This window comes from Pan paniscus, chromosome Y (genome assembly GCF_029289425.2).
Source record: "Pan paniscus chromosome Y, NHGRI_mPanPan1-v2.0_pri, whole genome shotgun sequence".
Taxonomy (NCBI): Eukaryota; Metazoa; Chordata; class Mammalia; order Primates; family Hominidae; genus Pan; species Pan paniscus.
Window position 1 is genome coordinate 33,387,550 of NC_073273.2, and position 144,179 is coordinate 33,531,728.

General features: G+C 40.5%; 1 protein-coding gene, 3 long non-coding RNA genes and 1 pseudogene across 4 annotated transcripts; 4 read left to right on the plus strand and 1 right to left on the minus strand.

Moving 5' to 3' along the window:
- The first annotated feature begins 22,471 nt into the window (after positions 1 to 22,471).
- Positions 22,472 to 24,493, plus strand: LOC134729864 (uncharacterized). The gene is made up of 2 exons (XR_010111364.1): positions 22,472 to 22,952; positions 23,483 to 24,493. It is a non-coding gene; the product is annotated as an uncharacterized LOC134729864 (long non-coding RNA).
- A 19,664-nt stretch (positions 24,494 to 44,157) lies between these two features.
- LOC129395560 (C-terminal-binding protein 2-like) lies at positions 44,158 to 61,034 on the plus strand (annotated as a pseudogene).
- Positions 59,654 to 66,272, minus strand: LOC134729863 (uncharacterized). Its single transcript, XR_010111363.1, has 2 exons — positions 65,248 to 66,272; positions 59,654 to 63,648 (listed from the first exon to the last, which is right to left on the minus strand). It is a non-coding gene; the product is annotated as an uncharacterized LOC134729863 (long non-coding RNA).
- Positions 66,273 to 66,355: 83 nt separating this feature from the next.
- LOC129395561 (uncharacterized) lies at positions 66,356 to 88,161 on the plus strand. Its single transcript, XR_008622939.2, has 3 exons — positions 66,356 to 66,872; positions 76,855 to 76,945; positions 84,788 to 88,161. It is a non-coding gene; the product is annotated as an uncharacterized LOC129395561 (long non-coding RNA).
- Positions 88,162 to 138,186: 50,025 nt separating this feature from the next.
- On the plus strand, positions 138,187 to 140,354 carry LOC129395567 (KIF-binding protein-like). Its single transcript, XM_055107043.2, has one exon. It carries the CDS (start codon positions 138,220 to 138,222, stop codon positions 140,083 to 140,085), a length of 1,866 nt encoding a protein of 621 aa, XP_054963018.1. The 5' UTR covers positions 138,187 to 138,219; the 3' UTR covers positions 140,086 to 140,354.
- The last annotated feature ends 3,825 nt before the right edge of the window (positions 140,355 to 144,179 follow it).

Consider the following 144,179-nt stretch of genomic DNA (forward strand, 5'->3'; position numbering starts at 1 on the left):
ACTCAGATGTGAATTCCAAGACTTTAACTTGTCCTCTGGTTTCCTTCCTTGATGGAGATTTATACAGATTGTCCTTATGTGCCTAATCTGAAGAGCAGAATTTCTTTTCTTTTCTTTTGTCCTTTCTTCTCTTCTCTTCTCTTCTCTTCTCTTTTCTTCTCTTCTCTTTTCTCTTCTCTTTTCTTTTCTTTATTTTTCTTTCTTTCTTTCTTACTTTCTTCTTTCTTTCTTCTTTCTCTTTCTTATTCTTTCTTTCTTTCTTTCTTTCTTTCTTTCTTTCTTTCTTTCTTTCTTTCCTTCTCTCTCTCTTTCTTTCTTTTTTTCATGAAGTCTCGCTCTGTCATCCAGGCTGGAGTGCAGAGAAAAGCAGAATTTCTAATGGAGGTGTCACATACAGTGAAAACAAGGCAGACCACAGACTTTTCTTTGCGTGGTTTCTAGGCACTTTTTACAAAGCTGCATTCAGATTGATGAGGAGCTGTTTGATGTGGCCAACTCCTCTCTCTTTTTGGAAAAAGAGCAGGTGCACTAAACCAGCAACCACAGCCAGCACCTTCCTGTGCTGAGAGCAGCCACATAGGCATCTCTACAGACAGAGACCTGAGAAGACCGGGACAGACCCAGGACCCAGACTCAAATATGAAAAATCTCTGGGCTTTGTCCTACGGCCTTCCCATGAGTAACTCATAGTCTTGTTCCAGTGGACTCTGGCCTTCATTAGTCTCAGTGGCAAGTTGGTTATGTGGAAAGTCTCTCTTCACACACTTGTGCGAATAACAGTAAAGACTTTTGTATTGTTTTCACTTTACATTAGGCCATGAGTATTTATGCCTGTGGCTGCAATTTTTATTAGTTTCCTGCCCCAGGAATCACCTGCAGCATGCAGCTTTAGTCCTACCAGACCCTCAAAACTTAAAAGCTGACACTATTACCAGGGAAGATTTCTCAGGAAAATGGAGAAAGTGCTACACACAAAAAAGGTTAAACTACTCTATGCATATTTCTGCAATGTATTATCTCAAGAACTCATCTCTGTAGCCCATCAGGGCAGGAGCTGGGCTCTCACCTTTTGATAATATTCCATAAGGGAGATTCTTCCCCACAGTGTTTAGTCTTCCAACGCTGGTACAGCCTGACATGATGACATTCTACTTTCATGTCGGTCATGCTGCAGGAAAAATTCTGTGAGTTTCCTAATATGCTGGAATCATTTGCTAGGGCGAACCCCATCTTTGTTGTTCACTTTTCTGTTATCTTATAATTAGCTTTATTCTAAGCAAATCCATGTCTATTTTATTTATTTGTTTATTTACTTATTTTTATGTATGGAAAAACACATTTTTTAATTAATTAATTTATTTAGAGACAGGGTCTCCCTCTGTCACTCAAGCTGGAGTACAGTGGCAGAGTGGTGTGATCATGGCTCATTGCACCCTCAAACTCTTGGGCTCAAATGATTCTCTCACCTCAGCCTCCTGTGCCACCATGCCCTGCTAGTTGATTTTAATTTTTTATAAAGAAGGAGTCTCATTATGCTGCCCAGGCTGGTCTCAAACTCCTGGGCCCAAGCAATTCCCTCATCTCAGCCTCCCAAAGCACTGGGATTAAAAACATGAGCCACTGTACTGAGCTGTGCCTACTTCAAAAGACTGAAAATAAAAAATCAATAAATCTTTGCCAAATTAAAAAACAAACAATAGTTTCCAGGTCTTAGATAAAGACAATTCTGTGTCATGAAGAATGGCGAAAGGCTTATTTAGCTGTTAAAATGATTTGCTTATATTTCAAAGAAGCAGAGAGAAAAAGGTACATATAAAAGTTTTCCAGGCCAGGCACGGTGGTTCATGTCTGTAATCCCAACATTTGGGGAGGCCAAGGCAGGAGGATCACTTGAAGCCAAATATTTGAGTCCACTACAGGCAACATGATGAAATTCTGTCACCATAAAAAAATAAAATAAAATAAATATGGCTCGGCATGTTGGCTCATGCCTGTAATCCCAGCATTTTGGGAGTTGGAGGCAGGTGGATAATGAGGTCAGGGGTTCGAGACCAGCCTGGGCAAAGTGGTGAAACCCTTTCTCTCCTAAAAATAATAACAATAAAAAACTAGCCAGGCATGGTGGTGTGTGCCTGTAATGCCAGCTACTCAAAATGTTGAAGCAAGAGAATTGCTTGAACCTGGGAGGCGGAAGTTGCACTGAGCTAAGATCATGCCACTACACTCCAGCCTGGCCCACAGAGTAAGACACTGTCTTGAAAAAAATAAATAAATAGATAAATAAAGTTAGCCAGTCATGGTGGTGCATGCCTATAGTCCTAGGTAATTAGGAGGTTGATGCAGGAGGACTGCTCAAACCCAAGAGGTTAAGGTTATAGTGAGCTATGATTATGCCCTTGCACTTCAGACTAAGCAAAAGCATAAGATTCTGTCTCAAAAAATTAGTGATACAAGTTTTCTAAATTACATTGTTTAAGAAAAGGGAAAAGAAAAAAATGTCTTTTTTAATTTTCAAATGGGAGAATAGAGCCTCTCATTTCTAACTTGTATTTCCTTCTGCAAAAACACGGTCTAGGCCCATGGTCTTGAACTACTGGACATCTGAATTTTAGTAGGTGCTGGATTCAGGCAACTGAGGGGTGGCCTGGACACACTGAGTGCACTTAAAAAAGGGTTTGAGGTGAACTAAAAGGTAAAAGAGGGGAAGGTGCTATTAAGAACCCACAATTGGGAGACAGTAAAGGGTTGGTGGAAGGACGGGTTCATGCTACAGATACTGACCTAGGTGAAACTTTGCTCTGACTTATTTCTATGTCCATGCAAGAAGATGAGATTATGATCAGGTGGCACAGAAACCTGGAATGGTGAAAAAACCAGGTTGCCACTGCAGATTCGGTGTCTAAGGTAGAGCATATGCCAGGGGTCTTGTAGGCACATGTGTGGGTTTTTGGTGGGAAAGTCTATGAGGAAAGGTAGCGTGGCAACAATCTTGATGCCGAAGCCCTGTCCTGGGAAGGGCTTGACCACATCAACCTGCAGTGCGTAAGTTCAGTGGGTGAAAAACATGTTGTGGCCTCAGGTTGGCAGGAGGGTAGAAGTCATCTGTTCTCGGAACTTCTCCCCTCAGAGTCCTTGGTCCTTCTCACCCCGGGAGGATGCCTGGAACCACAGGGCAGTTCATGGTGTATTAGCCTGTGTGCAGAGCAGAGCCTACCTTCCCCGACACACCTGGAGTCTCTCTCCAGCGGAGGCCCCCACGTTGTCTTTCTTTTTACAATGCTTTTGATCCTAAATGTGTAAAGTTCCCTGAAAACCCACTGATTCTCCAACACCCATTTGTTGCCCCCAAATTTAATTCTGACACAACTTAGAGTTCGCACAGACCCTAAAAATTCAGGGCTCAGTCTCACATCGCCATCTGCACTGCAGAGGAGAGTCACATGTCCTTGAAGCCCATCTATACTTCTCAGCTACTGCCTATAAATCTGAGACTCCCATAAACCCCTTTTCAAGTTAAATAATTTGATAGAATTACTAAAAAAAAAAAAAAACTCAACAAATAACTCTAATTATATTTACCACTTTATTATAAAAATATAACTCAGAAACAGCCAAATGGAAGAGATGTCTAGGGCAAGGAACAGTTGTGGGTGAAGGTAATCCTGGAAATAGCTATATTTAAAGAAATTCCCCCATTCTTTGTATTCTCAAAGAACAGCTTAGTGAAGAGAAACGTGCTTCCCATTATGACTTTGAGAATGCTCCCCGCTGTCTTTTTAACCTATCACAAGATGGACACAGATTGAAAATTCCCATTTTTAAAAATGAACAACCATTCAGTAATTTAGTCTTCAGTGGTCAAAATAACATATTCGTTACAGGAACTTTGCTTGTTTCTCTTCTTCCAACCAGCCCCTGAACTTTGACTCACCCACCACCTCAGCAAACCTACAACCCTTATACATAACCCTCCTAAGAACAGGCTGACTTCAAGGTGAAACATTATCTTATCTGGGATCCGATTTTGCTGCCCTCCATCCTGTGCTTCCCTTCCAACCTTCCTTGTAAACTTGTTTTCTCCTCCCTATGAAATAAGACCCTTTTCCGCCTAACCTTTGAGACCCTCAAAGATCTAATCATTTGTACTTTTTCTTTGTTGCAATATTTCTCAGGTAACTTCTTAGACCAAGTCTAGAAACAGTCTCAGGACAATAACAATTCCATTCTAGAAAGAATCTCCCAACATTTCTTCTATCTCAAGCTCAATTGCATCTGTCTGTGAACTTCCGGCTTACCAACGTTTTATATCTTGTGGCAGTAACAAAGGCTCCTTCCATGGTTGGTGTGAGCAGGCTTGGATGTCTGCAGGGCAGACACCCAGGAATAATCAACTGGGCCTTCAGTGGTCCTCTTTTGCAGGGTCAAGGTGGGCCTTAGCTTTTAGTCAATGGTCTAAGAGTTCTACTTACCAGTTAGTCATTCAGTTAGTTTTCAATTTAAAAAATACTTCATGTTTGAAGAATCCAGCAAAAATTATTCAAATCTAAGGTATAAAACAGAGGAAATTACAGCCGGGCATGGTGACTCATGCCTGTAATCCCTGCATTTTGGGAGGCCGAGGCAGGCAGATGACCTGAGGTCAAGAGTTTGAGACCAGCCTGACCAACATGAAGAAACCACGTCTCTACTAAAAATACAAAATTAGCCAGGTGTGGTGGTGTATGCTTATAATCCCAGCCACTCGGGAGGCTGAGGCAGGAGAATCTCTTGAACCCGGCAGGTGGAGGTTGCAGTGAGCTAAGGTGTTGCCATTGCACTCCAGCCTGGGCAACAAGAGTGAAACTACATCTAAAAAATAAATAAAATAAAATAAAATAAAATAAAATAAAATAAAATAAAATAGGCTTACATCTTATAACTCATTAAGAAAAGCCAAAGTATCTATCCCTTTCAGAAAATAAACATGTAATTTAATTATGTTCATAACAAATCATTTAGTAAACAATTAATCATATGTGAACACTTCCAGTAGGTGCCAATTCCCAGCTCCTAAAACTTAGCATTACCCTCAAACGCCCAGATGGCAGCATATGGAATAGAGATATTCACTTTCACAAGTTCTCTGTTTTGAAAAAAAGAATAACTGATGTGATAAATTTATGTAATTTGACAATTAATCTACCTCATGGGCTTGCAGATATGTATTCATTTCCTACCACCGTAGTGGAAGACAGACTGTCCCTGTCTTTACACCTAGAAGCATTTCCAACACTAAGCTGTGAGATTCTGCTTGAAGTCCCCTCTCAAACAAATAAAAAACAGACCTGGAAAACGTGCTACACTCATTCTGCTGAAGAAATAGGTAAGTAACAATTTTTAACAAATGAAATATATTACTACTTAATTTTATTCAAAATTCACCAACTTAATGTGCTTTATAAATATTTTCATACCTTTGAAACTCTACTGATAAAACATAATTTACAGTTAATGAAAAAGTGAAGTTAAAATAAATACAATAATATATTCAGGGTGACAAAATTAAGAGGTGACAATGCCAATTGAAACACAGACATATCTTACCCAAGGGTCAAGTCAGCCCATTCTATTACTTGGGATATTTTCCCTGCTCCCATCTGTTTCAGTGAAGTGGGTCATCAGCATCCTACCAGGAGCCACTATGCTGTGCTCCACTGTGTCCCTGAGGTGCATTTTACTTTTCAGGTTTTTGCACTGACGCACTAGGTTGGGTTTCTTTGTCCTTTGAAATATTTTCTCTCCCTTCACCAATCTGAGGACATTTTTTCCTCAATATCAGCATCCAGTTGTCTGGACTGCAATGTGTATCTAAGGAATGGAAACTAAGCGTTGGGCTAAGAAATTCTTAATGTCCTAAGGGGTTTGCTTTTAGCGCAAGGGTATACCTGGAGATTCCTTCCAGGTACAGTGAATCCAATCACTCCACAAAGAGGCTGCGTTCTCAGACCTTGGGCTGTTCCCTGAGAGGAGATGACACAAGGGATGCTATTTACTAGACACTTCAAGAGTCATGGCCAGTGTTGGCATCTTGGGGTTGGGCACAAATATTTTCCTTTCTTTCTTTTTTTTTTTTTTTTTTTGTACTGTGGAGTGACAGGGGATTATTATCTGCTTTCATCTCCTGTAAAATGTTTAGAAATGAAAAATATTTTTTAAGGGTCATCCACTGCTTTTTGAAAAAATGAAGAATTAAAATACTGTGTCTAAAATGTACAATAAAGAACAGTTGATAATACTGTGAGTTACACAATGTTAGTTAGTGTTGGCAAGTGTCAGGAAAGAACCGGAAATTTAAAATCTGACTGCAAGCCAGAGTTAGGCTGGGGTAACAGGGAGGTAGATTTAAGGCTCTGCTTGCCACACATTTGGAAAATGCATGAGAAAACTAATTCTCTTTTGGAGTGTTAAAACAACTAAAAAACAGGCGATTGTGTTGAGGTGGCTCTAGTGTCCTGAGCTCTGAGTGGAGAGACAGGCAAAGGCCTCCCTAGATCCAAAAAGCTGTCCATTCTTCTCCAGCTGTGCACCTGATTAGATACTTTCCACTCCAGCACCCATGACTGGATATAGTTCAATTCCCCATCACGCCCCCTCAGGCCATGAGTGATATATGTGATTTGACACTGGGTTGAATAAAGCAAGAATTACAGGTTTTTTCTGGATCCTTTTCTGGCAGGGCTTCCTCCATACACTGGACACTGGCCCTGCCTGTAAAATACTTGCATTTACATTTGTGTGTAAGATTATTTTTATTTATGAATAATATATATGTGTTATTCATACATGGAAGCAATATAATGACTATTATTTTAAAATTTCAGATTTTTTTACCTTCCTGGCACATCCAGGTTTTAGAGCAGGCAGCCTGAGATTTCAAAAATGAGGCAATTCTCTAAGAAATAATATGTGAGGCACATGTGAATTTTAAATATTCTAGTAGCTACATTTTAATAAATACACCAGACATGCTTGCCTGTGCCTGTAGGTCGAACTGTTAGGGAGACTGATGTAGGAGGATCACTTGAGGCCAGGAGTTTGAGACCAGCCCAGGCAGCATAGAGAAAGCCATCTCTACAAAAAAAAAAAAAAAAATTGAAAAATTAGCCAGGTCTGGTGCATGACTTCAGTCCCAGCTACTCAGAAGGCTGGAGCTGAAGGATCACTTGAGCCTGGGAGGTCAAGGCTGCAATGAGCCATGATCACACCACTGCACTCCAGCCTCACTGACAGAACAAAACCCTGACTCAAAAAACTCATCTCTGGAAAGGCATTTTCTTTTTCTGCAACGTAGCCAAATAGCTAAGTATGTATTGAAGCCATCCTTTAATTTTTAACAAGGCAAGAATGTTTTCTAAGACCCCAAACTCCAGATATGCAATGGGGCAAATCCTGAAGCGTACATGGATATCTCTCACAGCTAAAGCATTCCTCACCCCCATCCAGCGCTTCTTACCCCTGGTGCAAGAGAATCACCTACGGGGAGGAAAACTTTCAAAATCCCTTAAACCCAAGTTGTAACTGCTCAATTAAATCAGAATCCTTGGAGTTGGATCTGAAAAAAATATGGTTTAAGTTGTGCAGGTGATTACAATGTGGAGGCAAGCCACAAAACCATGGCTTTAACCAGCAGCTTTTGTTAGAAATGATTTCTCAAATGAATGTAAAAACGTTTGCTGCTGAATTGTGACCCTTCAATTTTATCTGCTTTTCCTACAAAGCATATTTTGCAGACCCAGGCTCGCTTCTCCTTTTGTTCCTGGTTCACCCAGTGCCGTGTGTGCTCAATGCATCCTGTGCATGGGTCACTGTGCTGTGTGCTCTGGCCTGGGAGAGCATCATTCTTCGGGGGGAACCTTTCTGAAAACAAAGCTGCATTCCAAAATGTTAAAACCATGCTACTTACTGTATTGAGGTAAAAATTAAAAGACCTAGGGGACTCATCCAAAAGTTAAAACATAAATAAATATCTTGGTACATTAATATACACCTGATGATGTCCTGAGTGAACATGCTCCACTTTAAAACAAAACAAAACATTACTATTATTCTAAAATATTAATTTAGGACTGTTATGCAGATATGTACTATTTAAATTTTTATTGATGAATAACATGCATACAGCAATATTGGAACAAAATATTTATGGAATGCTTGATGAATTATTACAAAATAAATACACTTGTGTGTCTAAGAATCAGATTTGTTCATGCCCTTGACACTTTCTCCTTCCCAAAGGTAACCAAGATCTTAAGAGCTAAGTGCAGATAAACTTTGTCATCTTCTACAAGTGTTTTATTGCAGATCATTGAAAATGTATACACAATACAAAAAAAGTATAACAGACCAGTCACTCAGCTTTAACAGCTACTAGTCATGTATCATTTTTGTTTCACCTATACTTCCAGCCATTCTCACCCCAACTTCATTATTTTTTAGGCTTTTTGGATAACATGTATATTCATTGCAAGGTACAATGTGAACTGTAAATAGTAGAGAGATGGGGTTTCACCATCTTGACCAGGCTAGTCTTGAACTCCTGACCTCAGGTGATTCACCTGCCTTGGCTTCCCAAAGTGCTGGGGTTACAGGCATGAGCCAATATACTTGGCCTGAGAATTCATATTTCTAACAACGTACAAATCCATAGGGCACACATGACAACTGCAATGTCTATCTACAGTAAATACAGTTTGATGAATAAAATGAAAGGCAATTGACCTAAGGTGAAAAAAAAAACAAAAACAAAAAATCAAAGCATGGGTACTATGTGCTATCTGTAAGAGCATTTGGTTAAGAATAACAAACAAACCAGTTTTATCATTTTAATAACCGAAATTGGCAAAATTTCTAGTTTTTCTTTCATAAAAATGCTCTTTGCAAGAAAAAATTTTCATATAGTGAGAGCAAAAATGGCAACCATTTGCAAGTAAATGTCTTGTGAAATTAAGTAGCACATATCAAGCTCATGACGTTCAGATAGTTACCCCTAACTCAATCATTTACACAGCAAGTGCAGATAATTCTCATAACTCCCCATTAAAATTATATTTGAATGCCCTTACAAATTGTGACTATTTTTAAATAAAGCTCACTAACTAAAATTTTGTATGTGACATATGATAAATTCGCCTTCAAGTCACCTTACATTTACTTAATTTTATTAGCCAGTATCTGTCTACTACCTAATAATACTTGGGGATTCTCCCTCCATTTGCACAGGCATCATAGCTGGGAAACAGGGATTCAAAAAACCCAGGCTGTTCCCTACATATGTTTCCTCCTCAGACATCAGTTCGTCAGTCAATCAAGTCATGTGAGAGTGGAGGCCATGTATTCCCTATTATTTTTGGGCACTCTCCTCCAAGGAGGAAAAGGCCAGGAGGTCCTGTTAGAGGATGCACTCTGAGAGGCCAGGCTTCCTAAGGTGTGAGAGTTCTAAACAGCTGGTGTAGACTTTTCAGGAGTCAGGAATGAGGCAGGCATTCCAAACCTGGAGCTTCATCACCTTTTGTTTCATCTCAAGACAGTTCTGAGGGGCTGTTTTGGAACGTGTCTGCAAGGTGAACATTGACGAAGAATGTGGGCTTTGCTGTGACTCAGATGAGATCTTTCATGGGGAGGCAGGAATTCAATGCCCAGAATCTGGGCTGGTGTCTTTGAGGTCAGTAGGTTGCCTCTTTGTATCCAAGTCCATTGTTACTAGGTTGGAGGCTGGAGATTCTAAATGGCTTCCAGACTGCCTCTCTGGTTCTCTTTGGGAGATGGGGTCTGAAAAAGACAATGTCAGTATTTTTGGGAAATTCTAGAAAGTCTGCTTGGAAACGTGGGAAGAGCTCTTGCCTAGTGCCTAAATGCTCCATTTGCAGCTCTAGCCACGTAGATGCTTGGTAGGTATAAAGCTGGGTTTGCATTTATATCAGCAAAACCTATGTCAGAGTTGAAGAAGTAGTCAGGACAAAGTGTCTTGCTCGCAGGCTGGGGAACATCTTAGAAGCAAACTTCTAGCCTGCTGACTCTTGCAGTGAGTGTTGGTTCCTGGCTAAAGCGCCTTGAATGCAGCATGAGGCCAATCCATGAATCCAACTTCTCATGGAGAAATGTTAATATTTTTTCAGTTTAATGCAATCAGGGTGAAACTACCATGCTATTGGGTTGCTTACCTTTTATTATTTCATATAAAATCTAAGACAAAATACATTAAATGCTTATTGACATATGTATTTATTCTTCACCTGGCTGATAATATCTGCCTAATTTTAAACTTTCTTCCATTTTGTAGGTTTCAACTTATTTCATTGTAAGATATTATTAAATCTAATACAGGCATTGTCACTTTTACATATAATTTTATTTTATTTCATGTATTTCCTATTGGCATTTTACATTTAAATTATGGAGCACTTCATCATATAAAAAGCTTCATTTATATTTAAACAGTAAGTCTTTGGGTTTTTTTTGTCTTGTAATTTCCATATTACATAGTAATGAAATAAACATTAATGTTTTCAGGGTATTTTAAATTTTAGATAATTACTCATTGTATTCATGTGAAATTTGTTTTTACTGCATGTGCGGGTTGGAGAACTGTTTTCACTTCTGATTCATCTTTACTCTTATCTCCTCAGAACTCATACCTCTTGCAGTTGGGGGATTGAAGTTTATAATTCCAATAAATGGGGCAAATTCAATAATAACATAATACAAATGAATTTGAATGCAGGACAGGTCTTCAAAGCATACACAACATGGGTCTACATATGTACAACAATAATAATTTATAAGTTACAGTTTGGATGGAAAGTAAAAGTACTGAAAATTTGTTAAAGTAAATTAAAATGGAGATCACATCTCAATAATCTCTGAGCAGACAAAATTAGTTAGGTCTCATAAGTCATTTCAACCTTGCTTGATTTGCAAATACAAGCAAAACTTAAATTATTTCTTGTAGCTGCCTATTTAAAAAAGAGAAATGAAGCTCAACCAATCAGGAGTAGCCAACAACCTTATATAAATAGAAAGTGTCCAACAAGGTAAACAGACAAACAAAAAACAATAAAAAAAAAAAAAAAATTTGTGCTACCACCAATCAAATGTTTTCTTTGTTTCTACATTTTTCAAATAAATACTTGCTTCTTACACTGTCAATAAGCACTCAATATCTTTCTGTCTGATATTTTATAATTTATCAATTGCTCTTACTCAAATAAACACTTTGCAAATTCATTGTGTCTCAAATTACTTTTTAGCAGAATAAAATAAACTAGGAATAAATATTAGAAAAATATGTACATAATATGGAAAAAACATGGAAAGTTTATGAAATATATGAATGTACACATAAGCAAATAGACAATTTGTATCATATTCTTAGGCAGAAAAACTCAATATTATCAACATCAATTGTCCTTAAAGTTATTTATAAATTCAATTTTGTTCCTATACTGATACCATTTAATATTGCAAGTAGACGTTACTATAAAATATTAGATAGATGAAAACACAAATAAGAATAGACAAGAAAATTCTTAAAAAAAAAAACACTGGCAAGCCCTGTGAAAAATCTTGATTGATTAAAAATCTCATAGATCACTGAAACTAAAAATTCAGAAATAAACCAAAGTGCCTAAGAAAGTGTCATAGTGCATCCTGGCTGCTATAACAAAATACCTTGGACTGGGTAAAGGATAAATAACAGAAATGTATTTTTCACAGTTATGGAGGCTGGAAAGTGGAAGATCAAGGCAGCAGCAAATTTAGTATATGGTGAGAGCCCTGTTCCCCATAGATGGTACCATCTTGCAGACTGGATAAGGGCATTCCCTTCAACTTCCTTTGAAAGAGCACTGATTCCATTCATGAAGATGAAGAACTCTTGGCTTCAACACTTTCCCAAAGGCCTCACACCTAAAATTATACACATATGAATTTGAAAGAGGACATAAACATTCAGGCTATAGCAATAAAAACTACATGGGGGATGGCATCATTTATACATGAGGTGTAAAAATGTGACGTTCTTATCACAAAGGAAATAAATGATTTATTCTTCATGGCATATATCAAAATAAAGGTCCAATGAAAATATTGTTTATAAAGATAAATCTATATGGCAAAAAATTAAGTGTTGATAAGGTTAACCCTACAGTTTGCATCACGATGTTCAAGGTTTCAGGGGATGAGCAAGGCCCCGGAGTTTCATCCTGTGACATTTTCCTGAAAGTTGCTCATGCTGTTATTCAATTTGAAAGTAGATAATATTGTTTTTTTCTGTTCCGATATTTACTAAATTCAAAATAATATAGGGCTCTTTACACGTAATTCTCAAACAATCATCCAGTCAGTGGGGCTCTGCTGAGGAAGGGCACAGACACATCCACACAAGTATAATGTTCCTCAAATAGAAGACATCTCCCTGTGCTGGAGCCACCTATGTTGCACTCGATCAGAGGCTTTCTCAGGATAGAATTTCTCTGCAGCCCTACCACAGTCTTAACCCTAATAATCCGACTCAGAAGGTGACGGATGAACACCCACCCTAGGGTTCTAATGTAATGGATCCTCTCTTAACAATCCCTTCCAGGGATCTGGGATCTTTCCTGGATTCGTCGGCCACACACAGCTAGGCTCAAAATTTGAACAGAAACTTTGATCCTCGTTGGCCCTCCTGACCTGTCCTACCAGATTCTCTAGAAGTATGCTTCTCTAATTGCTCCTGAGACACACTATCTAAGGGTATCTCCCTGTGCCAATATAATTGATCTCATAAAGTGAGAAGGGAAATAGGCAAGAGTCCAGCTAGGCTAGAAGCAGTGTCTAGGGTTCCTTACCTGATTTATGTCTCTGACTTACTTAAATATTGACAAATACAGATTCATCTCTACGTGGTAGAAAAACAGAAGGAGAAATCCCAGTTCATAGAGGAAGAAGAAAATGCAATCAATGCTGTCTAGAGTCCCACTTAAGCTCAGCCACAGGGTGCTAAGTCTCTTCAGGAAAAAGCAATGGTTGTCCATCATCTGAAAAACTGTGGCCTTGAACCAGGGGCACTGAGAGTGCACACTGCCCGCTAGAGTTCCAAGCCTACATCGCAGAGAGATAGAATAGTCTCAAAGGATTCTTAAGGGTAATGTGGAGACCGAAAGGAGATGAATCCGCAGCCTCTGCCTTACCGTCTGATCTAACGAATAGTACTTCCAGACCTTTTTGTGGGCTGCACCAGGGGTTATTCAGAAAGGAAAAAAGTTGTTAATGTCCCACCATTTCCCGTAGCTTCCGAGGTCTGTGTTGTTCATTCCCCAGGTTACAGGTTGTTGTTCTCCCACTACTTCCACAGAATCAGTGTATCTCATTCCGGTACCTATAATCTCACTTTTATTCTAGTCACCCTCTACTTTTTTCTAGACATTTTATCTAGTAGAGCCAGGTAAAATAGAGACAAGAATATTTACATAAAACTTAACTAGAACTAAGTTGGAGTCCCATAACTGCTACTAGGCTGGGATGCAACTAAGAGGATACAAAAGCCAGGCTTGCCTGGAATTGCAGTTATCGGAAAGAAAGTCACATTTCACCCAGGAATTATTAGCATGAAATTCCAACTTTGTGAAATAGATTCCTAGATCCCCCAACCATTTCATCCTCATCTTGGAGGCAATCAGGAAGAGATAATAAACCATATCTAATCAACAAATTATCTAACCAACATGTGTGGAAAAGAAGAGAACATCATAGAGTTGGCTCATTTTAGTACATGTGGTGAAAAATGCCACAAAGTCAGCGCTCAATTGGGCTCAAAAGCCTAAAAGATGGCACAGATTAGCTTCAAGGGACACATGGTGTGGCTGGAGTCGGCTTACTGTTATGCTGAAGATGTCGCGAGTGGTGACTGATATCTCAAGAAGTGGGCCAAAAGTCCACTTCTGGTTATTCTGCTAGGTATGGTGTAGGAATTCTTAAACCATGAGACAAACAGGTCAGCTTTCACCAGCAACCCCAAGTCTGGCTTGCAGTATTAGACTCTGCATTAGACACGGATTTAGGCTCAATCTGCAGCTTGATTGTGGTCACTCTCTAGAAAACAAACCCTTACCATGGATTTCTCGATGAGTGATCCAGTTAGATCAGCATCTGAGATTGTTTCTGGTTTGCAGCCCAAAAGACATTCAGACAGTCTACAGTTTCCATTGTAGACAACCAAACAGATAGAATATGTGCAATTACCCCAAACCCTGAGTTCTGACCTTTGAGAGGAGCAACCACTCATGTCAGGTTCTGTATGGCTGGCACAGATTAAACAGCCACAGTGGCCCAGTGGACATCATGAGGTTTCACCTTCCCTGACTCATCTATGAACCAGGACCAGTCATATAGGAAATGCTCAGTAAATTGGGGGCCCCACAGAGACAGCAGCTTTGCTTCAGAGGATAGAAGGAGGCACAAAATTTCTACCAGCTAGGGATGCTGTAGCCCTCTATGGGTGAAACTGAGTTTGGCAGGAGTTCTGCAGCAAGCTCTTAGCTGACTTTCAAATCAGTGTAACCAGTAGTGTGTCACTGAGTCCAAAAGGCCAAAGAACACTTCTAGGTGGAGTCTAGTCCTTTACTGGAGGCTCCAAATGTCAAAATCAAGATTTTCTTGACCTCAGGATGAATTGATCAATGCAAATCTCCCCAAATATTTTTACTCAACCTTGATTGGATAGTAAGACTCCAGATTTTTTAATCCTCACTAAAAATAAATATCTGATTTTTTCACCTGGGATCTATGTATGTGTGTTGGAGCATGCCTTTACCAATCAGCATAAAGTTACAACTCTCCTTTAGCTTCTACTTTCTACTTGTGCAGAGTTTAAAATACAGAGGTGAGAGCTTAGGGTTTTCTGGGTCTTTTGCTAAGCATGTGCCTGACCCTGAGCATCGCCATTTCCCCATTTCCTTCTTGACCCCGAAGACCATTACCACAGTCCCAATTCCCAGCAGCTTTTCCTCCTAGAGCTTTTTGGCATGATTATTCTTAGACCCAACTGATATCCTTTGTTCCTGGTGGACTGTGTAGTTCATTTCCATTTAAATGCTTTTACAAACATTAAGCTATTGATTTAAGATTTATCTGCTTTTTAAATTAAGTAATGCTGCTGTTAGCTTTCCACAGGACTTGAGGGTTTAAAAAAAGGAGGAAAATAATTATTTTATGCCAATAGTATGAAAAAGAGACTGCAGATGACTATATTAATAGCAGCCAAAATAGACTTAAAAACTTTCAAGAGACAATAAGACATCATATAGTCATAGAATATCCATTTGGAGGGAAGATAGAAATAGTTTAAACCCATATATAATAATTAAACATTTAGATATGAAAAGCATAAGTTGACAGAATTAAAGGGACAAATAGACAGTTCTAAAATAATAGTTGAAGATGTTAATATTCCACTCTGAGTAATGAATAGAAAAATGAGATAGATGATAAATTAGGAAATAGAGGACTTGACTAACTCAATGAACCAAATTGATCTAACAGACAGATACAATATACTCCATCCGACAAAAGAGACTACACACTCTTCTCAAATGCACATGGGGAATTCTCCAGGATGGGCTGTATAGTAGATCTCAAATTAAATCAGTAACAGAAGAAACGCTAGAAAGTTTACAAAATTGTATAAATTAAACAACATACCCTTAAACAACCAATAAGGAAAGGAAGAAATCACAGAGGAAGTAGAAACATACTTACAGAGGAAGAAAAATGAAAACAAAACATATCAAAAGTTATGGGAAACAGCAAAAACAGTGCGAAGATGAAAAGTTTGCAGCTAAAATAAATTTTAAAAGAACAAAGATTTTAAATAAATAATAACTTTATCACCTAGCAAATTAGAAAAATAAGACCAAATTAGATGCAAAGCAAAGAGAAGGAAGAAAATATTAAAGATTTTAGCAGAGATAAATGCAATACAGGTTATACGAACAACAGCATTCCAAAAAAAAAACAGAAGTTCATTCTCAGTTCTTCAAAAAATTAACAATTGGCAAACTTTCAGCTACACACAAAAATAATTAACAGCATATTCACATACTAAAATGAGAAATGAAAGTGGGACATTACTACCAATTCAAAGAAATAAAATGTTTTAAAAAATGTACTGCGAGCTATGATAGGATGATAAATTGGAAAACCTAGATAAAGTGGGCAGATTCCTACGTATACATGACTTGATTACAAATAAATACAAAATCTGAATAGATACAAAACTACTAAGGAAATGGAATCAGTAATTAAAAATCTCTTCTCGAAGAAAAGCCCTTGTTTTTCTGGCTTCACTAGTGATTTAGATCAAGCATTTATAGAACAAAAATCCTTTCCAAAGTCTACCAAAAGCCCGAAGAGAGCAGTTCCAAACTTATTCCATGATGCCAGCATTAGCTCACACCAAAGCTTGACAAAGAGACTACAAAAACCCATTGACAAATATCCCTTATGAACACAGATGCAAAACTACTCAGCAACATCCTAGCTAACTACATTCAGCAGCATACTAGCAAGATTACAACCCACGACCAAGGGGAATTTATTATTGGAATGTAAGGAAGTTTTAGCATATGGCTGGTTTCAGTGCAGTGGTGTTTACAAATAATTGATCACAACCAGTATAGATTTCTTTATTCTTTTTCCACTCTCACTGGTTCACTTAGCTAGCCTTTCTTAACAAATGTTTAAGCATATGAAAATTAATCAATGCATATGCCACATTAACAACATTTTTAAAAATATTCTCTCATTAATACAGATAATGTATTTTACAAAATTCAAAATATTTTATAATAAAAACAATAAATTAGGGATAAAAGGAAACCATCATTGTAAAATTCACATATAAAAACCCATAGCAAACAACATATTCTAGAGAAAAAGATCACAATTCTTTCCTCTAAGCTCAGAAGACAGACTGAATGTCTGCTCTTGCCAGCCACTTTTATTCAACACTATATTAGAAGTTTCATTCAGAGAAATTTAAAAAGACAGTGAAATAAACTGCATCAAAGTTGGTACAGAAAATATATTCTTATATGTAGAAAATCTTTAAGGTTCCACAGGAAAAAAATATTACAACTAATAAATTCAGCTGAGTAGTAGCATACAAAATCAACATAGAAAAACAAACTGTATTTTTGTAGTAATATGAATAATCTGAGAACAAAACTCTGAAAACAATTCAATTTACAATAGCATCAAAAGAAGAAAGTACTTAGGAAGTAACCAAGAAGTAAAATGCCAATTACTTTCGTGTAGATATAAAAAAATCAATTTTTAAGTTTATGGGGAATCTCAAAGATCCTTAAATTGCAAAAATAATTTTGAAAAATACCACAGTTAGGGAAGTCACACTTAATGATTTCAAAACTTACTACAAAATTCCCAAATAGCATGCTACAAAGAGACTAATGGAGTAATACAGAAAGCCAATATAAATAAACCCTCATATATATGGTCAAATGATTTTTATGGGAAATGAACTGCCTTTCAAAAATCAGTGCTGGGGAAATTGAGAGCCCACATGTAAAAGAGTGAAGCTGGGCCCTTAACTTCTACTATAAAAAAAAATTAACCAACTGGATCAAAGACCTAAATGTAAGAGCTAAAACTACAAAATTCTTAGTATAAAATGTAGGTAAAACATGTCATAACACTGGATTTGGCAGTGATTTTTTTTTAACAGGACACCAAAAACTCAAGAAACAAAAGAAAAATAGATAAATAGGACTGTATCCAGAATATACAAAGAACAATTCAGCAATAATAAAACAAACTACTTGTTTAAAATATGGGCAAAATACATACTTAAACAGACATTTCTCTAAAAATTATGTGAAGTGGCTAATAAGTCCATGAAAATGTACTCAACAAAACTAATCATTAGTAAAATGAAAAGCTAACCCCAAATGACATATCACTTAATACGCATCAGCATAACTACTACCAAAAGAAAAAAACAAAACAGAAAATCACAAGTGTTGGTGGGGAAGTGGAGCAATTAGAACACTTGTACGCTGTTGGTGGAAATGTAAAATGCTGCAGCTGCTATAAAACAACAGCATAGTAACCAAATAATTTACACACAAAATCACCATACGATTCCGCAATTTCACATCTGGGTATGTAGCAAAATATGTGAAAGCAAAGACACAAAATAGTACACATACACCTAGGCTCATAGCAGCATTACTCACATCACCCAAAAGGTTTTTGAATTACCCGTGTCGTTTGAATTATGATCAATGAATAAATAGATAAAATGTGATTCATACATACAGTGGGATATTATTCAGTTATGTAAAATAAGGAAATTCTGACACATGGTACGTCACACATGAACCTTAAGGACATTGTGCAAAGTGACATGAGCCAGTCATAAAAGGACAAATACTGTATCATTACACTTATGAGATACTGAGAGTAGTTAAATTCTGGAAACCCACGTGGAAGAGTGGTTCCTAGGAGCTGGAGGGGGAGTAACAGGGAGCTTTTATTTAATGTGTATTGAATTTTGGTTTTGGAAGTTGAAAGAAGGTCCCTATGAATGGGAATAATAGTTGGAAAACAACGTGAATGTAGTTAATTTTTCTGAGCTGCACACTTAAAATAGCTAAAATGGTTAATTTTATGTATACTTTGCCAAAATATAAAAAAAAAATTTTAAATAAACTATAGCTATCTGAAATAACATGAATTAATATCATAAAGTTGCAATAAGGAAAGTAGATGTAAAAGTATACATATTATATAATTTCACTTATATAAAATCCAGAAAGTGAACACAACTGAGGTTCTGGCTTCCAGTAATAATGAAGCAGACTAGTTCGTTGAATAACTGTTTCACAGATAACTATAATAAAGCTTAATAAAATACTACATTTTGCCATATAGAGACGCGCACTGTTTAAAGACTGAATGAAGATTTTATCTATGTCACTGTAGAAGAGATAAGGATTGGGGTTTGAATCTATTCAAATTAACTCCCTCTTAAAATAATAATTTTCAAAGAAATACAACAGAATCCAGAGTCCCTGTAGTTCCTATTTACACAATTTAAAAATTCATGAGATGCGTGAAGAAGCATGAAAATGTAATCTATTTACAAGATAAAAAGCAGACAATAGAACCTATTACCAAGATGTGCAGGATGCTGCAATCAGTAGATAAGATTTGAAAGAAGCTATTGTAAGTACGTTCATGGGGGTAAAGGAAAACAGTCTCATGACAAGTGACAAGATGTGTAACTGTACACTCCCAGTCTTTTGGTGACAGGGCTGTGGGACTGAGGAGGGAAATTAAAGAAAAATAAAATTAAAAAGCAAGAGGAATACATTTTCTTGTATTAGGCTGACTTGTCCCAGAGGCATCAACAGGCACAGCGCAGACCCAGGAAAAGTCTTGATAATATTATCTTATGTGCTCTGGAGGCTCTCCCAACACTCCCCCAACATAGGGAAAAGAAAAACAAATTTCCTTTGTTTTACGAAATGAGTTTATAGATTCTTGTTCTCTGTAACTAGTGACTTCAAGCATTCTGTTTTATCGAAGAAGTACAATGAAAAGTCATGAGAAGCCTGAGTAGGCTGAACTATAGCTGCTTAGGCACCATAGTGAGGGTTATAGCATAAGCCCCTGCCGAGGGAAACCTAGAAAATGGACATGTGGGTTGCTTGGCAATGGTCTTGTGCAATCTTGTCTGTGTCCTGCCTCTGTATTCCTGCCTTCACGCCACTGTAAGCTTGCTTCAAGCTGGCCCACCCCCTTTTGTGAAGTGTGTCTAAAAGTCAGGTTCTGTCTTTTTTCCGGGCCCAGTCTTTTTGACGTGAGTTAGCTGGTCCTGAGTTTCACGCGCATCCGTATGGAGAGACCACCAAACAAGCTTTGTGTGAACAATAAAAGCTTATTTAATCACCTGGGTGCAGGCGGGCTGAGTCTGAAAAGAGAGTCAGCAAAGGTAGATAGGGATGGGGCCGTTTTATAGGATTTGGGTAAGTAAAGGAAAAAGGGGGGTTGTTCTCTGGCGGGCAGGAGTGGGGCTCACAAGGTACTCAGCGGGGGAGCTTTTGAGCCAGGATGAGCCAGGAGAAGGAATTTCACAAGACAGTGTCATCAATTAAGTCAGGAACAGGCCATTTCCACTTCTTTTGTGGTGGAATGTCATCAGTTAAAGCAAGAACCGGCCATCTGGATGTGTACATGCAGGTCACAGAAGATACGATGGCTTAGCTTAGGCTGAGAGGCCTGACACTGAGTGCACTCAATAAAAATTCTCCTGTTTCAACCCGAGGTCTCTCTCATCCTCCTGAATTCCGCAACATGAGAATTCCAGCATGCACCAGGTTCACAGGACAGTGCGCGGTCACTGAAAGAAGAGTGGGGCGGGGAGGGTGGTGCGCGGCTGTGGGCACCTCTTGCGCTTGCTGGGAGATGTAGTCTTACAAAGACTCCCAGCCCTTTGGTCACAGGGCTGCAGCACCACAATTCCAGCATACACCGGAATCAGGGGCAGTGCGCGCCAGCAGAGGAAGAGGTAGAGCTGTGCGTGACTCGCTGGGCTTGATGGAAAATGTAATCTCATGAACACTCCTTAATGAACAGTGCGCCTCACTGGAGGAAAAGGCGGGGCTGTGCAGGCCTTGCTCTTCTTGCTGAGAGATGCAGTCTCAGAAAAACTCCCTACCCTTTGGTCACAGGGCTGCAGGACTACATTCCCATCATGCACCGGGATCAGGGATAGCGCATGTGCCTGGGCGAAGAGACAAAGCTTTGTGCGCCTCCTTTGGCTTCCTGGGAGATGTAGTTTCATAAAGACACCGAGACTTTTCATTACAGGGCAGCAGGACTACAATCCCAGTATGCACCAAGATCAAGGATAGTGTGCATAACTGGAGGATGAGGCGGGACTGTGCACGCCTCGCTGGGCTTGCTGGGATATGTATTCTCATAAGCATGCCCAACCCTTTGGTCACAGGGCTGCAGGACTACAATCCCAGCATGCACCTGGCTAAGAGACAGTGCCTGTCACTGGAGGAAGAGGCGGAAGACTACAATCCCAGCCAGCACCGGGCTCACGGAAATTGTGCGTCACTGAAGGAAGAAGCGGCGTTGTGTGCTACTCGCCGGGCTTGCTGGGAGTTGTATTCTCATAAGCCCTTCCAGCGCTTGCATCACAGGGCTGAAGGACTACACTTCCAGCCCCAGCATGCACGGGGCTCGGGGACAGCGCGTGTCACTGGAGGAAGAGGGAGGGCTTTGCGCTTCTCTCTGTGCTTTTTTGGGAGATGTAGTCTCATTAACCCTCCCAGCCCTTTGGTCACAGAGATCCAGGACTGCAATCCCAACATGCACCCAGCTCAGGGACAGTGCGCTAGTCACTGCAGGAAGCGGCAGATCTGTGTGCACCTCCTGGGCGTACTGGGAGATGTATTCTCATAAACACTCCCATCCCTTTGGTCATAGGGCTGCAGGACTACAATCCTAGCATGCACCCAGGTCAGTGACGGCGCGCTAGTCTAAGGAGAAAGAGGCAGGGCAGTGTGCGCCTTGCTGGGCTTCCTGGGAGATGTAGTCTCATGGCCTCTCCCTGCCCTTTGGTCACAGTGCTATAAGACTACAATCCCAGCATGCATGGGGCTCACGGACAGCCCGCGTCACTGGAAAACAAGGAGAAGGTTGTGCACACCTCGCTGCGTTTGCTGGGAGATGTTGTTTCATAAAGACTCTCAGACCTTTTGTCACAGGGCTGCAGGACTACAATCCCAGGATGCATCGGGATCAAAAACTGTATGCGTCACGGGGAAAAGATGCGGGGCTTTGTGCCTCTCCCTAGGTCTTCTGGGAAATGTAGTCTCAAAAACACTCTTGGCCCTTTCGTCACAGGGCTGCAGGACTACAATCCCAGCATGCAGCGGGTTCAGGGACAGTGTGTGTCACTGGAGGAAGACTTGGAGCTGTGCGTGCCTCGCTGGGCTTGCTGGGAGATGCAGTCTCATAACTACCCCAGTTCTTTAGTCACAGGGCTGCAGCACTACAATTTCAGCATACCTCTGGCTCAAGGAGAGTGCACTAGTCACTGGAGGAAGAGGCAGGTCTGTGTGCGCCTCGCTGGGCTTGCTGGGAGAGGTAGTCTCATAAACACTCCCAGCCCTTTCATCACATCTCTGTAGGGGTACAATTCCAGTATGCACGGGGCGCCGGGGAAGTCCGCGTCACTAGAGGAAGAGAAAGGCGTGTGAGCGCCTTGCTGGGCTTTCTGGGAGATGTTGTCTCATTATTTCTCCCAGCCCTTTGGTCACAGGGCTTCAGGACTACAATCCCAGCATGCACCCTGCTCAGGGACAGCGCGCGTCACTGTAAGAACAGGTGGACCTGTGCTGTTCTCGCTATGCTTTTTGGGAGATGTATTCTCATAAACACTCCCAGCCCTTTTGTCACTGGGCTGCAGCACTACAATCCCAGCATGCAACGGGCTCAGGGAGAGTGCGCTAATCAGTGGAGCAAGGGGCTAGGCTCTGCACGCCTGGCTGGTCTTGCTGGGAGATGCAGTCTCATAAACACTCCCAGCCCTTTGGTCACAGGACTGCAGCGCTACAATCCTAGCATGGACCGGGCTCAGGGAAAGTGTGCGTCACTGGAGGAAGAGGCAGGGTTGTGCGCGCCTCTCTAGGCTTGGTGGAAGATGCGGTCTCATAAACACTCCCAGAACTTTCATCACTGGCCTGCAGGACTACAATCCCAGCATGCGCCCGGCTCAGGGACAGTGCGCATTACTGGAGGAAAAGGCTAGGCTGTGGACACCTCCTTCTGCTTGCTAGGAGATGTAGTTTCATAAAGACTTCCCGAACTTTCATCACAGGGCTGCAGGACTACCATACCAGGTATGCACTGGGGTCAGGGACACGGCCCGTCAGTGGAGAAAGAGGCGGGGCGGTATGCGTGTCCTTAGGCTTGCTGGGAGATGTATTTTCATAAACACTCCCAACCCTTTGGTCAAAGGGCTACAGGACTAGAATCCCAGCATGCGCCAGTCTCCGGGGCGAGGCACAGTTCTGGAAGAAGGGGCAGAGTGCTACACGCCCCACCTAATATGCTGGGAGCTGTAGTCTGTTAACTGCTCTCAGCCTGTTTGTCGGTAGGCTTCAGAAATATAATCCCAGCATGTACCAAGAACCGGGGTGCATAGCCCTGGAGGGAGGGAGAGAGCGGTGTGGGTGTGGACTTCCCGGTGTGCAAAGCACTGCTGAGTTCTTATGCTATGCCGACTCTTTGCCAAGGAGAATGAGTACAGAGGTGGACCTGGAGGACAGGTCTGCGCTGAGCATTGAGAAGGGTATTACCCTACGTAGACACCTTACCTTTGCCCAAATCAGGCGGGTTGTCCTCAACCGATTGGCCCTATCCTTCTCAGGTTCTTCTTTCAGCTGTACCCAGGGTTCTTTCCAGAGCATTGCGCCTTCTGCAGCCCAGGGCGCTGCCTTCTTTCCTAAACTTCTGTGGAAACTGTCCTGGTGTCTGAGACACTGTCCATTGTGCCGCAGCCCTCTTTTTACTCTAGCCAGAGCTCATGCTCAACAGCTTTTGAGAGAAATCTTCCACGTGGCCTGCTTATGAACAGCTTCAGAACTCTGCAGGGGGTGACAACGTCTGTGCCTCCCTGGAAATGTCACTCTCAATGGCGCCTTTTTCACGAATGTGAAAGTCAAGGCATCAGGAAGGTTAATTATTGGGTGGCACAAAATCTGCTAAGAGCAAAGGAGAAGACCCCATTTCCGAGGAGTGAGACTTGTGAGCCATTTTCATCCACCCATTTAAGCGGACAAGCTCCAAAATGCAAGCTGAAGCTGCTGATTATTTAGGCATTTTACGCTTGAACTCATCAGTCTCATCTCAAGTCACGCCTGACTTGCCAGTGTCTCAGAAACACAGATGGGACCTGATCTCTCAGGAACAGATAGTGTTCCAGGTTTGTTGGAGCGACATTTAAGATGTGGAGCACTTGGGGTCCTTTGAAACCCGCTATCTTCATTAGGGACTTTTACTTCTAGACAGCATGTGCATTTTGATTTTATCTATCCTCAAACTGAACTTTTGCTCATTTTAATAGTAAAAACACATTCCTGGGTGGAGACTTAATATGCTAATGAGACATGCAATGTATGCACAAATATGTACAGCTACTGCACATGTGCACCCAGAAAACGACTCAAAACCTGCTTCCTATAACACTTCTTTCCACCTTCTTATGAATAATCACGTAAAAGTCCCAGAAGGAGGGTTTCTTCAGTAACAATTAATGCTGTCTCACTCTTATGAGCAGGCTGCCCTGGAATCTCTTTCTCAGAATGTACCGTCTATTCTGCACTTAATTTTCAAAGTATTCTTTTGTGTGTGTGTGTGCAATAAATTACTCTATGCGGTACTTCTTTTGCTGCGTGTTTCTTGTTTAAATTCTTTTAAACTAAGAAAATAAGAACCAAGGTATTACATCAGCCATCAACATTTCTTGTGCCATGGCCCGGAGAGATGTCTGTCCGCTTCATTAATTTCACTTTCATTTTACTTGCAGTGAATACTATGGCACTTCCAGACTACCTGGGTAACTATCGCTGGTTGTTCCAGCGCTGTTTCACTAACGTTCTGGGGAAACCCTGTCCCTTCAGGCTTTATGGATTTCCCAGCTCCTTGAAATTGTTCTTCAACAGTCTTTCTTTGCTGAACAAAAGATGCACAGTCATGTAGATGCCCAGTCGTAGGGTTTAAATCTGAGCATTGCAAGTGTTATAATTGGGCATCATAAATGGCAAGCCAGTGAATTAGGGAAAGGCTTGTCAGCCAGACATCTGCTCCCTAGCGAGCAGTGGGGGTCATCTCGGCAGGGCTGGAGATGTCCACCGCTGGTGAGATAGGACGGTGTATGGCAAATGCCTATGACCTCCTAGAGCTTCAGTTAATGGGGTTTCGAGGGGATGCACTGGACACCTTGGTGCTTCCACTTGGCCCATGGGGATGCCCATAGTCTCCTGGACTTTAGTACATGTTCTCTCGTTGCAGGATTCTCTCAGCACCATGGGAGTCACTTCCTCTATTGACACTGAAACACACCTGGGATGTATATTTAAAAATTGAAACAGCTTTTGGCTAGATGAATAAAAAAAATTATCTTCTTTTGTAACACTATTTAGCCTGCATAGAGATTAGTTCACGAAACATGGCTGGAGAATGAGACTGTGAACGTTAACACCATTCTACAGCTAGATCTTTTCTGTAGAAATCAGGGAAAATGGTCTGAAGTATCCCATCTGCAAGCCTTTCTGGGCTGACAACAAAACCCAGCTCTACGCAGCACCTGTGGGCTAAAGCCTAGTAAGCCACAAAGCCCCTCAGAACCATTAGAAGATCATCTGTTTTAAGGGTAAGGGACCCCAGACACCACAGCCCAATACCAGCTCCAGATAGGGGCCCTCAGAGGCCTACACCTCCTTTAGAATCCCCAGCGTCCCCACACTATCAGTCTTCTGTAGAATCTAAGCTTGTTTCATCTCCTCCTTATGCTCCTCTTTCGGCCTTTGCCAGGTACAATATAGACCAGCCCATCTGTAGTTACTCACAGTGGAGCTTCACACCATGCAGGACCAGATAATTTGATTCCCTTACAGAAAGTACCAAATGGAGAGAGGACCATCAGAGTGTTTGTTCTCTTCTCAATAAATGATCTAATCCAATGTAAGCAACAGCTCTGATGGCTCTCAGAGAACTTCAGCGCATTTACTGAAGCCTTCTAGGCTCTAACTTTGACCACAATTCAACTTCACCATCCATAAATGGACCCAATGACTGCTGACCACATAGCTGCACAAAACTTTTTCTTATTGGCAAAAAATAGTAAAGACTTAAAACTTTTGCTGCTTTCACCATTTTAATGCAGAATACTTTTGCAGCACAAATGTCACCATAAGGTGGATCCTTGGGAATCCAGTACAAACTATCTCAGAAAATCTCAATGTATCCCCAACGAGCAGCAGAGGGCCTCAATAGACTTCAACAACATCTGAACTCTATGGCCACTGTAGTCCAACAAAACCAAAGAGCCTGGGATCTTCTCCTAGCCAGGCAAAGAGGAACATGTTTATATCTAAAAGAAGAATGCTATTTTTTGAGATCAATCAGTCTGGTTTAGTCCAAGACAATATTAATAATATCATCACCCAGGCAGACAAAATTGAATCTCTAGGAACTTCCATGGGAACATGCAAGCAATGTCCATTGCCTGCCTTGCTCTCTTTAATAGTACCAGACATTATTATACTTTCAGCTTTTACTTTTATTCCAATTTTGTTTAAAATGTTAACTGATTTCTTGCTCTCTTGCTTGCAGCAGCTCCATGTTTGCATGATGGTTGGCAAGGCTTTCAACCTTTGGCTGCCAGCATCTTGCCCACTGGCTCCGTGAATGATGTTGTTTACACCCAGTTAGATCACACAGGAAGAAACTTTAAGGCCCAGGCTAGGCAGAAGTAACACCCGTCTCAGCAGGAAACAGCTCCAGAAAAAGTGGCTTAACCCCTCAACCTCCAATAAGATGATTGCCCTAAAATCTCTTAGGGGGAAATTGAGGCAGAATAGATAGTCCAGAAAATGACCATGATCTCGGGATACAGAAACCATGGTGACTGTACAGCCAACACAATAAGCCTTAGCATTCGCATTGTAATTGGGCTTATTCAAGCAAAGCTATCCTCATTAAGGACTTTCTGTTCTAGAGAGCATGTGCATTTTGATTTTACCTGTCCTCAAACTTAAATTTTGCTTATTTTAATAGCAAAAAAATACACTGCCTAGCCAGGCACGGTGGCTTATACCTCTACTCTCAGCACTTTGGGAGGCTGAGGAAGATGGATCACTTCAAACCAGAAGCTCGAGATTAGACTGGCCAACATAGTGAAACCCCGTCTCAATTAAAAATACAAAAATTAGCAGGGTATGGTGGTGCATGCCTGTAATCCCAGATACTCAGGAGGCCGAGGCACGAGCATGGCTTGAACTCAGGAGGCAGAGGTTGCAGTGAGCAGAGATCACACCGCTGCACCTCAGCTTGGAAAACACGGTGAGACTCTGTCTCAAACAAACAAACAAACAAACAAACAAACAGAAATACACTCTTGGGTGGAAATCTAAGATGCTAACGAGACATGCAACATATGAACAAGCATGTACAGCTACTGAGCATGTGCACCCAGAATACCACTCAGAACATGCTTCCTAGCAACTCCTCTTCCCTCCTCCTTATTAACAATAATGTAAAACTGCCATAAAGGGGTTTCTCCAGCGACAATCCACGCTGTCTCACTCTTATGAGCAACCCACCCTGGAATATCTCTCTCAGGGTGTACTGTATTCTGCACTTAACTTTCAAATATTTTCTTTTCCAATAAATTATGCTGTACTTTTTTTCTTTGTGTCTCTTTTTTAAATTCTTAAAAACTACGAAGACAAGAACAGAGGTATCACATCAGTTGGCAACACAGCAATAAGTCAGCCTCCTTCTTGTAAGCATAGCCCATGTAGAAAAGGAGAGTCACATCACCTAGGTGCTGGATCCAGAGACATGTCACAATTTATCCCATGCACAAAGTTAAGGTCATTGAGGAGAGTCGTATTAAATAGTTTCTGGGCTCAGGGATATGTCACAATGGCTCCTGTGAGCAGAGATCCAGCAGCATAATCACATAACTGGTGTGCTGGACACAGCGATAAGCCACCCTTTCATCTGTGAGCATGACCCAGGCAAGAAAGAAGAGCCACAGCATTTAGGTGCTTGCTGCAGAGGTACTTAACAATCTCTCTTATGGGCAAAGCTCAGGTAAGAGAGAAGAGTCAAATCTCCAAGATGATTCATGTAGAAATTTGTCACAAGAGACTTTTTAGGCAGGGCCCATGCTGGATCTTCTTATCTTCCAGAAGTTAGGTCCAGGGATACGTCAGAATGCCCAAAATGCACAGGGCTCAGTCAATAAAGGAGAGTCACATCACCCAGGTGCTGGGTCTAGACATAACACATCTCTTTTGTGGGGAAATCTCAGGTGAAAAAGGAAGGTCCCATCAAATAGTTGATAGGCCCAGAGATATGTCACATTGCCTCCTGCTTGAAGTGTCTAGGCCAAAGACTCACATCACATTGGTGCTAGGCCCGTGTTCATATATAAACATTCAACCAGAGTTGAAATGGTGGCTCATTTCTAAACCCAGCTTATAGGCAAGGGAGGACTCTCTTATCCTGACCTAGTTAATTGTAATGATGTTGACTCTCATACCTGGGCTTAATGCTACAAGTATGATCTTGGGTCCCTACCATTAGGAAGGTCTCAAAGTTGATTACAACTCTCATTCATACTGTATAGGGCCATTGAGTAGTATATAGAGCGTGCTAACTGGGCCGAGCACATAGGTGAGATTGTGACACTCATATGCACACCCAGCCAACAGTAACTATTGTCAACCTCTCACGGGAACACAGGTCAGTCTGCGGAGGAATTGAGGTTCTCATACACAAATCCAGTCTGGTGTTGAGACGGTTATTCGTGGGCTTAGACCCAACATACAGGAGATGTTGAATGTCATGCCTACAACTGAGACAGTTGTGGGATTGTTAATCTAATTCCTGGACCATTCTGCAGCTTTCATTGTGAAATTTGCCAGTGCCTAGCACCTGAGTGCCTTGACGGTCTTGCATGGACCCAGCCCACAGATGCGATATTCACATATTGCTGGATCCAGCATATTGAGGATGTAACTCTGTTCTCCTTCCTTGGCGCTGCCCACAGTGAGCATTTTGACATATCGCTAGACCTTGCACCCAGGTGATGTGCGTCTCCTCTTCTGCCTTGGTGCTGCCCACAGGAAGCGTTGTTATATATAGCTTGGCCTCGCACCCAGGTTATGTGACTCTCCGGCTTGCACACTGCCCATATGGGACACTGTGTTATATTGCTGGGTCCACTACTCAGGCGATGTAACTCCCCTGTCTGGGCCCTGCCTTACAGGGGCATTGTGATATATTTCTGTGCTCATCAGCCAGGTAATGTGATTCTCTTCTCCTGCCTGGTCCCTTTACACAGAAGGGATTGTGACATGTTGCTGGGCTTAGCACCAAGTTGATATTGATGTGAATCTTCTGCCTGGATCGAGTTCACAGAAGGCATTGTAAAATACCTCTGGGTCCATCACCTATTTGATATGACTCTCCTCTCTTACCTGAGCGTTGCCCATAAGAGAGATTGTGACATATCTCGGGGTCTAGCAGTGGGATGATGTGACTTCTCCCTGCCTGGGTCATGCCCACAGAAGGAAGTGTGACTTATAACTGGGCACAGCACACGGGTGACGTGATTCTTCTGCCTCGTCCCTACATACAGGAGTCATTGTCAAATACCTCTGGGCCCATGATCTAGACTATGTGACTCTCTACTTCTAGGGCCTGCTCACAGTAAGGATTGTGACATATTACTTTGCCCAGTACCTACATCATGTGACATTTCTCTCATGTCTGGGCTCCTTCTTGGAGATGAATGTGACATATAGCTCGGACTAGCCCCTAGGTTCTATAACTTCTCGTTTTTCAAAATCCTACCCACCAGGGGCATTGAAACATCTCTCTGGGCACTTCACTTAGGTAATGTTACATTGTTGCCTGGAGCCTCCCCTCAGGGGGTATTGTGTCATATTGCTGGACCCAGTACCTTCATGATATTACTCTCCTTTCTTGCCTGGGCCTTGTATACATTGTGTATTATAATATATGGCTGGGTTCAATGACTAGGTGATGCAACTCTTATGCATAGCACCTACGCACAGGGACCTTATGACATTTCTTTAGCTCTGACTCTCCTCTTTTTCCTTAGCCCTGCCAAAAAGGGAGGTGGTGACATATATCTGGACCTAGCAACCAGCTAATATGGCTCTCCTCTTTTGCCTGCACCCAGCATATTTTAGGTGTTGTGTCATATCCTTTGTCTCAACACCTGCAGGATGAAAGGCTCCTGCTTGAGCCCAGCCATCAGTCAAAATCGTCATTCTCCCACACGAACATGGACCATAATTGAGGTTCTGAAACTCACACCCAGAGGCAGTCAAAAGTTGGAAAGTTGGCTCTTATAAGTGGATATGGTCTGCCAGTGGGTTTGTTACACCCTGACCAAGATCCAAAACACTTGTGAGGCTGTGACTACACTAAGATAAGTCAGTTTTCAAAAGGGATTAAGGCTCTCATGGAAAAAATCCATTCCTCCATTGAGATTGTGACTTATGCATATAGATGCAACATACAGGAGGCGTTCACTCTCATACCTAGAACTGACACTTATGTGGGATTGTTAATCTCATCCATGGACCTTCTTGCAGGTGTGATTCTGACGTACACCTCTAGCCAGCACCTGAATGTTTTGCTATTTTTGCCTGGGTGTAGCCCACAAATGAGATTGGGATATATCCCTGAATCCAGCATCTAAGTAATATGCTTCTATTCTCCTGTCTTGGCACTGCCCATAATGGGTATCCTGATCTTTCACTGGTCCTGGCACTTTGTTATGTGACTCTGTCCTGTGCTTTGCCCATATGAGCCATTGTGACATATTGCTGGGTCCAGCACCCAGGTGATGTAACTCTTGTCTAGGCTTTGCCTACAGGGGGCATTGTGATATATCTCTGCACTGATCACCCAGGTGATGGGACTCCCTTCTCCTGACTGCTGCCTGTTCATAGCAGGAATTGTTACAAATCGTTGAGGGCAGACTGTAGGTAATGTGACTGTCTTTTTACTGAGCGCCACCCACAGGAGGCATTGCAAAATATCTATGAGCCTCTCACCTAAATGAGGTGACTCTTTGCCTGGGCCCATTTCTCAGGGGCATTGTGACATATGGCTGACCTCAGCATCGAGGTGATGTGAGTTTCTTCTATGGCTAGTGCTCTGACCAAAGAGAGATTACAATGTATCACCAGGCCCAGTACCTGAGTGATTGGACTCTCCCCTCTTGGCTGTGTCCTGCATATATTGTGTATTGTGACATATCACTGGGTCCATCACCTAGGTAATGTGACTCACGTGCATGGGCCATTTCCACCTGGGTATGATGACATATCTTTTTGTTCATCACTTAGGCGATGCAACCCTCCTCTTTGCCTTCGGCCCCGCATAATTTAGCTATTGTGATGTATCACTGGGCCAATAGCCTAGACAATAGGAAGCTTCTGCCAAGGCCCTGACTACTGGGGGCCTTGTGACATTGCTCTGCATTTATCACCTAGAAAATGTGATCCCTCTCATTTCTGCCTGAGCCCTAATCACAAGAAAAATTGTAGCATACTTCTGGGCCCAGCAAACAGGTGATGTGTTTCTCCTGCCTGTGCCTTGTTCACAGGGAAAATTGTGACATATCGCTGGGCCCAGAACCCAGGTGAGGTGACTCTGCTGCATGTGTCGTGCTTTCAGGAGGGAGCAAGAACATATCCCTGGCAGAACACCTAGGGATGTGACTCTCTTGCCTTGTCCCTGTCCTCAGGGGAGACTGTGACATATCCCTGACACAGACCCAGGTGATGAGACTCTCCTGCTTCGTGACTACCCAAATGTGAAGTTGTTACATATATTTTGGCTTAGCACGTAGATGTGATGATGACATTCATACCTTAAACCAACCAATAGGAGAGAAACTTTCTCTCATAGCCAGGCTTAACAAAACTTGCAAAATTATGGGTCTTCTCTTACTGTGAAGGTCAGAGAAAATAAACACTCTTGCATATCATATAAAGCACTCAGATGGTACAGTGTCATCACAGGGTCCAGAACACAGGTGAGATTGTGTTCTCTGTGTGCACACCCACCAATCATCTGAATTGTCATTCTTACACAGGAACAGAGGTGATTGTGGAGGTCCTAAATCTCATACCTGAATCAGTCCACAGTTGGAACTGTAACTATCATATGTGAACATCCGATCACAGTTGGGATAGTGACTTATTTCTGAACCCAGTTTATGGCCAAGTAAAGATCCTCTTATCTGGATCCATCCAGCTGGAGAGATGTTGACTCTCATACCTGGGCTTATGGCCACAGGTACAATCATAAGTTCATATCAGCACGAAGACCTCAGAGTGGATTATGTTTAATGCATACTGTACAAGGCCCACAGGAGGTACATAGTGTCCTAACAGGGCCCAGCAAACAGGTGAAATTGTAACACTCATGCACACTCTGGTGACAATAAAAGTTACCATCCTCAAAAATGGGCACAACTGGCTGGGCGCAGTGGCTCATGCCTGTAATCACAGCACTTTGGGAGGCCAAGGTGGGTGGATCATGAGGTCAGGAGGTCAAGACCATCCTGGCCAACATGGTGACACCCCGTCTCTCTACTATTTATGATTATGATTATGATTATGATTATTTTGAGACAGAGTCTTGCTCTGTCACCCAGACTGGAGTGCAGTGGCACCATCTAGGCTTACTGCAACATCCGCCTCCCGGGCTCAAACAATTCTCTTTTCTCAGCTTCCTGAGTAGCACGGACTACAGGCTTATGCCACCATGCCCAGCTAATTTTTGTATTTTTAGTGGAGACGGGGTTTCACCATATTGGTTAGGCTGATCTCAAACTCCTGACCTCAGGTGATCCACCCACCTTGACCTCCCAAAGTGCTGGGATTACAGGCATGGGACACTGCGCCTGGCCACCCTATCTCTACTAAAAATACAAAAATTAGCTGAGCGTGGTGGCATGTACCTGTAATCCCAGCTACTTGGGAAGCTGAGGCAGGAGAGTTGCTTGAACCCAGGAGGCAGAGGTTGCAGAGAACCGAGATCGCCCCACTGTACTCTGGCCTGGAGATAGAGTGAGACTGCATCTCAAGGGACCAAAAGAAATAAGAAAGAAAGAAAAAGAAAGGAAGAAAGAAAGAAAGAAAGAAAGAAAGAAAGAAAGAAAGAAAGAAGAAAGAAAGGAAAAGAAGAATGAAAGAAGAAAGAAAGAGAAAGAAAGAAAGAAATGAATGAATGAAAAGAAAGAGAATGAAAGAAGAAAGATAAAGAAAGAAAGGAAAAGAAAGAATGAAAGAAGAAAGAAAGAGAAAGAAAGAAAGGAATGAATGAAAAGAAAGAATGAAAGAAGAAAGAAAGAGAAAGAAAGGAAGGAAGAAAGAAAGAGAAAGAAAGAAAGAAAGAAAGAAAGAAAGAAAGAAAGAAAGAAAGAAAGAAAGAAAGAAAGAAAGAAAATTGACTCTCATATATGGATCTTGTCCACAGGTAGGTGGGTGACTCTCAAACCAAAATTCATTACATCTGTGAGACTGTAACTCTCCTAAGGGGAGAAATTCTTCTCAGCCAGAGAAGACTTATTTATGAATCCAGTTCACTGTTAAGATTGGGACTGGCGTACTTAGGCCCCACATACAAATTCTCATACTTGGAATCTGGACATGTGTGAAGTTGTTCATGTCATCCCTGTTGCTTTCTGCAGGTGGGATTGTGACATACATCTCTGCCCAGCTCCAGAGTGTTTTAGATGTTTCCTGTGTCCAGCTCACAGATGGGATTCTGATATATCACTGAAGCCAGCACTTAGGTGATGTGACTCTTATCTCCTGCCTTGGTGCTGCCCACAGGGGACATTGGGACATATCACTTGGCCTTACACCTAGGTAATGTATGTTTTCTGTCTTGCATTAGTGCTACTCACAGGTGCGTTGTGATGTATTGCTGGGACCCACATCCAGGTTATGTGACTCTTCTGCCAGTGCCCTGTCCACAATGGCCATTTTGACATATTGCTGCATCCAAAAGCTAGATGATCTACCTCTCCTTCCTGAGTTTTGCCCAAGAGGATGTTGTGAAATATCTTTGTGCCCATCACCCATGTGGTGTGATTTTCTTCTCCTGCCTAGTCCCTGCTTAAAGAAAGTATTGTGACATATCACTTTGCCCAGCACCTAGCTCATGTTACTCTTCTTTTGTTTTTTAGGAATTGTTTGGCAAGAGATTGTAATACATTGGTGGGTCCAACTTCTCGGTGACATTACTCTGTTGACTTTGCCCTACAAGCAGAAAACACTGTGACACATTATTGGGGCCAACACCCAAGTGAGTCTCCTGCCTGAACCCTGCCTACAGCAATTTGTGACATAAGGCATTGGGACATATCTCTGGGCCCATCAACTATTTGACAAGACTCTTCTTTTTTAACAAAGGCTTTGCCCATAGGAGAGATTGTGACATAATTCTGAGCCCAGAAAATAGGTGATGTTTCTTTTGTTTTCTGCTTGAGCCCCACATTGTGATATATTCCTGTTCTCAGCAACTGAGGGAAGGGAATCTCCTGCCTGGGTCTTGCATACAGGGAGCCTTGTAAAATCTTTCCACACCATCACCTAACAGATTTGACCCTCATCTTCTGCCTTGGCCATGTTTACAGAAGGGAGAGCGGGTTATTCCTAGACCCAGCACACAGATCATATGATTCTGCATCCCGGTCTCTCTAGAGGGGTCATTTTGACGTATCTCTAGACTCATCAACTAGATAATGTGATGCTCCTCTTCTCCCTGAAACCTATCCATATTGTGAAATATGGAGATTTTGAAATACAGCCTGGCACAGCACCCACATGATGGTACTCTCTTCTCATGCTTGGATGCTGTCCACAGGCATCATTGTGACTTATAGCTGAGTACAGTCTTCAGGTGATGTAACTCTCCTCTGTTTTTGGGCCCACACACACAGGGCATTACCATATAGCTCTGCTCCTCTGACCTAGGTGATGTGACTCTCCTGTCTGTTACCTTCTCTTAGGAGGTATTGTGATATATTGCTGGGCCAAAACTGAGGTGATGTATCCTTTTGTCTTGCCCGGGCCCTGCATACATGGTATATGGTAACATACCTCTGGGTTGAACAAATAGGTGATGTGACTCTTCTGCATAAGTCTTGCCAACAGGGGTATTATGACATACCTTTATATTCATTGCCTAGGCGATGTGACTCTCCACTCTTATCTGGGCCCTTCCAAAAGAGGGCATTGTGATATATCACTGACCCTACCACCAAGGTGATGTGATTGTTCTCTTTTTCCTGGGTTTGCATATTTTGGGTATTGTGACATATCCCTGGGCCCAAAACTTAGGGAATAAAAGGTTTATTCCTCTATCTTATGCACAGTGAAACTTGTAACATATTTCTGCATTCATCACCAAGAAGATGCGACTCTTCTGCCTGCATCCTGACCACAGAGAGGATGGTGACATATTGCTAGATCCAGCATGCAGGTGATGTGTCTCTGCTGCCTGGGTCCTAATTTGAGAAGTGGATTGCAACATACTGATGCCTGAGCATTCAGATAATGTGACTGTTGCCTGGTCTCTGCTCTCAGGGAAGTGACATATCACTGGCCCAGCGTCCAACAGATTTTACCCTCCTGCTCTCTTCCTATACGCAGGTGTAATTATGACATATATCTTGGAACACAACACACAGGTGCAATGATGACTTTCATATGTCACACTAGCCAATAGGAGAGATACTGCTTCTCCTAGCTACACTTAGGGAAATGAAAAAAAAAACATGGGTCTCCACGCTAGGATCATCCACTCTCTCACATATTACAGAAAGCTCTCAGGTGGTAGAGATTCTTATCACAGGGCCCAGCACACAGGTGAAATTTGTTTCTCGTATGCACACCCTGCACCCTCCTGACCATTATGATTTTCACCCTCACATATAAACAGAACCCACTGGTGAGGTCCTGAATTGCACACATGAATCAGTTTATAGTTGGAACTGTGACTCTCATATGTAATCATCTGTCCAGAGTTGGAATGGGAACTTCGTTAAAAACCCAGCGCATAGAAAGTTGATGATTGTCTTATCTGGACCCCGCCAATTGTAAAGGTGTTGACTCATATATTGGCTTAGGGCCATAGGTATGATCATGGGTCCATGTCAGCATGAAAATCTCTGAAAGAATTGAGACTGTCATGCATAACATATAAAGCCCTCAGGTGCAACACAGATAGTCCTAATAGGGCTCAGCACACAGTAATATAATGACATTGGGATGCACACCCAGCCAACATTAAAAATTGTCGTTCTTTCACATGATCATAGTTCGCTTTTGAGGCTCTGAATCCCACACCCGAAGGCAGTTTCAAAAGTTGAAAAATTGACTCTCATATGTGAGAGTCACAGATGTGTTGATGACTCTGAGATCATGAGTCAGCACACCTGGGAAGCTGTGATTTCAATTAGGGGACAAAGTCTGCAAGAGAAAATAGGGTTGCCACGCACAAGTTTAGTCCACCATTGAGATAGTGACTTGTGTACTTAGATCAAACATACAAAAGGTGTTCACTCTCGTGCCTAAAACCAGAATATGTGCAGGATTAATCCCATATCTGGACCTTCCTCCAGGTGGCATTGTGACAAATATACACTTTTGTCCAGCACCTGAGTGATTAGACTCTTCTGTTTAAGCCCAGATCACAAATAAAATTGGGACATATCATTGGACCTAGAACGTAGGTGATGTGGCTCTATTCTCTTGCCTTCATGCTGCCCACAGGGAGCATTGTAACGTATCACTGAACTTAACACCTAGGAGATTAGAGGCTCCTGCCCAAACTCTGTCCACAGTGAGCCTTGTAGCCTATTTCTGCTTCCAACGCCAGATGATGTGACTCTCCTTTCTGCCTGCACCTTGCCCACAGGAAAGATTCTGACATATCACTGGGCCCAGTAATCGGTAATCACGTGATGTGTCTCTCCTGCTATGGCCTTGCCCACAGGGAGTGTAGTGACATATCACTGAGCTCAATATTCAGGTGATTTGTCTCTGCTGCATATACTCTGATTTCAGGAGGGGATTGTAACATATCCCTGGTGAGCACACAAGTGATGGGACTCCCTTCCTAACCTCTGACCTCAGAAAACATTGTTACATATCCCTGGCCCAGCCTTAGGTATGTGACTCTCCTACATGGTCCCTGCCATCAGGGAAGATATTGACAAATCTCTGGCCAAGCATCCAGGTGGTGTGACTCTCCTGCTACCTCCCTACCCAGAGGAGAGATTGAAAAATATATCTTGGCCAGCTCACAGGTGTAATGACTCTCATACCTCAAACCTGCCACTAAGAGAAACATTGTTTTTCATAGTGAGGCTTTGGAAAACAGGTAGGTCCTAAGTTTTCCTTTTGTATGAAGGTCTGAGGGGAATACCACTCTCTCTTATATTATATAAAGCCCTTAAATGGTACAAAGAGTATTATCACAGGGATATGTTGCACAACCTAGGGAAGGGGCCCAGTTATATGTCACAATTACCCCAGGAGGCAGGGCATATGCATGAGAAGAGAGTCACATCACATATGTGCTGGCCTAAGTGATATGTCATCATCCTCACTGTGGACAGGTCTCAGTAAAAACAGGAGAGTCATATCATTCTAATAATAGTCTCAGAGATACATCACAATGACTCCCCTGGGCAGAAACAAGAAACAAGAAACAAGGGATAAGAGTCACATCACCTGTGGGCTAGGCCCAGAGATGTCACTCTTACTTCCGTGGGCATGTGTCAGGCTGGAGAGGAGAATCACATCATTTAAGCACTGGACCAAAAAATACATCACAATCTTTCTATGGGCAAAACCCAGGTAAGGGAATAGAGCCATATCAAATAGTTCATGGGCTCAGAGATATGTCACTATGCTCTCTGTGGGCACGGTTCAGGTAGGACAATCACATTACATTGGTGCTTGTTCAGCAATATATCCCAATGCCTTCTGAGGGCAGAGCCAAGATAAAAGAGTAAAATCATTTTGGAGTTTTACCTATCGATATGTCACAATCTCCCCCTTGGGCAGAACCTGAAAAAAAGCAAAGAGTCACATTAGCTAAATGCTGCGCCTGGTGATAAGTCACAATTCACCCTGTAGGCAGAGACTAGACAGAAGATAGAGTCACATCATCTAGTGACTGGTGCAGAGATATGCCACCATGCCCTCTGTAGGCAGAGTTCAGACAGGAGAGCTATGTCACCTGTGTTTTGGACCCAGAAATATGTCACAAGAGCTCATGGACAGAGCACAGAAAAGACAGTCACATAACCTGAATATAGGGTTAAGTGGTATGTCCCAATGCCTCCTGTGAGCATTCCAAGGCAGGAGAGGAGACTCACATCACCTGTGTGCAAGACCCAGTGATAGGTCACATGGAGGAGTACCACTGTCATGCATATTGTGTAAACTATGGTAGAGAAATTGTCACCACAGGGCTCAGCACACTGGTGAGATTATGCTTCTCAGATGCACACCCCACCAATATTCAGGATGGTCTCTATCACACGTGGAGAGAGTCCACTCTTGAGGTCCTGAATTACACATGCAGACACAGTCCACAATGGGGATTCTGACTTTCATATGTGAACACCCAGCCACAGGTGGGATGGTGACTTATTTTTAAACACAGCTCATAGGCAGTTAAGAACTCTTACTTGGAACTTGCCAATTAGAAAGATGTTGACTGTCATACCAGGGCTTAAAGCTAAAGGTACAAGGAGGGGTCCGTGCCTGCTTAAGGTTTCAGAGAGGATTGTTATATTCATGCAGACTCTATAAAGACTTCATGTGGTGAAGAGAGTGTCCTGACAGGGCCCAGAACAAAGGTAGATTGTGACACTCATATCTACTCTGAGCCGAGAGTAAAAACTGTCATCTTTTCACATGAACACAGCCCACCGTTGAGGTTCCGAATCTCACACCGAGAGGCAGTTGAAAGATGAAAAATTGACTCTCATAAGTGGATGCGATCCAGGTTTGAGTTAGCGACTCTAAAACTAACATTCAGTAAACACGTGAGGCTGTGACTCCATTAAGGGGCCACAGTCCTTAGGAAAGACTGAAGCTGCCATGCACAGATCCAGCGCACCATTGAGACTGTGACTTGTATATTTAGACCCAACATACAGAATGTGTTTGCTCTCACACCTAGATATGGGACATGTGAAGGGTTGTCAGTCTCAACCCTGGACTTTCCTGGAGGTGTAACTGTGAAATATATCTCGGCCCAGCTCCTGAGGGACTTGACTCTTCTGCCTAGCCCAGCCCATATATAAAATTGTGACATTATTGAACCCAGCACCTATGGCCCTCCTCTTCTGCCTGGGTCCCGTCAAAAAGAGAGATTGTGACAAACCAATGGGACACAAGCACCCACATGATGTGACTCTCCTCTTTTGCCTGGGCGCTGCATATTTTAGATATTGTGACATACTGCTGGGCATAATACCTAGGGAATTGATGGCTACTGCCTGAGCCCTGTTCACAGGGGACCTTGTGACATCTCTCTGCATTCACCACCTAGAAAAAGTGCGTGCACCCTGCCTACTAACAAGATTGTAACAGATTACTTGTCCTAGCAACCAAGTGATGCGAGTCTCCTCTCCTGCCTTGGTGCTGCTCGCAGGGGACATTATAACATATACTTGGTGCTGCACCCATGTTTTGTAATTTTTCTGCCAGGGCCCTACCAAATAAGCCACATTGCCTGATCCAACACCCAGGTTATGCAGCTCTCCTGCCTGGGCTCTGCCTACAGTGGACACTGTGACTTATCTCTGCACACATCACTCAGGTGATGTGACTTTCTTCTGCTGACTGATTCCTGCTCAAGTGGGGATTGTGACATATCAATGGGGGCCCCATCTAGCTGATGTAACTATTCTCTCCTGCCGAGGTTCTTCCTGCAGTGGAAATTGTGACATGTCACTGGGCTTAACACCAAAGGGACATTAGTTTTTTGCCTTGGTTCTTCCCTCAGAAGACATTGTAACATATTGCTGGGCTCAGCACCAAAACGATGTAAGTTTCCTGTCTGGACCCTGCATACAGGAGTGTCTGTGACATATCTCTTGACTCATCAACTATTTGATGTCACTCTCCTCACTTCCCTGGGCTTTGCCTATAGGAAAGCATCAGCCTGGGCTCCAGAGCCAGCCACCCACCCCTGCACAGACAAGTAGAGGTCTCATTAAGCTTCAGCACAGTCTGGGACCTTGGCTTTTTTTGTAACGATTTGTTCGACATGAGGCCCACTCACAAGGGCCCTTCGTGACTGGACTCAAGGAAAACGAAAAGGCCAACTTGTCTTTGTGATTGTCTGTTGTTTCTCAATAACTATTTCTCAGTAACAGTGCTGGATGAATTCCACTAGGGGTTCACACAACCTGTTCCAGGACTTAGTGACCATTGTTTCTGTCCGTGTTCATTGAGTTCAAATTTAATATTTAACTTTTCCTCCTCATTCAGCCTCAATTTGACACTGAATCACAGGAAAATATTTTTACCGATATACGGGGAAGGCACAACTGGTATAGATTACAGATAAAGCAGAGGAGAATTAAAAGCACAATTAATAGAAACCACACCCACCACGGCCAACGCCAATGCCGGTTTGACAGCCAGTCCATGATGGGGTCCTGACGGTTAGATTCTCACTGTTTTACTTGTCCTTGCATGTCTTGGTCAAGGAGAGTAATATTGTGAGACTTGTCAGGGATATACACACAACATTCAGTATGCAGCAAGGTTCAAAGCCCTCCTTAGGCTGCTGTAAGCATACCTAATGCCATTCGATTTTGCAACACAACAGTACACAGCTGAGCAAATTCTTCTGATAACAACAGAAGTCTAGTGCTACTATCTTAGGCGCTTTTTCTACATGTAGACTTAATATTTTAATTTGTTGCTGAAGCAGGATTGTACCAGGGGCAAGGGAGAATATTGTGATAAGTTTCCACCACCAGGGAGTCTGGCACGTTCATAACCAGCTCTCTTCGTAAGCATCTAAATTACTGGGGAGGGGAATATTATCCCAGATGCTGAACGGAATTAATGGCACCCCCAAGTGAATCTCCCCATCCAACATGGGGGCAGGTACAGCCACCCATAGTGTCTGCATACCCAGAGGGCCCCCCAGGGGACAGTAATGGTTATACTATAATTATAGTGCATTAAGATGTTATTAAAGTAGCAAAGAAGTCCAGGTTGGATTGCAAGTGTTGTTGTTTTGGCCCCATTGGTAGTGACAGAGCCATTCAGAAATATTGGCAAGGACAACTCTCCAAGGTAGTCCATTTCCTGTGGCCTCTGTCAATTTGATGCATAGCCAGCATTGACTGCAGTTGGCTTCTGTTGCAGTGGTTGCTGCCCAGTTGATGAACTCATTCTCAGCCTCAGACAAGATGACCCAGGTGCTGAATACTAGCAGACAGGTTATTCTCTGTAACAACAAAAATGAAGGGGAACATGATATTGTTTTTCATTTTTTAGGAAATTGTACTACCTCTTTATTTTCTGCTCCCATAGCTACAAGGTCACCAGCCTTAGGGGCGGGTTCTGATGGAGGCTGTATCCATATTTTGGCTCCAGGATTTAAGCTACCTATACCAGTGGATCTGAATTTCCCAGTTCTGTACGTAGCCTCTGTTGAGGCAGAGATTTCCTCAGGGGTTAATTGTTAACAAGGTACCAGGTACCAATGACAATTGAGCAACCTGCATCTGCGGTCTTGTAACAAAAGAATGTGGAGTGGTATTGTGTAAAGTGAACTATAACTCTTCCCGGTAATCATTATCAGTTATACCACCATACATTATAATGTGTCTCATTGCCAGGCTTGAACGTGTTGTAATACATTCACCCACATTCAAGTTTGCATTTATGCTGGAAATTTTCGCCTGTCGATCTGCCTGCTGTTTAGTCTGTCAAGAGAAAGCAGAGATGCATGAGCATCAATATGGAAAACAGCAATAATGGTAGTGTGCATCAGGATTCAGGTATCTTCCAATATTGTTTTCTCCAAACCTCTTTATTTGTAATTCACCATTTATTTCATGGTCATTTGGGCAACTAGGTAGTAAGACAATTTTCTGCTGACTAACAGTCGGTATACAGGCAACAAATCGCTCTGGCCTCCTCCTAAATAGCTCAGGGGATGGCTTCTAGTTCAGCCAGCTGGCTGCTCACACCCCTCCCTTCATCAGAAATGTTTATGTTTTTAACAGGATTATAAACCACAGCCTCCCAGCATCGAGTACCATCAATGTATTTGGTGGGACCATCAGTAACCAAGCGTGTTTCTGATCCTCTGGGCTTAGTACTTTAAAGGATTTGCCCCATTGGGCAAGGAAGGTTTCCTTCCCTATCTGCAGGACTTGCTCAGTTGTTTGCTGAGCTGGCAAGTTTTGCACATCCTCATGTAAAAATGATACATGTTTTGGTTCCAGCTTAGCCTGGTCTTTTATGTACCATTTCCATTTACTTTCTTGAGTGTACCCTATCCAGTGAGTTTTGAGGGAGCTCATGACCCAAGTCATAATAGGAATTTGGGGCCTCATAAGAACATCATGATTGAAACAAAGGTGTTCTGTTTCCTGTGAAGCCCAGTAGCAGGCCAACAACAGCTTCTCAAAGAGAATATAAGCTTTGCCAGCCTCTGGCAGCTTCTGGGTCTAAAACCCCAAAGGTATCTTCTTCCCATCTTGTTTCTACCTAAGGCTCCAATAAGCATGTTGATCTAGGACAGTTACTTGCAGTTCTGTTGACCCATCCTATAAGGGCCATAGATCCAGGGCCAGTTGCTCTGCTTGTCTGGCTTACTGAAAAGCCAGGCTGTCTTTCTGTCTCCAGTGAAATTCATAGCGTTTTCAAGTGACGGCCTGCAGAGGTTGTAAAATGTTACCCAAGTGGGGAATATGATGTCTCCAGAATCCAAGCAAGCCACTACAATTTTGGACCTCCTTTTCAGTGGTAGGGCTGCAAATTCTAGTATTTTAGCCTTAGCCTTTGGTAAAATGGACCGTTTCCCTGCATTCCATAGGATGCCAAGAACTTTACAGTTTGTGCAGGCCATTGAATTTTACTAGAGTTAACTTCCCATCCTCGAGACAGGATTTGGGTTTTTACCCTCTCCAAGCCCTGAAAACTGACTAGTTCTTCAGTTTTACCCTGACCGGGCCACTGGGACAGCTGCTTTTTCTGCAATAGGCTGGTAGCTTTGAGCCTGATCAGTCAAGACATAGGCCTGGCATGGGGCCAGGGCCAGTCTGGAAGTCAGATTAAAATTTTCCTTTTCCAGCTTACATTTCTCTTGTAGCAACCAGTCCCTATATTGACACTTTAACTCATAAGCCGTAAGCAAGCATCATCAATGCTGGGAAATTCCCTCAGCATTCCAATTACCAACTGGGATTCCCTGCAGCACCTCACGCACAGCCAATGATTCAAAATGCACTAATATAGATTCCCAATTTTCACAAAGGCCAGTTCCCCTGGACCAGTCAAAGGCCAAGGGGAAGAACTGGAGGAGTTTCCATCTGAATACATGGGAAGTTCCTGAGCTCCCTGTCTGGTTTCTGCTGCCAAAAAAATGGCACGCTTTTGCTTTTGAATCCTGTTCATGACGCCAAAAATGTACTGTGCGGGAAACACCCAAAGGGAGAAGAAAAAAAACACACACACACAATAGCTTTAAGGGTAAACAAACTTTATCCCACTTAAAAGGCAATGCAGATATAATAAGCAAATATATAAGCAAGTTGCAATGGGAAGGGGAGAAGGGAAAGTATATATATTATATATATATATAGTGTATATATACATTATATATAGTGTATATATATTTTAAATATAGTGTATATATATTATATATAGTGTATATATAATATATAGTGTATATATAATATATATAGTGTATATATATTATATAGTGTATATATAATAGCTATAGTGTATATATATTATATAGTGTATATATAATAGCTATAGTGTATATATATTATAGCTATAGTGTATATATATTATATATATACTGTATATATATTATTTATAGTGTATATATAATATATATAGTGTATATATAATATATATAGTGTATCTATATTATATATATAGTGTATATATATATTATATATATAGTGTATATATATTATATATATATAGTGTGTGTGTGTATATATATATAAAATATATATATTTACACTCACCAAACTATGGAGGATTCACCACCAGACTGTGAAGCAACAGCCTGGGCTCCAGATTGGCCACTCATCCGTGCACAGACGAGGAGAGATCTCATGAAGCTTTGGCGCAGTCTGGAACCCTAGCTCTTTTTGTAATCAGTTATTTGGCATGAAGTCCAGTCAGGAGGGCCCTTCACGACTGGGCTCAAGGAACACAAAAAGGTCAACTTGTTTTTTTGATTATCTATTGTTTTTCAATAACTAACATATAGGAATCAATTGAAATAGAAATTTATCTGAAACAGAGCCGGATGAAGCCTTCAAGGGGCTCACACAACCTGTTCTGGGACTTGGTGAGCATTGTTTGAGTCCATGTTCAATTGAGTTCAAATTTAATATTTAACTTTTACTCCACAAAGTGTCAAAAGTAATTCCTTCAAATGCAGGAAATTATGTAGCTACTCACAAACTAAAATTCTCAACCAAAAGTCATAAATTGAGTACAGAGATAAAAAATAAAATAAAATCTAACTACATCTGTCTACAGGGTGCTCAATTTATTTATTGATTTATTTATTTTAGAGACATGGCATTGCTGTGTTTCCCAGGTTGGTCTCAAACTTCTGGCCTCAAGTGAACCTCCTACCTCAATCCCCTAAAATGCTTGGATGACAGATATGAGCCATCATACTATATAGTAACAAAAACAGACTAAAAGTGGCAAGATGCATCAAAACAGTTTTATGCAAATCGTAAACAAATGAAGACAATGTCACAATTACATTATGCAAAATACTTTTTAAATGACTGTCTTAGTTTATAAAATATACTGTAAGTTAAAACTGTCAAAGAAAACAAAGGACAAACTAATAAAAGAGTTTATTCACTGGAAACCTAGGACAATTATATACATTTATATAATTGTATTTATCTAATTATGTATACACACACATATATATGCACCTCACATGAGGATTTTAAAATAAATCAACAACATTTTGTCAGAACATAAACAAAAAACTGCAATATACTGAGAACAATATTTTAATACACCAGTTCTGTAATTAATAATAAAGCCAGATAGAATATTAAAAAGAAAACAGAGGACATGAAAATACTATAAAGCAGTTAGATTTAACAGATGCATAGAGACCCCTCTACACAACAACAAAACTCACAGTCTTGTCAAAAGCTCATAAAACATTGTCCTAAAAATAAATATTAGGCAAAAAAAAATTCTTAACAGAATTAAAAAAAAGTTGCATGTTACAGAAAACCCTTCAAAAAATCAATCAACCCAGGAGCTGGTTTTTTGAAAAGATTAACAAAATAGACAGACCGCTAGTAAGACTAATAAAGAAGAAAAGAGAGAAGAATCAAATAGACGCAGTAATAAACGACAAAGGGATATCACCACCAAACCCGCAGAAATACAAACTACCATCAGAGAATAGTATACACACCTCTACGGAAATAAACTGGAAAACCTAGAAGAAATTGATAAATTCCTGGAAACATACACCCCCACCCCAAGACTAAATAAGGAAGAAGTTGAATCTATGAATAGACCAATAGCAGGTTCTGAAATTGAGGCAATAATTAATAGCTTACCAACTAAAAAAAGTCCAGGACCAGACGAATTCCCAACAGATTTCTACCAGAGATGCAAAGAGGAGCTGGTACCATCCCTTCTGAAACTATTCGAATCAATAGAAAAAGAGGGAATCTTCCCTAACTCATTTTATGAGGCCAGCATCATCCTGATACAAAAGCCTGGCAGAGGCACAACAAAAAAACAATATCCCTGATGAACATCGATGCGAACATCCTCAATAAAATGCTGGCAAACCAAATCCAGCAGCACATCAAAAAGCTTGTCCACCACAATCAAGTCAGCTTCATCCCTGGGATGCAAGGCTGGTTCAGCATATGCAAATCAATAAACATAATTCATCACATAAACAGAACCAAAGACAAAAATCTCATGACTATCTCAATAGATGCAGAAAAGGCCTTCAACAAAACTCAACAGCCTTTCATGATAAAAACTCTAAATAAACTAGGTGTTGATGGAACATATCTGAAAATAATAAGAGCTATTTATGACAAACCCACAGCCAATGTCATGCAGAATGGGCAAAACCTGGAAGCATTCCCTTTGAAAACCAGCACAAGAAAACGATGCCCTCTCTCTCCACTCCCACTCAACATAGTATTGGAAGTTCTGGCCAGGGCCATCAGCAAAGAGAAAGAAATAAAGGACGTTCAATTAGAAAAAGGAGAAAGCCAAATTGTCTCTGTTTGCAGATGACATGATTGTATATTTAGAAAACCCCATCGTCTCAGCCCAAAATCTCCTTAAGCTGATAAGCAACTTCAGCAAAGTCTCAGGATACAAAATAATGTGCAAAAATCACAAGTATTTCTATACACCAACAACAGACAAACAGAGAGCCAAATCATGAATGAACTCCCACTCAACAATTGCTACAAACAGAATAAAATACCTAGGAATCCAACTTACAAGGGATGTGAAGGACCTCTTCAAGGAGAACTACAAACCACTGCTTGATGAAATAAAAGTGGACACAAACAAATGGAAGAACATTCCATGCTCCTGGAAAGGAAGAATCAATGTCATGAAAATGGCCATGCTGCCCAAGATAACTTATAGATTCAATGCTATCCCCATCAAGCTACCACTGACTTTCTTCACAGAATTGGAAAAAACTACTTTGAAGTTCATATGGAACCAAAAGACAGCCTGCATAGGCAAGAAAATCCTAAGCCAAAAGAGAAAATCTGGAGGTATCATGCTACCTGACTTCAATCTATACTACAGGTCTACAGTAACCAAAACAGCATGGTACTGGTACCAAAACAGATATATAGACAAATGGAAAAAAACAGAGGCCTCAGAAATACCACCACACATCTACAACCTTTGGATATTTGACAAATGTGACAAAAACGAGCAGTGAGGAAAGCATTCCTTATTTAATAAATGTTGCTGGACAAATTGGCGAGCCATATGCAGAAAACTGAAATTGGATTTCTTCCTTACACCCTATACAAAAATTGACTCAAGAAGGGTTAAAGACTTAAATGTAAGACCTAAAACCATAAAGACCTAAAACCATAAAAACCTAAAAGAAAACCTAGGAAATACCATTCAGGACATAGGCATGGGCAAAGACTTCATGACTAAAACACCAAAAACAATGGCAACAAGAGCCAAAATAGACAAATGAAATCTAATTAAACTTAAAAGCTTCTACACAGCAAACGAAACTATCATCAGAGCGAACAGGCAACCTACAGAATAGAAGAAAATTTTTGCAATCTACCTATCTGACAAAGGACTCACATCCAGAATTTACAAAGAACTTAAACAAATTTACAAGAAAAAATGAGCAATCCCATTAAAAGGTGGGCAAAGAATATGAACAGACACTTCTCAAAAGAAGACATTTATGTAACCAACAGACATGAAAAATTGTGCATCGTCACTGTCATCAGAGAAATGCAAATGAAAACCACAATGAGATACCATCTTACACCAGTTAGAATGGGGATCACTAAAATGTCAGAAAACAACAGATGCTGGAGAGGATGTGGAGAAATAAAATGCTTTTACACTGTGGGTGGGCGTGTAAATTAGTTCAACCACTGTGGAAGACAGTGTGGCAATTCCTCAAGTATCTACAACCAGAAATACCATTTGACCCAGCAATCCCATTACTGGGTATATATCCAAAGGATTATAAATCATGCTACTATAAAGACACTTGCACACGTATGTTTATTGTGGCACTGTTCACAAGAGCAAAGTCTTGGAACCAACCCAAATGTACATCAGTGATAGACTGGATTAAGAAACTGTGGCACATATACACCATGGAATACTACGCAGCCTTAAAAAAGGATGAATTCATGTCATTTGCAGGGACATGGATGAAGCTGGAAACCATCCTTCTCAGCAAACTATCACAAGGACAGAAAAACAAACACTGTATGTTTTCACTCATAGGTAGGAGTTGAACAATGAGAACACATGAACACAGGGCAGGGAACATCAAATGCTAGTGCCTGTTTGGAGGTGGGGGGCTAGGAAAGGGATAGCATTAGGAGAAACACTTAATGTAAATGATGAGTTGATGGGTGCAGCAAACCAACATGGCACATGTATACCTATGTAACAAACCTGTACGTTCCGCACATGTACCCTAGAACTTAAAGTATAATAAAAACTGAAGGTTACAGACTATAATTTCTGACCAAAATGGATTAAAACTAGAAATCAATAACAGAAGAAAATTCATAAAATTCACAAATACATGAAAATTAAACAATTTACTCTTCAACATGTTTTTGTTCAAGAGTTAGAAAATTTAGTATTTTGAACGTGTCTATAACACCCAAGGTGAGCTACAGATTTAATACAATCCCTATGAAATTCTTAAGATTATTTTTGACAGAAACAGAGAATGTGACTCCCCAAAGTATACGGAATTTCAGGGGACCACATAAAGAAAGTTGGAAGCATTACAATTCCTGATTTCAAGACATGTTAGAAATCTACAGTAATCAAAATCGTTTGTTACTGGCATAAAGACAGAAAACTAGACTAATAAAAAAATCTTTGCCAATTCTGCAGACAGTGCCTGCATCATCCTGCAGACTGAAAATGATCATTTTGCTGCTGATGACTTTAAAGTGTGAGACAGAGCTGGCCATATGCCAGTTTGTGGAGAGCGACATTACTGATAACACCAGTATCACTCAGCCTCTGCTGGAGACAGAGATGGAGGCCCTCAAGGAAGAGCTGCTCCTCATGAAGAATCATGAGGAGGAAGTTAAAGGTTTATAATACCTGATTTCCAGCTCTTGGTTGACCATGGAGGTAGATGTCCCCAAGTCTCAGGACCTTGGCAAGATCATGGCAGGCATCCAGGCCCAATATGACGAGATGGCTGAGAACAACCGAGAGGAGCTGGACAAGTACTGGTGCCGGCAGACTGAGGAGAGCACCACAGTATTCACCGTGCAGTCCACTGAGATCGGAGCTGCCGAGAGGATGCTCAGGGAGCTGAGATGTACAGTCCAGTCCTTGGATATAGACCTGGACTCAATGAGATATCTGAAGGCCACCTTGGAGAACAGCCTGAGGGAGGTAGATGCAGATGGAGGAGCTCAACAGGATCCTGCTGCACCTGGAGTCAGAGCTGACCCAAACCCGGGAAGAGAGGCACCAGGCCCAAGAGCACGAGGACCTGTGGAACATCAAGGTCGAGCTGGAGGCTGAGATTGCCACCTACTGCCGCCTGCTAGAAGACGGGGAGAACTTCAATCTTGGCGATGCTCTGGACAGCAACAAATACCTGAAAAACATCCAAAAGAACACCCCTGCAGGATAATGGACGGCAAAGTGGTGTCTGAGACCAGTAACACCGACGTTTTGAGGTGCTGAGCCAGCAGAAGCAAGGTCCCTTTGGGGAGCAGGAGGCCAGTAAAAAGTTCAGAGGTCAAAAAAAATTACCTTCAAATCACAGAAGTGTTTCCTTCACACAAAAGTAATATAGAATCATTAATACATAGAAGTGGAAATTAAGACAATTTCCACAACTACGCACCCAGAGAGGATTAAAAAAGTAATTGACCACCAACTAATAAAACAAATACACAAGTCATAAATAAAGTATGAGTATGAACAGAGAATTATGTTGGCAATAGACATATGGTTGATTCACATTTGACTTATTTTCTACACTCTTTGAAACTGTACACAGTTGAATATAGTCGTGCAAAATTATAATATATAGGCAGAATCTAAAAACACAAATGATGTAAGGCAGCCTATCCTAACAAGGAAATACAAGAATATATAATATTAGAAAATAAAATTAAATAAACATTAACCTGTGAAATACTGAATAAACAAAGCATACAACGGAAGAAGACTCTTTCTAGGTAACTAGCATGTTCAACCATAACTGGGCACCCAGAAAGATCAGATTTTGAATTATTAGCATATGGTTAGAGTAACAAAATTGCACAACAAATACATTATAATCTCCCATAAAGAGCATTTAGAAGAAAATTTTAATAGAGATTTCAATGATATTAGAGACACTTTTTATTATATTCTTAATATATTACTCCTCTTTTTATACAAATGCAAAGGCTATAATTTATTTATTTATTTATTTATTTAATTTTTTGAGACGGAGTCTCGCTCTGTCACCCAGGCTGGAGTGTAGTGGCGAGACCTCGGCTCACTGCAACCTCCGCCTCCTGGGTTCACGCCATTCTCCTGCCTCAGCCTCCTGAGTAGCTGGGACTACAGGTGCCCACCACCACGCCTGGCAAGTTTTTGTGTATTTTAGTAAAGATGGGGTTTCATCATGTTAGCCAGGAAGGTCTTGATCTTCTGACCTTGTGATCCACCTGTCTCGGCCTCCCAAAGTGCTGGGATTACAGGCTTGAGCCACCGCACCTGGCCGGCTATATTTTTTGTAGTTTTAGTAGAAACGGGATTTCACCATGTTGGCCAGGCTGGTGTTGAACTCCTGATCTTGTGATCCACCCATCTCGGCCTCTTAAAGTGCTGGGATTACAAGCATGAGACACAGCACTGGCCAATAATTTATTTTTATAAAAGCAAAGAAAAGCCTTACATTTTTACATATGGGAAAAACATGAATATTGTAAAATATGCTGTGGAACACTACAATATAATAAGCAATTAGAAATAAATTATACTATCATTCAGATAGATGTTGAGGAAAGTAAATGGAAACACTAATGATAAGTTTTTCTATGCAGTGAACTTAGACACAAACTAAAACTTTTCTTAATGTGATGTGCATACTATCTACTTCACTTTCTGTATAACACATAAATTCAAGTATGCTATTCTGAAACCCCCGAAGCTAAAATTACAGGCTAATTTGACATACACAAAAACAGGACAGGGAAAACGTACAGATCACAGTCCCACTAAGCTTCATATAAGATTAATTAATAAAATAACTCATTAAGAAATCATGTGACAATTAAGAATTTGTTCTATTCCTCGCAAGTTTCCAAGTTTTTCTATGGCATCAAGTTCTTTAAAATTTCTTTGAGATGAGTAGATACAATAAACTATTCCACAGGTGAGACGTTTGGCATAGAGAGTTCACATTTCTAAGTTAGTTTCTACTAAGGGAAAGAAAACATTTTGACCTACATTACCAGAGATGAAAAAAAGAATAAAGTGAAATAGAAGATTCAACTTTATCATATGTGCTAAGGTGCTTTGGGCTCTGATAATTTTTTTTTCCAATTTTTTTGCAGGATCACATTTGAAATCATAGGACTGAAAATTACGAAGAAGAAACCTTTGTCCTTGGACTTTCTGAAATATGTGAACCAAACCCCAATGCCTGCACTTTTACTCTCACAAACTTCTGACATGAGGCACAGATTTTTACAAAACAGCTTAACATGGAAGTCTCACAAAATGTGCAGATTTCCTCAGATCCCAAAAACAATGGAAAAGTACTCAGACCACAGGGCCTTCACAGGAATAACAGAAAGAAGAGGAGAACTTTGGCTGTCACTCTGAATGCCCTGGAATGCTAGAGGATGAACAGGAGAAGCCTTAGAAGATTGAAGAGCATAATAAGCAAGGGTAGGAAATTCCCATCTGTGGAGGCAAAAGAAGTAAATCTAGAATTTTCCAGAACCAATTTCTTTGAAGCAGAACTTCCAACACCACATTTTTAAGGTTTTCTCCTTGGCCTTTGCACCTCTCATCTTTGTTATTTGTTCATTCTTTCCTATTGGGGTGATGCCTATTATTCTCTCTTTTTACATTCCAAAGATATTTCCTTTACTGTAGAATGGGGCATCCAAGGGAGACTACAGCCATGAGTTCTTAGCTTCTGTTTCTGGTTGAGCCAGTAAGGTCCTTTCCTCATCCCCCTTTGCTGCTTATCACTAGAGACAGAACCTGAAAACCATTGCTGCAGGCTGCTAAAAAACTAACACAAAACAGAGCCATAACAAAAACAAAACAAGGCGGGTTGGAAAAGCTTGCTGTACAAGGCAACCAGGTCTGGCTTATATTCACCACATCCCTTCTTCTTTCCCAGAACAGCAATTGGGCTCAAGAGAAAACATCCAACTTTCAGTATCTCCCTCAGTATAGAATGAGAACAGTGGAACATATATTCAAAGGTTTGGCTTTTGGGGCTACCCCCATGACTAGATTCTGTCTCCCCCAACAGGGAATGCTAAAGGAAATGGCAGAGTTATGAGAATGACAACTTATGACTGCTGAGAAGAGAAGTTCCATGCTTATCACAGCCTCAGAGAAACAAACACTGCAATCAACTGCGGAAGCAAAGGACTACCGTGTCTGGAAAACAATGGGAAAAAATATCTTTACCTTAAAAATACACACACAAGCCCACAGAAGACACATTGAGGACCCTGTTAATGAAGCACCGGGATGTACAGCCTCACTGATTGTTGTATTATCTTGTAGTAAGAAAGTTTGTACATACTACATTACACAGTTGTTTTATAAATTTCTGAATCTCATCAAAAGATTGCAGGACATACAGAAAAGGACGAAAACATGTCCCAAATGAAGAAATAAAATAAACCTACAAATATTGACCTTTAAAAATCTTTGTTTACTTTTAAAGGTCAAAATTTGTAGGTTTATTCTTTGTTGTTTTTGTTGTATTCGCATTATATAATTTCAAAAATCAAAATAATTATCAAAGCTCCTTAATGACATGGACACTCCTCCGGTCCGCAGGGCCCCCGCAAGGGAGGAGACTCGACACCATGCAGGACACCCGGGTGGACCCCCAACCCACGCCCAAGTCTCAGAGCAGGAGCAGGCACCTGGCTGCACCAGGACGAAGCCGCCTCCACCCCCAGCGGTCGCGGACTCCAGGAGCTCCAGACCTAGGGTCGTGGTGAGATTTTTTGATTGACTGCGCGATGGTGGCTGAGTTGCAAGCAAATGCGTTTCATCACCTTAAATGGTTTTGAACCAATGAAGCTATATTCCCTTAAAAAGACGGACAGCCCATCGTGTGAACTATAGAGTTTGTGAACAAATTTATATTGGGTTCATAGTGGCATCATGCATACAGACTCCTGCGAGTTCCCCTAAGTTCTTAGAGGACTGCTTTGCCTTTTGAGCTGAGAGTTGCAAAGTTCCGTAAAGAATGGCCCTTGTGGATAAGCGCTAAGTCAAGAGACAGCGATTGGACAGAATTTGTGAAGGAATTCGCCGCCAGATCATGAAAGACCCCCTGAGCCCCCGCTCACTGGCCGCGTTCCTGGTCGGCCGTGACTGCACTGTGTACATGCCCATCCTGAAGGACCTGGCCACCGTGGCCTTCTGTGATGCAGTCCACGCAGGAGATCCACGAGAAAGTTCTAAACGGAGCCGTGGGCTCCATGATGTACCACGCCATCACCTCACCAGGGAGGATCTGGCAAATTTCAAGGCCTTGAGAGTGATCGTGGGGGTGGGCAGTGGCTATGACAACGTGGACATCAAGGCTGCCAGCGAGCTTGGAATTGTTGTGTGAAACATCCCGTCCGCAGCCGTGGAAGAGACAGCAAATTCCACCAACTGCCACATCCTCAACATGTACCGGAGGAACACATGGCTGTACCAGGCACTGTGGGAAGGCAAGCGGGTTCAGAGAACGGAGCAGATCTGCGAGGTGGCCTCGGGAGTGGCCCCCATTCGTGGGAAGACGCTGGGCCTCATCGGCTAGGGTCGCACGCAGCAGGCTTTCGCAGTTCCAGCCACAGCCTTTGGATTCAGCGTCATATTTTATTACCCCTACTTGCAGGATGGGATCGAGCAGTCCCTGGGCATGCAGAGGGTCTACACCCTGCAGGATTTGCTGTAGCAGAGCGACTGCATCTCCTTGCACTGCAGTCTCCACGAACTTAAGCACCACCTTATCCATGACTTACCATAAGGCAGATGAGGCAGGGAGCATTCCTTGTGAATGCAGCCCGTAGTGGCCTGGTGGACGAGAAAGCCTTAGCACAGGCCCTCAAGGAGGGCAGGATACGAGGGGCAATCCTCGACGTGAATGAGTCGCAGCCCTTTAGCTTTGCTCAGGGTCCGTTGAAAGATGGCCCCAATCTCATCTGCACTCCTCACACTGCCTGCTACAGCCAGCAGGTGTCACTGGAGATGAGGGAGACAGCTGCCACGGAGATCTGCGGAGCCATCACAGGCCGCATCCCAGGAAGCTTAAGAAACTGTGTGAACAAGGAATTTTTTGTCATATCTGTGCTTTGGTGGGAAATAGACCAGCAAGCAATTCATCCAGGCATCGTGGGGGTGGCTCCAGGAGGACTTCCCGCATCCATGGAAGGGATCTTCCCTGGAGGCATCCCGGTGACTCACAAACTCCCCACAGTGGCACATCCTTCCCAAGCGCCCTCTCCCAACCAGCCGTCAAACACGGGGACAATCGAGAGTACGCCAAGGAGAAATGACAGACAATGCCGGAAGGTAATCATTCAGATACACTTGGGAACAAGAGACAGTGAAAAATAGATAAACTAAGAGAAAAAGAATCTGACGCTCTTTTTAGCTGATTCTGGACATAGGCTCATTGGTATTGCAGTGCTAAAACTACAAGAGCTAGAAAACTGAAGATGTCGTCTGCTTACGGAAGCTCTGAAAGACTAGAGTGTGATTTATTAACGACCAACTTCCGTTATTGTGTGTTGTTTTTCATCTGTGCGTCAAATCACAAAGAATAAATAGAACTTTTTGCTTTATCAGTCCCTTGGGCACAGCAGGTCCGGAACACCCTGCTCAGAATGTTGCATCAAGACTTCAAACATCAAAATAAAAACCATGAGGAGGAAATCCCCATCTTGTGACTTGAGTCCCTTCAGTCTACAGGGACTGTTTACCGCTTTTTGCTAATAGGAAGATCACATTACTAGAAAATGTGGAGTAAACTATGTGCCTGTGTTAGTCATCCGCACCCATAGGATTGAAGACAGTACCGGCCCCTGTACAGAGAAGCATCTCTCATATCTGAACTGCATACTGAGCGGGCAAGTCGGTTGCAAGTTCCGTAAAAGCCTCCGATAATGAAAAAAAAAAAAAAAAAGTATTAAGTTTCACAAGCTGTTTGTAATGAAGTATATTTTCTCAGTTTCAGATCCTCTGCTATTTTATTGAGTGGAAAGGGTTCAAGGTTTCTTGAACCCTTGCACTAAAAGGGTTCAAGAAAAATAATGTTGCATTTTCTTATGTCACAGGAAACACTTTTAATGGTAACTTGTCAGATGCTCTATGAACAAACCCACTTTTTAAGACATTGATAAAGTCTTCTTTTCTTCACGTTGTGTTTTATACAAGAACACTTAAGATGTATTGGATGTGACTGATTTTAACAAATTCTATTAGATTTGCCTCAATTAGTTACATGTTCTGTTCATAGTCTTTTGTGAATCATTGTCTTTTTGTTTAAAAAGATGGCCTATTTTGATGCTTTGATTAGGTACATTTACGTTTTTGTAAGAAAAGAAAATTTTTTTAAATTGTCCCAAACAGAAAAATAATGGCTATCAGAAGTACATTTTGTTGTAGTGTAGTACGAGTTACCATTACTGTAGTTGTTTATTGTAAAGATGGACATTTAGCATTCAGTGCAGTTTTCAATAAAATGTAATTAGAAAAAAACTGTTTAATGAACAAAAACAGAACACAGATAACAAAAGAATATTAGAAGAAGTGATACATAAAGAAAATGAGATATCAATAAAAAGATTTTTAAAAACCTACAACAATTGTGAATCTGAAGAACATAATAACTATATTAAAAATTTAATCAACACTCACAAAAGCAGACTAATAAAGGAGAAAAAATTACACAATTAATGACATTGTAGTTATAAATATTGAGCGATAAAAACAAATTTTTTAAACAGAATGGAGAAAAAAGTATAGGACGTACTGCACACCATCAAGTGGACTATTATATTTATAAATATAAATATTTACTTTTTTTGTTATCTTACAAAAACAATACAGGAGAAAAGTAATAAAGCGGTTATTTTTAAAAAGTAGCTGAGAAATCCCCAGATGACAAGGTAATTAAACAAGAAGAAATACTTCCAAACAAAAACCTTCAACTGGAATAATATCACTTCAGAAATAAAAAAACTAAACCTTTCCAAAATAAATAAAAGTTGAGTCTGTTACTAACCACTGGAACAGTCCTAAAGGAAACGTTAAAGAAACTCTATCACGTCAAAAAATGAAATGATGCTGCACAGCATCATAAAAGCACATGAAAATAGAAAGTGCTATATTAAAGGTAAATATATAAACAGGTAAAGAAATCTCTACTGTCATAATGATGGTGCACAAAATTTTCAAAATATTGCCATGGACTTTAAAAAATGCAGCAAAAATCTGCATAAATGTGTGTTCATAGAGAATAAGAAAAGATAATATGTGATATTAATAAAACGGTGGGGATGTGAAGAGGTACAACTTTGCATTCAGTTGAAATATAGTTGTTATATACTGTCATAACTTTAAGATGATTTATGAAGTCTTTATTTCTCAAGATGATTACCAAAAAAACCTGTAGAATGTATGCAAAGGCAAATGAGAAAGAAATTCAATCATGTCACTACAAAATCAACAAACAAAAATAAAGAAGTAAGAGAAAAAATGATAAATAACACATCTACAAGAAACACAGAAGACAATTACAAATAATAAAGTAACTTCATTAACTGCAGTAATTACTTCAAATATAAAAAGCTAAATACCTTAAAGAAAGTTAATAAATAATTTAATGTATTAAGAACAAAGAAGATCCAGCAATGTGCTCTCTACAAGAGTCACTTCAGCTCTAAGAGCTCAAATAATTTGAAAGTAACAGTATAAAGAAAATGTACTTTATGCAATGAGTAGCTACAATTGGAGGGCCATGGTCATAATTATATTAAACAAAATATATTTTAAATCAAAAATGTGAACAAGAGACAGATTGGTGTTATGTTTTTGTTTTTGTTTTTGGAGACAGAGTCTCATTCTGTCACCAGGCATGAGTGCAGTGGCACTATCTCGGCTCACTGCAACCTCCGCCTCCCCGGTTCAATCGATTCTCCTGCCTCAGCTTCCTGAGTAGCTGGGGCTACAGGCATGCGCCACCACACTCAGCTAATTTTTGTACTTCTTAGTAGAGATGGGGTTTCACCTTGTTGGCCAGGATGGTCTCGATCTCTGGACCTCATGATTCACCCAAAGTGCTGGGACTGCAGGCGTGAGCCATTGCACCCGCCCGGCCGAGACAGATTGGTATTATGTAGTGGTGAGATGGATTAACTTTCAAGGAATCTATAACAATAATTTATAAATCATATATGTATATAATTTGAAAAATCTGCAAAAAATATACCAATGAGATTTTGACAAAAATTACATTAAATTTTTATATTACTATAAATAGCATTGACATCTTTCTGTTTTTTTTTTTTTTTTTTAGAGACAGAGTTTCTTTCTCCCAGGCTGGAGGGCAGTGGCACGATCTCGCGATAGGCTCAGTTCAACCTCCTCCTCCCAGGTTCAATTGATTCTTGTCTTTCAAATATGTAAAAGAAATATTGACAGAAGTCAAGCAAGAAATACATAGCAACACAACAATGGTGGACTTCAAGACTACACTTTCAATAACGACTAGAATAGTCAGATATAATATCAGTAAGAAAGCCAAACCTGAACACTATAGACCCAACCAGCATTTACAGAACTCTCCAATTGAAAGGAGCAAAATCTGCGATATTCTAAGTCACACAGGGTACATTCTGTTAGGATACATGTCTTATTAAATTTAAGAAAACTGAAGTCATACAAAGTAAATGAAACTAGAATTCAAAAGCAAGAAAATGTGGCAAATACGTAAATAAGAGGAAATTAAGCAAAACCTTTCTATAGTCTTGCTGAAGTGTCAGGTGATTTAATATTGTTAAGATGTCAGGGCCGGCACGTGGCTCATGCCTGTAATCCCAGGACTTTGGGAGGCCAAAGTGGGTGGATCACTTGAGAGCAGAAGTTTGAGACTAGCCTGGTGAATATGGCAAAACCCTATCTCTACTAAAAATACAAAAGTTAGCGAGATGTGATGGTGCATGACTGTAATCCCAGCTACTCTGGTGGCTGAGACTGGAGAATTGCTTGAACCTGGGAAGCAGAGCCTGCAGTGAGCACATCTCACACCCCTGCCCTTCAGCCTGAGTGACTCACTAAAACTCCATCTCCAAAAAAAAAAAAAAAAAAAAAAATTGTTGTCAGTACTACTCATGATGATATAAAAATGTAATGTAATTTTTGTCAAAATCCCAATGGTATTTTTTTTGCAGAATTTTTGTGTATAATTATAAAGGTTGCTTAGGAAATGTGACTAGCCAAACACCCTTTAAAAAGAACAAAGAGTTATTAAATTTTCTGATTTAAAATCATAATACAAAGCTACGAAAATAAAAACAATATAGTATTGCCACAAAAACAGATACATAGATGATGAAACAGAATAGAGATCCCAGAAATAAACCCTTGCATATGTGATAAAATACTCTTCCATAAGCTTTCCATGATCACACAATAGAAAAATAAGAATCTCTTTAACAAAGAATTTTCCAAATTGAATATTTACAGAGAAAAAAATAAAGTTGGATGCTTCCTTTGTATCACATAAAAAAAGAAAAGTTTTTTTTTTTAATGGATTCAATACTTAAACATAAAAACTAATAAAATTCTTAGGAGTAAACATAGAGGAAAAGTTTATGACATAAGTCTTAAAACTCTTCCCTTAAGTTTGACATCAAATTCATATGCAACAAGGAAAAGAACAACGACAAAAAAAGGGACTACATTAAGCTTCAACTATTCTACACATCAAATAAAACATTTAGTGGCATACAAATGTCACCTAGTAAGTGGGTGAAAGCTAGGCATGGTGGCTCATGCCTATAATTCTAGAACTTTAGGAGGCCAAGGTAGAACAATTACTTGAGGCCAAAGTTTGAGACTAGCCATGAAAACATAGGAAAACCCTGCCTTGTATAGGGTTATATATGTGCATACATACATACACACATACATGTAACAAAAAAAAGTAAAAATATTTTCTAATCACATATTTGGTAGGTGTTAATTTTCAAAATATATAAATTCCTAAAACTCAACAACAAAAAAAGTTAGTAACTTGATTTAGAATGGCAAATGTTTGAAATGACTTTCTCCAAAGAAGACATAGAAATGACTAGGCATTTAAAAGGATACTCGACATCTCTCTTCTAGAAAAATGCAAAGCAAAGTCACAATAATCTACCACCTCAAACCTATTTTTAAAATAGTATGAAAGCTCTTCAAAAAATTTAAAATAAGATCATTATACAATCCAGCAAACCCTATTCTGGCTATGTATTTAAAATATACAACACATGATCCAGAAGAGATATTTGCACACCCAAATTTATTGCAGCATTACTAACACAAGCCAAAAGGCAGAATAACCCAGATGTCCCTTGACCAATGAACAGATTAATAACAAGTGACACATACATAAAGTAGAATATTATTCAGTCTTTAAAAAGTCACATTATATGATAATTGTTGAGAACATCATGTTAACTGAAATAAGCCAGGAACAAAGTGACAGTCTATGATTCCATTAATAATCAGGTATCTTAAGCAGACAAACTCATAGGAAAAAAAGTTAGAATGGTGTTTCTTAAGGGCTGAAGAGATGGTAAAATGGGCAGTTGTCTTAAAAGGAATTTAATTTTAGTTTCGCAAGACATAGAAGTTCTACAGATCTTTTGCATAACTATGTGAATGTACTTAACACTAACGAAATATACACTTAAAAAGAATTAAGATGGTAAATTTTACATTATGTGTTTTTACCACAATCACGATTTTTAAAAGAAAAAATATGGACTTATAAAGCTTTCCAAAAATTAAATTTTGTTCACAAAAGATTTTCTCTCACACAAAGGAAGTATAGATTTATAATTAAACACCTTGTGAAATTAAGACTATTTCAATGACTATTCATCCACACAAGATAAAACAACCACTGAAAATCAGCCAAAAAATATGGAAGATAAGCCATGAGCAAAGTTAGGGACATATTTATAGAGACAAGCACACACACATATAATTTAATTTTGAAAACGTATGACCGATTTATATTTTAATTAAACCCAACATTAGTTGCCTGAGTGAAATTTGGTTTTCAATTTGGGCAAATGAAAACGTTTCTGGGGTTAAATGGATTCTTTCTTCTCCGTTTCTTGATATGGACCTGTGCTGGGGATTGGTCAGCTGTTCAAGTGAAATGCACTCAGTTTTGGTTCTGTGCCAGGATTAAACCTACGATATTTCACATTTCATATATAAACCCCGATGAAGTGTTTCTAGGAGATGGCTACCCCATAATCTATGTTTTGCCAAACGTTTACTATGAGTTTCACCACCATCCTCTTGAACGTGGTATTGTAACTAAAACCCTTCAGGAAATTCTACTTAAAACTAAAATCATGTATATCTCAAGAAACTCCTTTCTGATTTGAAATGCCTCTGTCATGTATTGTCTGCAATCAGCATCCTCTTTCAAAGAAAGTAGAAAGGACACATGAGGAAACTGATAGTGTTAGTGCATGGGAGACAGAGGTGAGGATACCCATGGCGGATGAAAACATGGAAGTTATTTCTACAGCACGATCTTGTAAGTGTCTGACTGCGATGCTCCCTTGTATATCAAATGATGTACCTTTATTGCAAGAGAAGAAACTGCGCTGTTTACCTTGACATTAAGAGGCAATTTTGAATCTCTGTCGTGATTGCTTAGGACTGAGGATTTAATGTGTTATTTTGTGGAAATCTTAGAAGCAGTAATGGGATTTAATGATCTTAACTATCATCCATCTGAAAAATCTAACGCAATTTTAAATAAAATGGCCTGCTGCTTCCACCGTTCCCTTTTTAAACCAGGAGCTGCCACTGCTTTTAACATTATGAAGGTGAATCTATGAACAGTTTGTACTATTAAAAAAAAAATCCACATTGACTTGAAGTGTACAGGCAGAGTTGGAAATTATAGCATCCAAAATTATAATACATACGTAAAACGCAAAATGAAATCAACTGCTTCCCTGGAACCTATTCTAAATAATCGAGACAGTAATATGGAATTGTAAAGAAAAGTAAGAAACATACTTACTCATAAAATCTTGCAGGCAAAGTTTTTTTTCTTTTTTTGAGACAGAGTCTCGCTCTGTCACCCAGGCTGAAGTGCAGTGGCGAGATGTCAGCTCATTTCAACCTCCGCCTCCTGAGTTCAAACCATTCTCCTGCCTCAGCCTTCACTGAGATTGCAAGCACCTGCTACTAGACCCAGCTATCTTGCATATAAACTTGATATATCATTTATAAAAATATTTCTTAGATAACTAAAATATTCTACTGTGACTGTGCTTTCATGAAGTTCCGGTATCTTGAATCATTGGCATGTAGTGTATGACAGTAAAATTTTACAGAAAATACACTATAACCGTTAATAAAAGGCTCTAATAAGAGAACTTTAATGCATAAGAATTGAAAAGACACCATAAATAATTTCCATTATGTTTTTAATACACTGATGCTATTCTTACATAAAGTAAAAAGGCTGGGTAAGTTGTGGTGGCTCACACCTGTAATTCCAGCACTTTGGGAGGCCAAGGTAGCAGACTGCTTTAGCACAAGAGTTCACAACATGCCTGGGCAGCATAGGGAGACCCTGTCTCTACAAATAATAATAAACAGCCAAGTGTGCTAATACACATTTGTGGTCCCAGCTGCTCAGGAGGCTGAGGCAGGAGAATTGCCTGAGCCTGAGTGGTCAAGGCTAGAGTGAGCTGTGATTGTGCATTGCATTCCAGCCCAGGTGACAGAGTGAGACCCTGCTTAAAGAAAAAAAAAAACAAAAACAAAAAACAACTACAAATTAACCAGGAGTAGTGGCATGCACCTGTACTCCCAGCTACTTCAGAAGCTGAAGTTAGAAAATCATTTGAGCCTGAGAGTTTGAGTCTGCAGTGAGCCATAATTGAGCTACTGAACTCCAGTCTGGGTGACAGAACAAGGCCTTTTCATAGATAGATAGATAGATAGATAGATAGATAGATAGATAGATAGATAGAATACACCTGGAGAAAGAGTAAATTTTAAAAAATATAGTGTAATTTTTAAAATAAACTTTATGTGTATCACTTAGAAATTTATAGAACAGGCCAGGCGTGGTGGCTCATGCCTGCAATCCCAGCACTCTGGGAAGACGAAGTGGGCAGATCAATGGGCCAGATATCGAGACCAAGACCATCCTGGCTAACACGGTGGAACCCTGTCTCTACTAAAAATACAAAAAATAAGCCGGGTGTGGTGGCGGGCACCTCTAGTCTCAGCTACTCGGGAGGCTGAGGCAGGAGAATGACATGAAACCGGGAGGCAGAGCTTGCAGTGAGCCGATATCGTGCCACACCACTCCAGCCTGGGTGACAGAGTGAGACTCTGTCTCAAAAAAAAAAAAAAAAAAAAAGAAATTTATACAACTTAGCCAGAAGAATAAAAAACAACCTCTTAACAGTTTTTTCAAATTAAAAAAAAATGAGTTTGAAGAGAAGGGAATAAAGGGGACTTTCAGTTTATTATATTTTTATTTTTTGGGTCAGGGTCTCACTTTGTTGCCCACATGGAAGCACAGTGGTGTGATTACAGCTCACTGCAAGCTTGGCCTCCCAGGCTCAAACAATCCTCCCACCTCAGCCTCCCTAGTAGCTGGGAATACAGGTGTACATCACCACAACTGGTTAATTTTTGTATTTTTGTAGAGAGAGGGTTTTACCATGTCGCCCACACTAGAGTTGAGCTTCTGGGTTCAAACATTTCACCTGCCTTGGGCTCCCAAAGTGCTGGGATTGAGCCACTATGCCAACCAAGTTTTTTGTTTTGTTTTGTTTTTGAGATGGAGTCTTACTCTGTTGCCCAGGCTAGAGTGCAGTGGCATGATCCTGGCTCACTGCACCATTCGCCTCCTGGGTTCAAGTGATTCTCCTGCCTCAGCCTCGTGGGTAGTTGGGATTACAGGCACCCGCCACCGAGACCAGCTAATTTTTGTATTTTTTAGTAGAGACGGGGTTCCACCATGTCAGCTAGGCTGGTCTCAAATTCCTGACCTCATGATCCACCCACCTCGGCCTCACAAAGTGCTGAGATTATAGGCATGAGTCACTGCTCCTGGCCACCAGCCAAGACTTTTGCTTTATAAAGATATTTATGATGTGTTCTTTTCTTTTTACAGTATGTATTGCATTTATAATTGGAGATACAAAAAAAGGCGACTGTTACTGTTTGACAGCAAGGCAGTAGTATTATCTTCATCAATATTTGCAACTTCATTCACAGGAACCTGTAAGAGAAAGCCCAGACAAAACTTTAAGGCAAAGAAATTACACTTGTAAAAAGTGAGAGGACTATTTTTTTTATAATAACCAATATTCCAGGTGAGGGCTGTTCAGGATCTACCACTGCTCCATCTCACTTGATAACTCTCACACCTGCCAGGGTAAGAAGAAGCAGAGAGAAGGACAAATTCCAGTGAGTTTTCTCTCCCACTGAGGACCTGTTTGTCAAGTTTCCTACCATCAAGTAAAAGATGTACTAAAAATAAAACATGTACCCTTGCAGATGCTAGCAGAGAGGCACAAAATAGAAAAGGAGGTAAGCCCACACACTGTGGAGGCAGAGATCCAACTTAAGATTCAAAATGCACCAGAAAGTTGTGTAAAGTTAATTAAATTACGCAAAATCTTGGAACATTAGTTTCCTCACCTGTAAAATGGGGATCATGTGCCTACTTCATAAGTTGTTTTGACAGTTAAATTCACAAAGATATTTAATAAAGCCTGCTATGGCAAGTGTTCACATTAACAAAATAGTATCAAACTTCAAAATATGGGAAAGGTATTTTGAATAATGTCAACGAGGCCAAGGACAACATGCCCAGCTTCATAATGAATCCCAGCCACATTACACTGAGGAGATCTACAGGTAACTATACTTCTTCAACAAATTCCATTAGAGAGGAAGAGCGTGGAGTCTGACAACATGACACAAATGTGACCAGTGTACAGTGACTTAGGTAGTGGGGGGTGGAATCCGACATATTCTCCGAATTGCAGCTACACAGTGAGTTCCCAGGAAACAAATGGAATGGAAAAGGCAACACAAAAGATACTACCATAAATGGGGTGAGCATAGCAGGCTCACAACCATAAATCTAAGCAGGAGACTCAAATCACAAGGAGGACCGAGATCTGTGAACAGCAGCTTGTGGTGGCATCAGGTTCAGCTTTCTGAGACCACCGCTGTGGGCAGTGTCTTTGCAGGCACATACTCAGCAGCAGTGCATCTGAACACAGATCTCAAGGCTCTTCTCTTCATTAATTATTAAGGTGACAGATGACGGATACGCTCATGTTACAACATCCCCACGGTGTGGACCAGTGAATTCAGAAACCCCCACATAAATACACAGTGAAGAGTAGAATGACAATACTGCAGGACAGGTTAGGAATGCAGGCATTCGACCCCATAGAGTCTATTTAAAATAAGAGAAGGGCCCTAGTATTGTGCTGTGGTCTCCCTATATATAGTTCTTTATTTTTCCAATTTCATAAAGGCCATACAGTTTTTCTTCCTTTCTTTACAAATGTGCTGATGAACCCATGTGTAATTAATCCTAAAGCGGTTAATTCCTCATAAAGTACAGTAACACGATTCAATTGCTATGATGAGGTTTTTCAGGTTTTTTAAATAGTGTCCCATACTCACTAATCACAAGTGAAAATTATAAGAACATGTAATTTGAACAAAGTATCTTTTCACATAGAGTAATACACAGGTTTGTACAGATTAGATGCATCATGAAAGTTGGTAACATCTGGGAACAAAAGGAACCATCCTGAGGACATAAGGAACTTAGGGACGTCAATTATGAAGAGGTTACCTGCAAGTGGAACTTCTGGGTTTTCATTGTCTAGACAGAAAAATTTAACGGATAAGCCCCAGCATATTAAGGTACATCCCCAACGGCTGTGGGTGATCAACTTTCCATCCAAAGCAGAGATGTAAAACATGAATGACTTCCAATGCTGCCCAAGTGCTCTGCACCTTGAAAGGCATCCCCTCAAAGCTGCAGCACCACCTGTTCCTGAGGGATCAGGTCACCAACTGTGTTTTTGAGACACTCGTCAGTCAGGACTCAGTTGAGGTGAGGCTGGTGATTTCAACTGTAAAACATCTAAACCATCATCTTTAGGTAGATTATTATGCCTGGAAATTGTGGTTTTCTCCTCTGCTGTTAGCAGATCCTGGGTAACCCAATAAATACTCTCTCTCACGCGTCAACTTCTATATCACAGGAAAGGCGCTGTAGAGGGTGACATTTTCGCGAAGGAGCCACAGCCTGCATCACCCCCTGAAAGCTCTGAAGTTGCGCACCGGTGGGCCACGCAGCAGATGGATGTCTCAGTTCCCACAGAGTTTAGCACAGCAGGCGGCTCCCTGGGCTGGAAGAGGTGCGATGCTCTGGAAACCCCCCGCGGGTGTGTATGTGAGAGGACACCGAGATGTTCAGCGGGCTGTTCAGTGAGGACCAGACCCCTCCGATTTGAGCAAGGGAGGTGCACTTCGCAGCGTCACACCGTCCTCATCGCCCAGCCAGACCTGCCCCTCAAGTCCTTCTCCGGACTCCCTTGGCGATGGGGTGGCACCGCTTAGGAAAGGCGGAGGCCCACACCGCCCTGTCCCTTCCTCCAGGGCTGCGCACCACGGGGGAGGACAGACAGCGCATGCTGGGATTGTAGTTCTCAGGTCGGCGACCAATGGGCTGCAAACCGTTAAGACACCATAACTCCCAGCACTCCTAGCTAGGGACGCGCCTCCCTATCCTTCGCTGCCATACTACACACCACCCCCAACCCAGCGCATGCTGGGATTGTAGTCCGTTGGCCTCGCAACCAATGGGCCGGAAATACTTAAAGTACTATGACTCCCAGGATGCCTTGCGAGGTACCTGCCGTCCCGATCCTTCCTCTAGGGCTGCGCACCGCCCCCAAGCCCAACGCATGCTGGGATTGTAGTCAGGTAGGCCTGAGACCAACGGACTGGAAACTGTTAAGAGACCATAACTCCCAGCACGCCTGGCTAAGGACGCACCTCCCTATCCTTCCCTCCAGTGCTACACACCGCCTCGAAGCCCGGTGGCTGCTGGGATTGTAGTGTGCAGGCCGGGGCCCAATCGCTGGAAACCGTTAAGAGACCACAACTCCCAGCATGCCTGGCCAGGGACGCGCCTCTCTATCCTTCCCCCCGCCCCCCCACCCGGCGCGTTAAACACCGCCCCAATCCCTGTGCATCCCGGGATTGTAGTTCGGTAGCCTTGCGATCGACGTGCTGGAAACCGTTTAAGGACTATGACTCCCAGGATGCCATGCCAGGGAACCCACCCTGTTGACCTTTCCTCCAGGGCTGGGCACCGCCCCTAAGCCCAGCGCATGCTGGGATTATAGTCCGACTGTCGCGACAAAAAGGCTGGGAGTGGATCTGAGACTACAGTGCCAACACTACGGGGTAAGTTTCATCTTCTCTGAGACTACAGTTCCAACACTACGGGGAAAATTTCATCTTCTCCTCCGCCCCTCCATGTTTCCAGTGCAATTCCTCCCTGCTGTGGGGAGCCTATCTGTTCCCAAACTTCTGCGTGCGAGGAGACAGCATGGCCAGGGCAGGTGGTCTCACTTGTAATTGTGACACAGTCTCCCCACGTGCCAGTTGCACGACTGTGTGCCTGAAGTTTGATTTTTCTCTGACAAGATAGAGCCCGGGAGCTTCCGACAGCCTGCCCAGCATTGCCATAACGCTTGCTCGCGGAGAGCTGGGCGCGCCCAGACCTTTGCAGGGCCCCTCCCTCAGCCCCGACCCTTCTCCTCGCCCCTCCCCTGCCACGCCCCTTTCGACAGCTGGAAAGTCATCTACCTTTAATAAGTCATCTTTGCAAAAAAAAGAAAAAAAAAACTCTGAGAATAACCTATCTTCCATTCTATTTACTATAGTATCCATAAATAGTAGCAATTAGAAATCATAGCAAGTCAAGCAAAATTCCTGCCTTGACTGTTTCATAAACCACGATATGGCCTTGCTGTGGTTTTATTTGTATTTTGTTTTGTATTTATTGACCTTTTGGATATAAATATTTAGGTATTTGGATAGTTTTTGGAAGTATTCCGCTATTAGTTTTTGATTTGCTTTTGTTCCCTATTTAATTTTTTTTTTTTTTTTTTGTCTCTCCCTTCTCCTTAGACTCAATCATTCCACAGGTCTCGAGAACTCTGTTCATTTCCTTTAAACTTTTTGTACTTTTTTTTCCCAGACTGATAATTTCTATTGCTGTGTCTTCTGTTTTAAATCTGTGGACAAACTCAAAATTTTTTTTCATTTCCTTATCTATTTTTTTTTTTATATATAAGTTCATTTCTTTGCTGAAGTTCCACATCTGTTTGTTTATGAACAGAATATTTTCTTTTTTCCCCATGAACATATTCATAAAAACTGCCTTCAAATTCTTGTCTGCTGATTGCAACATCCTAGGATAGCTTCTACTGCCCGCTTTTGATATTGTGTATGGATTACATTTTCACGTTTCTTTACAAGTCTTATGAATTTTAAAATTGTGTACTAGAAACTATAAATGACAATTATAGATAGAAACTCTGGATTTTGTTGTTTTACCTTGAAGACTTTTGTTTTATAAACAGGGTTCATTGGGCTAGTGTCAAACCAATGCTTATCTCCGCTACAGTGGGCATAGCTGAAATCTTCATTCACTTGTTAAACACATATGTCATATATGTATTATGCATAGGCGTTTTTCTAAAATAATATATTTTATTCAAGTTTCATCATCGTTATTTGTGAGAGTTGAACAAGCTACTCCACAGTTAGTGGAAGTCAGAACCTCAGTTTTATTTGATTGTAGTATTTTATATAAATGAAATTATATAGTATGTATACTTGTACATCTATTTTCTTTCTTTCCTTTTCTATCTTCTTTCTTTCCTTTTCTTCTTTCTGTCTTTCTTTATCTCTTTTCTTTCTCTTTCTTTCTTTTTCTCTTTCTTTCTTCTTTCTTTCTTTCTTTCTTTCTTTTTCCTTCCTTCTTTCTTTCTCTCTTCTTTTTTCTTTCTTTCTTTTCTGCAGGTTGGTGTGCAGTGGCATGATCTGACTGCAACCTCTGCCTACCAGGCTTAAGATATCCTTCCACTTCAGCCTTTTGAGTCACTGGGACCGCAGCCTTGCACCACCATGCCCGGCTAATTGTTTTGTGTTTTTGGTAGAGACAGGGTTTCACCATGTTGCCCAAGCTGGCATGTCTACTGTCTTTTATGCAACATTACATTTGTGATATTCACCCACCATTTGCAAGCAGCTATAGTCTGTTCATTTTAGAAAGTAGTTTTTACATTTTAGTAAAATATGAAAATACATAAAATTAACCATTTTAGTATTGTTTTGTGTGTGTGCAGTTTAAAGAAATTAAATACATTCACATTGTTTTGCAACGATTGTCCACGTTCATAAGGAACTTTTTTTCAATCTTTTAAAACTGAAGATCTGTACCCAGTAAACAGCACTCCCTTCCCATTGCCCTTTGTGTAGTCCCTGGGAACTACTCTTCTACTTTGTGTTTCTATGAACTTAACTGCTCTAAATATCTCTTATGAGTGGAAACATACAATAGAGCAAAAAAATCATGAGGAAGAATAATGTATACTATATAACATATGTTTATCCATTTTAAGAAAAATGCTAGCAGAGATCAGGTCATGGTGATTATAGAGAAAGGTAGGTAACAGTGAAAAGGGGATTGGGTGCATTAAATTTACGACGTGATGCCTCAAGTGCCAGAGCAGTGAGCTTTCTGCCCCACTCGCAGGGCTGGTCAATGGTGCGGCTGGGACCCTATTCGAGCAGCCTGACTTCCAGAGCCCATGCTTAGTACAAACTTCAGTGAACCATGAAAGCAATTCCAACAACAGGCACTTAAGGGCTCTGAGATTTTATCACAGCCTGTTCTTTATGGATAGCAACTTCAGAGAAGAGTGACAGCTGTGAGGTTCCAGAAGCTACACCTCAGGTCCCCCAGTTCCTCCCCAGCAGCTGGGGTCCAGCTGCAACAGGGCCTGATGCCGGCCAGGGAACCATGGCCACAGGCTGTGTGAGGCTGGCGGCAAGACAGGCTCCCCTCCTGCCCTCTGCTCATCTGCTAGGTCTTTGCCTTTTATTCTGATTGTGCTGCTCCAGGCTTGGAACCAAGCCAGAAATTCCTCTTGAGTCTGAAGATGATGATTGTTTCCAGCTATCTGGAACCGCTGCATCTCCTGGAGGACTTTAATCTTCTGGAGACAGAGGGAAAGACAGGATGCTGACAGGGCCTGGGTGAGAGACTCTGTAGGGGCCTTATAAAAGAAGAAGGGAGCAGGGCTGGTCTATCGGGTGTTTCTTTTAAGAGGCTGTCACCTCTCCTCCAATATCATGCAGCCCTAACTTGTTCTCAGAGTTGAATGTAAACAGCCCTTCCTCTAGGAACTTGTCATCAACTTCACTCCCCTGACTGCACCCTGCATTAGGATAGGTCTCCTCCTTCTCTGTGTATTACTCCCTTTCAATAAATCTTAGATGTGGAAGACGGGACCAGGGAATGTCCTGCCCAGGGTGATTTCTGATTTCCACCTCCACCCTCCCGCAAAGTGAGGACTTCAGCTACTGCTCACCTTTGTGTTTTTCTGGGTTTTGATCATATTTCTCTGGAAGACAGAAAGCCAAAGACCATCAGAAAGGTCCGCTGGTCCGTGAGTAGCCTCCATTTCCTGGGATTTCCAAGCTTCACCACCACCAGAGCCACCAGGGTCAGGGAATGTGCACAAAAGAGGCCTTGCAGCTCTGCAGCTTCACTACTCAGGGAGTGGGACTGATGGCTGCTGTGCAGCCTCCATCACTCATGAGTAAAATACCCTGTTTACGGGGTGGGGAGGGCTGTGAGGCCCTTGCAAGAAATTTTGGCAAGGACTGAGATCTAGGAACTCAGTTCAAGACTCTCTTCTCCCAGACCTCAGGATCCTGGTCCCTGACCCGTCTGCTCCAGGCTCACTCACATCCACACACTCCTTCATGGCAATGTCCAGCATCACCAGGTCAGTGAGGAATGTCTCCAGAGAGGGCATGACACCTGCACCATCAGAGTGGTAGTGGTGAGGAGCACCTGCTCTCAGGTGCCCACCCAAGTCCTGTCCCCTGAAATCTTATAAACCCCTGCCTCCTGGCGCCCTCTACCTAGGTTACCCACTTGGAGTAGCTGAAAACCCTCAGCTCTCTTTTCCCAATTCTCTATGTCTTTCCATTAGCTGTCCTCTATGGCCATTAACCTCACCATAATTAACTCCTTGGTGGGATTTTAATAAGCCACAAGGTCATGTGGTCCCTGGCTCCACCTGTTTTAAAAGCCACAGGGAGCCCAGCTCTCCCAGGCCTTCCTCTGGTCTGTCTAATGAAGGTGTTTTAGGCACTGCAGCCCCAGGAGAAAGGGGCTGGAGTAGAAAGCCCCTCTGCTTTTTTGATTTGGAGGTCTCCAGCTGGGAGAAATAAGCTGTGTTCTCTGAAACCCTGGAGCCCTTCCCCACTACAGGTACATTCACCTTCTGCTGTCACAGCTTCATCTGGGCTCTCTGGGGCTCCGCTACAGGGTAGACAACTTATAGGTCTCCATCTGCTAGGATGAGGGACAAGGTCAGTGAAAATATGCTTCTTTCAGTTGTGCCTCAGCCACACTAACCTTGGACACGGATAAGTGGCCTGAGTCAGCTTGTCTAGTGCTCTGACCACCTCCAGTGAGCTCTGACTCTAGACTCCCTCCCAGGTCCAACACTCCCTGGATGTGTCATTTTGGGCATGCAGTCGGGTTTCCCTGAGCTCTTTCCTCAACTGGAAAGTGTGGTGGGAACCAACTACCTCACAAGGCCTCTTAACACCTCGGTTTCATGTGGCTGTCATGATTGCTGTCACCATCATCCCTCTCAGGATGAGCCAGACACAAGCACCCTCAGATTCTCTTTCTCCCTGAGCCCCATGATCGCCTTGTGAGGCCTGCCCAACAGGCTCATCATTCCTACATTTTCCACATAAGAAAACAGAGGCCCAAAGGGGCAATGACATGCCAAGGACCCCGCAAGAGAGGCCAACTCCTCCCTCAACCTGGAGGGACTGTCCCAGCTGTCCTCATCCAACACCCTAGCATCACCACTGACCAGCATTGCATCTTCTAAACTCTATGAGTGACAATATTCCCAGCCAGGCCCTGTGGTGGTGGACATGGTTCTGAGAATTGGGAATCTAATGTGGAGGAAAAGTTAAATATTTAATATGAACTCAATTGAACATGAGCACAAACAATGGTCACCAAGTCCTGGAACAGGTTGTATGAGCCCCTTGAGGTATTCATCCAGCGCTGTTTCAGAGAAATCTTTCAATCCATTCCTATACGTTAGTGATTGAAAAAACAACAGATAACTGCAAAAACAAGTTGATCTTTTGTGTTCCTTGAGCCCAGTTGTGAAGGGCACCTGTGACTGCGCCTCATGCCAAACAACCCATTACGAAAAGAGCTAGGGTTCCAGACTGTGCCGAGGTTTCATGAGACCTCTCCTTTTCTGTACATGGACAGGTGGCCGACTCTGGAGCCCAGGCTTTTGCTTCCCAATCTGGTAATGAATCCTCCATAGTCTGGTGAGTGTAAATATACATATATATGTATATAAATGTGTATATATACATATATAGATGCATATATATGTATATATATATAAAATATACATATAAATATACATATATATTTTTTCTTTCTCTCTTTCCCATTGCAATTTGCTTATTATATTATTTGCTTATCATGTCTGCATTGCCATACACTTGGGATAAAGGCTGTTTATCCTTAAAACTATTGTGGGTGCCTTTTCTTTTCCCCTCGTGCCTTTCCCACACAGGAGCGCAGGTGATGGAATCTCGAAGTGACCTCACTTCCTTAGTTACAAACTCAAAGGAAGTTGAGAACTCTGGTAACCTGGAGCCCTCATTCTAGAGACAGCCTTGTATTTACTAAGGAGAGTGTGAAGACAGCAAGATGTTCTCCTACTATGTCTTGAATTTCTGAGGCTCTCATCTCAGGAAGGCTTGAACTGAGAAACTTTTTTTTATGATGGAGACAGTGCTCATTCTGCACCACTGGCTCTTCTGGCCATTTGGAAGGGGTTACCCATGGATAACACAAGGCCATCCATGGCAGGCCTATCCAGGCCAGGCCTCACCTTTGATATCATCTCGGTAGCCACACACCCCTCCTCATCTCCACGTCTCGTGGGAAAGAAAGAGATAATGGGTCCTTTCTTGACAGGAGCAGGTTTCCAGATATTGGGAGGCTAAAATCCTGTCAAATTTACACCACAGGTTACAGCTGGCAGGAGGGGAAGGTGAGTGCTGGGGATCACCTTTGTCTGTTCAGATGTTTATTCTAAGGCTTCAAGCTGTCATCTTGTTTTCTCCCTGGCTGGAGGTCTATGCAAATGCTCCTATGTGCCTGATATGGGGAGTAGACTTTCTAACTGGAATTTCCTCTGCGGGGAAAGCCAGGATGCCATTGATGCCTCTTGGCCAGGCTTCCAGGCACTCTCTTTGCAGAACTCTATTCAGGAGATCCCTGAGGAGCTGTTTGATGAGTCCAACTACTCTATCTCATTGAACAAAAGGCAGGTGCACCATGCCAACAACCATGGCCCGTGCTAGTCTGGAGTCAAGGTGGGCACAGAGAGGTCTCCAAATGGAAAAGACCAGGGAAGCCCAGGACCATGACCCAAATGTGAGGATTCCCCAGAAACCATTTAGGGCTTTCTCCATTAAGTACCCACAGTTCCTTCCCAGAGGAATCTGGCCTCCATTAGTCCATAATGGCAACTTAGGTGCACAGTAACCAGTCATATGCTTGCAGGAATGTCAAAAGAAACACTTCTGTGTTGTTTTTACTTTACATTAGGTTGTGAGTATCTTTGCATGTTGCTATTATTTTTATTGTTATATCTACCCACCCCAGATACTTCCTGTAGCAGGCAGCTTCATTGCCTTGCCAGACCTTCTCTAAGTCTTAGAAGTTCACACTGTTACCAGAGAGAGGTTTTACCCAAAAAGTGGGAGTTATGCAAAAGGGTCTTATGAGACTCTATACATGTGTCTCCCAGAGCCCACCTCTATAGCCTCATCAGGACAGGAGATTTGCCCTCATATGTCTTCATAAGATTCCATAAGTGGAGCCTTTCCCTCAGTAATTTAGCCTTTTAATACTGGTTGAGCCTGACATAGTAAATTCTATTTCCACTTTAGCCATGTTACAGGGAATATACTTTTTTTTTTTTTTTGATACGGAGTCTTGCTCTGTTGCCCAGGTTGGAGTGCAGTGGCACAGCCTCTGCTCACTGCACTCCGCCTCCTGGGTTCACACCGTTCTCCTGCTTCAGCCTCCTGAGTAGCTGGGACTACAGGTGCCTGTCACCATGCCCAGATAATTTTTTTTCTGTGTGTGTGTGTTTTTTTTTTTTTTTTTTTGGTAGAGACAGAGTTTCACCATGTTAGCTAGAATGGTCTCCATCTCCTGACCTCATGATCCACTCGCCTTGGCCTCCCAAAGTGCTGGGATTACAGGTGTAAGCCACCATGCCTGGCCGCTACAGGGAATATCTTATCTGTGTCCTAATAGGCTGTAACAGTTTGCTATGACTTCCGTAATACAGTACCACAGGCTGAAGTTCTTTAACGACAAAAATGGAATGTCTCACAATTCTGGAAGTTAGAAATCCAACCTCAAGCTACTGGCTGTGTGGTTTCTCTGAGGTCTCCATCCTTGGCTTGTAGATGATCATCTTTTATCTCTGTGTTCACAAGATCTTCTCTTGTGCTTTTCTGTCCTTCCTGCCTCTTCTAATAAGGGCTCCAGTCATCTGGAATTAGGATGCACCCCAATTAATTCACTTAACTACATTTGCAGAGGCTATATGTTCAAATATAGTCACGTTCTGAGGCACTAGGTGTTAGGACATGAACATATAATTTTTAGGAAGGGAATGCAATCTAGCTCACAACATTTACTAATCCCTTGTAGATTATAGTCTCCCAGGAAAATGATTACTCAGTGAAAGAGTAGGAAAGTGTAAAGTTTTAATAGGTAAAGCCGGAATATATTCCAAAAGGGTTGTGAAAGGTATACTGTAAATAGTAGTTTCTGAATTTATCTACTTTTGTGTATCCAGACCCCCTTGGATGTTAACATTCTTTTAATTTTTTTGTCAATCTGCTATCTATGTGGCAAAAAATTATGTTTCTATTTCAATTTTTCAACTGATATATTTGAGTTACCTTTCAGTTGATTTATACCTATTTGGATTTTCTGTTCCCTCAGTTAACCTGCTCAATTCCTTGGCCCTCTGAGGGGTTTCTCTCACCTTGGAGTCCCCGAGCACTGACACCTTTGTCAGGTGTGGGGTTGCTGTAGTTGTTTCTCAAGACTCCTTTTAAGGTTTTAAAAGACCCAGTTAAGTTGCTTTAAGTCAAAAGGGTTGTCTTAGGGTATCTTGTCCTGTGCCCTGTCTCTAAAATAGAAAGAAAGTGAGGCTTCCCCATGCCCTTTCCTCTATGTCAGGGACAGACATAGAGCCTCAGGTAGCTTAAAGGGAATTTCATGCAACCCTCACCGTGGAAGATTCTCATTCTTACCTGTGTTTTTCTGAGCAGCCATTTGACATCACAGAGCCTTGTTTTCTCATTTGTAGACTGAGAATGTTTTTTTGAGAATTCTCTGGGATAATGTTCTTCATAAAGATTATTAATACAAGTGGGTGCTGTTGTCTTACAGCTGATATGATATCGTGAAGGCCTTGAATGTATTCATGGTTTAATTATTCTCTACCTGCACATTAAGTTTGATATCAGAGGCCTAAAATCTTTTTCACCATAAACACCCATGTCCTCCACATGCCCAAATCTCTGAAGGATGGGGATTTCCTGATCTGAGCTCCACATTCCAGGCCTCTGGTGTTTCATGGTCTTGCCAAGAAAGGTCTTGTCCCCTCCCCAAGAGGAAATGAGTCTATTCTGAACCTAGAGGTGTGAATGATGCCAATGCGCCAAACCAGGCACAACGGAGAAGCTGACAAAGTCCCTGACAGCACCTTCCAGGGTCAAACTCTCTTCTTCTTTAACATTTTTCTCAACTTTTACCAGGACTTCCCCACCACTCTATAGTTTCTGGACCAGCTGTGTAGTAGTTGAGCATATGTCTTCTCCAAGGCACAGTGGTGACTCTGCCAGCTACTAACTGTATCTTAGGATACCAGTGCATCTTTATCAGCCTCAATTTGCAGTTGCAATTCTCTATAGAGAATTGTAAAATGAGCCTCTGTTCTGTACGAGAGACGTGCAAGGGGAGAAGAAAACACACACACAAAAAAACCTTTAAGGGTAAACAAGCCTTATCTCATGCAAATGGCAGTGCAGCTATAATAAGCAAATTGCAATGGGAAGGGGAGAAGGGAAACATATATACATATTTACATTTACCAGACTGCGGAGGATTCATTACCAGACGGGGAAGCAATAGCCTCGACTCCAGAGTAGGTCACCCGTCCGTGCACAGACAAGAAGAGATCTTATGAACTTTCGGCGTGGCCTAGGGCCCTAGCTCTTTTTGGAATGAGTTGTTTGGCATGAGGCCCAGTCACGAGGGCTCTTCACAACTGGGCTCAAGGAACATGAAAAGGTTAACTTGTTTTTGCAATTGTCTGTTGTTTTTCAATAACATATAGGAATAGATTGAAACAGATACTTCTCCAAAACAGTGCTGGACGAATGCTTCAAGCGGCTCATGCAACCTGTTCTGGGACTTAGTGACCATTGCTTTTGTCCATGTTCAATTGAATTCAAATTGAATATTTAACTTTCCCCCACAACCTTATATGGTTTTTGTGAGAAATGAATGGCATAAAACATGAAAAGTGGATCCCTAATGCTTGGCTTTGTGGAAAGGCTGCTGGGGCATGCTCTGATTGTTTGTATTTATTATTTTTTTTCTCTTCTTTCACCCCAGAAGGTCTTTCATGTCACAATGACTCATGTCCCTCTATAATTGGACAATTATATAGAAAACAAACATGTTCTTACATTTGTAAAGGGCGTTTGAGCTTCCTGTTAGCTGAACTTTGTCCTTGAAACAGAGAGATCCTGTTATCTCTCTGAGTGTGCCCCAGGCACACTCAGACATAGCTAAAGAGGTTGTAGTTAGGGCTTATTTATTCATCACGTATATATAATGCAGTTTTCAGACATTTGGCATAATTCAGTGAAGACAGCAGATGACAGTTCCTGGGCCACAATTTACTTCAGGGAGTCAGACACTGAGAGTGGACATCATAAGCAGGTCATGTTCACGGAACGTGAGATCTGACGTTCTCATGCTCTTCTCTAGGAATGGATGCACCTGTCAGCTTCTGATCAGAATGACAGACCCAGGATCAAGCATAACATTTAAATAGATGAAGAAAACTTTTTTCCAAAAGGTAACATCGCTTTATGATAAAAATTCTCAACAAATTAGGTGAAAATAAATTCACTTCAAAGTATTAAAGGCCATGTATTACAAATGAATAGCTGGGTGGACAGATGTGCCATAAGGCAAGGGCATCCGCTTCCCTAGATACATATCCAGGGGCACAGAGAATGAGCAGTTCCAGGGTTGTGCTTCACCTGAGGTCCTCTCCAGGTCGGTTTCAAGAGGACAGGACTGCGGTTCTGCATCCACCTCTGTGGAGAGCTGGAAGTAAAATGAGCTATGCTCCACCTCAGCCTAATGTAGACAATGGCTACAGAAAAGACTGTTTTCTTCCTCATAAATAGGGGTGCTCGAAGTGGGTAACCTCGATTGTTTCACATACTCATAAGTGTCTGCCAGCCTTGGTTCTTCATTGGTGAACTAAGACTCTTTGCTCTGAGACTCTGCAAAAATGCTTCTACTCCCTGAGGCCCTTCAAATCAGGCAGAGGCATGGCCACTCCAGAGGGATTTTGGGTAGATAAAGATGGGATAGAGCTAAACGTGCCACAGCACTGGACCCTGACTCTGAAGTCACGGGAAAATGCCAGTTCCTGTTGGGTTTTCGAGCTCCTCATTTGAAAGTCGTTTTAAATAATTTCCCTGGATAAGGGGAGGGTGCCTCATGAGTAAATAGCACACCCCAAATGGTGGAGGCAAAGAGAGGGCAATGGAGGATTCCAAGGTCACTCATTGTACTTGGAGCCTTCTGATCCTGCTCCTTTGTCCCCTGGAACTCTAAAGAGTCAGTGTCTTGAGGACGCAAAAAAATGGTACCTGATTTTTTTCCATAATGTCCCTGCATGGGGCTGCAGTGTTAGTGATGGCCTTGAGGTGGTTACAGCCTGCTGTGTTTCTGGTGCCTATTGAGATTTGCCGGAGCAGCTGGAGCAAGTAAGAGTCACACACCTCATGTTATTATCAACAGTTTCCACATTGCCCACTTAGCCAATCTCTTTTCCCTTGCACTCACCCTTTGCCAGCTACCTTGGTGGGCCCAACATGTAGCACAGAAAATGATTACATCATGGCTGCATGCCCCTCTGAGGACAGAACAGTCTGAAGACAGCTCGACAAAAGCACTAAAGCAAGTATATATAAAAGAAAAGAGCAAGGACTATCATATAAAGTAGAATGTTGAGAAGAGCTGCAAAGTCATTGCATGTGGGTACCCAAAGGCCTCACTGAGGTGATCTTTAATCCATGATGAGAATGACAACAGGGAGGCATCTCTGCACAAGAATGTGTCAGCGAGAAGCCACCCTTGGTGAAGAGTCTTACAGGTGTGAGTTTGGCAGAGATTAGAAAGGGACCAATATGGTACAGACAGCCTGAGGAAGAGATAAGCAGAAGCATGGAGAATCCTGGGGCTCGGGAGATGAGGCTAGATATCTGCTCCTTCTGACAACATGGCCCTAAAACTTAGCACCTTTCAATAGTATATACTATCTCACAATTTGTGTGGACCAGAATCTGGACACAGTTTAGTTAGCTGCCTCTGCCTTCACGTCCCTTATGAGATTGGGGAAGTGATCTCAACTGAAGGTGGACCAGGAAAGCATCAGACTTTAAGCTCATGCTTGTGAAAATTGGCAGGGTTAAGTGTAGACTGAGAGCATGACCTTACTTCTGTCTACTGGCCTGAGCACTCTCTCCGTTCTTTGTTATGTGCGTCTGTACATAGAGCATCTCATAGCATTGGAGCTTGCTTCCTCTGTTCGAGGAATACAATTGAGAGACAGAATTAGGCAAACAGGTTCACACAAAAAGAGACAGAAAGAAAGGGAAAGACTGAGGAAGCAAATAGGAAAAACCCAGTAGGAGGAATAATGACAGCTTTAAAAAAAATCTTGAGAGTTACAATAATTTGTATTAAAATTGTAACCCCCCGTGTAATGCTATAAGGAGATAGGTTGTAATTAACTCCTGAGGTTGAGGCCATGATGATTGAGATTATTGGCTTTATACAAGAAACCCCAGGGGGATGTCTGTCTCCTACCAAATGAAAATAAAACTTGATGTGTGCAGTCTGAAATTCAGAAGAGTCATCACCAGAGCTCAACCATGCTAATACCCTGATCTCAAGTTTCTAACCCCTAGGAGTGTGAGAAATTAAATCCTGTTGTCTATAAGCTGTCTAGTTCATGGTTCTTTGGTATAGCAGCCTGAACTAATACAAAAGTCATACACTATTGTGTATTCCATTCGACAAAAGCTGAATTTGTGCCTCCAAACTATCAAAAAAAAAAAAAGACTTTAAAAATTGGATATTTAGAATGAAAGATAAGAAACAGCTTGTTGAAACACTTACGTTTCCTCTGCTTATAAGATTTTTAAAAATTGGCTGGAATTTGTTGGAACCAATATGGTCAACTGAAGTCCATGGAGAATGAGTTTGCTGATGTTAGAGCCCAAATTTCCACTGCATGTTTCATACTAACTCTCCCTGAATATTCATGTGACCTGTGAGGAAGCAAGAGGAGATGACTGTGCATGTCTCATGACTTTCCATATTACTACTTTTCTTCCAGCAGTCCCCTCCTAATCCAGAGCCCACTTCTTAAGCTTTTTTTAATCAACACCTTAAAGCCTATATAAGAAAACCGATTTGAGCTGGACTTCTATCTCCTGTTGGCCAACCTACAACAAGATGCCATTTTTCTCAAAACCCAAGTGCCATACTACTGACATCAAGCAGTAGGCCATTTTGTTTAATTACAAACTGAGTCACTAACCACCTAGTGCTGGGAGACTTTGTGAAGGCTTTCCCCGACATAGGTGAGATAAGGCACATGGATATAATTCTATATATAATAAGAAGGCACTAGAAAGTTTAATGCTTGTATTAGTCCATTCTTATACCGCAATGATGGAATACCTGAGACTGGGTAATTTATAAAGAAAAGAGGATAATTGACTCACAGTTCCTCAAGATTGGGTGGGAGAGGCTCAGAAAACTTCCAATTATGGTGGCCAACAGGTGAAGTGAGTGAGAGCAGGGGATATACCAGATACTTATGAAACCATCAGATCTCGTGAGAACTCACTATCACAAGAGCAGCATGAGTAAAACCCGTCCCCATAATCCAATCAACTCCCCTCAGTTCTCTCCCTTAACACCTGGAGGTTATAATACAAAATAAGGTTTGTGTGGGGGCAGACAGCTAAACAATATCAATGCCAGAGGATGATATCTACATTTAATTTCAACCTCATACTTCAGTTTCAGAATGAAACTGAAGCCCAGTGGGGAAGTGACTTTCCCAAGATTACACTGCTAGACCCCAGGCCTACTTGAGTTGTGGCCCATGCTACCTCACACCTATTCTCCTAATGCTTCCACCTCTAAGTGTGTGTGTTATTTACAGGTGAAACCACACAACGATTTTTATGTTTTATCTTATATACCTCTGATACATTCCCTAGGAAGTAGATAACATTATCCCCACTGTGCACGCTAGGAGGCTGGGGAAGCCTCAAATACAGAGTGACTTTTATTAGGTCCTAGAGATGATAAGAAAAACAAGGTTATGTTCCAGCTGTCTCATATCCTGGAACCCAGGCTGCATGTAGGCCTTTCCAGGGAATTAAGGGGAAGTTGTGTTTGCATAACTGTGTACAAATAAAGAGTTCACATGGAAGAGGAGACTGAGCAATCAGTAGCATAGTAGGGCCTTTGGGTAGGTCTTACAGAAAGAAGGGGCCCAGTGGATGGAACCTTGAAGAGTTTAACACACTTTCCTGGTGACAGAACCCCACAGCAGTTAAGAAACCAGGAACCCACATTCTTGAGACAGCTCTGTATTCACCTCTGTTGGTGAGAGATGCTCAAGAGAGTGAGATGTCCTTTCATTGTGCCCTGATAATTCTGAGTTCTAGCCTTACAAAGGCTCAATGTAAAAACCTTGTCTGATAACACAGATATCAACTCAGCCCTCATTCCTGATACCCCTGGCCATTGGCCAGGTGCACCTACAGATAACACAGAGCAGCCCAGGACAGGTCCATCCAGGGCAGGCCTCTCTCATCATCTCATCTGGGCAGCCCCATGCCACTTCTCAGTACCATGAGTTGCCGTATGGACAAAAGGGAGGGCACTCTTCTTGGGCAGAAGCAGATTGTCAGGTGTTGGAACTCTTGTGTGTCTGTTATGTTCATATTCAGGTCATAGCTGGCAGAATAAAAATAAGAGAGTTGGGGACTGAGTCTGTGTACTCAGATGTGAATAGCAGGACTCTAACCTGTTCTCTGGTTTCCTTCCTTGCTGGAGATTTATTTATTTATTTATAATTTAAGTTCTGGGATACATGCACAGAATGTGCAGGTTTGTTACATAGGTTTACATTTGCCATGGTGGCTTGCTGCACCTGTCAAACTGTCAGCTAGGTTTTAAGCCCCACATATATTAGGTATTTGTCCTAATGCTCTCCTTCACTATGCCCCCTGACAAGCCCCGATGTGTGATGTTCCCCTCCGTGTGTCCATGTGTTTTCATTGTTCAACTTTCACTTATGAGTGAGAACATGTGGTGTTTGGTTTTCTGTTCCTGTTATTTTGCTGAGAATGATGGCTTCCAGCTTCCTCCGTATCCCTGTAATCTAAGGTCTCTGTTCTGTTCCTTCGGTCTATATATCTGTTTTGGTACCAGTACGACTTCCTCTCTTCCTATTTGCATACCCTTTATTTCTTTCTCTTGCTTGATTACCCTGGCCAGAACTTCCAATACTATCTTGAATAGGAGTGCTGAGAGAGGACATCCTTGTCTTGTGCTGGTTTTCAAAAGGAATTCTTCTGGCACTTACCTATTAAGTATGATATTGGCTAGGGGTTTGTTATAAACAGCTCTGATTATTTTGGGATTTTTTCCGTCAACACATAGTTTATTTAGAGGTTTTAACATGAAGGGATATTAAGTTTTATCAAAGGCCTTTTCTGCATCTATTGAGAAAATCCTGTGGTTTCTGTCACTGGTTCTGTTTATGTGATGGATTACATTTATTGATTTGCATATGTGGAACCAGCCTTGAATCCCAGGGATGAAGCTGACATGATCATGGTGGATAACATTTTTGATGTGCTGCTGGATTTGGTTTGCCAGTATTTTATTGAGGATTTTTACATCGATGTTCCTCAGGGATATTGGCCTGAAATTTTTGTTGCGGTTGTGTCTTTGCCAGGTTTTGGTATCAGAATGATGCTGACCTCATAAAATGAATTAGGGAGGAGTCCCTCCTTTTCAATTGTTTGGAATAGTTTAAGAAGGAATGTTACCAGCTTCTCTTTACACTTCTGGTAAAATTCGGCTGTGAATCCATCTGGTTCTCAGTGTTTTTTTATTGGTAGGCTATTAATTACTTCCTCAATTTCAGAACTTGTTATTGGTCTATTCAGGGATTCAACTTCTTCCTGGTTTAGTATTGGGAAAGTGTACATGTCCAGAAATTTATCCATTTCTTCGATATTTTCTAGTTTATTTGTGTAGAGATGTTTATAGTATTCTCTCATGGTAGTTTTTATTTCTGTGGAATCAGTGGTGATATCCCATTTATCATTTTTTAATGTGTCTATTTGATTCTTCTCTCTTTTCTTTTTTATTAGTCTAGCTAGTGGTCCATGTATTTTGTTAATCTTTTCAAAAAACCAGCTAGTGGAATCATTGATTTTGAACAGTTTTTCTTGTCTCTATCTCCTTCAGTTCTGCTCCGATCTTAGTCGTTTCTTTTCTTCGGCTAGTTTTTGAATTTGTTTCCTCTTGATTCTCTAGTTATTTTAATTGTGATGTTAGGGTGTCGATTTTAGATCATTCCAGCTTTCTGTTGTGGGCATTTAGTGCCAGCATATCCCCCCTTAAAACTGCTTTATCTGTGTCCCAGAGATTCTTGTACATTGTCTCTTTGTTCTCATTTGTTTCAAAAAAAACTTAATTTCTCCCTTAATTTTGTTATTTACTCAGTAGTCATTCAGGAGCAGGTTGTTCAATTTCCATGTATTTATGCGGTTTTGAGTAAGTTTCTTAATCCTGAGTTCTGATTTGATTGCACTGTGGTCTGAGAGACAGTTTGTTATGATTTCCATCATTTTGCATTTGTTGAGGAGTGTTTTGCTTCCAATTATGTGGTCAATTTTAGAATATGTGCTATGTGGCCTGGAGAAGAATGTATATTCTGTTTGTCTGGCATGGAGAGTTCTGTAGTTGTCTATTAGGTCCACTTAGTCCAGAGCTGATTTCAAATCCTGAATATCCTTGTTAATTTTCTGTCTCATTGATCTGTCTAATATTGGGAGTGGGGTGTTAAAACTTCCCAGTATTATTGTGTGGGAGTCGAAGTCTCTTTATAGGTCTCTAAGAACTTGTTTTATGAATCTCAGTGCTCCTCTGTTGGGTAGGTATATATTTAGGATAGTTAGCTCTTCTTGTTGCATCGATCCCTTTACCTTTATGCAGTGCCCTTCTTTGTCTTTTTTCATCTTGGTTTAAAGTCTGTTTTATAAGAAACTAGGATTGAAACCTTGTCTTGTTTTTTTTTTTTTTTTTTTTGCTTTTTTTTTGCTTTTCATATGCCATTTCTGCTTCCCTTTATTTTGAGCCTATGTGTGTCTTTGCATGTGAGATGTGACTCCTGAATACAGCACAACAAAGGGTCTTGACTGTTTAACCAGTTTGCCAGTCTGTGTCTCTTAATTGAGACATTTAGCCCATTTACATTTATGGTTAATACTGTTATGTGTGAATTTGATCCTGTTATCATGATGCTAGCTGGTTATTTTGCACATTCGTTGATGCAGTTTTTTCATAGTATCGATTGGTCTTTATATTTTGGTGTACTTTTGCAGTGGTGTACCATATTTTCCTTTCCATATTTAGTGCTTCCTTCAGGAGCTTCTGTAAGGCATGCCTGGTGGTGACATAATCCCTCAGCATTTGCTTGTCTGTGAAGGATTTTATTTCCCCTTTGCTTTTGAAGATTAGTTTGGCTGGACATGAAATTCTGAGTTGAAAATTCTTTTATTTAAGAATGTTGAATATTGGCCCCCACTCTCTTCTGGCTTGTAGGGTTTCTGCAGAGAGATCTGCTGTTAGTCTCATGGGCCTCCATTTGTAGGTAACCTGACCTCTCTCTCTGTCTGCCCTTAACATTATTTCCTCCATTTCAACCTTGGAGAGTCTGGGGATTATGTGTCTTGGAGTTGCTCTTCTCAAGGAGTATCTTAGTGATGTTCTCTGTATTTCCTGAATTTGAATGTTGGTTTGTCTTGCTAGGTTGAGGAAGTTCTCTTGGATAATATCCAGAAGTTTGTTTTCTAGCTTGAATCCATTCTTCCCGTCACTTTGAGGTATACCAACCAATCGTGGGTTTGGTCTTTTCATATAGTCCCATATATCTTAAAGCCTTTGTTTAGCTCCATCAGGCCATTTATGTTTATCTCTAAGCTGGTTATTCTAATTAGCAGTTCCTATAACCTTTTATCAAGATACTTAGCTTCTTTGCATTGGGTTAGAACATGCTTCTTTAGCTCAGAGTAGTTTATTATTACCCACCTTCTGAAGCCTACTTCTGTCAATTCTTCAATCTCATTCTCCATCCAGTTTTGTGCCACTGCTGGAGAGGGGTTGTGATCATTTGGAGGAGAAAAGGCATTCTGGTTTCTGGAAATTTTAGCATTTTTGTGCTGATTTTTCCTCATCTTCATGGATTTATCTACTTTGGGGCTGATGACCTTTGGATGGGGTTTTTTTTGGCGGTGGGTCCTTCCTGTTGATGTTGCTGTTGTTTGTCAGTTTTTCTTCTAACAGCAACGTTCTTCTGCAGGTCCAATGCAGTTTGCTGGAGGTCCAATCCAGACCCTGTTCACCTGGGTATCACCAGTAAAGGCTGCAGAACAGCAAAGATTGCTGCCTTCTCCTTCCTGTGGAAACTTCATCCCAAGAGGATACCCGCCCAATGCCAGCTGGAGCACTTTTGTATGAGGTGTCTGTCCACCCCTGTTAGGAGGTTTCTCCCAGTCAGGAGTCATGGGGAACCCACTTGAGAAGACAGTCTGCCTCTTAGCAGAGCTGGTGCACTGTGCTGGCAGAATCCCTCTAGTCAAGATCAGCTGCTCTCTTCAGAGCCGGGAGGCAGGAATGATGAAATCCACTGAAGCTGCACCCACAGCCGCCCCTTCCCCCATGTGCTCTGTCCCAGGGAGATGGAGGTTTTCTGTGTAAGCCTCTAACTAGGGCTGTTACCTTTCCTTCAAATATGTCCTGCCCAGTGAGGAGGAATCTAAAGAAGCAGTGTGCCACAGCCACTTTGCTGCACCTGACCCAGACCTCCCAGCCTCCTTGGCATTGTCAGGGGAAAACTGTCTACTAAAGCCTCAGTGATGGTGGACTCCACTCCCCGCAACCGAGCTCAATTGACCCAGGTCAACTTCAGACTGCTGTGCTGGCAGCGAGAATTTCAGGATGAGGAACGCATTAGCTCTTTGTGATTTTCATGTCTGTTGCAGGGATTTGACCCATTGTTAGTGCTAGATTTGGAGTCTTAAAAAACAGATTTATCTTACTGAACTCAAAGTACAACTTGAAGATGCACTCAGCTGTTTAGTTAAATTGCAGCAGGAGAAAATGTATCTTTGCAGATCTATTTTTATGTCACTTTCTTTTAGAGATGAAATTGTCTCTGGCACAGTAATTTAACTTAGTCTATGTCAAAAACATAGCCTGAAATTACTCAAAAAAAATTATGAATAGTGGAATGCATTCTATGTGTTTTCAGATTTCTTCTATGATGTAAAATAAATAACATAATGTTTTACCTTGCATTTCTAACCTCAACCCTCAGCCATTTTCCCAAACTTTTTTTTTTTTTGAGATGGAGTCTTGCTCTGTCTCCCAGCTGGAGTGCAGTGGTGCTATCTTGGCTCACTGCAAGCTCCACCTCCCATGTTCATGCCATTCTCCTGCCTCAGGCTCCCAAGTAGCTGGGACTACAGGCACCTGCCACCACGCCCGACTACTGTTTTGTATTTTTAGTAGAGACGAGGTTTCACCGTATTATCCAGGATGGTCTTGATCTCCTGACTTCATGATTCACCCATCTCAGCCTCCCAAAGTGCTGGGATTACAGGCGTGAGCCACCTTGCCCTGCCCCACTTTCCCAAACTATTAAAAGACCTTCTAAGGTGGTTCAGAAGCATTTTTCAGAGGAGATTGTTCCTAATGGTAAAGGATAATAACAGATGGATAAAAATCTCAAATAAATTATGCCTCTGTTTGCAGAAGTGTCACTCTCCAGAGTCTCCAAGATCCAGAGAAGTTCCACGAGATAGAGTAGTTTATGAACATTTAGCAGAGTTGGTCCTGACTGCCGTCTCAGCCTCTTAATAGCTGTGCAACTATAGACAATTTACTGGACTTAGAACAGTTATATAAACCTCAGCTGCAAGAAAACACATAACACTGATTGCAAGAATGGCAACCACTTCTCATTCCTCTCTGATCTGGGCCCTCTGCAATGTATACTTGTGGCTGCTTCCATAGAGGGAAAGATTTTCTTTTCCCAAATCTTGGATCTGGCTGGGCTTATTTACTCTGCCTCATTCATACTTTTTGTTCTAATGAAATAATTAACATGTTTAGCGTCTCATCCCAGCTTTTATCTTGTTAAAACTATATCTTATAATATGTCATCTCTCTTTACTATATTTGGTTATATTCATTCTATTCATTATTCAGCTTTACTAATCTTTTTATCTCTGTTTAGTGTTTCACCTATACATTTTCTTAATTTTTTTATTCTTTACATTCTACCGAGCTGTGATTCAAATATGCTATTTTAATATGGAAAATGGTGGCCTAGTTTTTCTTCAGAAATTTCTTTTTATTTACTTGTGTTCTTCTGTTTTTAACTTGGTTCCAATATTTGGGAAATATCACATTTGAGATGTCTGTAGTCATGTTATTTCTGTGCTTATTCCATTTTCCCTTGGAGGAAGGTGGACAGCACACAGACTTGACATCCTTGTAATCTATCAGTATCTGAAGGGACCACTTTTTTTCAGTTTGATTACTTCTCTGGCTTATTCTCTTGATTTACTTTAGCTTTCATCAAGTGCTTATATATTTTTAAACTGTATTCATTATTTTCATGGTTCTTGTAACTTCTTGAGAACTTTTACTTGTCTACACTAAAATATTTAAAAAATATGTAGCCTTTTCTTCTTAAAGCACAAATATGCAGTGCACACATGAGTAGAATATTTCATAGGCATTGGGCAGCATACAACCACATCTTATGAGATATTCCGTTTCTTCATTCAAAACATCTCTCTCAAATATGTAGTAATAGTCACTTGTAAAGGGTAGTTCTTTTGATACTTAAAATTTTATGTGCCTTTTTGAAAATATATACTTAACTGCAGTGAACAGAACTGACCTAGATACAAAGAGAACTACTGTTTTTGTAAAACATTAAGTTGATAGAATGACTTATCTTATTTCAAGTCTTTTGACTCTAGTCACTGTGCTTCCTTTTAGTATGTCCTTGACCTCACAAAAATAATTCGTGGAATCTTCTATTTATTTTATAAATTAATTTAAAGAAACAAAATTTGTGCATGGCTAAATATTACTTGTTGAGTACAATTTAGAATTTCTACTGTCATTTTAGTGTCCTAAAAGATATGACCTGTTGAATTTCTGCTCTCATAAAATGAATGATATCGTTAGGCCTAAACCCTTGCCATTTATTTTCCCCCTCTGTCATACAGTGTGTATCTTTGGTTCACTGCTGAAAAATTTTATTAATTTTTCTCTCTTGCTAGTAATCAAACTTTTGAATAAAGTTATCATTACTTGTCTTTATTTAGTTACTGTATGTTAAACATTTGATTTCTGATGGTCTTAATGTCATTTAATATAATTGTAAATATTTCAATTTGTCATTATTAACAAATTTCTGTGTTATATATTTTAGACTCAGCTATTAATTATATGTGTGTAAATGACTGTGAATAGTTTCTAAAACATTGTAGGGGCTACTAAGTACTAATAACCCTGATTCATTAAAATTTTATTGGTTGTACTATTCTTTATTTACTAAATTATTTTGTAATCTTATTTAAATTTATTCTTTTCTAAATATTTGTGAAAAAGGGGGTAGGCTAATGTGTCATTTTGATAAAACTTCATGTCAAATGATATGCTTCACTGTTTTCTTTTAGATGTAATAGCTTTTTTGACTCAGGCAATGCATGCAAGTATGAAGTATAAAAATTATAGTCTCAATCCTTAAGCAGAGGAAAAACGTGACTATTTATTGATTGTAACAAAGCTACATTATCCCACATAATACATAAAACTTTCACAAATCTACATTATCCCACATAACAGGCATGCCAGCTGCCTAGATCTGGAAACATGGATTGTTACAAATTAGAAGTAAATAACTTGATAGGCCCAATTTAACAAATGAAGCTCAAGAAGTGGAAGATATAAGACCTATAATAAAAGATTAAATTATTGTAAAAATCTTACCACAAAGAAAAATCAGAGTCAAATATTTTAACTATTAAATTATACAAAATATTTAACAAAATACCAATCCTTTACAAATACACACCATACATAGATAAGAGATAAACAACCCTTAATTACTTTATGAGGCCAATATTACTATACCAAAGACAGACAAACCCAACATGTGTTAGGAATAATATGGGTACATACGGCTGATGAATAAAGACACATAATTCTAAAAAAGTACTAGTAAATTAAATACAGAAACACATAAAAGTAATTATACACCGTGGCCAAGTACAATCTTTTTACAAATGAAATGGCTTAATATCTAAAAACCAAAAATTTAATACACAACTGAAGAACATAAAATGATCCTTTTAATAAAAACAGGAAAGCTTGTGATACAAATAACACTGATTCATTATAAAATCCTTAACATGCTAGGAAGAAAAAACTCACTAGAACTACTAAAAAGGATTCATAAAAGTTTCCCACTAATATTAAACTTGCTGATGAAAGACTAGGAGCTTTGCCTCACAGTCTGGGAAACAGATAAGCATGGCTACTTTTGCTACTCTACTAAATTGAACTAAAGGTGTTAGGCAGAGAAATTATATAATAAAAACAAATAAAACAATTCTAAATTTATAAAATAAACTTTTATTGTAAATGGCATCAACTTATATGCAACGATTTTTAAAGAGTTTACAAAAATCAACTGGAACTAATAAATGAGTTCAGTAAGTCACAAGATACAAGATAAATGCACAGTATTAAATTGCACTTTTATACACTAACTAGGAGCAATCTGTAAATAAAATTAGAAAAAAATAATTCTACTCATTAGCTCAATGTGTAGTGGCTTAAAATTCCAAATATGCATTATGTCATATTTTCTGTTGGCCACAAATACTGACACAGCTTAGTTGAATGGGTCTACCACAATGTCCTCATGTGTCCGGAATTGGTGGGTTCTTGGTCTCACTGACTTCAAGAATGAAGCCGCGGACCCTCACGGTGAGTGTTACAGTTCTTAAAGGCGGCGTGCCTGGAGTTTGTTCCTTCTGATGTCCGTATGTGTTTGGAGTTTCTTCCTTCTGGTGGGTTCGTGGTCTTGCTGGCTCAGAAGTGAAGCTGCAGACCTTCATGGTGAGTGATACAGCTCATAAAAGCAGTGTGGACACAAAGAGTGAGCAGTAGCAGGATTTATTGCAAAGGGCAAAAGAACAAAGCTTCCACAGTGTGGAAGGGGACCCAAGACAGTTGCCACCGCTGGCTCGGGCATCCTGCTTTTATTCTCTTATCTGACCCCACCCACATCCTGCTGATTGGTCCATTTTACAGAGAGCCGATTGGTCTGTTTTACAGAGAGCTGATTGGTCCGTTTTGACAGGGTGCTGATTGATGCATTTACAATTCCTGAGCTAGACACAAAAGTTCACCACGTCCCCACTAGATTAGTTAGATACGGAGTGTCCATTGGTGTATTTACAAACCCTGAGCTAGACACAGGGTGCTGACTGGTGTGTTTGCAAACCTTGAGCTGGATACAAAGTGTCCATTGGTGTATTTACAATCCCTTAGCTAGACATAAAGGTTCTCCAAGTCCCCACCAGACTCAGGAGCGCAGCTGCCTTCACCCAGTGGATCCCGCACCAGGGCCGCAGGTGGAGCTGCCTGCCAGTCGCACGCTGTGTTCCGGCACTTCTCAACCCTTGGGTTGTCGATGGGACTGAGCGCCATGGAGCAAGGGGGTGGAGCTCGTCGGGGAAGCTCGGGCCGCACAGGAGCCCTTGGCAGAGGGGAGGCTCAAGCAAGGCGGGCTGCAGGTCCCGAGCCCTGCCCCGCGGGGAGGCAGCTAAGGCCTGGCGAGAAGTCGAGCACAGCAGCTGCTGGCCCAGGTGCTAAGCCCCTCACTGCCTGGGGCTGGCGGGGCCAGGTGCTAAGCCCCTCACTGCCTGGAGCTGGCCGCTCCAAGTGCGGGGCCCGCCGAGGCCACGCCCACCTGGAACTCGCGCTGGCTGGCAAGCACCGCGCTCAGCCTCGGTTCCCGCCCGCGCGTCTCCCTCCACACCTCCCCGCAAGCTAAGGGAGCCGGCTCCGGCCTTGGCCTGCTGAGAAAGGGGCTCCCACAGTGCCGCGGTGGGCTGAAGGGCTCCTCAAACGCGTCCAGAGTGGGCGCCAAGGCCGAGGAGGCTCCAAGAGTGAGCGAGGGCTGTGAGGGCTGCCAGCATGCTGTCACCTCTCACTCATGAGACTGAAGCTGTGTGTCAACTAAAGCTGGACTGGGAAGGATGCACTTCTGAGCTCAATCTGGTTAGTTGTGGCATTATTGTTTTGACTGAGGTCTTAGTTTCTTTCTGTCTTTGCTCAGGGCACTCTCTCCATTCTCTGTCACACAAGCCTGTAAAAATGAAAGCTCAAAACATTGAAGCTCGCTTCTCCAGAGCAAAGTATGCGACAGACAGAGAGAAAGACAGGAAAAAAGGAAGGAAACAAAAACACAAGAGAGAGAAAGTAAGAGGCAAGTGACAGTCTTTTCATAATTAAATATTGGAAGTGACATTCCCTATTTTCAAATGTATTCTACTGACATGAGGTGAGTCAGTAACAACTTACTGTTTACACATGTGTATGTATAGTTGGAAATAAAAATTGTTATGAGCCGTCATGAAGGCTGTTCACGACGTATGCTAAGGTGAGACAAATGGGCATGATTCTAAATATAACGAGAAGGTATTACAATGTGTGTTGTTGTTATTGTTGTTGTTCTGGCCAAAGAATAACAACATCTAAATTGTATTCAATTTCGATGTTTTCATGGTGGAGTTTGAAAAATAAATTCAAGAGGAGACATGACTTTCTCAAGATTCAAGTTATGAAACCCAGGCGTGTTTGAGAGGTATTCACGCAACGTCCCATCCCTTGTGGTTTCTTTCTCTAAGTTTATGCAGTAGCTGTGTTTAATATCAACCCCCAAGAGTCATGCATATCATTTTATACATATCTCATGAGATCCCTTGCAGCTGGATGCCACCATAATCCCCACTGTGCAGGATGTGAGACTATGGAGCCCCTGAGAGGCACAATGACATACTTGGGATCACAGAATTAATACATTAAACATAAAGACTTTAACTCAGCTTGTATCCTCAAGCCTGTGGCTCTGGCCGCATTCCATTTCCTCAGGGACTGGTGCAGGAGGTGCTTTATTTGCATAATTGTGCACAAGTAATCAGATGACTTGGGAGAGATTGGTGAGCAGTCATCAGTGCAGAAAAGCCTTTGAGTAGGTCTTATCGAAGGAAGGTAGGTGTTATTGAAAGAAGAATAATACCTTCAAGAAGTGACCTCATTTCTTTGGTGAAAGGCCCTAACAGTACTAAGAACTCTGGTAACCAAACACTCCCATTCTAAAAACAGTCCACTATACAGCACTGTTGGCCAGAATCTCTCAAGAGAGAAAGATGTTCTGCTGTATAACAACTTTCTGAAGCTCTTGCTTGTGAAGTTCTGTTCATCACAAGTAGTACCTTCTAGCTATGTCTTCACACAGCAGAAGGGGCATGAATATTCCTTTCAACCTCTTTCACATGGGCACTATTATTTTTTCATTAGCATGCAGCCCTCCTGACTTAATAACTTTCTCAAAGTTCCAATAACTAATAGTATCACACTGAATCCACATGTGGATTAAGTTTTTAAATATGAATGTGGAGAGTGAGGAACACAAATATCCAGACCATAGCAAAAAGTTACTAAGCAATAACAATTGCAGTGGACAGTATTATTAATACTTGGGGTATGGGAATTTGATGTTTCTATCACAAAGGTTAAAAAATGGTTTATCTTGGCCGGGCATGATGGCTCAAGCCTGTAATCCAAGCACTTTGGGATGTCAAGGCGGGTGGATCACAAGGTCAGGAGATGAAGACTATCCTGGTTAATACGGTGAAACCCAGTCTCTACTAAAAATACAAAAAAATTGCTGGGTGTGGTGGCAGGTGCCTGTAGTCCCAGCTACTCGGGAAGCTGAGGCAGGAAAAAGGTGTGAACCCAGGAGATGGGGGTTGCAGTGAGCTGAGATCACACCACTGCACTCCAGCCTGAGCGACAAAGCAAGACTCCATCAAAAAAAAAAATAATAATTAAAACACATAACAAAATTAAAGTCCAATTAAAGGTAAATATATAGAGCAAAAAAAAAAAAAAAAAATCAAGCTCTGATAAGGTTAATTATAATAGATTTTGCCAGAATTTTGAGATTTCTGGGGATGGACAGAGCCCAAGAGTTTCCTTCTATAACAATTTCTGTGAAGTTTCTTACACTGTTACTCAATTTGAACATGGGTAAATAGGTTTTCTCTGTTTTATTATTTAAGACATTCATGATAAAGAAGGCCAATTTATGCATGATTCTTTTTTTTTTTTTTTTTTTTTTTTTTTTGAGACGGAGTCTCGCTCTGTCGCCCAGGCTGGAGTGCAGTGGCGCGATCTCGGCTCACTGCAAGCTCCGCCTCCCGGGTTCACGCCATTCTCCTGCCTCAGCCTCCCGAATAGCTGGGACTACAGGCGCCCGCCATCACGCCCGGCTAATTTTTTGTATTTTTAGTAGAGACGGGGTTTCACCGTGCTAGCCAGGATGGTCTCGATCTCCTGACCTCGTGATCCGCCCGCCTCGGCATCCCAAAGTGCTGGGATTACAGGCGTGAGCCACCGCGCCCGGCCTTATGCATGATTCTTAAACAATTATTGAGTCAGTGGTGTCTGCTGAGGAAGGGCACAGAATCTCATGCCCACAGAAGCATGATGTTCTATCAGATAGGAGACTTCTCCTAGAGCCAGAGCTTCATCTTTCAAATGGAATTAGAGGTTTTCACAGGCATACATTACTCTGAAACCCTATCAGAGGCTTAGCACTGAGAATATGACCAAAGAAGGTGACTAATAAACATATGACCTAGTACTCTGATCTACAGTGATTCTACCCTCTCAAATAGCTCTTCCCTGGCTCTGGAATCTTTTCTGGATTCATCTACCAGAAACAGATACACTGAAAGATTGAGAAGAAGCTTTGATTCTCACTGTTAGTCTTGCCCTGTCTCACCGTCTTCTCTAGAAGTGCAATGTTCTAACTATTCCTGAGAGACTTCATCTCAGGTAGTTCTCTCTGATGACACAATTGAGAAGAGAAATGAGAAAGACTCAGATTATCTTGAAGGCTTGTTTAGGGTTTTTACATGATTTATGTCTCCGATTTATGTCAATATTGACAAATATAGATTCACCCCTAGATGGTAGAAAAACAGAAAGAGGAGCCTCTGTTCACAGAGAAAATAAAAGATGAATTCAATTTTTTGTAGATCCAGCTTAATCTAAACCATGGGGCATTTAATCTTTTTAGAAAAAATCAGAAGCAATAGGGTTTGTTGTTTTTGTTTTTGCTTTTGCTTTTGTGTGTGTGTGTTTTTTTTTTTTCCCTGAAGCAACTCAACTGTGGCCTCAGACAACTGGGCACTGAGAACGCATGCTTCTCACTAGAATTTCATTACTACATTGCAGAGAAATGGAATAATTCCAAAGGATTTTTTTTTTTTTTTTGAGATGGAGTCTTCCTCTGTCATCCAAGATGGAGTGCAGTGACATGATCTCAGCTCACAGCAACCTTGCCTCTCAGGTTGAAGCAATTCTCCTGCCTCAGCCTCCCAAATAGCTGGGACTACAGGCATGTGCTACCATGCCTGGCTAATTTTTGTATTTTTTAGTACAGGCTGGGTTCCACCATGTTGGCCAGATGGTCTCGATTTCCTGACCTCATTATCCACCTGCCTTGGTCACCTAAAGTGCTAGGATTAGAGGTGTTAGCTGCATGCCCAGCCCAAAGGATTCTTAAGGGTGATATGGGGGACGGAATGGAAAAAATAAACCTAGTCTTTGCATTTCCATCTGGTCTAACTAACCCTACTCTCATCATATCCCAAAATTATTGCTAGACTCTTTTCTGGAGTGTGCCAGGGGTAATTCAGAAAGAAAAGAGGTTATTCATGCCTATCCATTTCCCATAGCTCCTGAGGTCTAAGTCGTTCACTCCCCCGGTTTCAGGTTGTTGCTCCCCTTCTATATCCTCAGAATTAATGTGATCCATTCCAATAATTATAATTGTACCTTTATCTGATCCCCTTCTATTTTGTTGTAGACATTTTATGTAGTAGAGTCAGTTGTAATGGAGACAAGAATGTTTATATACAACATAATCAGAACTAAATTAGAGTTCCATAACCCCCTTTTTGACTGCGCTGCTAATCAGATGTCATACAAACCAGGCTGCCTGGAGGTTGCAGTTAGGAGAAAACACATCTTGCCCAGGAATGTCAGTGTGGAACCTCAAATTTGGAAAATAGATTCCTATAGCCCCAATCATTTTGCAACTCTTCTGCAGAGTTAAAAGAAAGCCAGTATCTAACAGAAAATCTTGAGCTTGCAGAATAACAGACAAGAAAAAAAGAAAAACTGAACTTGCCAAAACACTGAAACTCTCTCTACTTATGAAATAAACAAACTGGCTTAAATTGGTGGAATCAATATGGCCAAATGGTGTTTCAGCAGAATCACCTTGCTGAGGTCACAGTCTGAATTTTCACTACGTGTTTCATCACAACTCCCCTTCAGTTTGCACATGAGATCCACGAGGAGGCAACAAGAGATCAGTCCTCGCCTGAGAACTTTCCACTGTCCCTTTCCTTCCACTAATCACCGACTAATCTCAGAATTCACCCCATAAGTCTTTTTTAATAATATTATTACCATAAAGCCAACACAGAGAGACAGATTTGAGCTTGAGAGTCACGTTTCATTATAAAATTGCTTTCTCTTAAAAACCTGGTGTCATAGTATTGGCTTCTAGCACTTCAAGAAGTGAGCTCCTTTTACTCAATAACAATGTTATCTATATCGTAGACGCAGTCAGCAGGAGATAATCTCTTCTGGGACCAAAGAAGGTGACTAATAAACCATTTAATCAACACATTACCTAACCAACAGCGGTGGACACAGATGAGAAAAATAAGTTAAAATGAGACTATTGGCTCATTTTAATAGATTTGGTGATGAAAGAAAAGAAAAGAGAGAGATAATTTAAGTGGTCTTAAATATCTAAAAGATGACATGGATTAGCTTCAAGTAACACATAATGTGGCTGGAGTCAGCTGATCTTTATGCTAAAGGTGTCAACAGTAGTGACCAATACTTCAGATAACGGGTCAAAAGTCTAAGGCAGTCATTCTGCTGGAAATGGTCTGGGACTTCCCCAACCATGGGACACATAGATCATCTTTCACCAAGAACCACCAACCTGGCATGCAGTGATGAGCTCTGCAGTGGACATTGATTTAGGCTTGATTGTTGTTCATCTCTTTGGAGACATAACGCTAATTGTGAACTTCTAAATTAATGGTCTGACAATTAGATCAGCAGCTAAGATAAATTTCAGTTTGCAGCCCCAAAGAAGATGTTCTTAATTAGACAGTTAATCATTTTCAATGTGGAAGCCTAAACACGTAGAATGTGGCAATAACCCAGAACTCTCAGTTCTGACAATTGAGTGAAGTAATCACCCCTGATTCAGGTTCTTCATTGGCTGACAATGAGATCAAAACACCCACACCACCCCAGTGAACACCATGAGGTGTCATCTTCCGTGGCCCATTAGTGAACCAGGAACAGACATTTAGAAAATATTCAGTAAATTGGGGAGTCCCACAGTCAGAAAGTTTGCTTGAGATAGTGGAAGGTGGCATAAAATTTCTACCAAATATGAATTTTAATTTTTACTTTAGTGTGGTTTCTATTTTAGTCTAATTTCCTTCTAGAATATGTTATTTCTATTTACCAAGTGGCCTCCTGATGTCTTTCATAGAGTTCAAATTGACCCATCTCAAAACAGAAAGATCAAGCTAACGACCTCCCACAGGGGTCAGAATTCAGTTTCACAGCTCTGTAGCAAGCTCATTGTTGACTTACAAATTACTGTAACCAATAGTCATGTCATGGTGGCCATAACTCCAACATCCCAAAAAGTCCCTCAAGGTAGAGGCTGACTTCATTTATCAGAGGATTCAAATGGCAAAATCAAGCTTTACTAGATTACTGGATTGCTGGAAGAAGTGAGCAATGCGAATCTGCAACATAGTTTCACTAAACTTTAATAGGACAGCAAGACTCCAGATATTGTAGCCCTCTCAAAATATGAATCTTCTGATCCTTTCATCTGGAATCTGTATGTGTGCCATAAAGTCCTAACTCTGCTTGTGCCTATACTTTCTGCTCATGCAGAGATTAAAAGAAAAACAGGTGGGAGCTTAGGGTTTTAGCGTTTTTCCTGAGCATCTGTCTAGCCTAGAGCATCCCCATTTTTTTTCTAGATTCCAAGGAGTACTATCACAATGCTAATTCTCAGTGTCTTGTTTCCAAGTATTTCCTCCTACGATTGTCAGCATGACTATCTTTTGACTCCACTGATAGTATTTGCTCCAGGTGAACTAGGTAGTTCATTTTCATTTAAATGCTTCAATAAGCATTAAACTATTAATTTAAGGTTTCTTTGTTTTTTATAAAGTAATTCTGCTGTTTCCCTCAGAGCTCAACTTTCACTAAGTCTCATGAATTGTGTTATGTTTTGTCTAAATTTCTATTTATCTTAAAATATTTTCTGACACTATTTGTAAATTTTTTTATTCATTAATTATTTAGGAGTGTGTCATTTAATGTACACTTGTTTGCATTTCCCAAATTTCTTGCTTTTTTGGTCTCTAATTTTCTCTTTTGTGATTAGAAAACATTCATTTTATTATTTCAATCTTTCAACTTTATTGATGTTTGTTTTATGATGCAGCATATTCTCCATTCTAGAGAATGTTCTGTGGCATTTGGGAAGAACATATATTCTGATTTGGGCTGAAGAATTCTGTACATATCTCTAGTTTTATTTGGTTTATGTTATTCATGTCTTCTATTTCCTTGTTTCTCTTATGTCCAGTTCTTCTACCCAATAGTGTAAGTGGGGAAGTGAAGCTTGCAATTATTATTGTTGCAACTATTGTTGCAACCATTTCTGCCTTTATTTCTGTCAGTTTTGCTTCATGTATTTCTGTGAACTTTTGTTACATTCATATATGTTAATTTATTTTCCTCATTAATTTATCCTTCTAATTATAATTTATCTTCATCTCTAGTAATAGTATTTGTTGTCTTAAAGTATATCCTAATTTTTTAATTTTTGGTTTTTCTGGGTGCATAGTAGGTGTATACCTTTATGTAGTATATAGAATATTTTGATACAGGCATACAATGTGTAATAATTACATGAGAGTTAATGGGGTATTCGTCACCTGAGGTATTTACTTTTGGATTTCAAATAATTCGTCACCTGAGGTATTTACTTTTGGATTTCAAATAACCAAATTATACAATTTATGTTATTTTAAAATGTACACTTAAATTACTATTAACTAGAGTCACCTTGTGCTGTCAAATGCTAGAACTGATTCATTCTTTCTAACTATATTTTTATACCCATTAACCATACCCACCTCCCCACCTCCCCACTCCCAACCTTCTACTACTTCTCTCAGCCTCTGGTGACCATCATTCTACTCTTTATCTCCATTAATTCTATTGTTTTAATTTTTAACTTTAACAAATAAGTGAGAACGTGTGAAGTTTGTCTTTCTATACCTGGCTTATTTCACTTAGTATAATGACCTTCAGTTTAACCCACGTTGTTATAAATGACAGAATCTCATTCATTTTTGTGGCTGAATAGCACCACATTGTGTATATGTACCACTTTTTTGTTTATTCTTCTGTCGATAAACACCTATGTTACTTCCAAATCTTGGCTATTGCGAATAATGTTGCAAAAAACACAGGAGTACAGCTATCACTTTGATACACAGATTTTTCTCTCTTTGGGGTATATACCTAACAGTGAAATTGCTGGATTGTATAGAAGCTCTATTTTTAGTTTTCTGAGGAACCTTCAAGCTGCTTTCCATAGCGGTTCCACCAACTTACATTCCCACCAACAGCATACGAGGGTTCCCTTTTCTCCACATGCTTGTCAGCATTTGTTATTGCCTTTTAGATAAAACCCACTTTAACTGGGGTGAGGTAATAGCTCATTGTAATTTTGATTTGCATTTCTCTGATGATTCATGATGTTAATCATCTTTTCATATACCTATTTGCCATTTGCATGTCTTTATGAGAGTAATGTCTGCTTACATATTTTGCCTATTTTTTAAAATAGGATTATTAGATTTTATTTTCTATAGAGTTATTTGAGCTCCTTCTATGTTTTGGTTACAAATGCATTTTCAGATAGGTAGTTTGAAAATATTTTCTTTCATTCTGTGGGTTGTTTTTTTCACTTTGTTGATTCTTTTCTGTGCTGTGCAAAATTTTATAATTTGGTGTGATACAAATTTTCCATTTTGCTTTGGTTACCTGTGCTTGTGAGGTGTTACTCAAGAAATCTTTTCTTAGTCTAAGGTTTTTTAGAGTTTCCCCAATGTTTTCTTTCAAAAGTTTTATAGTTTGCGGTTTTCCATTTAAATATTTAATCCATTTTGATTTAATTTTTGCATGTGGCAAAAGGTAGAGGTCTAGTTTTATTTTTCTGCATATGGATATCCAGATTTACCATCACTGTTTATTGAAGAGACTGATTTTTTTATTCTTAATGTATTTTCTTGGTATCTATGTAAAAAATGAGTTCACTGTAGATAGACGGTTTTGGTTCTGGGTTCTCTATTCTGCTCCATTTTTCTGTGTGTCTGTTTTTATGCCAGTACTATGCTGTTTTGGTTACTACAGATCGGTAGTATAATTTTATGTAATGTAATAATGTATGTTATGTAATGGGATTCCTCCAGTTTTATTCTTTTTGCTCAGGATAGCTTTGACTAGTCTAGGTCTTTTGTGATTTTATATAAATTTAAGATTTTTTAGAGCTGTTCTATCTATTTGTGTGAGGAATGTCAATGGTATTTTTACAGAAATTTCATTGAATCTGTAGCTTGCTTTGTGTAGCATGGACATTTTAATATTGATTCTTCCAATCCATAAACACGGAACACTGACTAATACAATCTGCAAGTGGGCAGTTTGACTTCCTCTCTTCTTATTTGAATGCCCTTTATTTTTTTCTCTTGTCTGATTGCTCTGGCCGGGACTTCAATACTGTGTTGAACAGGGCTGGTAAGAGAGGGCATCTTTGTCTGTGCCAGTTTCCAAGAAAAATGCTTCCACTTTCACCCATTCAGTAAAATGTTGGCTGTGGGGTTGTCATAGATGGCTTTTATTATTTCAAAGCGTGTTTCCTGAATACCTTGTATATGGAGAGTTTTAACATAAAGGGGTTTTGAATTTTAATAAAAGCTCTTTCTGCATCTATTATGATAATCATGAGGTTTTTGTCTTTAGTTCTGTTTGTATTATGAATCACATTTATTGATTTGCATATGTTGAACCAAACTTGCATCCCAGGGAAAAAGCCTACTTGATTGTTGTGGATAGGCTTTTTCCTGTGCTGCTGGATTTGGTTTGGCAGTATTTTATGGAGAAATTTTGCATCAGTATTCATCAAAGATATGAAATTTTTCATTCTTTTGCTTTTCTTCCAGGTTTTGATATCAGAAGGGTGCTGGCCTCATAGGATGAGTAAGGAAGAAGATGCTCCTCCTCAAATTTTTAGGAGTTTCATTAGGAATGGTACCAAATTCTTCTTTGCATATCCAGTAGAATTTGGCTGGGAATTTGTCTTTTCCTGGGCTTTTTAAAGTTGATAGTCTATTTACTACTGATTAAATTTCGGAGCATGTTATTGGTCTGTTCAAGGATTCAATTTCTTCCTGGTTCAGTCTTGGAAAGGTGTACATGTCCAGGAATTTATCTATTTGTTCTAGGTGTTCTAGTTTTTTTGCATAAAGGTGTTCATAATATTCTCTGATGTTTATTTGCATTTCTGAGGAGCCAGTGGTAATATCCCCTTTGTTGTTTCTGATTGTCTTTATTTGGATCTTCTCTCTTTTCCTCTATATTAGTCTAGCTAGTACTCCACTTTTAAAACAAAACCTACTCCTGGATTCATTAATCTTTTAGTTTTTGTGTGTGTGTGTCCCAATCTCAGTTTATCTCTGATTTTGGTTATTTCTGTCTTCTTCTAGCTTTGGAGTTGGATAGTTCTTCATTTTCTAGATCTTTTAGTTGTGATATTGAGTGGTTAAATTGAGATCTTTATTACGTTTTGTGGTGAGTGTTTAGCACCGTCAGTTTTTTTCTCAACATTGATTTAGTTGTGACTCAGGGATTCTGGTAGGTTGTGTCTTTGTTTTCATTAGTTTCAAATAACTTTTTGATTGATGGCTTAATTTCATTATTCACACAAAAGTCGTTCAGGAGCAAGTTATTTAATTTTTATGTAATCATATGGTATTGAGTCTTGGTTTTCTCACCTTTTACCTCCAATTTTATTGTACTCTGGTCTGGAAGAGTGGTTGTCATAATTTGAATTCCTTTATAATTGCTGAGGACTGTTTTATGTCTGATTATGTGGTTGACTTTAGAGTATGTGCCATGTGGCAAGGAGAATGTATATGTTGTTGTTTTTGGTGGAGAGTTCTGAAGGTGTCTATTACATCCATTTGATCCAGTGCTGCATTCAGATCTTGAATATCTAGTTAATTTTCTGCCTTAATAATCTAATATTGTAAATGGGTTGTTGAAGTCTCTCACTATAATTGTGTAGGAATCTAAGTCTTTTTGAAGACCTCTAAGAACTTGCTTTATGTATTTGGATGATCCTGTGTTGGGTGTGTGTATATTTAAAATGTATGTATTTAAATAAGAATACATATATTCTTGTTGAATTTAACCCTTTAGCATTTTGTAATGCCTTTTTTTGCCTTTTTAAATCTTTGTTGTTTTAAAGTCTGTTTTGTCTAAAATTAGGGTTGCAACCCATTCTTTCTTCTGTTTTGCATTTCCTTGGTAGATTTTTTATCCCTTCATTTTGAGCCTATAAAAGTGATTTCATGTGAAATGAGTCTTGATGACAGCATGTCATTGGTTCTTTGTTCTTTATCCAGTTTCCCACTCTATGCCTTTTAATTAGAACATTCGGCCCATTTACATTCATAGTCAGTATTGATATGTGTGCATTTGATGCTGCCATTATAATGGTAGCTGCTTATTATGCAGACTTGTTTGTGTGTCACAGGTCTGTATACCTCAGTGTTTTTTTTAAGTGGGTAATAATGGCTTTTTTCATCTATATTTCGTTCTTTCAGGAGCTCTTGTAAGGCATGTCTTGTAATGAATTTCCTCAGCATTTGCCTGTTTAAAAAGAACTTTATTTCCCCTTTACTTATGAAGCTTAGTTTGGCCAAATATGAGATTCTTGATTGGAATTTATTTTCTTCAAGGATGTTAAATATTGGTATTGGGCTCTTCTGGCTTGTAGGATTTCTGCTAAGAGGCATACTTTTACACTGATGATCTTTCCTTTGTGGTTGACATCCCTTTCCTCTCTAGCTGCCTTTGACATTTTTTTTTCTTTTATTTCGTGCTGAAGAATCTGATAACTATGTGTTTTGGTGATTATTATATTGTGAAGTATCTTACTAGATTCTCTGCATTTCCTAAATTTGAATGATGGCCTCTCTAGCCAGCATTCCCCAGGTTGGGGAAATTCTTACGAATGATATCCTGAAATATGTTTTTCAAATGGCTTCCATTCTCCCCACCTGTTTCATGAACATCAGTGGGTCATACATTTGGTCTCTTTACATAATCGTATATTTTTCAGAGGCTTAGGGGTTTTTATTATTCTTTTTTATTTCTGTCTGAATGTCTTACTTCACATAAACAGTCTTCAAACTCAGATTCTTTCTTAGCTTTGTCTATTCTACTATTAACAGTTGTGAATTTCTTATAAAAAATTTAGTGTGATTTTTTTAGCTCTCTCAGGTTAGTTATGCTCTTAATACTGGCTCTTTTGTCTGTCAGCTCGTGTATCATTTTATTATGACTCTTAACGTTTTTGAATTGAGTTTCAAGGTAGTTCTGCATTATAATGATCTTTATTTCTATTCATATTCTGAATTCAATTTCTGTAATTTTAGCCATCTTGGACTGGTTTATAACCTTACTGGAGAGGTAGTGTGGCCATTTGGAGGAAAAGAGGAACTCTGGCTTTTTGAGTTGTCAGAGTTTTTGTGGTTATTCTTTCTTATCTTTCTGGGGTGATATTTCTTTAATCTTTGAAGTTGTGAACTTTTGGATTTTTCCTTTTATTCTGCTTGATGACCCTAAGGGTTTAATTGTGTTATAAGGTTGGCTCAGTCAAGTGGTTTTGTGTGTATTAATGCAGGTGAAGGTGGCTGCTCAGGGCTGAGGAGAGTATGCTGTTTTTTGTGCTTAGTTGTACTCAAATGGCAGTGTTGGCAAAGGGGCAGGGTGCTGGTGTGGTGGGGCTAGTGGGCTCTGTTTCCCCCAAGACTCTGTATGCAATGGTGGTATAGAATGGGTGGGGGCCTGGAGTACACTCCTATCAACAACAGTGCCAGGGCAGAATGCATATGCACATGTGCACTGACAGGGCAGGGAAAGCAACATCCTTCCATGCATGCACACACACACACACACACACACACACACACACACACACATATACACACCAGCATAATGATATGTGGTGTGGCAATGGGCCTTGGGGGGAAGCTGCAGTGAGGAGAGGCAGCAGGCAGGCTGATGCCTGGATGTGGTCACTCCACTTGAGCTGTCTACTGGTCAGACATGATCTGCCAGTTCAGGATCTATGATGCAGGCCCCCAGGGCACTCAAGGCGGCACTGCAAGCATGCATGGCCAAATTGGGGCCACAGGAGAGGCCAGCACATGAACGCATGCTCAGGTCAAAACATCCCCATCTGATGGGCCACCACCCTGCAGACTTTTTGTCCAAAATTTCCCCTAGGGCTAACGTCTCTTATGGGAGCAAGTTAAGTTTATGGGTGTGGGCATCCCTGGACATACTTCACTACAGATGTTCCCACAATAAACCCTCTTGGCTGTGCACTGGCTGGTGTGCTGCCTCTATCGCTTCTCTAAGCAGCTCTTCCTTTCAACTCATTTTCCATGGTGGTCAGAGGGTCTCTGCCACTGGGATTCCCAGAGGCCAGTCAGGAAAGCAGGTAGCTCCTTGCCAGTTAAACTCACCTGTTTTTCTCAGAGTCACAGGGGGCCAGAAATTAGTTCCACTGTGATTTAGCCCTGTACAGGATTCCCAGCTTCCGAATCTTAAGTTCAGCTGTTGTGTCTTTCCTCCATCCACTATCAGTACCTGCCCTCTGTTAAGAGTGTGCCAGTCATCCTGGTCCCTTGGTGTCAGATGTTCCCCCTTGGTTTGTCTATTCAGCCATCTTGCTCAAATCCACAAAGTCTTATAAATCAATAATAAATAGACAACTGAGTACTGGAAAAATGTGCAAATAATTTGAATTAAAAATTTCTACAGATAAAAAGCAGAATTTGTCATTAAATTTAAAATATATAACATTACTAGTTTAGAGAAATGCAAATCAAAAGCTCAATGAGATACTTACTAGAAGAGCTGTAAAAGGCAATAAAAAAGGTTGCCAAAGATATCAAAAATATGAAAGTCTCACACATTGTATGTGGGAGTGTAAAAAACAGCCGATTTAAAGAACAATTTGGCAATTATTCAAAATGTTATAAATAGTATCACCATATGACTGAGACATTTTACTCTCTGTTGTGTACTCAAAAGAAATGAAAACCTATGACTATACAAAGAATGAGATGTCAATGATCAAAGCAGCAGTATTTATAATAGCGCAAAGGGGATAAAACTAAAATATTCATCAAATAATAACAGAAAAAATAATGTGTGGTGTGTCCATACAATAAAATACTATTTGACAAACAAAGAAAATGAAGTAATAATACCTGCTATGTCAGGAAAAAACCTTAAAATCACTAAAGTAAGTAAAATAAACCAAACTCAAAAGGGCAGATAATTTACGATTTCACTTAAAATAACTTCTAATCAAAGGCTTATATATATAAAAAGGCTAATGATTGCCTATGACCAGGGTAATGAAATCAGTAAGTACAAAAGAGATTAATTTCTTTTTCCATGGTGATAAGATTATTTCAAAATTAGATTGTGGTTATGGTTGTCTGTAAGTATACTTTAAAAACCTGGAATTGTACACTTAAAACATGTGATGGTTTTGTTATAAAATTATATCCCTCTAAAATGTTTCCAAATGAAGCTGTTGACTTTTGGAGAACTAAGTCACAGACTGTAAAACCAAACCCATTTATTGTTCATCTCAATGCATGTTAAATAAAGAGGAAAAGACAAAGATATAGTTATAACATTAAAATGTTCATGGCAAATAGTTATAAGAAAAAAATTACATTTGTAAAATGTATTAATAGACATAAATTACCTGGTTAGATTTACCAGACCAGAAATGTAAATTAAATAATAGTACATTATTGAAGACCACTCTGAGTCACTGATTATTAGAAACTTGTAATGATGTCATCATAGGGTTAAAATATCCCTTATCAAAAATGACTCAGAGCAAAAATGTTCAATAAAGTGTGTTAGTGGCACCCCTGTCCACAGTTGCTGGTACTTTTAGTGTATGGCCAATTAGAAAGCTGCTCTTTTGTCCCTCATTTTTAACCAATTTCAACACTCAAATTCAATATTGAACTCCTAAATTTATTGATAAAACATGTGAGAAGATGTTTGACTTGTTTTATTGTAAAACATGGCTAATATACAGTATGTGAAAGTTTCCATAAAATTCTTAAATTATATATTTAAAAGATATTATGAAAATAAAAAATCTTAGCAAACATAGGGAGAATTATAAACTAACATTTATCATACATCCCCATCACAAGGCTTCAGCAATTCTCATATTTTTCTCTTTCATTTTTAATTATGAACTTCAATTATTCTGGTAATATTTTAAAGTAAGTATATTATGTTGTCAGTTTGTAGAAATTTGAGTACCTATATCTAAGAAATAAAGAGAAAAATAAAAATAGTACCATAAAATATAAGTAAATACAAGTATTCTCTAATATTGTACTAAACAGTTTCTTGATTTTTTACTTGCAAAACAGTAGAACTTAGCAACCACCAAGATTTTATGAGAAATAACAGTTTAAGACTAATATTTATCCTGGAGACTCAAAGCGACTATAAATAAATATATCTTTGGTTAATAATAAAGTATTTGCTTAAAAATAAAGTATTAGTAAAAACACATTTTGAACATGGCTGACACCTTTATTACTAGACATGGGGCTTGTGTTGTAAATAATTAGTTTAAAAGTCCATGGAAAAGAGATTTTCAACCAAAAAGTCTATAGAAAACAAAAAAATCTGTTTTTTCTGAACTCAGGGTGTGAGGCCAGCTTTTAAAGCCTTGATTTTCAAAAGCCCTCAAGACCCTAAGCTTGATAAGCAAGTCACCAGCAGGTCTCATTTTTCAGCTCTGTGCACCAGGTGGCATGTCTAGCAAAATGTCCCCTCTCATGTCAGGTTTTTTCTGTGAACTCAGAATGGCCACTGTCCCTTAGTATGCAGCCCTGCAGTGGACCCAAAAATGACAATCAATCAGGTCCAGAGTTGCTCATTATGGTCTTTCCAGAATGTAATTATCTAAGGACAATTCTCCCCTTGTAAAATTAAGAAAGTATCAGAATATTTGCCTAATTTTTGATAACATTATACTGTGAGCCACAAAAAAGCAAGAATTTAAAAGGTAAGGGATTATCTGTATCCTAGGGCACAGAAATACACCTCAAATAGAATAGTTTCACACATGATTTTATATGTGGACTTCCTGTGTGAAAGCAAAGAATGTGGGGGTCAATAGTAGAGAATTCTGTATATAGCGGAATTTTAAGAAATCAGAGAGGCCGATGGGGTTCAGGAGGGTATTTATTAATTATTTAGGTGCACTGGTCCAGTCGGATTAACATCCAAAGGAATGAGTCCTGAACAAAGACTTAAGCTATCTTTTAAGCATTTCATGGGTGAGGGGAGATTTGTGCAGGGAGAATCATACTACAGAAGCAAGAAACAAAGACAGTTATTCGATTGAGACATGCATTACATTATTTCTTACTTTTCAAGGAAAAACCTGTTTTGTGACTTCAATTTATCTGTCTAGTGACCTTGCAGCTTCACAGCTAGGGAAACAGGGTCTTCACAATTCCTGGGACGGGAAGAGAGATAAGGATCCCTAGCCACAGAAAAACAGAACTCCAGCTGTTACTCTTTCTCAACAGGAGTTGGGTTTTCTTACACACAAGTGAGTTTCTGCTTACACACTCTTTATTCTCTTATAAGTCCTGTTCCCTTCTCCCCATTGGTGCTTTTTATAACAGAGGTGTTAATAGAAAGCACCATTATTTGCCACATCTTCTTGGAGCTGAGCTTTTTCTTCTTCTGGCAGTGGCTGATGTCTGGTTAATGCATCAACTGTGCAGTAGTGTTTTGGGCTACTATTGCCTCCATAGTTGACTGAATGCTCCTAATAAACAGAGACAAAAGGCAAGGGAGGATGAGGCAGATGCAAAGAATAAGCAAGAACCTACTAATGAGGGTTTAAAACTTTTCAAATGCTGAGAACCATCCTCCAAACAAGGAATCCGGGGACTACCTGGATCAAGTCTGAAGTGGAACCTGGGCCAACTTGTGCATTCTAGCTGTAATTTTTATGACCATTAATATTGATTTCTTGGCTATTGTTATTGATTTCTAGGCAACAGTTTGTTAAATTAAATTTTCTACATATTCCCCCTCCTGGGATAAGAGGTAATTTAAAGCCAGCCTATTTTGATACATAGCATTTCCTATTTGTGTTGCTTGTATTGCCAATAAATCCAGTGCCCCCAATGTTTCATTGATTATGATTTCAAGGACTGCCTGCAACTTCATGATGCGGCTGAGGATATAGATTATGGTGCAGTACCCTCATGACCTGTCTTGCACCCAGGTAGCTGGCCCATAGTATGTCATGATTCTTTCAGGAGGCCATTTATTATCTTTTTGGTCTCCTGTGTCCACATCTTTTTTGAAATTTTTGTTACTTTTGTGATTATGCTTTTTCTAGTTCTTCTTTTATTTTTATTATAAACTGGATATTCTAAAAATTTCCCTTGCTTTAGAGGAATTAGAAAGAAGGATGGCTTGATTGCTTTTAACAGACATGCCCCTGCCCATTTTGCTGGCAGTTGCCAATATGCCCATGCTCCACATATCCAATATAGGCCAGAGGGTGGCTTTCAAGCATTTGAAGCCTCTAGCTGATGCCAAGTGCAGCTTAGAGTAGAGAATTGAGAGAAAGTGTTTGGACCTGGTAAGTAAGAGTCATTCTGGGTGTTTCTCCATAGAGTTTTGTTTTTAGTCTCATGATAATACTGTTGCCCTAGGCAGGTTGTTTTTCCTACTGCCTCTGTGAAAGCCTTTACCCATTGGGTGATACGGTACTTTCCAATTATGGAGATTTTTAACAATCAAACACTGGCTGAGGCTGTTGGTTCACTGGCAGGGTTAAGTAAACTGAAGTTATCTTGTGGCATTAATTCCTTTGCCTCCCATTGCCACTCATTCTCCATATTAGTTTCTCTACATACATAGCATGAAGAAATTTTTAAGCTGCCATCTCTGTTTTCAGCTAGTTGAGCAAATAAGTTTTTGGTTGATGGAGGAAGCTCGGGCACTGGCTGATCAAAATGCTTACAGAATGACTTGGTATTGAGGGGTTGGATGCATTTGAGTCCTTATAGTATTTTTGACAATTAGTAGTGGAACTCCAAGACCTGCTCCTTGCCTATCAGCTCATAATAGTGCTCTCTGTCCTGTAGACCAAAAAGGTAGCTCTGGCTTTAAGACAGTAAAATTTAAAGGATCGCATGTCCTTGTCTTACAATCTGGTTTTTAGGATTATGAACATACGTGGCATGGCAGTCATCAAAGAGGAAATAGGCCCTTTTTAGAAGGGAGGGGCTTCTTTGGTTTGAGATATAAGCTTTTCTTCTTTTTCTCCCTCTAATTTAATATGTACCTCAAACCAGAATTCATAGGTTAAGAGCCCAAGGTCATAACATACATAACTGATTATTTCCTCAGTCACAGACTGAATAGGTGGTCTGGTTGTATGTGCATGTTCCTAACTTGGTTTCTGTACATTCATAGTAGGTATGGTACAGTAGAGTTTTAACTATGGTATTTTTTACGGAGGTAGTGTGTGCACAGTGTGGACATCCTTCAGGAGATTTATCCCCTTTTAGTATAGGCAGAAATGGTAACAACATTATTGTATATAATAGAAACATGCTTACACTACACTTGGGCACACAAACCTTCCTCTGGGCATAGACATTTGCAGTTTTTGCAGTAATAATGTAACAACAGAACAATCATTAGTGACAGAATTATAACTAGGGTTATAAATTGTATTTACATTTACTTATCCAGAGATGGTCCTCTTAGCTTTGGCTGTGTGTACACTAGTCAGCTTCCGGGATGTGACTAGAGCAGAGTTTGAAGGATCCTCAAGCTTCAGCCATGTGTAGACTGACCAGCCTCCAGTGTGGTCAGAGCAAGGCAGTTATCCTTTTTACCTGTGGTTGAGACTTGCCATAGGGCTATTCAAGTGGGGCAATCTGGGTCTTGTTGGCTAATCCACAGGTTGTCATCAGGACTCGCTACTGCCACTGGTTTTAGCCAGCTATGGTGAATCCAAGGTGTGACACCTGCAACTTTAACAGCAGTGGGAGTAGACATGATTACAATATGCAGCCTATCCTATATGGGTCCTAGAGTGGTTGAATTCCATTTTTTTTACCTAAACAAAGTCCCCAGGTTTGAAAGGGTGTACTGGGTCTGTTAGACTTATAGGCATTTTTTTATATACTTAACCATGCATCTTTTGCATAGCCATACTTAAAGCCTGCATTTGACTTCTTAAAGTTAGTTTTCCCAGTTTACAGAGATTATCCTTAATCTGATTTTTATGGGAGGTGGGCAGCTGAACAAAATCTCAGAGGGCGAATACTCAGTTTTTTTTGGTGGGGGTGCACCTGACTCGGAAGAGGACCATGGGCAAGACCTGATATTACTTCAGATGAGTTTTTTGACAAAATTTCTTCAACAGCTGCTTGAGTGTCCAGTTTATGCTCTCCACTTTACCTGAGATCTGCTACCTGTAGGCTGTATGTTATTTCCACTTTATTTTTAATAGTTGAGTTAAGTCCTGAACTATTTTAGCCACAAATGTTGGTCCATTCTCTGATCTTAGAGTTAGAGGCAGTCCAAATCTGGGAACAATGTCTCTTAACGTCTTGGTCACCTCTAGTACCTTCTCTGTCCTGGTGGGAAAGGCCTTGAGCTATCCTGAAAAGGTGCAAATGAACACCAACATGTACTGATAGCCCCCGTCTCAGGGTGATTCAGTGAAGTCCATAAGCAGTTTTTCACAGGGCATGGCTCCTTTTTCCTGAACTCCCATGGACCGAGTAGGACCTTGTCATGGATTGTTCTGAGTGCACGTTAAACACAGTTTACAAATGGCTTGAGTAATAGCAATGAGCCATGGCAGAAAAAAAATGATGCCTTAATAATGTCTTTATTTTTTTTTTAATCTGAGTTCTGTGGTGGAACTATTTTACAAATCTGGGGGCCACCATTTCAGGTATGGCTAGCCTCCCAATGAAGAATTTGTACTATCCCCTTTCAATGTAGTTCTTATTTTCCTGGGGAAGCCAAGCTCTTTTATTTGGAGTGTAGATTGGGATCTCCAGGAGGGGAATCTCCGGGAGGAGAGGCATAGCTAAGGCTGGAGTTGTCATTGCAGCCTGCTTTGGCTCTTTGCCTTCCTATATTTTTAGCCCTTAGTGTTCTTGCTTTTTGCTGCCTCTTGCAGGAAGTCACTACCATCACTTTTGGGGCCCATACATCGTTTAAGAACTGTAGAATTTCTTCCTTGTACTTTATTTCTTTGTTTCCAGCAGTTAAAAGTCTTCTTTTTTTCTTTGTAAATAACCTTATGAACATGCAAAGTGGCAGAAGCATATTTGGAATCTGTGTAAATATTTGTCTTTTGATCTTTTGCTAGCCAGAGAGCTCTTGTCAGAGCTATTAATTCTGCTTTCTAATCAGAAGTTTCTGTAGATGAAGACTGCACCTCTACTATTGAGTCTAAAGTCACCACTGCATATACAGCTTGGCGGGCTCCTTTTATTATGAAACTGCGTCCATCAGTAGAATATTCAATGTTCGGGTCCCCGAGGGACTGATCTGTCAAATCTCTCTGGCTTGAGAACACTTTATCTACCACATCCACACAACAATGAAAGGGGCCTCCTGGCACTGACTCGATGGAGTAAGGTAGCTGGGTTTAGGGTATTCACAGTCTCTAAAGTTAGTTTACCAGCTTCCTGCACCAGTAGGGCAGTGGCAGCTAGTGCTTTAAAACAAGGAGGTCATCCAAGTGCAACAGAATCTAATTGCCTGGATAAGTATGCCACCAGGCGATGCCATGACCCTATGGCTTGAGTCAGAACCCCTGTGGCCTCCCTTTCACTTGTGGACATACAAGAAGAAAAGTTGGTTAGTTAGATCTGGCAGTCTTAAAGCTGGGGCCTGAGTCAAGGCTTCTTTGATTTCTTTAAAATCCTTCCCCTCTTTGGCCTCCTAGAGGAAGGGCTCCTTTTTTCCTCCTCTTAGTGGCTTGGTATAATGGCTTAACCATGAGCAAGAAATTTGGGATGTAAACAGGGCAGAACCTTGCTGCTCTTAGGAAATCTCTTACTTGACACCGGGTGGTTGGAGTAGAAAGTGCACACACAGCCTGCTTTTGTTCAGGACTAAGCCATGTTTCCTCTTGGCTTATATAAAAGGTTAAATATTCGACACTTTTAGAGGAGATTTGAGCTTTTTCTGACACTTTTTATTCTGCCTTCTACAGCAGGTGCAGTGGTTCTTGGGTTTCTTCTGGGTGTAGTAGCCCTTGGCGTGTGTGTGTGTGTGTGTGGTTTTTTTGGTTTTGTTTTTTGTTTGTTTGTTTGTTTTTTACCATTGCCCTGATCATTTTCCTTATTTTTTTTTACATTTATCCTTCCAGTGTCCTTTCCTTTTGCACCATGCACATTAATCTCTCTCTAGCCTCAGCTGGCTTTCAAACTCCTGTCCAGACTAGCCTTTTTCATGACTACGTTCACACCCGTGTCCATGCCTCCTTGTAAAGCCAGCTTCTCTTCCCGTAAGGGCTGCTGCTAGTAAATTAGCCTTTCTTAAGCCTGTGATCAGCCTTTCCCTTTGCCTCCTGATCTCGGTTAATGTACACCTTGGTTGTCACTTTAATAAGCTGAGTAGCATTCACGCCTACGGAGCTTCTAACTTCTGCAATTTATGCCTGATATCTCCTTGGGTCTGCCTTACAAATGCTGTTTTCACCCTTCACTGATTTTTGAGTAGCCTCAGGGTTAAACGGAGTGTACAATAAAAGTGTCTCACAAAGTCTTTCATAAAACTTGCTGTGCTTTTATCTGCACCCTGAAGCACCACTGAGATTTTTTTAAATATTGATTGCATTTTTCTTTTACCATACTTTAGCTTTTGCAGAAGGGCTTCTCGGCACCTTTGTAGGTGCTGAATCTGGACTACATCATCTGGGTCCTAGTGGGGGTCCTCCTGTCCTCTTAAGAGGCATGAGCATATCTTATGCACAACCAGACCTGAGATGGCGTGCCTGATTTTTGCTCTCATTTCACCTTCTTGGGTGAGACTGGCAGCATGTATCCATTGGAACTTAACTCCTTAGGGACAGTTACCTTGGTAAAGGGGGTAGATTGGAATGTAAGGAGGAGAGGTCTGTATTCTTTTCTGTGGTTCTTACGAAACCGGTTTTTCTGCCTTTTCTGAGATTTTTAAATTTGTCTTCAGCTGCTGGGGCAGCTGATTTTACTTTCACTTTTGGCTGGGATGTGCTACAAGCCTCTGTGTCTCCTTTCAACTCTGTAGCTGCCAGAGCAGCTGATTTCTCTTGCTGTGAGCTGCGAGCACTCTACAGTAAACTCCTAGGAAGGGCTGCATTCATTTAGCCATGAGTCAATATAAAGACTAGGTCTGAATGTCCTCGCTGTTCTCTGACCCTAGTCACCACCTTAAAACACACAGCCAATTTTTCTATAGTGCCTTTGGCAAGCCGTCCAAAACTAAAAGAGGGCTATTCTAATTCACAGTATGTCCTTAACTTTTGAATATTCAGTTTCATCCTATAATCACCTCTAAATCTTTTTTGAAAATTCTTTATTATGCTTTTCAAAGGAGTCACTTTTGATGCTTTCCCTCCCATTTCCTCCGTTGTAGTTCCCTTTCACTCTTGGGTCTGCCAGACCTGGTCCTATTATGGTAGTTTCAGATGCTGCTTAGCCAGGAACATGCCTTCCCCTGTCACAGACTGCTGCAGCTGTAAATCTGGTACTATCAGCCATATGAAGCACCCTAGGTCTGATTTCCCCCACATTCGCCTCAGAGCACACAGCCAGAACTAAAGGATCTGTGCCTCCCCATGTCACTCCCTGCATTGGCCTCTCCCAATGTAGCAGAAAGAGCCTCAGACAAAACCCCTTGGACACTGAGTTAAAGAAGAAAGGGGTTTATTCAGCTGGGACCTTCAGGAAGACTTCTTTCCCAAGAGCTGAACTCTCCAAGTGAGCAATTCCTGTCCCTTTTAAGGGCTCACAACTCTAAGGGGGTCCACATGAGAGGATAATGATCCATTGAGCAAGCAGTGTTTATGTGACTGGGGGCTGCATACACTGGTAATTAGAAAGGAACTGAACAGGACAGGGATCTTCACAGTGCACTTTTTATGCAAATAACCGATTAGGTCAGGGGTTGAGCTCTAACTACCAGGCCCAGGGTGTGGCGCTGGGCTGTCTGCTTGTGGATGTCGTTTCTGCCTTCTAGTTTTTTACTTCTTCTTTCTTTGAAGGCAGAAATTGGGCATAAGACAATATGAGGGTTGGTCTCCTCCCTTATTTCCCCTCTTTGAGACTCTCACTCATTTTATTAGTGGGAGTTCTCACCTTCTTCCTCACTATCTATGTCTTCCTCTATGACAGATTGATAGTGATTCATGTAGTACACTTTTGCTGAAGCATTCTGGTGAATGAGAGTTGCGATGAAACCTTTTACCACTTGAATGAGTACAGGTAGTAAGCAAGAGATCAGTAAGCAGGTTCCTATTACTACTATAATTTCCATTATAAGAGTTTTAAATCTTTCTAGTGCTGGGAACCATTTTCAAACATGACCTCAGGGTCAAATTGGTGCCACACTTGTACAGGCACAAGTGCCAGTTTCATCATGCCTTTAACTGTATCTTCGACTACTTGCCACTGATCATCTATGTGCAGGCAGCAATTGGGCCTAATTACAGTCACTAAATTGGGCCAAATTACAGTCACATTTAATTTACTAAAATAACCAGACAGCCAGACAGGTTTCCAAACATTGGCAAATGTTTCAGGGAGAAAAAAAATACCCCACTAGAGAAGCACGGCTGTATCTATGTGTGTACATACACACGGGGCCAGGCAGTTCTATGCATGATAGTCTGGGACTGTAAAAGTGACTATACAACCCTTTACATTCTGTCACGTAAGTTATAATTTAAAGTGAGGATCTTTTTCTGTGATTTAGAAACTGACATTTTTTTTTTTTTTTAGTTGGGAGCCACTTTTAGCATTTTTCCCTTTGTTGATACATGATAATAGTATATATTTGTGGTGCCTAAGTGATATTTTGGTACATGCATGTAATGTACAGTGATCAAATCAGAGTAATTAGAATATCCATCACCTCCAACATGGATATTATTTTCCTTGTTTTTGGAAAATTTCCTTTGTGTTGGAAGAATTGAAAGCCATCTCTTCTAGCTATTTAAAATATGTTAAAAATTAGTGCTAACTATAGTTATCCTACTGTGCTGTCAGACACTAGAAATTATTCCTTCTATGATAAAAAGTTTAGGCTTTATCCCATGGGTAGTAGGACACCACATGACTGAGTGGTCATCTGGGACATTATCTGGATGACTTTGGAACAGTCCTGGCTGAGCCAGGTGGCTGTTGCAACAAACAGTGGGGAAGCCCCTCCCCTAATGTCTCCTGAGCCAGCTGTCACTACATGGCAGGAAACCTCCAAACCTAAGGGACCCAGGAAACAATGACAGTCCCCACTCACATGCAACTTGTGCTGTGCTCAGTGCCCTCCACATTGAGCCTGATCTAGTTTTACCCAAGGGCTCTGAGGTGGGACAATCAGTATCCCTTTATTTTATAAGGCTCAGTGAAGCTTTGGGCTTAATGTGAGTGAAGTGATCCTAAAAGCTGACTCTGGGATCCCAGCTCCACCACTGACCAGTCCTGCAAGTGTTGAGGGTTGCCTCTCCTCCTCTCGATTTGATTTTGTCCTCTGTGAAGTGGGGCGATGCTGATGACTCACATATCAGGGATACATGGGAACTGTCAATGAACAGAGTGCTCTACACAGTGCCTGGAGCCCAGAGTGCAGATGAGGGAGGAGGGTGAGCCATAATTCTGAGGGAAGTCCCAACATAATTTAGCCCTTCCATCTAGTAGCCGGGCCCCAGTATAGATTCCTATGTCGGTGACGGGGCCAACTGAGACCAGCTCAAACACAGCCTCTTCCTCAGCAGCAGGGCCCAACTAAGGCACTTGGGGTTTTGGTTCATTTCCTGCAGCTTCAATGTAAAGAATATTGTGAGACATTTACTGGGACCACTGAAAATCAGAAGAAGAAGAGACAGCTCTTCTCCATCTCCCTGAGAGCTCTTCCCCAGAACTTGTTTATCCACAGAGGAAGGGAAATATTTATTTTTTGTAAATAGTAAATGCTAGAGTTGAATATTATATTAAAATCTCATTCTACTACAAACTCAGAGTTGTGGTTGTGGTTCTTTTTATTTCACTTGTGTAAGCTTAAATGAGATACAGACTCTAACATTTCTCCTTGAATTATGAAATCCTAAAGAGTCCGCAGCATAATGTATGAGGAAGAAGAGAAAAGCAGCCATACTTTCTGGCTGCTGGATAAGACACTCAAGTCTATCTTTCTCAGAGCGTATGTTCATTTTAGTATTAACCCAAGGAAAGAGTGAAGATAGACCATTCGAACTTCCAGAATTAATAATTTGAAGGTATTTTCACAAAGCATAGCTACAGTCTTGGAAATATAGATTTCTTTAAAAAGCAGTTGCAGAGATCAGGATGGGTAACTTTTTATGATTTTACAAAAAAAAATCAACTACTGCTTCACTTGCTGAGGTTTCCCTTAAGCAACTATTAGGACATTGTCGTTTTTTCTTCCAACTCTGGAGTTATATCAAGTGTATGAGGAAAAAAAACATTATAAAATAATCAAAATGACCAATGTGAAAAGGAGAAGGCCAGGGAAAGTCTATTGACAATGGATGCAGGGCAGAAAGGAAGCTGCATTCTCAATCTTCTTCTGGTGTCCTGTGTTTGAGCCTCTACCTTAGATGTAAATCCTCCCAGAGTTTTGTCTCTTACCTTAGAATTTCTATTGTTTTTTTAAGTTGGTTTTTTATCTAGAATGAAAGAATTGTAATGCCACTTTATGGCTACACCTGGGCCTTATTCCGTAAATATTTTCACTATCTATGAGGTAAAATTCTCAGCATTAGAGCAATTCTTTATCCAATTTTTTTTTTTTTTTTTGAGACAGAGTCTTGCTGTGACACCTAGGCTGGAGTGCATTGGTACAATCTTGGCTCACTGCGATCTCCAGCTCCTGGGTTCAAGAGATTCTCCTGCCTCGGGCTTCTGAGTAGCTGAGATTACAGGCACCCACCTTCATGCCCAGCTAATTTTTGCATTTTTAGTATGTTTAGTAATTTTTTTATTTTTAGTTTCACTATGTTGGTTAGGCTGGTCTTGAACTCCTGACCTCCAATAATCTGCCTGTCTTGGCCTTCCAAAGTGCTGGAATTACAGTTGTGAACCAATTCTTTCTGAAGAATCAATTACCTGAAAGTCCTCAAGCCTTTTTGTGAGGCGTTTCCTGGCCTTTTCTCTCTGGCTGGGGTCCGATGAATCACAGGTGAGCACTATTTTTCTATATTCCTCACCAGTGATAATCCTTGCACTCTTTATTTCTGATTAAAAGAAATCCAAAATGGAGATAGTTATTTGAGAGGTCTCTAAAGACAAACTAGGAGGACATGAGAAGTTGAATTAATACTCATACACACCCAGGTGGAATTTTACCTGTTTGAACTGGGAAAATTACAGATGTCCTAAAAAGGCAACGGCATTTGACTTGAATTGTTTATACTGAGCCTGATCACAAACCTCCTGAAGAGAAAACTGTGCTGAATTAAGCTGATGATTGCTTAGATACAGTCTAAGCTGGCAACCAAACATTGTCCATCATAGACTGTGCTAAAATCTTTCACATGTGTAAACTTTCAGTAAAACTTTGTAAGTCCCTCCCTAACCTCATCTGAATGGAACATGATATAGCTTCTTGCTAAATTTGTGTCTCCTATATAGCAATTTATAAAAAATCATGATTAACATGTCTTTTATTTTGTTTATTTTCCACAGGGTTTGTTTTAGTCCCATGTTATAAAAATGCTTTTCTCAAGAAAGCATAGAGCCCATTCTCTTCTCTGGAGAGAATCGCAGCCTTGCAAAAGAGACAACTAAAAATACTTACATACATATAAGTAGCAAGAATTTAAAACTCAAAATATTAAATATGTTACAAAAGTATATAAGCAATAGAATAAATAAGATGAATAGCAAAATGGATAAAATCAACTGTGAATTGAAAGCCTGAAAGTTCAGGTGGTGGTGTTGAAAATGCTTCAGAAAAAATGAAAGAGATAAATATTTATAAAAATAAAGAGCGGGGCTCAGTGACTCACACTTGAAATTTCATCTACTTGGGATGCTGAGGCCAGAGGATCAATTAAGGCCAGAAGTTTGAGACAAGCCTAAGCAAGACCCCGTCACTAAAAATGTTTCAAAAATTATTTTGACATTATGGCATGTAACTGTGGTCTGAACTGCTTAGAAGGCTGAGGCAGGAGGATCACTTGAGCTCAGGAACTTGAAGTTACAGTGAGCTATAATCATGCCACTGTACTCCAGCCTGGAGTGGGGCAAAATCTAGTCACATTAAAATAAAATAAAGTAATAAAATAAAATAAAATAAAATCTACTCACATTAAAATAAAGTACAATTATCAAGGACAAAAATAAAATTGTATAACTTGGCAATAGAAAAAATAGCGCATAGAGCAATTGGGGGAAAGTGGGTTGAAAGCATAATTTTCTTTTTATTTTCTTAATTCGTCATTACTTAGGCTTTTTCACTTAACAAAAATTTTTTTATACTTTGGTGCCCAGTTAACCCCAGAGCATTTTTAATTAATTGGTTTAGAGGTAGATACTCATATAAGCTTTCCAATGCAAATTACAAGAGCCAAATTTTAAATAAATGTTGGACCTCTAAATTTTCTGAATTGCAATATTTAAGGAAATAAAAATTATAAAAACACTTTGTAAAACATTTAGTTTGTAACTGCTGTTTCTAACATATAATAAATCCAATTATGGCACAGACTCACTCTGTTGTTGAGAATCGCTCCATTATATGACTGCAGCTTGTGGTGCTTAAACCTCAGCAAGAAGGAATATATAAATGTCTGAACATTGCTTTAAAAAGACAATGTACATTTAATGTAGAGATATGTGACCAGCTTAGAAAGCTGCACTCTTTCCACAGCAGGCAAACCAGAGCCGGGATATCCCTGGGTCACAGCTCATGAGAACATAGGGCTGGACTGTAAGAAAACAAGAAGCAATTAGTGCACAGGAGTTGACAAGCCACCAACTGGGCTGAGAAAAAAGAGCTGGTAGATTAATTTCCAAATTATACCACAAAACATAAAATAAACAGATCCCATGGCTTTATACATTAAAAACAAATGATGGCTAATAGTGAGGATTGCATTAAATTAAATTAGGAGCAGATAAAGACTGGTTTATGATCTTGAACTTTAGTCCCTCTCCACAGTTCGATCCCATGACACAGTGATTATTTCCTCCCTTCTGCATGCGTTGGGCACTGGTCCGTTTCTGGCCCCAGAGTGTTCCTTTTTCTAATAAGAGTACTTACTTCATCTCTTAATACGCTTCCTTTCCTTGCATACTGCGCCCCAAAGAAGAAATATTAAAAACTTTCCTGATGTTTTTCTGCTGGGGGTTGATGGGCTCAGAGTGATGATAAGAACAGCCAATGAGTGTGTGGAGCCAGATAGTGCTTAAAATACGGACTTTTGTCCAGTGAAGTCTAATGAGATTGGCACCTGAGCACTCTTCTTTGAGACCTGAGGATGGACTCACTGAACCTGGAGCTACTACCACAGCTGATACCCGCACATATGCACCACCTGTGTTCCTAGAAACTGGCCTTCCCAGCCCATCACAGCCAACAGCAACACCAGCATGGAATGCTTGGGAGTCAAAGGTTTTTCTTGTCATTGCTACTGCCATCATCCATGCCATAACCACTGTCCAGGGTCTCAAGAAGCTGCCCACCCACCTTGCTTACTGCTGGCACCTGAGAAAGTCACATGAAGGCCAAATAATTAGTCTTCCTGGATATGCTAACACTGCTGCCAGCATGACTGCCTTAAGGCCCCAAAGCAGGCATGCTAAGCTCACCACTGCCACCACTGGGATACAATGACGAAACCTCTGGTGCCCCTATACCCAGCAAAACTTTACCACAGCCTCTGCTAAAAACGATAACCTAAGCCACTGAGAAAGATACAGATGCCACTGGTACTCTTTACAGCCAAAGAAATCATAAAAAGACAGGCCGGGTATTGTGGCTCATGCCTGTAATCCGAGCACTTTGGGAGGCCAAGGCCAGTGGCTCGCTTGAGCCCAAGAGTTTGAGACCAGCCTGGGGAACATGGCAAAACCCTGACTCTACTAAAAACACACAAATTTGCTGGGCATAGTGGTAGGCAACTGTAATCCCAGCTACTTGGGAGGCTGAGGCACGAGAATCGCTTGAACTCAGAGATGGAGGTTACAGTGAGCCGAGATAGTGCCACTACCCTCCATCCTGGGCAACAAAGCAAGATTCTATCTTAAAATATATACATATACAGAGTTTAAAGTCTGTGCTCTCCTCTCCTCAGCTGCCTTGTGACTGTGTAAGTGTATGTTTGGGAAGGGAGGGATAGGATAAGGACAGGCCAGTAGAGAGTCACCAGCACGGGCTAAAGGTCTCAGACCATATTTTATACTCTTGACCCAGAGAGACTTCTTTGTTATTCTAATCACACTAAACTCAAGCTTTTTCTTTCTTTCTTTTTTTTTGAGAAATCACATCGAAATTCCAAAATTATAAAGTTGAAAATATGTAATAATTGACAATTCGAAACATGAAAGAGGATTAGCTATAAAAATAACTCAGGACAATGTACTTATCATGAACGAATGGTCTTGGTGGAAGAAAGTTTCATGCCCAGCCAGCCCAGTCTCCAATATCTGCTAAAAAAAAGAGCAAAGGGAACTTAAAGACATCATAGACTTAGGAATTTCGTCTCACAGTGCATTAATTTCCCATATCACATGTGGAAGAGAAGAAGTTGTTGCCTATTAGACTAACTAGTTTTACTGAATGTTGTCTGTTGATTTAAAAATCAATACTTTTATCAAGGGCAAATTGAAATACTGAAAGTTATTTACTAAACACCAAAGAATATTTTCAGTATATAAAAAGATTTTAAAAAACATTGACACCTTAACTAAATCTGACACAGATTTAAAAGAAAAAGTAACTAGACAATGAAAGAAGCATCGTACAAGTATGCGATGCACCCTCTGTTGTGCCAACTGCTCCTGTTTGATGAGTCTCCTCCTCTATTCTGCCCTTCCATCTCCTTGATGATTCCCCTTTTTGTCTATTTTAATTTCTCTCTCTACTCCTTTCTCAGTTCACCATCTCACATTCCTTTTGTGTCTTTTAATGTCCAATCTCACCCACACCACCTTCATTCTCTATTTTATCTTTACAAATGGTGAATTGAGAATAAAGAGGGAAAACACTACTGGGAAGATACCTGAATCCTGGCGCACACTATCATTATCACTGTTTTCCATGTTGATGCTCATGTGTCTCTGCTTTCTTGACAGGCTATTTAATCAGCGGAGAGATCAACAGGCCAAAATTTCCACCATAGTTGCAAACTTGAAGGCGGATGAATGGATTAAAACACATTCAAGTCTTGCAATGAAAGGCATAATGTATGGTGGTATAATTGAGAGTGGTTACTGGGGAGAGTTAAAGGTCATTTTATACAATATCACTCAAGATTCTTTTGCTATAAAACCGCAGATGTGTGTTGCTCAATTTTTAGTGGTACTTTGTCAACAATTAACCCCTGAGGAAGTCTCTGCCCTAACAGAGGCTACATACAGAACTGGGGGATTCAGACGCACTGGCACAGGTAGCTTAAATCGGGGAGCCAAAATATGAGTACACCGTCCATCACATCCTACCCCTATGGCTGGTGAACTTGTAGCTATGGGAGCAGAAACTGAAGGCATAGTACAGTTTCCTAAAGATGAAAAACAATATTATGTTCCTGTCTGTTTTGGTTATTACAGAGAATAACCTGTTTACTAATGGTCAGCACATGTGTCTCTGTGTCTGAGGCCAAGAATAAATTCATCATCTGCATAGCCACCACTGCAACAGAAGCCAACTGCAGTCAATGTTGGCTATGCGTGGAATTGCCAGAGGCCACCAAAAATGGTCTACCTTGGAGAATCATCCCTGTACCTTACTGCATACTGAATGTTGTGTGCATATCCCTGGCAATTCTCACACTATGACTCTCCTTGCACAGCCATGGTGGGTGTGGTTTTTATTAACTGTGCTTTTAATTCTCCTGTGCTTACCCTGAATCTGTAATCTGTATCAACTATACTTTCCCCAAGTATCTGTAAGGGCATTTTCCTACAATTGAGTGTCAAATTGAGGCTAAATTTGGAAGAAAAGTTAAATATTAAATTTTATCTCAATTGAACATGGACACAAACAATGGTCACCAAGTCCTGGAACAAGTTCTGTGAGCTTCTTCAGGCGTTCATTCAGCAGTGTTTCAGAGAAATCTCTATTTTAATCTGTTCCTGTATGTCAGTTATTGAAAAACAACAGACAATCGCCAAAACAAGTTGACATTTTTTGTGGTTTTTGAGCCCAGTAGTGAAGAGTCCTCGTTACTCGAACTTATGCCAAAAAACTCATTACAAAAAGAGCTAGGGTCCCAGATGGCACTAGAGCTTCCTGAGACCTCTCCCCACCTGTGCAGGGATGAGGGGCCAACTCTGTAGCCCAGGCTGTTGCTTCCCGGTCTGTTGAAGAATCCTCCATAATCTGATGAGTGTAGTGTCTGACTCTGGAGCCCAGGCTGTTGCTTCTCTGTCTGGTGATGCTTCATCCATACTCTGTAGTCTGCTGTGTGTGTGTGTGTATATATATATATATTTATTTATTTATTTATACATATAACTATAAATAAAAATTATTATATAATTATGTATATAATTATTTATGTAAATAAATACATATATAATTTTATATATAATATATAATATAAAAGATACAATAGCTATGTATCTTTTCCCTTCTCCCCTTCTCATATCAATTTGCTTATCATATCACTTACTTATTATATCTATATTGCCATATAATTGGGACAAATCCTGTTTACCCTTAAAAGTATTGTGTGTGCCTTTTCTTCTTCCTCATGCATCTCTCATGCAGAACACAGGCCTGACAAATGTTTGTATTTTTAGTGGAGATAGGGTTTAGCCATGTTGGCCAGGCTGATCGCAAACTCCTGACCTCGGGTGATCCGTCCTTCTCGGCATCCCAAAGTGCTGAGATTACAGGCATGAAACAGCCAGCCAGGAGGAGGCTTTTCTATAAAGAAAACATACAAATGGCAAACAGGCATATAAACGTTGCTAAACATCATTAAACCTCAGAGAAATGCAAATCAGAACTACAATAAGATATTATCTCAACCCAGTTAAAATGTCTTATATCCAAAAGACAGATAATAACAAGTGCTGATGAGGATGTGGAGAAAATTTTAGTGCACTCTTGGTGGGAATGTAAATTAGTATAACCACTATAAAAAAGTTTGAAGGTTCCTCAAAAAACTAACAATTGAGCCACCACAGCTACCATGTAACCCAACGATCCCAGTGCTGGGCCTTGACTTAAAAGAAAGAAAATCACCTTGTTGCTGCACTGTTTACAATAGCTAAGATTTAAAAGCAAACTGTCTACAACTGAATGAATGTATAAAAAAAAGTAGTACATATATACGATGGAGTAGTATTCAGCCATAAAAATGAGATTTTGTCTTTTACAAAAACGTGGATAAAAGAAAAGAGTATGTTGAATGAAATAAACCAGGCACAGAAAGATAAACACTGTGTGTTCTCACTTATTCGTGGGATGGAAGAATTAAAACAACTGAATTCACGGACCTAGAGAGTAGAAGGATGGTTTTCAGAAGCTAAGAAAGACAGTGGAGGCTGGGGGAAAGGTGGGGACTGTTAATGGGTACAAGAAAAAAATAGAATAAATAAGACCTATTATTTGATAGCACAACGAGATGACTCTGGTCAATAATAATATAATTGTACATTTTAAACTAGCTAAGAAAGAATAATCAGATTTTAACCCAAAGAATAAATGCTTGAGTGGGTGGGTATCCCATTCTCTATGATGTGATTATTATGCATTGCAAGACTGCATCAAAACATCTCATGAACCCCATAAGTAGACACACCTACTATGTACCTTCAAAAATTACAAATTAAATAAAGTAAATAAAATAAAACTATTTAAAAATAAAATATCATAACATTAACTAGGCCCAGAAATATAAGATTTTAATGAAATAAAAATGCCTATATAATAATCAAAAAGTGAGACGAAAGTCACACTTTACTTCCATTTTTGTTTCTAATCTATCTTTTATCTAGTTTCCAGTTGTAGAATTTTCTTTTTTTCATTTCTAATTAAATTTTATTTTATTTTATTTTTTTTATTATACTTTAACTTTTACGGTACATGCACACAACGTGCAGGTTTGTTACACGTGTATACATGTGCCATGTTGGTGTGCTGCACCCAGTAACTCGCCATTTAACATTAGTTATATCTCCAAATTCTGTCTGTCCCCCCTCACCCCACCCCACAACAGACCCCCATGTGTGATGTTCCCCTTCCTGTGTCCATGTGTTTTCATTGTTCAATTCTCACCGATGAGTGACAACATGCAGTGTTTGGTTTTTTGGGCTTGTGATAGTTTGCTGAGAATCATGGTTTCCAGCTTCATCCATGTCCCTATAAAGGACATGAACTCATCAATTTTTATGGCTGCATAGTATTCCATGGTGTATATGTGCCACATTTTCTTAATCCAGTCTATCATTGTTGGACATTTGGGTCGGTTCCAAGTCTTTGCTATTGTGAACGGTGCCGCAATAAACATACGTGTGCTTGTGTCTTTATAGCAGCATGATTTATACTCCCTAGGGTGTATACCCAGTAATGGGATTGCTGGGTCAAGTGGTATATCTAGTTCTAGAGCCCTGAGGAATCGCCACACTGACTTCCACAATGGTTGAACTAGTTTATAGTCCCACCAACTGTGTAAAAGTGTTCCTATTTCCCCACATCCTCTCCAGTGCCTGTTGTTTCCTGATTTTTTAATGATCACCATTCTAACTGGTGTGAGATGGTATCTCATTGTGGTTTTGATTTGCATTTCTCTGATGGCCAGTGATGACGAGCATTTTTTCATGTGTCTTTTTGCTGCATAAATGTCTTCTTTTGAGAACTGTCTTCATATCCTTCACTCACTTTTTGATGGGGTTGTTTGCTTTTTCTTGTAAATTTGTTTGAGTTCTTTGTAGATTCTGGATATTAGCCCTTCGTCAGATGAGCAGATGGCAAAAATTTTCTCCCATTCTGTAGGTTGCCTGATCACTCTGATGGTAGTTTCTTTTCCTGTGCTCTTTAGCTTAATTAGATCCCATTTGTCAATTTTGGCTTTTGTTGCCATTGCTTTTGGTGTTTTAGACATGAAGTCCTTGCCCATGCCTATGTCCTGAATGGTATTGCCTAGGTTTTCTTCTAAGGTTTTTATGGTTTTAGGTCTAACATTTAAGTCTTGAACCCATCCTGAATTTATTTTTGCGTAAGGTGTAAGGAAGGGATCCAGTTTCAGCTTTCTACATATGGCTAGCCAGTTTTCCCAGCACCATTTATTAAATAGGGAATCGTTTCCCCATTTCTTGTGTTTGTCAGCTTTGTCAAAAATCAGATGGTTATAGATATGTGGCATTATTTCTGAGGGCTCTGTTCTGTTCCATTGGTCTATATCTCTGTTTTGGTACCAGTACCATGCTGTTTTGGTTACTGTAGCCTTGTAGAATAGTTTGATGTCAGGTAGCGTGATGCCCCCAGCTTTGTACTTTTGGCTTAGGATTGACTTGGTGATGAGGGCTCTTTTTTGGTTCCATATGAACTTTAAAGTAGTTTTTTCCAATTCTGTGAAGAAAGTCATTGGTAGCTTGATGGGGATGGCATTGAATCTATAAATTACCTTGGGCAGTATGGCCATTTTCACGATATTGATTCTTCCTACCTATGAGCATGGAATGTTCTTCCATTTGTTTGTATCCTCTTTTATTTCCTTGAGCAGTGTTTTGTAGTTCTCCTTGAAGAGGTCCTTCACATCCCTTGTAAGTTGGATTCCTAGGTACTTTATTCTCTTTGAAGCAATTGTGAATGGGAGTTCACTCAGGATTTGGCTCTCTGTTTGTCTGTTATTGGTGTATAAGAATGCTTGTGATTTTTGTACATTGATTTTGTCTCCTGAGACTTTGCTGAAGTTGCCTATCAGCTTTAGGAGATTTTGGGCTGAGATGATGGGGTTTTCTAGATATACAATCATGTCATCTGCAAACAGGGACAATTTGACTTCCTCTTTTCCTAAATGAATACCATTTATTTCCTTCTCCTTCCTGATTGCCCTGGCCAGAACTTCCAAAACTATGTTGAATAGGAGTGGTGAGAGAGGGCATCCCTGTCTTGTGCCTGTTTTCAAAGGGAATGCTTCCAGCTTTTGCTCATTCAGTATGATATTGGCTGTGGGTTTGTCAGAGATGCCTCCTATTATTTTGAGATAAGTCTCATCAATTCCTAATTTATTGAGAATTTTTCGCATGAAGCGTTGTTGAATGTTGTCAAGGGCCTTTTCTGCATCTATTGAGATAATCACATGGTTTTTTGTCATTGGTTCTGTTTATAAGGTGGGTTACGTCTATTGATTTGTGTATGTTGAACCAGCCTTGCATCCCAGGGATGAAGCCCACTTGATCGTGTTGAATAAGCTTTTTGATGTGCTGCTGGATTTGGTTTGCCAGTATTTTATTGAAGATTTTCGCATCAATCTTCATTGGAGATATTGGTTTACAATTCTATTTTTTTGTTGTGTCTCTGCCAGGCATTGGTATCAGGATGATGCTGGCCTCATAAAATGAGTTAGGGAGGATTCCCTCTTTTTCTATTGATTGGAATATTTTCAGAAAGAATAGTACCAGCTCCTCCTTGTACTTCTGGTAGATTTTGGCTGTGAATCCGTCTGGTCCTGGACTTTTTCTGGTTGGAAAGCTATTAATTATTGCCTCAATTTCAGAGCCTGTCATTGGTCTATTCAGAGATTCAACTTCTTCCTGGTTTAGTATTCGGAGGGTGTATGTGTCGAGGAATTTATCCATTTCTTCTAGATTTTCTAGCTTATTTGCGTAGAGGTGTTTATAGTATGCTCTGATGGTAGTTTGTATTTCTGTGGGATCGGTGGTGATATCCCCTTGGGTTTAATAAACCAATAAGATAAAATCAAACAATCAACTAATCAAATAAAAACAAATTTTATTCATTTGAGCATGTGTTTTCCAGAGCAAACTTAAATATTACATTTTAACTTCATGATTTATATTTTATAAAAACATAACTAATTCAAGTTAATCTGCTCTAACTTTTAATTCAATTGAATTTTTATCAGGATCACCATATTTAAATGAAAATTACCTGAATTTTTCACATCATAATTTACAGATTCTGCTTCTACAAGTTGTCTGTAGGGACCATTATTTCTGTACAGTCAACTTTCCTGGGTTAAGTTGTGGATACCCAAATGTTTTTTAGAATAATGTTTTCTTATATCAGTTTTTAGTCAATGATACATTGTACCATGTTTAATTTTAAGCATTATCAGTTTTCTTTCTTGTGCATTATTTTCACAGTAATATAAATCATGGACATCAAAATATTCTCAGGGTTAAAAATGTTAGAGTCCAAGCATTCTATATTTCTGATTTGTATGGTTTCAATTATGACTCAGCATTTTAGGAAAACATTGGCTCTATAATCTGACACCCTCACCCCATTTGAATAAAAGCATACTTTTTTTGGACACACAAGAATCAGGCAGACACAACTACACAGTGGATCACATCATTTTTGTGAGCAAACTGAAAACTGTTTTTATACTCAAACATACTGTTGGGAAACTGTGAAATAAAAATTTCTGATGTTTTTTAAAAATTGGGAAGAAAGACATTAATACTATTGTAGTAGATTTTATGGCCATTGTAATAGGGTTCAGTTCAGAAATTGATCATAACTCTGAACACAGACAACTAAGAATTTATAGTCAATAAGCAGAATAAATCAGTCGATAAAAATTACTGGAAAACATTTGATAAAATACCAAAAGAAGAGGAATTTTTTATAGCAGAAACCTGGTTACAAGTTGGCTAAGGACTTAAATATCAAAGAAGGGGAATCACAATATTAGCAGAAGTAAGAGATATGTGGATTTTTACTAATCAGTATTAGCAGGATTTATGAAAATCAGCCTCTCAAACCAGGAGCAGTGCAAGAAGTCAAGGTTGGCTTAGTCAAAAAGAGGGTTCAGTTAAGCTTGACTAAATTTGGTCATAAAGGGAGTGCTTACAAGAACCCAGATTTTTTCCCACCTGATCCAAAAATAATCACCAAAAAAGGCTTTGTTTGAAAAATGAGTGCCCACTTCACCTGAGAAAACCTCAATCTTCTCCTGTTTATCTTTGAATTTAGTGTAGAAAAAGAGCACTGGTCATTGGCACAGTTTTAATCTTGCTTTCACTCTTAAAAACAGAGAAGCACGGCTGGGTGTGGTGGCTCATGCCTGTAATCCCAGCACTTTGGGAGACAAAGGCATGTGGATCACGTGGTCAAGAGATCGCGACCATCCTGAACAACATGGTAAAACCCTGTCTCTACTAAAAATACAAAAATTAGCTGGGCATAGTGATGCAAGCACACCTGTAATCCCAGCTACTTGGAAGGCTGAGGCAGGAGAATCACTTGAACTCAGGAGTCAGAGGTTCCAGTGAGCCAAAATCACACCACTGCACTCCAGCCGGGTGACAGAGTGTGACTCTGTCAAACAAAACAAAACAAAACACAAAATCAGAAATTTTGTTTTATTCAAACAACAACTTAGAAACACAAAGGTTATAGTTTCTGACCCCTATTCAAGACAATTGGTTGTAGCCGTAAGTATTGATGGGACTTCAGGGAGACTCCTCAGATGGAGCTGACACAGCTGTGCAAGCCACTTTGACCTTGCATCTTTCCTACTTCTTAGCCTTTGAAATGGACATGGTTGCTGGTGCCGGCTTGTGCTCCTACAGCCAGCCATATGGGGCCATGAGACAGCCTACAGGATAAAAACCATCTACTGAAATATTGTAGCAAATTGTGCCAAGAGTGCTGACTAGAAGTAGCTATGGTGTGTGGCTTTCATGAAAAGAAACAAAGGGGGAAAGTAAATACAGCACCATCAGCTGAAACACCCAGATATTTGCACTGGGACTAATGAACGAAACAGCTCAACCCATGCAAAAAAGAAGGGCATGGCAACCGCGTACCCAGGAGTAACACAGACCCAAGGGAACCTACCCAACCCAGGGAAGTGGTGAGTAAATATGTGACCCTGAGAAACCACACTTCTCCCATGAGTCTTTGCAACTCTTGGGTCAGGAGATTTTCTCGTAAACTTGTTCCACCAGGGCCTTTGGTCTGATACACAGAGCTGCATGTTCCTGGCAGAACAACTGCTTAGACACAAACAGAATCGCAGGAGCTTTACATACTTTGGCTCTGAGATCTCTGGCAAAGGTGACTGCAACTCAGACAAGGTAGGAGGTTGGATCTCCATAAATGTCCCTAGAAAGAAACTGAATCCATGGGCCTGAGCAGCATCGGTGGGCCCCACTTCCATGACGCCTCGCAGGATAAGACCCACTGGCTTGGAATTCCAGCCAGCCCCCAGCAACAACATTGCAATTACCTGGGATGGGACAAAGTTCCTGGAGGCAAGGGCTGGCTGCTATATTTGCTGTTTGGATGACTCAGCCATTCCAGCCTGGGGGTTTAGGAGAGTTAAAAAAAAAAAAAAATTCATGGCGGATGGAAGAAATCCCTTAGCACAGCACAGTGGCTCTACCAAGGTTTGGCCAGACTACTTCTTGAAGTAGGACCCAGATACCTTTTTCATCTCAGAGTGGGGCCTCCTACCGGGGCCTCCTACCAGATCCTCCAGACAGCCCGTTCCATATTCTCTGGCAGGCAGAGTTTTGATTTATTCCTGGATGCAGTTCACATTGGGAGGAGTGAGTCTTCATATTTGCTGTTTGGACAACACAGCCATAACAATCAGTGGGCTTAGAAGAGTCCAAACCATCCTGGGGCAGAAGGAATACCTCAGCATAGCACAGTGGATCTACCATAATGTGATCAGATTGCTTCTTTAAGTGGGACCTAATATGCCTTGCATCTCTGGGGGGAACTTCCCAACCAGGACCTCCAGCAACTCCCACTGATGTTGTCTGGCTGGCAGAGGTTTCAAAACTTCCTGGGACAGAGTTCCTAGAGAGAGGGGTTGGCCACCATCTTTGCTGTTTCAGCAACTTAGCTGTTTCAGCCTCCAGGCTTTGGAGAGCCCAATCTGATGAGGGGCAGAAATGGTACCCAGCACAGCATGGCTGATCTATGAAAGTGGGGCTAGATGGCTTCTTTAAGTGGGTCCCCAGTCCTGTTCCTCCTGGCTAGGTGAGACCTACCAACTGGGGTTTCCAGTCACCTCCTACAGGTGTGTTCGAGCCCGCAACATGTCTGCACCTCCCCTGGGATGGAGCTCCCAGGGAAGGGAGTGGGCTGCTATCTTTCTTGTTTCACAGCCTTCACTGGTGATACCCCCAGATACTGAAAAATCCGAGGTGACTAGAGAGTGGAGCAGATGCCCAACAAACTACAGTAGCCCCACACAAAATGACCAAACAGTTAAAAGGAAGAGAAACAAACAAAAACCTCATTCAAAGGCCAGCAACCTCAAAGATTAAAGATAGATATGTACACAAAGGTGAGAATCACCACAAGAATACTAAAAACTCAAAAATCAGAGTGCCCTCCCTCTCCCAAATGACCACACTACTTCTCCAGCAAGAGTTCAGAATAAGGCTGAGACTGAGATCACTGAAATTACAGAAGTAGACCCCAGAATGTGGATAAAAATGAACTTCACTGATGTAAAGGAGCATGCTCTAACTGAATACAAGAAAGCTAAAAATTACAATATAACATTGCAGGAGCTGACAAACAAATTAGCCAGGATAGAGAAGAGCCTAACCAACCTGATAGCGCTGTAAAACACAATACAAAAATTTCATAATGCAATCACAAATATTAATGAGGAAAGAAACTCAGAGCTTGAAGATTGTCTTTCTGAAATAAGACATGCTGAGAAGAATAGAAAAAAAGAATGAAAGGAATAAACAAAACCTCTGAGAAATATGGGATTATGTAAAGAGACCAAATCTATAACTGATTGGTGTACTTGAAAGAGCTGGGGAGAATGGAATGAATTAGGAAAACATATTTCAGGATATCATCCATGAGAACTTCCCCAACCTTGCTATACCAGTCAACAATTCACAAAATGCAGAGAACTTCAGTAAGATAATCCAAGAAAAAATCATAACCAAGACATATAATCATGAGATTCCTCAAACTTGAAATGGAAAAAAAAAAAAAGAAAAAAAAAAGGTCGGCTGCAGAGAAAAGCCAAGTCACCTACAAAAAGTTGTTGATCAGACTAACAGCAGAACTCTCAGTGAAAACCCTACAAGCCAAAAGAGACTGGGGGCCAATATTTAACATTCTTAAAGAAAATAAACTTTAAGCCAGAATTTTATATCTGGCCAAACTAAGCTTAATCTAGGGAGAAATAATATCCCTTTCCCACAAGCAAATGCCGAGTTAATTCATGAACACCAGACATGCTTTGCAAGAACTCCTGAAGGAAGCACTAATTTAGAAAGGGAAAATTATTACCAGTCACCACAAAAACACACTCAAGTACACAGACCATTGACGCTATAAATCAACCACATAAACAAGTCTGAAAAATAAAAATAATCAGCTAGCATCAAGATGACAGGATAAAATCTACACATAACAATACTTACCTTAAATGTAAATGAGCTAAATGCCCCAATTGAAACACACAGGGTGGCAATTGGATAAAAACCAAGACCCATTGGTAAGCTCTTCAAGACACCCATCTCACATGCGGGGACACACATAGGCTAAAAATAAAGGGATGGAGGAAATTTCACCAAGCAAATGGAAAACTGAAAAAAGCAAGGGTTGCAATCCTACTTTCCAACAAAACAGACTTTAAACCAACACAGATAAAAAAAAAAAAAAGAGGGTCATTACATAATGGCAAATGATTTAATTCAAGAAGAATTAACTATTCTAAATATATATGCACCCAACACAAGAGTACCCAGATTCATATAACAAGTTTCTAGATATCTTGAAAGAGACTTAGAACACCACACAATAATAGTGGCCAACTTTAACATCCCATTGACAATATTAGACAGATTATTGAGACAGAAAATTAACAAAGGTATTCAGGATCTGAACTTAACTCTGGATCAAATGGATATGATGTATATTTACAGAACTCTCCACATGATAACAGCAGAATATACATTCTTCTCATCACAACATGGCACTTTCTCTGAAATTGGTCACATAGCCGGAAGTAAAACACTCTTCAGCAAATGCAAAAGAACAGAAATCATAATAAACAGTGGCTCAGAAATCATAATAAACAGTGGCACAATGTTTATTGTGGCTCAGAAATCATAATAAACAGTGGCACAATGTTTATAATAATAATATAATTATTATTACAATAATGAACAGTGGCGTAATAAACAGTGGCTCAGAAATCATAATAAACAGTGGCACAATCAAATTAAAACTCACGATGAAGTAATTTACTGAAAACCATAAAATTAAATGGAAATTGAATCATCTGCTCCTGAATAACTTTGGGGTAAATAATGAAATTAAGGCAGATATCAAGAAGTTCTTTGAAACCAATGAGAACAAAGACAAAACATACCAGAATCTCTGGGACACAGCTAAGGCAGTATTAAGATGAAAATTTATGGCATTAAATGCCAACATTAAAAAGCTAGAAAGGTCTCAAGTTACAACTTAACATGACGACAAAAATAACTACAGAGACAAGAGCAAAGAAGTTCTAGAGCTAGCAGAAGACAAGAAATAACCAAAATCAGACCTGAACAGATGGAGATAGAGACAAGAGAAACCATTCAACAGATCAACAAATTCAGGAGCTGTTTCTTTTTCTTTGAAAAAACCAATAATATAAATACACCACTAGTAGACTAATAAGGAATAAAAAATCAAAAATTCAAATGAACACAATCAGAAATAATAACGGTTACCACTGACTCCACAGAAATAAAAATAACCATCAGAAAATATCATAAACACCTCTACGCCTATAAGATAAAAAATCCAGTAGAAATGGATAAATTTCTGGACATATACACCCTTCAAGAATAAACCAGGAAGAAATTGAATCCCTGAAAAGACAAACAACAGGCTGTGAAATTCAGGCAGTAATAAATAGCCTACCAACCACAAAAAGCCCAGAAACATAAAGATTAAAAGCTGAAGGTTATGACGTTTATGAAGAAGAACTGGTGCAATTCCCACTAAAATTATTTCAAAATATTGAAACAGGACCTTCAACTCTTTCTATGAGACCACATTATCCTGGTACCAAAACCTGGCAGACACACAAGAAAAAAAACGAAACTTCAAACAAATTTAAAAGACAAAAGCAAACAATCCTATCAAAAAGTGGGTGAAGGACATGAACAGACACTTCTCAAAAGAAGACATTTATGCCAAAAAACACATGAAAAAATGTTCATCATCACTGGCCATGAGAGAAATGCAAATCAAAACCACAATGAGATACCATCTCACACCAGTTAGAATGGCAATCATTAAAAAGTCAGGAAACAACAGGTGCTGGAGGGGATGTGGAGAAATAGGAACACTTTTACGCTGTTGGCAGGACTGTAAACTAGTTCAACCATTGTGGAAGTCAGTGTGGGGATTCCTCAGGGATCTAGAACTAGAAATAACATTTGACCCAGCCATTCCATTACTGGGTATATACCCAAAGGACTATAAATCATGCTGCTATAGAGACACATGCACATGTATGTTTATTGCAACACTATTCACAATAGCAAAGACTTGGTACCAACCCAAATGTCCAACAATGATAGACTGGATTAAGAAAATGTGGCAAATATACACCATGGAATACTATGCAGCCATTAAAAATGATGAGTTCAAGTCCTTTGTAGGGACATGGATGAAATTGGAAATCATCATTCTCAGTAAACTATTGCAAGAAGAAAAAACCAAACACCACATATTCTCACTCATAGGTGGGAATTGAACAATGAGAATGCTTGGACACAGGAAGGGGAATATCACACTCTGGGGACTATGCCTAATGCTAAATGACGTGTTACTGGGTGCAGCACACCAGCATGTCACATGTATACATATGTAACTAACCTGCACATTGTGCACATGTACCCTAAAACTTAAAGTATAATAATAAAATAAAAAAAAGAAAAGAAAACAAAACTTCATGCCAATATTCTTGATGAATATTGATGCAAACATTCTTAACAAAATAGGGGCAAACCAAATCCAGCAGCACATCAAAAACTTATCCACCACAATCAAGTAGGCTTCATCCGTGGGATGCAATTTTAATTCAACATACACAAATGAATATGTGATTTATCACATAAACAGAACTAAAGACAAAAGCCACATGATTGTCTGAATAGATGCAGAAAAAGCTTTCCATCCATAAAATTCAACATCCATTCATGTAAAAACTCTCAATGAACTAGGTATTGAAAAAAACATACTTCAAAATAATAAGAACCATATATGACAAACCCACAGCCAACATCATACTGAAAGGGCAAAAGCTGAAAACATTCCCTTTTAAAATGGGCACAAGACAAGTATTCCCTCTCTCATGACTCCTATTTCAGATAGTATTGGAAGTGCTGGCCAGAGCAATCAGGTAAGAGAAAAAGTCATTCAAATTGAAAGAAAAGAAATTAAACTACACCTGGTGGCAGATGACATGATCCTATATCTTGAAAACCCCTATTGTCTCAACCCCAAAGCTTCTTAAGCTGATAAACATCTTTAACAAAGTCTCAAGATACAAAATAAATGGGCAAAAGTCACTAGCACTAAATCCTTATATACCAACAACACTCAAGCCAAGAGCAATATCATGAATGAACTCTCATTCACAGTTGCCACAAAAAGAATAAAATACCAAGGAATATATCTAACAAGAGAAGTTAAAGGTCTGTACAAGGAGAACTATAAACCACTTCTCAAAGAAATCAGAGATGACAAACAAATAGGAAAACATTTCATGCTTATGGATAGAAAGAATTAATGTTGTTAAAGTAGACACACTGCCCAAAGAAATTTATAGTTAATATTATTTCCATTACACTACCAATGACATTTTTCACAAAAGTAGAAAAGCTATTTTAAAATTTATATGGAACCAATAAAGGCCTGAATAGTCAAGACAACCCCAAGCAAAAAGGACTAAGCTGGAGGCATCACACTACCCAACTTCAAACTGTGCTACAGGACAACAGAAACCAAAACAGCATGGTACTGGTACAAGAACAGACACATAGACCAATGAAACAGAATAGAGAACCCAGAAATAAGACTGCACACCTACAACTATCTGAACTTCGACAAACCTGACAAAAACAAGCAATGAAAAAGTGACTCTGTACTCAATAAATGGTGCTGGGATAACTGCCTAGACATGTGCAGAAAATTGAAACTGAACCCCTTCCTCCATTATCCTCTGCAAACTAACACAGGAAGAGAAAACTAACCAACTCATATTCTCACTCATAAGTGGGAGATGAACAATAAGAACACATGAACACTGGAAGGGAAACAACACACACTGGGGCTAGTCAGGGAATGGGAGCTGAAGGGAAGGAGAGCATTAGGATAACTAGCTAATGCATGTGGGACTTGAAGGCTGTATAGCGGGCTGATAGGTGCAACAAACCACCATGGCACAAATATACCTATGTAACAAACTTACACATTCTGCACTTGTACTTCAGAACTTAATTTAAATTTAAAAAATAAAGAAAGATTCCTTACAACATATACAACAATAAACTCAAGATATTTTAAATGTAAAACCCAAGACTATAAAAACTTTGGAAGACAACCTAGGCAATACCATTCAGGACAAAGGCGTGGGCAAATATTTGATGATGAAGGCGCCAAAAGCAATTAAAACAAAGAAAACATTGACAGATAGGATCTAACTAAACTAAAGAGCTTCCGCACAGCAAAAGGAACTATCAATAGAGTAAACAGACAATGTACAGAATGGGAGAAAATTTTTGCAAACTGTGCACCTGGCAATAATCTAATTGCTAGCATCTACAAGAAACATAAATTTACAAGAAAAAAAACAACCAACCTTATTAAAAATTGGCCACTGGATATGCAGAAACACGTCTTGAAAGAAGACATACATACAGCCAATAAGCGTACAAAATGAAAGTTCAACATCACTGACCATTAGAGAAATGTAAATCCAAACCACAATGAGATATCATTTTATACCAGTTAAAATGGTTACTATTAAAAAGTCACAATATCACAGATGCTGACAAAGTTGTGGAGAAAAAGGAACATTTTTACTCTGTTGGTCGAGTTCAAACATTGTGGAAGACAGTGTGGTGATTCCTCCAAGACCTAAAGAAAAGAATACCATTTGACCTAGCAATCTCATTACTGGGTATATACCCAAAGAAATATAAGTCACTCTATTATAAAGACACATGCATGCACAAGTTCATCACAGCCCTATTCAAAATAACAAAGACATCAAATCAGCCTACATGTTCATCAATAATAGACTGGATAAATAAATTGTAGTACATATCCAACACGGAGTACTATGCAGCCATAAAAAAAGAACAAGATTATGTACTTTGTAGGGACATGGATGGAGCTGGAGTCCATTATCCTTAAAAAACTAACACAGAAACAGAAAACCACGTACCACATTTCTCACTGATAAGTGGAGGGCAGATGATGAGAACATACAGACACATGGAGGGGAACAACATGCACCGGGGCCTATCAGGAGGTAAAGGGTGGGAGGAGGGAGAGAACCAGAAAAAAATAACTAATGGATAGTAGACTTAATTCCTGGGTGATAAAACAATCTGCACAACCAAACTTCAGGACATATGTTTACATATTTAACGAACCTGCGCATCCTGCCCATGTACCCCTGAACCTAAAAGAAAAGTTCAAAAAAGAAAAACATTTTAGCAAAATGACAGACTATTTTTGACTCCCTTCGTGCACAGTTCAGGGTCAGACTTCCCAGCTCTAAGATCCTTATTTATGAGAAAGAAAGCATTATCTCTCTTTTCTGCACTATTATATTGGGTTTGCTTTTTTCATTTTTTGAGACGGAGTTTCACTCTTATTGGCCACACTGGAGTGCAATGGCATGATCTCGGTTCACTGCAACCTCTGCCTCCTGGATTGAAGCGATTCTCCTGCCTCAGCCTCTCAAGAAGCAGGGATTACAGGCACGCACCACCACACCTGGATAATTTTGTATTTTTATTAGAGACGGGGTTTCTCTATGTTGGTCAGGCTGGTCTTAAATTCCAGACCTCTGGTGATCCACCTGCCTCAACCTCCCAATGTGTTGGGATTACAGGCGTGAGCTACCACACCCTGTCTGGGTTTTCTTCTATATGTACGAAAATGTAATGCTAACTAAAGTGCTAGCTTTGCCATGGAATCTCTGTGTAATTTTGGATAAGTTATGTCACTTTCCTAAGACATTTTTCTATCTGCATAGTGGTGGAGGCAGTAGTGGGGAACATTTAATTATACAAAGCATCCATCAATCCATGTGTTAAGTGAAGATGTCACTACCTTCCAGACTCAGAGGACAGGGGACATATTGGTATGCTCCATGGGAAGCTGTTGGGGGATGAAGGTGGGGCTCACTTGCATACATCGTCTGTGGGCCTTGAAAGATCAAGTGTGCATGACCCTTCTTGAGCAGAAGGTCCATGTGCCCAGTGCAGAACCCATCTATTTCTTCCCAAGTGAGGAAGATCTGGGAACACCTTGATCACAGCCTTGCTACACCAATCCTAGTTGGTAGGGAGGTTAGACCATATGCATGCTGAGCTGTGGCTAAAGCACTTTGAAATCTCACATCTCACTGGATATCTGAAAAACTGAGGTCTGGAGAGAAGCAGAGACTGGCCCAGAGATGATGAAGTGGGCAGAGTCCAAGGGATAAAAGAGCATTCTGAATTCCTATGCCAGGGCTTAACCCTCTCATGGGGTTTGCTCTGGGAATGAGTCCCCGAGATCCTGGGGATTTTTGCCAATTTTCTCGTCATATGAAGCAAACTCATGTTTGTACCATTAGATTTCCACAGGTTTGTGCATAAACACACATGCATGCACACACAGACAGATTTCTCAGGCTAAAGGTCATAAGAGGAGTTAACGCTGACGAAGTGATGAGAAGAAGAAAGATAGATGATAGGGGCAGCTTTGTCATGGGGTAGAAGCACCCCTTCTTCTGGTAACATGCCCAGGACCCATAACATGGGGAGGTGAAAACAATAGGTTGATGGCTTGGGAGGCTCAAGGCTTCCATGGATCTGACTTGGCTGCAGTCAAAACCAGGAAAGATTTCCAAGGACAAAAACTTACTTTCTGCATTCACTAATCTGCATAATTAAAATTGAAAGGAATCCCCCTACACCCAATATGGAGAGGAATACAGTAGTGAAAACCTTCAATTTTTTTCTGTAAAAACTGACATAATTGGCAAACATTGAAGAAAGCCAGGCAGTAGAGGCCGCTATGGCGAACGTTCCGTGGGCAGAGGTCTGTGAGAAATTCCAGGCGGCGCTCGCTCTGTCGCGGGTGGAACTGCATAAAAATCCGGAGAAGGAACCGTACAAGTCCAAATACAGCGCCCGGGCGCTACTGGAAGAGGTCAAGGCGCTGCTCGGCCCTGCGCCTGAGGACGAGGATGAGCGGCCTGAGGCCGAGGACGGCCCGGGTGCCGGTGACCACGCCCTGGGGCTGCCGGCTGAGGTGGTGGAGCCCGAGGGGCCCGTCGCCCAGCGAGCGGTGAGGCTGGCAGTCATCGAGTTCCACCTCGGGGTGAACCACATCGACACGGAGGAGCTGTCGGCGGGGGAGGAGCACCTGGTGAAATGCCTGCGGCTGCTGCGCAGGTACCGGCTCTCGCACGACTGCATCTCTCTCTGCATCCAGGCGCAGAATAACCTGGGTATCTTGTGGTCTGAAAGAGAAGAAATTGAAACTGCACAGGCTTACCTAGAGTCATCAGAAGCACTATATAATCAGTATATGAAAGAGGTTGGGAGTCCTCCTCTTGATCCTACTGAGCGTTTTCTTCCTGAAGAAGAGAAACTTACTGAACAAGAGAGATCAAAAAGATTTGAAAAGGTTTATGCTCATAACCTATATTACCTAGCTCAAGTCTACCAGCATCTGGAAATGTTTGAGAAGGCTGCTCACTATTGCCATAGTACACTAAAACGCCAGCTTGAGCACAATGCCTACCATCCTATAGAGTGGGCTATCAATGCTGCTACCTTGTCACAGTTTTACATCAATAAGCTATGCTTTATGGAGGCCAGGCACTGTTTATCAGCTGCTAATGTCATTTTTGGTCAAACTGGAAAGATCTCAGCCACAGAAGACACTCCTGAAGCTGAAGGAGAAGTGCCAGAGCTTTATCATCAAAGAAAGGGGGAAATAGCAAGGTGCTGGATCAAATACTGTTTGACTCTCATGCAGAATGCCCAACTCTCCATGCAGGACAACATAGGAGAGCTTGATCTTGATAAACAGTCTGAACTTAGAGCTTTAAGGAAAAAAGAACTAGATGAGGAGGAAAGCATTCGGAAAAAAGCTGTGCAGTTTGGAACCGGTGAACTGTGTGATGCCATCTCTGCAGTAGAAGAGAAAGTGAGCTACTTGAGACCTTTAGATTTTGAAGAAGCCAGAGAACTTTTCTTATTGGGTCAGCACTATGTCTTTGAGGCAAAAGAGTTCTTTCAGATTGATGGTTATGTCACTGACCATATTGAAGTTGTCCAAGACCACAGTGCTCTGTTTAAGGTGCTTGCATTCTTTGAAACTGACATGGAGAGACGATGCAAGATGCATAAACGCAGAATAGCCATGCTAGAGCCCCTAACTGTAGACCTGAATCCACAGTATTATCTGTTGGTCAACAGACAGATCCAGTTTGAAATTGCACATGCTTACTATGATATGATGGATTTGAAGGTTGCCATTGCTGACAGGCTAAGGGATCCTGATTCACACATTGTAAAAAAAATAAATAATCTTAATAAGTCAGCACTGAAGTACTACCAGCTCTTCTTAGACTCCCTGAGAGACCCAAATAAAGTATTCCCTGAGCATATAGGGGAAGATGTTCTTCGCCCTGCCATGTTAGCTAAGTTTCGAGTTGCCCGTCTCTATGGCAAAATCATTACTGCAGATCCCAAGAAAGAGCTGGAAAATTTGGCAACATCATTGGAACATTACAAATTTATTGTTGATTACTGTGAAAAGCATCCTGAGGCCGCCCAGGAAATAGAAGTTGAGCTAGAACTTAGTAAAGAGATGGTTAGTCTTCTCCCAACAAAAATGGAGAGATTCAGAACCAAGATGGCCCTGACTTAATCCTTGTTTTTAAAGAGAGGAAATGTGCAATATTGAAGTGATCTTTTTCCCTAGTCAGACAGGCCCACTTCCATTGTGATGTTTACCTTTATAGCCAGGTGAGTGCAGTTTGAACTTGAGATACAGTCAACTGAGTGTTTGCTAGGATCCTAAGGAACATAAAGTTAATTAAAAACTTACACCTAATTATGTAAATTGCCTTGTTAAAGACATGTGATTTGTATTTTAGATGCTTGTTTCCTATTAAAATACAGACATTTCTACCCTCAGTTTCTAAATGTAGATTATTTGTTGGCTAGTACTTGATAGATTCCTTGTAAGAAAAAATGCTGGGTAATGTACCTGGTAACAAGCCTGTTAATATATTAAGATTGAAAAAGTAACTTCTATAGTTACTCCTTCTAAAATATTTGATTTCCTAAACTCCCCCCACCCAAAATCTTTCCCTTTTGAAAATACTAAAAACTAAGTTATGTTATTATAAAGTGTAAAATGGTTTGTCTTAATTATAGGAGAAAAAGGCCTTGTTAGAAATAAAATAAACTGACTTATTTCAAAAAAAAAAAAAAAAAAAAAAACTGACATAATTGAACTGGGTAACCCCTAAATTCAAAGGCTTAAAGAAGTGAGTTGACCTTGCTGTCTATCAATTACCACTGTACTCTCAGTCCTGTGGAAATTGCTCTATATCTGCCGAAGGTCTTTCAGAGCAGAAAGTGGCCTAGGGGTTTGCGGGACTGAGCACTCAGGCTGGTGTAGAATGTGACAGATCCTCAGACCACTGCTCTGGGATCCAAGGAGAAGAATTTCTCAGTCAGAGCTTTGGAGATCTGTTTTTTTTTTTTTGGGGGGGGGCGGGGGGGAGGGTGGTTCTTTTTTGAAAGTGGAAACAGAATCATTTTCCAGGGCTCCCTTATTTGCCCTCTTGTTTCATAGTCTTTCTTTCTCTTTCTTTCTTTCCCTTCCTTCCTTCCTTCCTTCCTTCCTTCCTTCCTTCCTTTCTTTCTTTTTCTTCCTTTCTTCTTTCTTTCTCTTTCTTTCTTCTTCTTTCCCTTCCCTTCTCTTCTTTCTTTCTCTTTCTTTCTTTCTTTCTTTCTTTCTTTCTTTCTTTCTTTCTTTCTTCTTTCTCTTTCTTTCTCCTTCCTTCCTCCCTTTCTTTTCTTTTTTTCTTCTTTTCTTCTTTCTTTCTGTTTCTTTCTTTCTTTCTATCAGAGTCTCCCTCTTCTCAATCTTTCACAAGACTGGAGTGGAGTGGCACAATCTCGTCTCACTGCAACCTCCACCTCCTGGATTTAAGTGATTATCCTTCCTCAGTCTCCCGAGTAGCTGGGACTATAAGGGTGTGTCACTAAGCCTGGCTAATTTTTGTGTTATTAGTAGAGATGGGGTTTCACCATGTTGTCCAGGATGGTCTCGATCTCTTGGCCTCATGAACTGCCTGCATCATCAGCCTCTGAAAAACTGAGATTACAGGTTTGAGCCACAACACAAGGCGTACAGTTTATTTTTCTTCACTTGTTAAAATGTTTTAGTCAGCTAAAATTTACATAATATAGAGTTCTATATACTAATATAAAGTGTAAAATTCAGTGTTTTTCTGTTTATTTACAATGCTATACACCTGTCACCACTATCAAATTCCAAAATAGTTTTATCACAATTTCACCAAAAAAACCCTCCATATCCATTAAGCAGTAGTTTCTCATTCATCCACCGAATTTCCTTGGTAACCACTAATTGACTTTCTAGCTCTAGTACTCTCTTTCTCACTTTCTTTCTTTCTTTTTCTTTTCTTTTTTTTTTTTTTTTTTTTTTGGAGTTTTGCTCTGTCACCCATGCCGGAGTGCAGAGGCATGATCTTGGCTCTCTGCAAGCTCCACCTCTCAGGTTCATGCCATTCTCCTGCCTCAGTCTCCAGGGTAGCTGGGACTACAGGTGCCCATCAGCATGCCCAGCTATTTTTTTTGTATTTTTAGTAGAGACGGGGTTTCACCATGTTAGCCAGCATCTCCTGACCTCGTAATCTGCTTGCTTCATCCTCCCAAAGTGCTGTGATTACAGGCATGAGCCACGACACCCATCTTCTATTTCCAGTTTTCTATTCTAGTCACTTTATAGAAATATAATAATATAATATGTGACCTTTTTTCTTTGGCTTTTCTCATTGAGCATGTTTGCATTATTTATCCATGTTATAGCACATGTCAGTTCTGTATTTATTTTTATAGCTGACTAATATTCCATTGTATAAATAATATTCTATTGACCAGGCACAATGGCTCACACCCATAATCTCAGTATTTTGGCAGGCCGAGCCTGGTGGATCACCTGAGGTCAGGAGTTCTAGATCAGCCTGGCCGACATGGTGAAACACTGTGTGTACTAAAAATACAAAAATCAGCCAGGCGTGGTTCCTGAAATCCCAACTGCTCATGAAGCTGAGGCCAGAGAATCGCTTGAACCCAGGAGGTGGAGGTTACAGTGAGCTGAGATCGTGCCATTGCACTCCAGCATGGGTGACAGAGCAAGACTGTCTCAAAAAAAAGAAAGAAAATGAGAGGAAATATGTGCAAACTACACAGCTGACAAGAAATTGATAAGCAGAATACAGAAGAAACAAAACACTCAATAAAAAATTAATTAAGTAGTTTAACTTTAAAATGGGCAAAAATCTTCAGAGATATTTCTTAAAAATATAAGGGGCATAAACATAGAACCTAAAAGTTAGAGAAAAATTATGAAAAACCTGAAGAATATAGAAAAAATAATTTCAGACTAGTCACATTAAAATTTAATTAGAGAGGGGGTAGAGCCATGATGGCCACATAGGAACAGCCTTAGTCAACAGCTCCCAGCATCAGCAATGCTGAACACAGGTGATTTCTGCATTTCCAACTAAGGTACCAGGCTCATCTCACTGAGAAGTGTCAGAAAGTGGGTGCAGGACAGAGGGTGCAGCACACCCAGTGTAAGCTGAAGAAGGGTGAGGCATTGCCTCACCCAGGAAGTGCAAGGGGTCAGGGAATACCCTTTCCTAGTCAAAGAAAGGGGTGACAGAGGGCATCTGGAAAATTGGATCACTCCCACCCTAACACTGCACTTTTCCAAAGGTCTTAGCAAATGGCACACCAGGAGATTATATCCCGCACATGGCTCAGAGGGTCCTATGCCCATGGACCCTCACTGATTTAGCTAGCACAGCAGTCTGAGATCAAACTACAAGGCAGCAGCGAGGCTGGGGGAGGGGCGCCCACCATTGCCGAAGTTTGAGTAGGTAAACAAAGCAGCCAGGAAGCTCTAACTGGGTGGAGCCAACTGCACCTCAAGGAGGCCTGCCTGCCTCTGTAGACTCCACCTCTGGGGGCAGGGAATAGCCAAACAAAAGGCAGCAGAATCCTCTGCAGACCTAAATGGCCTTGTCTGACAGCTTTGAAGAGAGTAGTGGTTATCCCAGCATGCAGCTGGAGATCTGAGAATGGACAGACTGCCTCCTCAAGTGGGTCCCTGACCCACGAGTAGCCTAACTGGGAGGCACCCCCAGTAGGGGCAGACTGACACCTCACACGGCCGGGTACTCCTCTGAGACAAAACTTCCAGAGGAACAATCAGGCCGCAATATTTGCTTTTCACCAATATCCACTGTTCTGCAGCCTCCACTGCTGATACCCAGGCAAACAGCGTCTGGAGTGGACCTCCAGCAAAATCCAACAGACCTGCAGCTGAGGGTCCTGACTGTTAGAAGGAAAACTAACAAAGAGAAAGGACATCCACAACAAAACCCCATCTGTACATCACCATCATCAAAGAACAAAAGTAGAGAAAACCACAAAAATGGGGAAAACACAGAGCAGAAAAACTGAAAATTCTAAAAATCTGAGCATCTGTCCTCCTCCAAAGGATTGCAGCTCCTCACCAGCAATGGAACAAAACTGGACAGAGAATGACTTTGACGAGTTGAGAGAAGAAGGCTTCAGACGATCAAACCACTCCAAGCTAAAGGAGGAAGTTTGAACCCATGAAAAAGAAGGGAAAAACCTTGAAAAAAAAAATTACATGAATGGCTAACTAGAACAACCAATGTGGAGAAGTTCTTA

Bases quoted from the DNA above. Each gene is read 5' to 3' on its own strand.
- LOC129395567 (XM_055107043.2), top strand. From the start codon at position 138,220: ATGGCGAACGTTCCGTGGGCAGAGGTCTGTGAGAAATTCCAGGCGGCG.